The sequence below is a fragment of the Zingiber officinale genome, chromosome 4A, assembly GCF_018446385.1.
Source record: "Zingiber officinale cultivar Zhangliang chromosome 4A, Zo_v1.1, whole genome shotgun sequence".
In the NCBI taxonomy this organism is placed as follows: Eukaryota; Viridiplantae; Streptophyta; class Magnoliopsida; order Zingiberales; family Zingiberaceae; genus Zingiber; species Zingiber officinale.
The window spans coordinates 132,777,671-132,921,849 of record NC_055992.1 but is presented as its reverse complement, the minus strand read 5'-3'; the positions used below and the strand labels follow the sequence as shown (position 1 = coordinate 132,921,849).

The 144,179-nt window shown below is 38.0% G+C and overlaps 5 protein-coding genes across 8 annotated transcripts; all 5 read right to left on the bottom strand.

The window, feature by feature from the left end:
* Positions 1-64,038: 64,038 nt before the first annotated feature.
* Positions 64,039-73,839, bottom strand: LOC121971311 (kinesin-like protein KIN-UB). Its single transcript, XM_042522509.1, has 19 exons — positions 73,360-73,839; positions 71,793-71,893; positions 71,528-71,650; positions 70,741-70,926; positions 70,361-70,582; positions 70,122-70,287; positions 69,561-69,710; positions 69,064-69,152; positions 68,699-68,902; positions 67,688-67,819; positions 67,193-67,324; positions 66,959-67,090; positions 66,678-66,816; positions 66,461-66,553; positions 66,216-66,341; positions 65,948-66,073; positions 65,043-65,186; positions 64,651-64,779; positions 64,039-64,565 (listed from the first exon to the last, which is right to left on the bottom strand). Exons 1-19 carry the CDS (start codon positions 73,544-73,546, stop codon positions 64,405-64,407), a joined length of 2,742 nt encoding a protein of 913 aa, XP_042378443.1. The 5' UTR covers positions 73,547-73,839; the 3' UTR covers positions 64,039-64,404.
* A 3,715-nt stretch (positions 73,840-77,554) lies between these two features.
* On the bottom strand, positions 77,555-80,397 carry LOC121971310 (ubiquitin-conjugating enzyme E2 variant 1C-like). Its single transcript, XM_042522508.1, has 4 exons — positions 80,242-80,397; positions 78,164-78,303; positions 77,957-78,082; positions 77,555-77,873 (listed from the first exon to the last, which is right to left on the bottom strand). Exons 1-4 carry the CDS (start codon positions 80,276-80,278, stop codon positions 77,733-77,735), a joined length of 444 nt encoding a protein of 147 aa, XP_042378442.1. The 5' UTR covers positions 80,279-80,397; the 3' UTR covers positions 77,555-77,732.
* A 2,379-nt stretch (positions 80,398-82,776) lies between these two features.
* LOC121971309 lies at positions 82,777-104,105 on the bottom strand. 3 transcript variants are annotated; one of them, XM_042522506.1, is made up of 6 exons: positions 103,833-104,105; positions 98,264-98,402; positions 85,609-85,944; positions 84,751-84,856; positions 84,599-84,662; positions 82,777-83,269 (listed from the first exon to the last, which is right to left on the bottom strand). In XM_042522506.1, exons 3-6 carry the CDS (start codon positions 85,640-85,642, stop codon positions 82,958-82,960), a joined length of 516 nt encoding a protein of 171 aa, XP_042378440.1. In that variant the 5' UTR covers positions 85,643-85,944; positions 98,264-98,402; positions 103,833-104,105; the 3' UTR covers positions 82,777-82,957. The 3 variants fall into 3 exon arrangements, with proteins under 3 accessions (XP_042378440.1, XP_042378439.1, XP_042378441.1); XM_042522505.1 differs by lacking the exon at positions 98,264-98,402; XM_042522507.1 differs by lacking the exons at positions 85,609-85,944; positions 98,264-98,402; positions 103,833-104,105 and adding an exon at positions 85,357-85,590.
* Positions 104,106-107,109: 3,004 nt separating this feature from the next.
* LOC121971308 (hexose carrier protein HEX6-like) lies at positions 107,110-108,891 on the bottom strand. The gene is made up of 3 exons (XM_042522504.1): positions 108,726-108,891; positions 108,317-108,633; positions 107,110-108,234 (listed from the first exon to the last, which is right to left on the bottom strand). The coding sequence occupies exons 1-3, from the start codon at positions 108,856-108,858 to the stop codon at positions 107,179-107,181; spliced, it is 1,506 nt and encodes a 501-aa protein (XP_042378438.1). The 5' UTR covers positions 108,859-108,891; the 3' UTR covers positions 107,110-107,178.
* A 10,231-nt stretch (positions 108,892-119,122) lies between these two features.
* On the bottom strand, positions 119,123-123,983 carry LOC121971307 (protein O-glucosyltransferase 1-like). Of its 2 annotated transcripts, none has more exons than XM_042522501.1 (6): positions 123,670-123,983; positions 122,989-123,590; positions 120,491-120,680; positions 120,347-120,411; positions 120,064-120,274; positions 119,123-119,659 (listed from the first exon to the last, which is right to left on the bottom strand). In XM_042522501.1, the coding sequence occupies exons 1-6, from the start codon at positions 123,946-123,948 to the stop codon at positions 119,390-119,392; spliced, it is 1,617 nt and encodes a 538-aa protein (XP_042378435.1). In that variant the 5' UTR covers positions 123,949-123,983; the 3' UTR covers positions 119,123-119,389. The 2 variants fall into 2 exon arrangements, with proteins under 2 accessions (XP_042378435.1, XP_042378436.1); XM_042522502.1 differs by having other exon boundaries at positions 119,516-119,984.
* Between the last annotated feature and the right edge of the window lie 20,196 nt (positions 123,984-144,179).

The window sequence follows — 144,179 nt, the reverse complement described above, 5'->3', positions numbered from 1 at the left end:
GGATTGTACGTTGAAGGCACAGTTGGAGGCTACTAAGGGTACATCACAGGGGGGACAACCCTCACAGATGCGACCACAGAAAGGATCACAGAAGAGTCAAGGTGCTCCACGTCAGCAGCGACCACCGTCTTCGCAGGGACAGATATATCATATTCAGGGTCAGGAACCAGCGACTACACAGTATTCTGCTGCGACGTCTTCTCATCAGGCCCTTCCGGTACAACCAGATTTTCATCCACCTCAGCTTTATCCAGCATATCAGCCTCAGACTCATTATCAGCAGCCGGTTCCCGCACCTACGATGCGAGCGCAGACCACTTCAGGGATACCACAGCCAAGCTCAGAGGTGGGTCGTGTTTATCCTGTTACACGGGAGGAGGCACAGCGAGCTGAGGGATCAGTTTTCCGAGGTACTATTTCAGTTTATACATTTACTGCAGATTTGTTGATAGATACTGGTAGTTCTCATTCATTCATATCTCGGATATTTCTGGGTAAAATCGGGAGATTGCCTAGTCGTCGGACACACGGGCTGACAGTATCTCTACCATCTGGCGAGGTACTAAGTATTAGTCTGGAAGTCAAAGGAAGTCCTTTAGACTTCAATGGTCAGACTATTATGGTGGATCTGCAAGTATTAGAGATGGTGGAATTTGATATTATATTAGGCATGGATTGGTTGGCCATGAACCATGCCACAGTCGATTGCGGAGCTAGAGTAGTCACTTTCCAACCTCCCGGTCTACCATCTTGGGTATTCTTTGGAACCAAAAGTGATGGGATAGCAGTCATATCAGCAATGCAAGCGAGGAGATTGTTGGCACAGGGTTATCAGGGATATTTACTGTCTATGGTTAAAGCTGGTTCAGATGCATTACCACCGCTCTCGGATGTTGCTATCGTCCGAGAATTTCCAGATGTGTTCCCTGACGAACTCCCCGGTTTGCCTCCTAAAAGGCAAGTCGAGTTTACGATTGAGTTGGTTTCGGGAACTGCACCGGTATCTAAGACCCCCTATCGCATGGCACCAAAGGAGTTAGAGGGGCTGAAGGTTCAGTTGCAGGAGCTGTTGGACAGAGGATTTATCCGTCCCAGTGTTTCTCCGTGGGGAGCACCAGTATTATTCGTTAAGAAGAAAGACGGATCACTGAGATTATGTATTGATTACCGACAGCTGAATGCGGTCACTGTCAAGAACAAATATCCACTGCCACGTATAGAGGATTTATTTGATCAGCTGAAGGATACCTGTGTATATTCAAAGATTGATTTGCGCTCAGGTTATCATCAGCTCAGGGTTGGAGATGCGGATATTCTGAAGACAGCATTTCGCACTCGTTATGGTCATTACGAGTTTTTGGTAATGTCATTTGGGCTTACCAATGCCCCAGCAGTGTTCATGGATCTGATGAACAGAGTATTCCTCGAGTACTTGGATCAATTCGTTATTGTGTTCATTGACGATATTCTGATATATTCCCGGTCTGAGGAGGAACACAGGCGACATCTTCGCATAGTTTTGGAGACGCTACGGCGAGAACACCTCTATGCGAAGTTTAGTAAATGCGCCTTTTGGCTGCCTTGGGTGGGTTTTCTTGGACACGTTGTCTCCAGCAGAGGGATATCTGTAGATCCACAGAAGATTGAGGCCATCACTAGTTGGGAGCAGCCGAAGACAGTACAGGAGATTCGTAGCTTCTTGGGATTAGCTGGGTATTATCGGAGATTTGTTGAGGGTTTTTCCAGCATAGCCTTGCCATTGACACGATTGACCCGGAAGGAGGAGAAGTTTAGCTGGACAGAATCTTGTGAGCAGAGCTTCCAGGAGCTCAAGCGGAGGCTTGTTACAGCACCAGTGTTAGTACTTCCCTCTGGTGTAGATGGATTTGTACTTTTCACGGATGCATCATATCAGGGATTGGGGGCCGTACTTATGCAGCGCGATCGTGTGGTGTCATATGCCTCACGTCAGCTGAAGGATCATGAGAGGAACTATCCAGTCCATGATTTGGAGTTGGCAGCTATCATCTTCGCACTGAAGATTTGGCGACATCATTTATATGGGATCACCTTTGAGATTTATACAGATCATAAAAGTCTCAAATATCTGTTCACCCAGAAGGAACTGAATTTGCGACAGAGAAGATGGATGGAATTCTTGAAAGACTATGACTGCACAATTAACTATCACCCGGGGAAAGCCAACGTGGTGGCTGATGCTTTGAGCAGGAAATCCCGTGGAGTTTTGGCATGCCACCGAGTGATGGTTACAGAGTTGATGCAGAGTTTCTCTGAGCTGGGGTTGATGGAGCAAGCACAGACAGAGCGAGGCTTGCTAGTCACCATGGTTGCTCAGTCACCTATAGTGGAGCGTATCAAAGAGGCTCAGGCTACAGATCAGCATTTGCAGTTTTTACGTAGCAGAGTTACCTCAGAACAGCAGACAGAGTATACCTGTGATGATAGTGGAATTCTGTATTTTCGCGGCAGATTATGTGTCCCTGAGTCACATCCTGTTCAGGAGGACTTATTACGGGAAGCACATCAATCTAGATTTGTGATTCACCCGGGAAGTACTCGCATGTACAGGGATCTGAAACGATCATACTGGTGGAATGGTATGAAGAAGGATATTGCGACATTTGTGGCACAGTGTTTAGTTTGTCAGTAGATTAAGGCAGAGCATCAGAGACCAGCTGGGTTACTGCAGAAGATAGTAATACCGGAATGGAAATGGGAGCATATCACGATGGACTTTGTGGTAGGACTACCCCGGACCCGGAAGGGTCATGATGCGATTTGGGTAATCGTTGATCGGTTAACCAAATCTGCACACTTCTTATCGATCCGTCGGACGGATTCGTTGGATCGATTGGCAGAGTTATACTGCAGAGAGATCACCAGATTGCATGGTATACCTCTGAGTATTATATCAGATAGAGATCCACGATTTACCTCTCGATTTTGGCGGAGTCTCCAGCAGGCCATGGGTACGGAACTCTGTTTTAGTACTGCATTCCACCCTCAGACGGATGGGCAGTCGGAGCGTACTATCCAGACCTTGGAGGATTTATTGAGATCTTATGTTATGGACTTCGGCGGTAGCTAGGAGGATCATTTGCACTTGGTGGAGTTTGCATACAATAACAGTTACCACTCAGCGATTCAGATGACACCATTCGAGGCGTTATATGGCAGAGCATGTAGATCTCCTACTCTCTGGGACGAGGTTGGAGAATCGTCAGTCTTGGGGCCCCAGCGTATTCAGCGAGATACAGAGTTGGTTGGCACCATCAGACGCAGAATGTCAGAAGCCCAGGACCGATAGAAAAGCTATGCAGATCGGAGACGAAGACCTTTAGAGTTCTCTGTGGACGATCATGTGTTCCTGCGAGTGTCTCCTGCCAAGGGAGTGAGGAGGTTTGGATTAAAAGGGAAGTTAGCTCCTCGTTACATCGAACCCTTTCAGATACTTGAGAGGATCGGTGAGGTAGCATATCGACTGGCGCTGCTTCCTTCACTTGCCGGGGTGCATGATGTATTTCACGTATCTATGTTGAGGAAATATGTACCACACCCTACGCATATTTTGACAGATGTCTCGATCACCCTTCAGCCAGATGTAACATATGAGGAGGCTCCAGTGCGAATATTGGATCGCAAGGAACGCCAGCTGCGAAACAAGACAATCCGATTGGTCAAGGTTGGATGGGAGCATCATTCAGATGACGAGGCAACCTGGGAGCTGGAGGATGAGATCCGAGCACGGTACCCACGGTTGTTTGGTGAAGGTATGAAGGTTATTTCATTTAATGATTGATCTCGCATGTCGTTGGTTGTTTATTGCATTTATGTCGTAAATTTGGGGACCCAATTCTTATTAGAGGGGGAGAATGTGAGATACGGCAAAATAAAATAACCTATAATGATTTATGGGAATTTTTAGACATTTTTTTGGATTTATTTGGAGGACTTATGACCGTGTTTAAAGGGATAATGGAAATCACCATTGGAGAGGCTTATTAGGGAGTTAATTAGGTGGAGTAATTAAACCTAACCTAACCCTATAAAATGCTACAGTACCGAGAAGCCCTAAAAACACCGACTCTTCCCCTTTCTAGTGCCATTCCTCCCGAGAGCGCCGATCCACAGCCAGGAGTTCGACCAGGCTACGCTCGATCGCCGGCGGCTGGGCACAGATCGAGTAGTCGTGGTCCCCAAGGCCCTTAACGGAGGTCGCGACGGCAAAGTTCTTCGGAGCGTAGTGTCGCGTTGGGGATTCTCGGCCGGGGGAGGGGAGGTGAGCTCTGGAGACGCGGAGGGTCGAAACGCCGGAACCCTGAGCTCAATCTTAGCTGAGGGTGCATTCCAGACGGTGGTCACGACATTCCCAAGCCCTAACGCCAAGCTGATTCCGTCGGGTTCTCTTCGCTGATTGTGGAGGGTTCCTGTTCTTGAGGTAGGTTGAGGTATGCTGATTGATTTAGGGTTCTTTGGCTGTGGAGATCTGGGATTGATCAAGGTATGCGAGATTGAGATGATTGTGGTTTCATTCCTGGCAGTGTCACACTGGGAGGGGTACGGCCACAACCTCCAGAAGCTATTCTTCGTTTGGGAACCAATGGGTAAGGTTTCTACCACTGTAGATGTTAGGGTTGCAGATTTAAATGTTGGTTTCAGATTGGATTTGATACTGATTATGTATTGATTTGAGGTGCTTGTGGTGTTGTTTGTAGCTCGGTAGGATCCCTGGTCTGTGAAATTTTGGCAGCTGGCATCACCGGTGCGCTTGTGCCAGCGATTCCATCTCCGGCAGTAGCATCTTCCAGCAAAGAGTCGACAGGGGGGGAATTCACTGTAAGGTAAAACTTTAGGTTTTTAGATATCTAGTCTAGATGAATAGGTGTTGGTGCATTGGTGTGTAAGGGACGAAATGCATGATTTGGGGGAATCCTAATTTTATGATCTGAAGGCATACGGTTAGGTTTGTGGATTGGGTGTTAGTAGATCAGAATGGTTTCATTGGGGTAATGAATGAAACTTAGATTAAATTCACCTGTCATGTACATTTGTATAGTTATTTAGTTTCATATGTAGTTAGTTAAATTTTGTACGTTGATATAGGACTTTGATCGGGACGAGCGTCGTGACGAGATTGGCGTTGGATTCAGCCTACACTTAGAGGCGGGTACTTTTACTTATTTCTTTAGTTGTTGTTCTTGGTGCATGAGTAGCCCAGATAAAGTAGAGTTTATCTTGACTCCACTCATTTTATTTCTTGTGCTTGATACTTTATCCACTCAATCTTCGAGATGCTCACTTCCGTATCTATACAGTCTCCCGTTGTTATTCTTGATAACTAGCAGATACTATATGTCATGTTTACCTGTTTGACTACTGTTTATCTATGCTTAGTATTGAGCATGCGGATTCATGTAGCATACCTGATATTTTTTTTGTATATATGATGACTGTTGCATTATTCGCATCATGTCATGCATGCATCACCGATGACCTTGGCTCCCTTGTGGTTGAAACGGTCATTAGCCAAAGCCGCACGCTCGGCCACTCATGGGTAGTGGTGGCTGGAGCGTGCCGCGTGTCCTGTCGCGCTGCACTCGGTCACTCATGGGTAGTGGCGGCTGGAGTTGTGAGCTGCAGGAACCCTATTGCTATGTAGCTATTTAGCTACTATGCAAACTGTCCGCTCGGTCACTCGAGAGTAGTGGCGGCTGGAGTGTTGTACAGTTGTCATCGATCCGGCCTCTCGACCATACAGGGGTCGTGGTGCAGAGAGGTGGGCGGGGTGACCATCCGTGCATACGTCGTTTCTATTATACTTGCTTCTGCTGTTATATGTCTACTTATGCTATTCTGATACCACATATATTTGCTATGTATGCTTGGACACTGTTTTCTTTTACAGTATACCTTACATGTGATCTGGGTGATTATGGGTAGTACTCTAGCAGTTTATGTTTTCCTCAGACCTTACACTGTTAGCCTAGGATATGGTTTCAGGTATGGAAGTATACTTTGTTTACTTAGTAGTATATGCTATTTATCTTCCCGAGACTGTATCCTTTTGTATTCCTGTTCTTTACTATACTCATGCACTGTCTATTCTATTACCCGCTGAGTTTTTATACTCACCACCCACATTGGTAATTTCACCAGGTAGCTGATAGCGATACTAGTACACTTGGAAGAGGTTCCCGACTGCCGGTCCCATGTCACTTCCGAGGACGGTTTTATGGTTTTGATTTTCCTTTTATTATGAGTTAAACCTTTGAATTTAGCATTGTAATAATTTGGCTGTGGACTTGTTATTTTGTATTTGGTTGTTTTGTCGAGGAGTCAAGCCGGGCCGGCCCGCGGTGAGTTTTCGTTACTTTATACTTGATATTCGTGTTTTCCGCTGTGTTTGTTTTTATAGCCGTGTGGGCTGCATATTATCTGCGTGGTTGTGATTTAATTTGCATATGTATTATCTGTTGGTGATGTATACCGGTTCCATTTGTCACTGCTACAGGGGAGGTGCTGTCCGATTTTCGTCGGACAACCTTACTCTCGGGGCGTGACAATGCTACTAAGGTGGCGGCTGTTGTAGTGGGAGACGTCTACTTATCTTTTAATAGAAATAGAAATTTGGTTTTAAGAAATTGTCTTTATGTACCCAGTTTTAGAAAGAATTTAATTTCAGTTTCTAAACTGTTTTTAGATGGATATTCAGTTTCCTTTAGTTACGATGTAGTTATTAAGAGAAATAAAGTGATTATCTGTTCTGGTGCATTAGTTGGCAATTTGTATACTTTAAATCCAATTTCTCCCACAAAGCAAAACAAGGAAATTTATAACTCATCTTCTAACTCTAATAAGAGAAAAGAACCTTCGGAAATGAATCAAGCATATCTTTGACATCTAAGGCTTGGTCATATTAACTTAAGTAGGATTCAGAGGCTAATAGCCGATGGACTTTTGGGTTCATTAGAGTTGGAAAATTTTCCAACTTGTGAATCTTGTTTGGAAGGTAAAATGACCAAGAGGCCTTTTAAGGCCAAGGGGTATAGAGCCAAAGAAGTGTTAGAATTGGTTCATTCTGATTTGTGTGGTCCTATGTCTGTCCAGGCAAGAGGTGGTTTTGAATATCTTGTCTCTTTTATAGATGATTATTCAAGATACGGATACATTTACCTAATGCGCCGCAAGTCCGAGTGCTTTGATAAGTTCAAAGAGTACAAGACTGATGTGGAGAAACAACTAGGTAAAAGTATCAAGACACTACGGTCTGATCGTGGTGGCGAATACCTCTTAGGAGAGTTTAGGAATTACTTATCAGAGGCCGGGATTCAATCCCAACTGTCTGCACCTGGTACACCCCAACAGAATGGAGTGGCAAAACGAAGGAATATGACTCATATGGAAATGGTTAGATCGATGATGAGTTATTCAGAATTACCAAATTCTTTTTGGGGATACGCTCTGGAAACAGCAGTGTACATTCTAAACTTAGTACCTTCTAAATCAGTTTCTTCTACTCCCACAAAATTGTGGAATGGGCGAAAGCCCAGTCTAAGACATATTCGGATTTGGGGTAGTCCAGCACATGTGCTGAAACCAGATGCTGATAAGTTAGAATCTCGTACAGAAGTTCGCGTATTTGTGGGGTATCCCAAAGGAACGAAAGGTGGTTTATTTTATAGTCCTAAAGACCAGAAGGTCATTGTTAGCACCAATGCCCAGTTTTTAGAAGAAGACTATATAATGGATCACAAGCCCAGTAGCAAAGTTGTTTTAGAAGAACTTAGAGAGGATACGTCTACTTCAGTACCGATAGTATAAGATGAAGTACCACAAGAGACTGCAACACGTGTCACACATGATACACAACCACAGACAGTGCCTCGTCGTAGTGGGAGGGTTGTAAAGCAGCCAGAAAGATTCATATTTTTGGGAGAGTCTTCGAACTTGATCCTGGGTAAACATGAACCTGTTCCCCGAACATATGACGAAGCACTCCAAGATATAGATGCAGAATCTTGGCAAAAGGCAATGAATTCTGAAATAGAGTCTATGTACTCTAATAAGGTCTGGGAGCTTGTAGAACCACCTGATGGTGTAAAAGTCGTTAGATGCAAGTGGATCTACAAAAGGAAAAGAGGGACAGACGGGAAGGTAGAAACCTTCAAAGCTAGGCTTGTTGCGAAAGGGTACACTCAGAAAGAGGGAATCGACTATGAAGAGACCTTTTCACCGGTAGCCATGCTTAAGTCTATCCGGATACTCTTATCCATTGCTGCTCATATGGATTATGAGATTTGGCAAATGGATGTCAAGACAGCTTTCCTTAATGGAAGTCTTGAAGAGAACATCCATATGAAGCAACCAGAAGGATTTATTGAAAAAGGCAAAGAGCATCTAGTGTGCAAGCTCAATCGGTCCATTTATGGACTAAAACAAGCTTCAAGGTCTTGGAACATCCGGTTTAATGAAGTAATCCAGTCATATGGATTTATTCAGTGTCCGGATGAGTCTTGTGTATATAAGAAGTGTAACGGAAACGTGGTGGTATTTTTTCTACTATACGTAGATGATATTTTGTTAATTGGCAACAATGTCAAGGTATTATCGGACGTAAGGGAATGGTTGTCCAAACAATTTGATATGAAGGACTTAGGAGATTGTGCACACATTCTTGGGATCAAAGTTATAAGGGATTGCAAGAAAAGAATGTTGTGTCTGTCCCAAGCTTCATATATAGATACAATCCTTGCTCGTTTTAGCATGCAAGATTCCAAGAAAGGTTTCTTACCTTTCAGGCATGGAGTAGCTTTATCTAAAGAAATGTCTCCGAAGACATCAAAGGAAATAGAGGACATGAAAGCAGTTCCTTATGCTTCGGTTGTAGGAAGCCTAATGTATGCAATGCTATGTACGAGACCTGATATCTATTTTGCCGTGGGCGTGGTTAGCAGATATCAGAGTAACCCTGGACAAGGACATTGGACTGCGGTAAAGCATATATTAAAGTACCTGAGAAGGACTAGAGATTATATGCTAGTTTACCAAGCAGACGATTTGCTCCCTGTGGGTTACACGGATTCAGATTTCCAATCAGATAGGGACAACAGTAAGTCTACATTAGGCTATGTGTTTACTTTAGGAGGTGGAGCCATTGCATGGAGGAGTGTTAAGTAGAAATGCGTTTCAGACTCAACCATGGAAGCTGAGTATGTAGCAGCCTCTGAGGCGACTAAAGAAGCAGTATGGCTCAGGAACTTTCTAATGGACTTAGATGTGATTCCTGGTTTTCCCAAAATCATCACAATTTATTGTGATAATAGCGGTGCAGTTGCAAACTCGAAGGAACCACGAGCCCATAAGGCAAGTAAACATATAGAGTGCAAGTACCACCTGATACGAGATATCGTGAAGCGAGGAGAAGTTGTCATCACCAAGATTGCATCAGCAGATAACCTGGCAGATCCTTTCACTAAGGCCCTTCCAGCAAAAGCTTTCGATCGACATGTGGAGGGAATGGGAATCAGATGTATGGCAGAAGATATGACAGCTTAGTCCTTAATATAAGTGGGAGATTGTTAGAGTGTATACTGAAAGCCTAAGCTTTTGTAAACATTTATTTTAAATAAAGAATCACATTTGGTCAAATTGTCTACATTTAGTCGTAGTTGTTCAATTAATTTATATTGTAGATAACATAGTATGTGGTGCCACATACAGAAGATGATGTTATCAGTACCTTATAAATTATAAACTATAGCTCACAACCAAAATGAAAGGAACAAACCATTGGAAGGTCGTAGTGTAATTAAGAATTAGTTTATCTTGACTATATAATTACACTAGTACACTTAGAGTGTATTGAGTAGGACTATTTTAGGTTGTTTCTTTTAAACTGACTTTATAAAGGAACAAATACCTCAGTTATTATGGAAGTGTACTCTTAATCCTAATATAATAACAAGCACATATATTTGATATTTATTTCTTTAATTTATCAATGGGTGAGATTTAGTTCGATGAATCAATAAGCACGATAAGTTGGGAAATGATATCACTTATAGTGTGTGTTGTTGATTATATAAGGAAACTATGTCCTAGTAATTTAGGTTGATAATGTCCTCAAGATGAGCTCATAAAGATTGTCATGTTAAACGCTGCAGGTGGACTTAGTCCGACATGACGATAAGGTTGAGTGGTACTATTCTTGGATTAAGATATTAATTAAATGAGTTGTCAGTAACTCACTTAATTAGTGGACATTCGACATCTTAAACACAGGGAGACTAACACACTCATAATAAGAAGGAGCCCAAAAATGTAATTTGGGATTGGTGCGGTAGTTCAATAATAGTTCTCTAGTGGAATGAATTATTATTGATAAAATTAAGTTGTGTGTTCGGGGCGAACACGGGATGCTTAATTTTATCGGGAGACCAAAACCAATTCCTCCTCTCGGTCCCTATCGTAGCCTCTTAATTATAAAGTACTATACCTACCTATACCCACCTTCTATACCCACCTAAAGGGGGACGGCCAAGCTAGCTTGGGGATCAAGTTAGGGCCGGCCTAAGCATGGTTTATGGGTGGCCGACCCTAGCTTGAACCCAAGCTAAAGGGGGCCGGCCCTAATGAAATTAAAAAGAATTTTTATTTTTATTTTTCTTATGTGGAAGATATAATTTATTGGAGAGAATTAAAATTAAAATATCTCTTCTACAAAAGATTAAGAAAAGAGATTAGATCTCTTTCCTTATTTGTAGATAAGAAAGATATTTTATTTTTTCTCTGAAAATTATTCACATGTTGAAAAATTAAAATTATAGAAATTTCTTTTTATCAACCATGAAGGGATTTTTGAAGAGAAATTTTATTTTTAAAATTTTCGGAAACAAATTAGGAAGTTTTAATTTGTTGATTGAAACTCTCCTAATTTGTCCTTTTGATTGTGGCCGGCCATTGTATGGATAAAGAGGAAGTTTTATTTAATTCTTCCCAATTAATTCATGACAAGGAAAGTTAAGGAAATTTTATTATAATTAAATTTCCTTATTTGCCAAAGCTAAGGAATATAAAAGAGGGGGTTGGGGTGCCTTCAAGAGACACAACTTCTATTATTCTTCTCCCTCTTTTCTTCCTTGGTGTGGCCGGCCCCTTCAAGCTTTCTCTTCTCCTTGTTGTGGCCGAACCTCTTCTTCCTTTTGGAGATCAAGTTGTGGACGGATACAAGCTTGGAGAAGAAGGAGAGAAAGCTTATATCCCTTGGAGCATTGGTGGTGTTTTCTCTTCATCCTTGGAGGTGCACTTGAGTTGGCCGAATCTTACAAGGAGGAGAAGAAGGTGTTTTGGTGGTTTCTCATCTCGGAAGATCGTTGCCCACACAACGTCCGAGGTTAGAAGAGGAATACGGTAGAAGATCAAGAGGTTTTTCTAAAAGGTATAACTAGTATTTTTCCTTTCCGCATCATACTAGTTATTTTAGGAAATAATACCAAATACAAGAGGCATACGATTTTAGTATTTCGAATTTGTTTTCGATGTAATGTTCTTTTGTTTTTCTTTTCCTTGTGATTTGATTATTCTTTTCGGTTGACCTAAAGTTATTTTAGGAAATTAAATATTAGCTTTCCTTAAAAGGTTTTGTCTAGTCGGTGGTGGTTGCTCTCATATCCAAGAAGGTCATGTGCCTCGCCACGTCAGTACTGGGAACCAATTATGGAAATTAATATTTAATGGAATTAATAACTTAGGTGATTTGGATCGAACGTGTTAAGTTCCGCAGAAGATCCAAGTCAAAACCTAAAAGAACAAATAGATTAAATTTGGATCAAACGTGTTAAGTTCCGCAGGCGATCCAAGTTTAATTTAAAAGAACACATGGTAGCTAGGAAAAAGGTTCAGACCTTTGTACAAAATTTTTGTACAGTGGAACCATTAGGTTTTCCGAGTAGCAACCAACATGATTCGCATGGAGCCAAGTCACTAAGCAAAAACCAATATTGCTTAGTAATAATTGATGGCTACTCAAGATTTACTTGGGTAAAATTTATAAAAACTAAAGATGAAACTTTTGAAATATTTAAAATATTTTATAAATTAATAGAAAATGAAAAAGGCACTCAAATAAAATGAATCAGAAGTGACCATGGGGGAGAATTTGAAAATCATAACTTTACTGAATTTTGTGAAATTAATGGGTATAAATATGAATACTCTTGCCCTAGGACCCCCCAACAAAATGGTCTTGTAGAACGTAAAAACAGAACCTTACAAGAAGCCGCTAGGATCATGTTAAACGAATACAATTTATCTAATCAATTCTAGGCTGAAGCGATTAATACAACATGTTATATACAAAATAGAATTTTAATTAATAAATTTCAAAATAAAACACCCTATGAAATATACTATAATAAAATCCCTAATTTAAACTATCTAAAAGTGTTTGGATGTAAAGTATTCATCTTAAACACTAAAGACTATTTAGGAAAATTTTCATCAAAACAACCCCAGTAATATTTTTAGGGTACTCAACAACCAGTAGGGCATACAGAGTATACAACAAAAATACCCTAAAAGTTGAAGAAATAATAAACGTAATATTTGATTTAGAAAATAATCTACCCAATATAATAAATGAAAATAATAATCCAAAACATGCTAACTCAACAAATATAGAAGATGATAACGAAATTCAACCTAAACCCAATGAATCTGAAGAACCAATTGCTAACCCAAATGTAAGACCAACTAGAACAAACACAAATCACCCATCTGACCAAATTTTTGGTGATCCGACTCTAGGAGTTAGAACTAGATCATCCTACAGAAACCTTAACCAAATAGCCCTAATCTCCAAAATTGAACTCAAAACTGTAGACGAAGCCCTACCCAATCCAGACTGGATCTAGCAATGTAAGAAGAATTAGCCCAATTTGAAAGAAACCAAGTCTGGGAATTAGTACCTAAACCCACTGATAAAACTATAATTGATACTAAATGGGTATTTAGGAACAAATTAAATGATCAAGGTGAAATAATTAGAAACAAAGCGAGGTTAGTAGCTAAAGGATTCAATCAAGTAAAAGGATTAGACTATGACGAAACCTATGCCCCTGTAGCTAGACTTGAATCCATTAGGATGATGCTGCCCTACGCAGCACATAAAGGATTCATGCTCTATCAAATGGATGTAAAATCCACCTTTTTAAACGAATTTATTAAAGAAGAAGTGTTTGTTAGTCAACCCCCAGGATTTGAAAACTTAGAAAATCCTAACCATGTCATTAGACTAAAGAAGGCCCTATATGGACTAAAACAAGCACCTAGGGCTTGGTATGAACGGTTGTCTAACTATCTAATATCAAAAGGATTCAACCAAGGTCAGATAAATCCAACCCTGTTTGTAAAACCCTAGAAAATGATATTTTTATTGCTCAGATTTATGTAGATGACATAATCTTTGGATCAATCAACTCAAGATTTTTAAAAGAATTTACCAAATTAATGAAAAATGAATTTGAAATGAGTATGGTAGGTGAACTGAACTTCTTCCTAGGTTTATAAATTAAACAAACCAAAGATGGAATATATATTTCTCAAACTAAATATGCTAAGGAGTTAATTAAAAAATTTGGAATGGAAAATTCGAAGAATATTAGCACACCAATGACCACCAATATTAAAATTGACTCAAACTTAGAAGGAAAACCAGTAGACTTGAAGTACTATCGAAGTGCAATAGGAAGTCTACTGTACCTAACTACAAGTCGACCGGACATTTTTTTTGCAGTAGGTATGTACGCAAGATATCAATCTTGTGTTAAAGAGTCACACCTAACTCATGTTAAAAGAATACTTAGATATATTAAGAGAACCCTAAATGTAGGACTATGGTACCCTAGGACTTGCACTCTTGATCTAACTGGCTATTCTGACTCAGACTATGCCGGATGCAAGCTAGACAGAAAAAGCACAAGTGGTAGCTGTCAATTTCTAGGTCAGTTCCTAGTAAGTTGGTCAAGTAGAAAGCAACATTGTGTTGCTCTATCAACCACTGAAGCTGAGTACATAGCCCTTGGAGAATGTGCATCTCAACTATTATGGATGATGCATACCCTAAAAGACTACCAATTACAATATCAGAACATTAAAATTTCAATTGGCAACATAAGTTCAATTAATCTAACCAAAAACCCAATTCACCACTCAAGAATTAAACATATAGAAGTAAAACACCATTTTGTAAGGGATCATGTAGCTAGGGGTGATATTGTACTTAACTATGTTGAGTCCAAGTCAAACCTAGCTTACATATTCACAAAGCCCTTACCTGAACTTGAGTTCAGTGTACTTAGAAGACAAATAGGAATATTTTTGGTAGAATAGAACTTATTTGTCAAATCAGCTTGCTTTTATTGGGTTTCAAAATTGTAGGAAAAATAATGTTTTTAAAATCCCAATTTTGTTAGATTCTCAAAATTATGGACTTAGCCTAGGCATTTCCCTTAGAAATAATGTACCCCTAGGGTTCAGCCAGAGCATCTCACAAGCACACTAGGCTTAACTTGCTTGTGTTTGAAAGAAACTTAGAACGACGTGAGATACATAGGGTACAACCTAGACTTCATAATGCTTATTTTTGTGCATCACAGTAAGTCTGGGCGTTAAAAATCAACAATACATTAATCAAATAAAGTCATCAAGACCTAGTTAAATCAAACTAGATCAATTGACTTAACTTGACTAACCAAGTGAAAGTTGTTGCTCTCTAAGTAATAAGCTATTAGCTAACTGGTTAGACATGTGGGCAAGAAAATTAAGTGTTTAATTTTAATATTTTTAAGTTACTCATGCTTGGACTTTAGGGCTTCTTGAAATGATGTGAACATGACCTTAGTTACAACTTTACAAATTTATCTCTTCTTAAAGTACTTTTTAAAATTCAGTATTTTTTCAGTTCAAAATCAAAGCTAAGTACTCTTCAACTTTAGCTGTATTTTCCAATAACATTTTCAAAGTTATTTCAACTTTTGCTAAAGCATCTTTTCGAATTTAAACTATCTTTTAAAGGATTTTTCAAAATTCAATGTTTTCAACTAAGTGTTTTTCAAAAAGCTTGCTAACATTTTAGCTAAGTGACTTCTATAGCCGTTTCCAAAATTAGCCAAGCTAAATATTTTTTCTCAAAAGTCTTTTTCGAATTGAATTAAGTACTTTTTAGAAAATGCCTTCAAACTTAGCCAATTTTGAGAAAAGTCCTATCTCAAATGGAATTAAGCATTTTTTGAAAAAGTTTCTCAAGTTTAGCTAAACTCTTTTCAAAATAATTTACCTAAGTACTTCGAATCTACAAGATCTAAGTTTTCGAATCTAGCTAACTTGTCTCAAAAAAGGCTTCTCAAAAGTTATCTACGTACTTTTTCGAATGTTGTTAAGTTATTTTCCTTAGCTAAAGTTATTTTCAAACTTAATCTTTTAAAGCTATCTTAAAAGATCTCTTGTGAATCCTTAAACATTTACTTAGCTAAATGTTTTACAAGACTATTAATTTCAAAAAGCTAAGTCTTTATCCCTCTATTGATATTAAGGTCGTTATCTTTTCTAAACATTTTTTGAAAAGTCAAAGCTAAGGCCATTAATCACAAATTCCATGTTACCCCTTGTTTATTTTGATGTATGGCAAAGGGGGAGAGTAGGAAAATTCAAAGTAGAACTTAAAATTAAAATTATTCAAATTATTCAAATTAAAGGGCTCTTATTAAGGGGGAGCCTTACATCGTTAAAGGCTTAAGTTTGTTTCATTTATTTACTTAAGCCTGCTTATGCGTCTTACTTAAACTTTGAAGATCATTATTACATTTTTTTACTTAGCTTTGAATTTCAGTTGCCATAATAAAATAGGGGGAGATTGTTGGTGCAGGAAGCATCCGACGATTGAACCCGAGTTTTGATAATGGCAAAGGGTTCAAAGTTAAGATTAATTGTTGTCTAACGTACTTGGATAAGTGTTTCAGGAAAGTCGTAACTACGGTTAGGCAGGTGAAAATCCTAAAGGGTGGTAACCTTAGGTCCTAGGGGGCGGTAACCCTAAGTGAAGGAAAAACCCTAAGGGGCGGCAACCTTAGGTCCTAGGGGGTGGTAACCCTAGGTGGAGGAAAACCCTAAGGGGTGGCAACCTTAGGTTCTAGGGGGTGGTAACCCTAGGTGGAGGAAAATCCTAAAGGGGTAATAACCTTAGGTCCTATGGGGTGGTAACCCTAGGCGGAGAAAACCCCTAGGGGGCGGTAACCCTAGGTCCTAGGGGGTGGTAACCCTAGGTAGAAAGTCCAGTCGGTCTGGAGGACCGGACTGACATAAGGTAATCTCTCCTGAGGGGAGTAGGTGAGGACGCGTTCCCCGTAAAGGGAATAGCAAGCGTCGGGTCGACCTAGGGTTTCCGGTTGGAGATCTGAAGTCAGACACGGACAGTTCGACAATTGTCAAATACTGCTTTTACTATATTTTATGTGTGCTAACTTTGTCTTGCAGGGTATGTGTGTGTTTTGTGAACTAACATGCTTTGCAGGGATAAATGAGCAAGGCCAGCCTCGGATGAACAGTGTTCGAGGCGCCTCCATGGAGCTTGGAGGCGCCTCGGGTGCAAAGGAGCTGAAGTCTGCGCGACAGAGCTGGAGGCGCCTTGAACCACAGCTTGGAGACGCCTTGCACCATCTTAGAGGCGCCTTCAAGTGGATCAGAGGAGAAGATTTCAGCGTTGATCCATGCGGCTGACTCGACTGCTTTGAGGTGCCTCCAGCACTGTTTAAAAGGGGTATTCAAGTAGCAGGTTGAACCAACGAATTAAAAAGCAATTCTCAAGTCACTCTTGTGCAACAAGCTACTCTAGAAACGTTCCGACAAAGCTGCGACTTGACACCGACGACCCGAAGCTCCGAATCTTCAGTTTTTCTTTTGTCATTGGTAAATCTAAGTTGTTTTTAATTGTACTTACAGTTGTAACATTTTCACGACATTATAAGTGTTGCCCGACGTAAATGCTCAACAAGCGTGGACCTTGGAGTAGGAGTCGCCACAGGCTCCGAACCAAGTAAATAACTTGTGTTCGTGTGTTGTTCTTTTTCTATTTTCGCTGCATCTACTCGAACGTTTTCCGATTACGAAATCGATTGTAAAAGCCACTAGCGTTATTCACCCCCCTCTAGCGCATCTCGATCCAATAGTTAGAATGAATATGATCAGAGCTCTTTAGGACTATCAATGAGTTTTGACCAAAACACATTGATAGACCTAGGTGATTTGAATTTATGAATTTTTGTAATTAGATGAAAGTGTAGAATGTGTAGAAGAAAGATATTGTGAGAAATCTTAGTTATGAGTCTCCAACATGAATTTATAGGTACGTGTCAATTGACAAAAAGTCTAAAACTTTCTAAACCTTTTGAGCAATATTGAGAATCATTTATGATGATCACAAAGAACACCCTTGGACTCAAGGAAACTTTAGAAACCTACAAGAATTAGAATAAGTCCAATAAGAGTTCTCTAAGTCCATCAATGAGTTAATCTAGACGATTTCAATTTCTAAAATTTTACAATGAGATGGAAGTGTGGAGTGTGTAGATGGTACATATAGTGTCTAATCCTAGTCCTAATACATGAGGACAAAAACCAAGAAGGTTGTTTTGGGGCAAGAGAAGAAGAGCAAAAACCAAGAAGATCACCCTCACCCAAAAGGTCACTTCATCTATATATAGTGACTTCACAAAAGGGTTACTTTATCAAATAGGTTACTTCACCAAAAGATTATTTTACCAAAAAGGTTACTTCACCTAAAGGTTACTTTTACAAATGACTTTTTGTATTCATCCAATGAATACAAAAATATTTGCCTCTTGATCTTCCTTTTGATTAATGATATATTAATCTCTATTAATATTCATTAATTTTAATGGGTTGGATTTAGAATATTGGATTAACCATTAACCCAATAAACTAATAAGTCTAATCCGAATTCATTCGAGTCTAACTCAATGTGTATAATTCGGATTAAACTTAACCTCATGTCCATCTCCAAATCAACATATTCTTTGTCTGTGACTCAATAGGCTCTCGTAACGTTGGAAATGTATCTAAGACCATTTTAGATACATAAACAATGAGTGACATCTAGCAATGCATCATTGCTACCCAAGTGATGAGAATATCGAGATCCGACCTAACCTTTCCATGCCTATTATCTTGTATAACTCAATCCTTCTATCCTTGATATTTAGATTAATCAATGAGGCATAGAACGTGTCATCCTCTTATCAATCTTTGTGTTTCTTGATCTCTAAGTAGACACGCTCAATCAAATAAGCTCAATATCGCATATTGACTCATTTGAGCATGATCATGCATTCTTGTGTCCTACTAACTAAGGGGTCCACAGATATCACTTCCATCTTATGGAAGGGATAGATCTCATCTAAATCACTCACATCCCTCCGCATAACTTATTACATACCAAGTGATCGACTTTATAGGCCACCTTGTTACAAGTGATGTTTGCCGATACCAAAGTAATATAGGGAACCGTAGTGACTTCAGGTCTAAGGACTATTCATACCAATAGTCACATGAGAATGTTTATGACACTCATATAACGATCCATGAAACATTCTCATGGAGGGTCATTCAGTATATATTCTCTAATATATACTCATGTGTCAACTTGATATCTCATATCCATGACTTGTGAGATTAAGTCATCCGTTGATCTACATGCTAGTCTCAATGCATTAATATTGTCCTTGTATATTAATGCTTGACTAGGAATAGTTTAGAGTAGTGTTCTATATGTATCTACATATCTCACTATCAATTCAACCAATTAATATAACTTATAGATAAGAACCTACTACCCAAGGACATATTATACTTATTCAATTGGCACTGAACTGAAATAAATATAATAACAAACTTTATCTTTTATTAATAATAAAATATGATACAAAAAGGAGCCTTTTATAATTATCTCATAATTGGTTCTAGGGCTATTACTAACAGATTTTCCCTCCGATCATAAAATTATCGTTCCTTCCTCTTCCGATCAGCCACATGATCCGCCGTCCGGATGCATTTTCTTTTTCCAAGACCAATTTACTGCCGGTCTCAGATTTATGATCCACCTATTTTTTTCTGTTGTTTGCAAGTATTTCCGCATTTCCCTTCGCTAACTAGTGTTGAACTCCTTTCGGCTGTTGTGCAGGGTAGTCATTCTATCCCGCCTGCACAGTATTCCTCCCGGCTCTTCCATTATTTCTATTATCCCAAACTTTTCGAGCTGGGGACTTTTCTTTTCCAAGCTCAAGTGGGCTTAGTTTGCTTTGATAAAATGCTAACTTTCAACAAGCATTGGAGGAAATATTTCTTCTTCATGCGCCTTCCCGAGCGACCCGACTTCTCGACCGGATGGCAGCTGGAAGTGCCGACCCAACCCAAGCTCAAAAACTACAAGAACTGCTCGGACTTCCTTCATGCAACATCAAGGCTTGCTGGTAAAAAATAAGACATCCATAAGTTGCTGCTGGAGGGTGTCCTATACATCTTCGGCTTGAGTCTGATTTGCACCCGGTTCCCGTTCAGCCTAGGTATCCTACTTCTTCACCCTTTTCTTTGATGCTAACTGATTTCTTTTCCTCTTTTGCAGCCGAAGTCATGCTACGTGCTCGTCTGTCCGGAAAGGCTAAGCTAGCCAACGCCAAAATTAATGCAATGGCAGTGGTCAAACTAGAGACCCGCGGCCTGGAGCCGATCGGCACTAAGACCAATCCGACCGATGAGAGTGAAGCAACCACAACGTTGGTCGGTGAGGAGGGGGAGGCCCAGTTGGCTGGATGTAGGGCTACTACTCCAGTCCTTCCTGTGGAGCAACCTTCGGCGCCCCCAAGTGGTATCGTCAGAGTCGGCCTCCTCAGGGGAGGCTCTGATAACGTGGAAGAGGCGCCACACAGAGACGGCTTCCCGCTCGGCCACTTTAGTGGCTCGGTCTTGCACTTGAACGAGCTCGCCCCCACCCTATGAGCGGAGTGGCCCATCCAAGACCGTTGTCGCAAAGCCAACCCTAAAAGCTCCCTCTTCCGATCAGACGCCTTCCTTGGCTGCCTCTCCTTCACAAGCGCTCTGTGCTCCTCCGGTGGCCTTCCTTCCACCTGTGCCACGCCCGGTGGTAGAGGCATCTAACATCCAGTCAGCCCGAGCAGCTCGAGCTAAGGGTCAATTGTCTTCGGTCCCCTCTGGTTCGGTCAACCAGAGGTCGATTACGGCAATCCTTCACTTGTTGTTCGCTGAGTATCTCGGCATGAGCGATCCGACGGCCCTCACCCCTGAGCACTAAGTGAGGATCCAAGGGCCTCTTGCACAGACATGGGTCGACACTGGGGCCCGTGCAGCGGTCATTTCACCAGGACAGCTTGCTGATAGCCATCTCCGAATGGCTACTGGGGTAAGCCTGCTTATTTAACTGTTTTTTAATCATTCGTCATTATTAATTCCTTTGTTCTTGTAGTTCTCGGTGGAGAGCATAGCTATGTGCCATCGGCTTGCTCACCTGGAACATGAAGTCCAACAGCTACGTGCTCCGAGTGGGCAAGCAGCGGCCTCCGAGGCCCTAGTAGACCAGCTGACTGCTGAGTCATCTAAGTTAAAAGTTGATCTGCACGAGAGCGCCGAGCTGCTGAAGGCGAAGAAAGGAAAAAACATCGAGCAGGACGCCCTCATTACTCGGCTAAATAAGTAGGTTGACACTTTTGACGCCAAGATAGAATCGGCCAATGTGAGGAAGCTTCGGGCCATCGAAGATCTAGACCTGAAGAACAAAGAGGCCCGGGACCTTGCCAAAAAACTTAAAGACGCCGAAGACTTTTTGGTCACTCAACGGAAGAGTCGGACCGCTGAGGAGGCCAAGCTGCAAGATCAACTGAAGGCCAAGGATGAGGAGTTGGCCACTGCAAAGGCCGAGCTAGACGCCTCCCGAGCGACCTTGAAGACATACCAAGACGTCGAGTCGAGCCGTTTTGAAGTGATGAAGAATAACTACATCCGCTCAGACGCGTTTAATGGCAAGGTCTCCGATTGGGCTCTTCATCTTTTTGACCTAACAATCGACAGAACGATCAACCAACTCCGGGAGAGTGGCTATATCTCTGCCGCTCTGACAAGCAATGTCGTCCGTCGGGACAAGTTGATTGAGACACTGTACGATGACGTCTTAGATTACCTTGAGTGAGGTTGAGAGCTCTCTGTAATCCTTTCAAGTATTAATAAATGTTCTTCCCGTTCAACTCAGCGTTATCTTCTAGTTTTACACTTGTTTCTTTAAACAATGCATAAACTTTTATCTGATTGGCAGCGGCTTGCCTGTTTATCTGATCGATCTACTCTATTTTCAGAGTTGCTTTTCTATGAATCGATTGCATTCGAGCCGACTGATCTGTAAAGCCTCGAGCAGGAATACTTTCTTCTTATCGTTACTCCGCGATTTTTCGATTGCTATAAAAATATTCTCGATCGGTCCCTCTATTTTGAGGACTTAGCCATTGTGGGTTTGCTTGCTAATAGTCTGCCGCTCATCGCTTCTGTCCAGCGGCTTAATCAAGACCAGGGTTTAAGGTCGTCGTTCGACCGTTGATGAAGATATTTGTTTAATGTCTATCAGATGATTTTACGAAGGCTAGGGTTTAAGGTCGCTACTCGACCGTCGATGAAGACAAGGATTTAAGGTCGCCGCTTGACCGTCGGTGAAGACAAAGGGTTTAATGTCGCCGCTCGACGATTTAACGTAGATAAGGGTTTAAGGTCGCTGCTCGACCATCGGTGAAGACAGGGGTTTAAGGTCGCCGCTAGGCCATCGATGAAGATAATGGTTTAAGGTCGTCGCTCGACCGTCGGTGAAGACAAGGGTTTAAGGTCGCTGCTCGACCATCGGTGAAGACAAGGGTTTAATATCATCGCTCGACGATTTGGCGTAGACAAGGGTTTAAGGTCACCGCTCATCCGTCGGTTAAGACTGTAACGACCACCCTTCTTACTACTACTACTACTCTCTAAGAGTGACCGTTACTTAACTACTAACTCTACTTAACCGGTATAATTAAAAACCACGAGGAATCCCTACCGAAAAATTTCGACAGAGTCTCCCCTGTACCGGTGACCAAATCATCAATACAAACAAACTATACTCAGCCACAGGCGGCTGGAACATATATTTTCACAACCACGCAGTATAATATCACAAATAAAAGAAGGAAACTACCCTAACAATAGCAAACAACAATATCACTCCATTAATAGAACCCAACTACAAATGCGGAATAAACTTAATTACAATCTTAACTCATAATAACATTTAAAGAAAACTAAAAGAACTCTAAACAGAAAAGTCTTAACAATTCCTTATCAAACTCTTGATCTCCCCATAGTCCAGCCATCACACACCTTCATCACCACCACCTTGTCGCCTTCCTTGCTAAATCTTTTCCTTTCCTTTATCTGCAGTAGGAGGAAATGCAGTCTATAAGCATAAAGCTTAGTGAGCGCTATCTACTCACAAAAACTCGATATGCATGTATATAAATAAAAACATGCTAAAATTGAATGCTAACATATAAAACTACTCATGCTCATATATAGCAAAGGAATCATACTAACCGAAATACTAAACATGTATAGCTAATCATGCTCATAAGAATAAAACTATAACTGCATGCTGAAAGCAAATAAAGCTAAACATGCTGAATAATCTAATAGCAAGAAACAAATAAAACTACTACTGCATGCTTCAAATAACAAGAAACTAAACTTCCTAATTCTAAACACATTTGAAGCTTGATTCATTTGTTTCAAAACTTATACTTTAATACTTCAAAATAATAATAAACTTCTTTTGGGCCCGGCATTGTACCAATTTGCGCGCATCCTTAATAAGAGTCGAGGTAGCTAATCCCGAAACTACTAAGGTACTTCTAGGCGATCTTGTGCCTAGGGGCGATCTAGGAGCCCACCCAATGGACCTTGTGTCCTGGACCTTGTGTCCGGTACATGCCATTAAAAGTAAAATACTTTCTTTTTAACTATAACTTCTTTATACTTGCCCTTACTTGGCATTTAAGCAAACACTTTGTGTGCGCTTTTGATATTCAACTTCTGGAATTGAAATCAAGGCTAGACCTTGGTCTTTCTGGCTTGTAGTTACTCAAAGACAGAAACTCATGCTTATGAAATAGCAAAGAAACTAATCATTTCATGCTCAAGATATACTAATAATCTAAATCTGCATATATTCATGTTATTTATTAAATCCAAATAGCAAAGGAACTAAATGAATATAAATGCTCACTTGAATGAATCTGCTCATGCTCATGCCTACTAGTGGGAGCTGTCTATAGTTCCACGGCAAGAAAGCAATACAAGGAAAACAAAATGCTATACATAGTTATTCCAACTAGCTGTTCTTTTTCCATTGCAGCGAGGAGAAAGAAAGAACAAAATCTAAAACTGAGATAAACAAATCCGTTACCTTTCATGTTCACTGCCTAAACAACAAAACTAAAATTTCCAAGGCTACATAATCCGATCAACACTTATATAACAATAGAACCAAAAACTTAGCTGCTCTTAATAAATCTGTACTACTACAACCAGAAACTGCTCATATTAAATCTGCAAAAGATCTAAAACTAGTATGAAATTTGTGGATGTTTCTTGCTTATGGAGATACAAAAGAAATCCGGACTGCACACTTGAATTAAAGTTGTTCATGCTCAAAATTAACGCTGATCTAAAACTAATTTGGATTTGGCACTAATCTGAGATCAAGCTAAACTGAGGAATTGTAAATCATGATCCGGAAACAAGAAAAGAAACTAAATCCCTAATCAACTCCAATTCTGTACAACATGATCCATAGACAAGGAAGAACTAAATCAAAACTTGAAACTGATCAGATCATCTACATGTTCCGAAACAAGCAAGAAAAGAGGGCTAAATCCCTAACAACTAAATTCTGTACAAACACAATCCGAAAGCAAGGAAAACAAATCAAAGCTCGGATCTACTCCTACTGCAGGTGAGTAGCAACTCACCGTGGTTTGCTTGGGCTTACAACCGAGAAAGAGATCTAGGGTTCGGATTATGTGAAGGTCTCAGCGATCCCTTCCTATCCGCGTGTTCTCCTTGACGAGGAGACCACGAATCTGTGAACAGCTCCCGGAAAGAAGTCCTCGCCGGCCGCCGGAGAGAAACCCTAGGTCCAGCGTCGCTTTCGCCCGAGAGCAGAAATTGCCACGCGCCGTCGCGAGAAGAGAAGAGGGGTGAGGAAATTTTCGGTCACGGGAAAATACCTAAGTTCTCTTCTTATAACTAAGATTTTTATTAATTACTATACCTTAAATATAATCCATTCTTACCTTAATTAACAAAACTCACTGGCACAGCTGGTTAACCGGCTTTTAACCGAAGCAAGGGGTCTCGGCTTCAATCCCTCAACCGCGCACTTTTTCCCAATTTATTCCCTAATCATTAACTATGCTATAAACTTAATTCTCACCATATAAGGTTAACAAAACCGTGTAGCTCAGCTGGTTGGGCCGGTTTTTCTTGGGTTCGTCCGACCCAAGGTCGTGGGTTCGAATCTCACCTTCAACGTTTTTTTTTTAAAACTTCTTTCTTTTTGTAACCCTACTAAATGACCTCCAAAAATTACGTAAAAATACTCTAAAAATTCCTAAAAATCTCTAGAATATTTTAAAAGTATTTCCAAATATTTTTATGGACTTTTAGAACTTGAAATAGGGAAAATTAGGTCGTTACAAAGACAAGGATTAAAGGTCGCAACTCAATCATCGGTGAAGACAAGGGTTTAAGGTCGCCGCTCGACCGTCGGTGAAGACAGGGTTTAAGATCGCCGCTCGACCGTCGGTGAAGACAAGGATTTAAGGTCGCCCTCGACCATTGATGAAGACAAGGGTTTAACATCGCCGCTCGACGATTTAGCGTAAACAAGGGTTTAAGGTTGTCGCTCAACCGTCGGTAAAGACAAGGGTTTAAGGTCACCGCTCAATCGTCGGTGAAGATTAGAGTTTAAGGTAGCCGCTTGACCTTCGGTGAAGATAGGGGTTTTGTTGGTGCAGGTTGCACTAGAATCAAACATAAGTTTTGATGTTGTCAAAGGTTCAAGTTAAGTCTTGTTGTGATCTAACAAGTTGACCAAGTGTGCAGGCTGTTTACTCAACTGGTAAAGACCTAGTTGGAGGCTAGGCAGAAGAAGTGTTAGCAGATCGTAGAACCCAGGTGAAAGTCCAAGTGGGTCGAGAGGACCTGATGCTTGGCTGTGTGATCGAGAGGTCTGGAGGACCGAAGATCAAGAAAAAGTCCTGGCGAGCCGATCAAGGCTAAGTGAAAAGTCTAAACAAGATCTGGAGGATCGATGCTTGACAGGTAGATTGAGGTAAATAACTGGAGGAACGACAGTGAGGTCGGGTTCCTGAAGGGAACAACCTAAGGTCGCTGATGCAACTGAAGAAACCAGGAAGGTTTTCAAGTTGAGATCAAGGCAGTTGAACTGTCGATTATTACTACTCATGTATTTTATGTAACTGTACTAACATCTATTTTGTAGGATTATATTGTCTAACACTGTTTTGCAGGTTATAGCCTTATCGATCAACCGAAACCAGGGATCGGTCGACCGAATAAGGTTGACTTAGCACAGATTAGTTCAATCAGTAACGATCAGAAGAAGAAGGAAATTACACTGATCGGTCGACCGAACCATGGGATCGGTCGATCAAACAATCAACATTAATGGCACAGTAAAAGCGCATCTCGACAAATCTTGACGAACAAGGAAGGAGCATGTTCAGTCGACCGAACAAAGGGATCGGTCGATCGAACCCTTAATGGTCATTAATTGTCGAAGATCGAATCAACGTCGGATCTCAGCCAGAAATGAAGGATGCTAGTTCGGTCGATCGAACCTTAGGATCGGTCGACCGAACATCGCCGATTCTTATAAAAGAGAGCTCGAGGTCTGAGGTTGAATACAACACTGTTTGGCTCGAAATTAATTGTCGTCCAAGCTTCTGCTGATCGTGCTACTGTTCTACGACTCGCAAGTTGCTCCATCCAGAAGTGCCGACCAAAGCTTCGTTCTTTATTATTGTCGGTACATTTATTCATACTTGCATTGTACTTTAACTCTTACAAGATAGTAGGGTGTTACTATCTTGCATATTGTACGCACTACTTTTTTTCGAGATTTTTGAAAATAAGGGTTTTAGTGGATTGCCCATCGGTGTGATCATGGATCGCGAGTCTTGGAGTAGGAGTCGACCTAGGCTCCAAACCAAGTAACCGAATTGTTCTCTATTTTCCACTGCACAACTTTGTCTTTAACGAGTAAAAGAAAATTTTTAAAAGCGCGATATGCACCCCCCCCCTATATCGCACTCATCCGATCTAACAATCAGTATCAGAGTCAAGTAAGCTCTGAAATTACTTAATCATTTTTCAAAGCACCTTTTAAAACTTTTCTTTCATTTATTCTTTTTCTTCTTCTTTTTGATTTTTCTTTCATTCTCTTATTTTTTTCAGCACTGCTAATCCCAAGACGAAAGTCTTGGAAATTTGGTTGTTATCTTTTGTGATTCAATAATGTCAAACTCCTACCAAGAAGGATATAGTACCATCAGGCCTCCTCTCTTCAAAGGGGAGAACTTCAGCTATTGGAAGAACATAATGGAATGCTACCTTAAGTCTGATATTGAGCTTTGGTTCATGATACTGAAAGGCTACACACCTCCCACAAAAGATGGAACGCCACTAGAGCCTGAAGAGTGGACTCCTCCAATGATCAAGAAGGCATAGCTAAACTTTAAGGTGATCAACACCATTTAGTGTGGGCTCGCAATGGAGGAGTTGAACCGAGTCGGCCCCTATGACAACGCTACGGAACTATAGGACTGCCTAATAAAACTACACGAAGGGGCTGACGAGTCTAAGGTAAATAAAAGGGACCTACTTTTAAACAATTTATTTAATATTAAAATGCTCCTCGGAGAGATGGCTTCGCAACTTCATGCTCGACTAAAGGACATTCTCAACGGCCTCCATTTGATCGGCCACAACCCGGAAAACCGCGACACAATAAGGTACGCATTAAATGCTTTTCCACGGAATGCTTTGTGGGCATCAATTATAGATGCTTACAAAGTTTCTAAGGATCTTTCAATTCTTAAGTTAAATGAGTTATTTTGTGAATTGGAATTACACGAACAATCTAACATAAGCCATGTCGAGAAAGGAGTCACTTTGTATGCAGGTCCAAGCAAGGAAACCAAATCAAAAACAAAGAACGAGTCAGAAAGTGAGTCAGACTCTGACTCAACAAATGAAGAAGAACTAGTCAACATGGTCCGGAGATTGCTGACGAAGAAGAAATCCAGAAGAAGTACCAAGAAGACACCACTCAACCAGATGCAAAACAAATCAGAAATGATTTGTTATGGATGCAACAAGAAGGGGCATTTCAAAAATGAATGCCCAAATTAGAAGGAAGAAAGGCCCAAGTTGACAAGAAGAAAGAAAGTCCTCTAACCGATATGGGACGAGACTTCTTCCGACGAATCTGACATGGAGCAAACAAAGCACTCGAGCAATCTTGTATTTATGGCAAGAAATGGAGATTCCGAGTCTGATGAAGAGTACGAGTCCGAGATCGACATCGAGTCCGAGAGAAGCCACGAATCCGCATCCATTTCCGAAGGTCCAAATATGGTAACAATTTATTCAAAGTCTAACTTGTTTAAAGTAGTTAAATGCTTATTTAAAAAATTATCAAAATCTGAAAAACAAAATAACTTGTTACTTAAGGAAATAGACCACCTTAAGAAGCAAGTTAACTTGAGTGATTTGACTAACTAAGTTCAAGTCGGAACTTCAACTCAAGTTGAAAAACTTGAGGAAGAAAATTTCAACTTGAAGGGTCAAGTCGAGCGACTCAAGAAAACGTTGTAAAGTTTAAAATGGGATCCAAGTATCTAAATATGGTACTTGGATTGCAACGAGCCGTGTACAACAAATCGGGACTTGGCTATAAACCAAATCAAACAAATAAACCATATATGTCCTTAATTAGTCAAAATGTCAAAAGTCAAGTCCAAGCTGTTAGGATGTATACTAAAAGCCTAGCTTTTGGTATAAACATTTATCTAGAAATAAGAATCACATTGGCCAAATGTCTACATTTATGATAAATGTAGTTGTTCAATTAATTTATATTATAGATAACATGGTGTGTGGTGTCACACACAGAGGATCATGTTATCAGTACCTTATAAATTATAAACAGTAGCTCACGACCATGATGGAAAGGAACAAACCATTGGAAGGTCGTAGTGTAATTAGGTATTAGTTTATCTTAACTATATAATTACACTAGTACACTTAGAGTGTATTGAGTAGGACCATTAGAGATCGTCTCTTTTATACTGACTTTATAAAGGAACAAAGACCTCAGTTATTATGGAAGTGTGTGCTAATAATCCTAATATAATAACAAGCACATTATTTGATATTTATTTCTTTAATTTATCAATGGGTGAGATTTAGTTCGATAAATCAATAAGTCTGATAAGTTGGGAAATGATATCACTTATAGTGTGTGTTGTTAATTATAGAAGGAAACTGTGTCCTAGTAATTTAGGTTGAGAATGTCCCCAAGAGGAGCTCATAAGGATTGTCATGTTAAACCCTGCAGGTGGACTTAGTCCGACATGACGATGAAGTTGAGTGGTACTACTCTTGGAGCTAGATATTAATTAAGTGACTTGTCAGTAACTTACTTAATTAGTGGATATTTGTTATCTTAAACAGGGAGACTGACACACTCAAAATAAGAAGGAGCCCAAAATGTAATTTGGGATTTGTGCGGTAGTTCAATAATAGTTCTTTAGTGGAATGAATTATTATTGATGAAATTAAGTTGTGTGTTCGGGGCAAACACGGGATGCTTAATTTCATCGGGAGACCAAAACCAATTCCTCCTCTCGGTCCCTATCGTAGCCTCTTGTATATAGAGTTTTATACCCACCACATACCCACCTTCTTACCCATCCAATGAGGTCGGCCAAGCTAGCTTGGAACCCAAGCTAGGGCCGGCCAAGACCAAGTGGATAAGCCAAGTTGGTGGTCGGCCAAAGCATGGGTCCCAAGCTTAGGTGGCCGGCCACTAGAATATTAAAAAGGATTTTTATTAAAATTATTTCTTATGTGGATATCAAGTTTTTAAAAAGAGAGTTTAAAAATTAAAAATTTCCTTTTATAGCTTTCTACAAAAGATTAAGAGAAGAGATTAATCTTTTTCCTTATTTGTAGATTAAAAGGATGGTTTTAATTTTTGGTAAAAACTTTCTTTATTTGTAAATCATCTACATGTTTAAAAGAGAGTTTAAAATTTGAAATCTTTCCTTATTTGTTGATTAAAAGGTGGATTTTAAATTTTAAGAAAACTTTCCTTTTTAACCATGTTCATGATTTAAAAGAGAGTTTAAAAAATTAAATATTCTCTTTTATAAGTTTCTACAAAAGATTAAAAAAAAGATTTGATATCTTTCCTTATTTGTAGATTAAAAGATATTTTAATTTTATAAGATAACTTTCTTTTTATCCACATGTTTAATAGAAAGATTTTAATTTATAAAATTTTCTTTTTATTAACCAATCATGAAGGGAAAATTATTGGAGAAATTTTTTATAAATTTCTGGAAGCAAATAAGGAAGTTTTAATTTGTGTTTAAAATTTTATTTGCTTGGAGATTTTATTAGTGGTCGGCCATTGTAAATTGAATAGAGAAAATTGTTTTAATTAAATAAATTTTCCTTTTCAATGGCAAAAGAATTAAGGAAGTTTTTATTAAATTTTCCTTATTTGCCAAGACCAAGGATTATAAAAGAGGGGGTAGAGGAGGCTTCATGGTGAACATTTCTATTCTATTTTTCCTCTCTTTTTCTTCCTTGGTGTGGCCGGTCATCCTCTCCTCCTCTCCTCCTCTCTTCTCTTTGATGGCCGAACCTCATCCTTCTTGTGGAGATTCATATGGTGGCCGGATCAAGTTTAGAGAAGAAGAAGAAGAAGGAGAGAAAGAAAGCTTTGTTTCTAGCATCCCTTGGAGCATGGTGGTGGTGGCTGAACCTTTTCATCCTAGGAGAAGTTTTGATGGCCGAAACTTGCAAGGAAGAAGAAGGTGTTTGGTGGTTCTCATCTCGGAAGATCGTTGCCCACACAATGTCCGGGATTAGAAGAGGAATACGGTAGAAGACCTAGAGGTTTTTGTTTGCAAAAGAAAAGGTATACTAGTATTTAATTTCCGCATCATACTAGTTTTATTTCTTTGTAAAAATACCAAATACAAGAGGCATGTGATTCTAAGTTTCGAATTAGTTTTCGATGTTGCGTTCTTTTGTTTTCTTTTCGAACTTGTGCTTCGATTGTTCTTTTTGGTTAACCTAGAGTTATTTAAGGAAATTAAATATTAACTTTCCTTAAAAGGCTTTGTCTAGTCGGTGGTGGTTGTTCCCATATCCAAGAAGGTCATGTGCCTCGCCACGTCAGTACTGGAAGCCAATTTTGGAAATAGATATTTAATTGTCTTTGTAACCTAGGTGATTTGGATCAAACGTGTTAAGTTCCGCAAGAGATCCAAGTCTAAACCTAAAAGAACAAATAAGTTAAACTTAGGATCAAACGTGTAAAGTTCCGCAGGTGATCCAAGTTTAATTTAAAAGAATACATGGTAGCTAGGAAAAGGTTCAGACCTTTGTACAAAATTTTTGTATAGTGGAACCGTTAGGCTTTCCGAGTAGCAACCAACACAAGCATGGGTTCAAATAAAATATTTAACCAAACCAATTAAACCAAATCTCTACTTGATCCCTAAAAGTTAGATTCATTACTTAGATAGATCATATTTAAGCTATGACTCAGGAGGAGCAATTAGGAAAATAATTCAACCAACTTGATTAATTAATCTTATACATTTAGGATTAGGTTTACTTTCTGCTTAGAACGGTTAGTTAAAAGGTTTACCAAACCCTACAACATAGCATCGGAATGGATTGGGATGATAGTACGTCAAGGAAGCTTTGTTGAAGGCATGTCTAGGCTGAATCTTGTGTATTCTACCTGATGGACTAGACTTAGCGGATCTAACCGAAGCTACCCCAATCAAACATGGGCTAGTTAGACCAAAACTTAGTATTAAGTTTTTTGGGCAGGAACAGTTTGGAAAGTATTCAACAAGTTGTCCACCATTAATACACAAGAAGGTCATATGTCTCGCCACTGAAATAAAAATTTATCCTTAGGAAGTTTGTTTGATTAACCCAAAGCTAAGTTTGAATCTAACATGGGTTCAATAACCTTTCAAAAATCAATAATTTCAAAAATCAATCAAATAATTTCAAACTTAATTCAATAATTTCAAAAATCAATCAAATAATTTCAACTTAATCAAATATTTTAAAACTTAATTAAAATTTATTTTAAAACTTAATTAAAAACTTAATTAAAATTTACTTTAAAAACTTAATTATAATTTATTTTAAAACTTAAATAAATTATTTTAAAACTCTATTAAAAACTTAATTAAAATTTATTTTAAAACTTAATTAAAATTTATTTTAAAATTTACTTTAAAAATTTAATTAAAATTTACTTTAAACACTTAATTAAAATTTACTTTAAAGCTTAATTAAAATTTATTTTAAAACTTAATTTCAAAACTTAATTAAAACTTAATTATTTTAAATTTTAATTATTTTAACTTAAACAAAATTCAACTAAATCAACACTATAACTGAGATCTTAAATTTACCCACATAATTAAATTTATCCTTTAACCAAACTTTGGTTTAAATCCTACGTTTCGTGTAGGAATCCAAAGCTCTGGATAAATGGATCTTGGACAGCGGTTGATCCAGACACATGACTGGGGATCAACACAAATTTACCAATATCAAATTCAAAAGCTTAGGGTCAGTTGTATTTGAAAACAATGGTAAACTAAAGGTAATCGGTACAGGTGAAATTCAATTACAATCTAATATATCAATTAAAAAGGTCTTACTTGTTGAACATTTTCATTATAATTTGCTTAGTATAAGTCAATTATGTGATTCAGGATTTAAAGTCAAATTTTTTAAGTAACTAGTTTTAAAAATTAGTTTGTGCTTTACTTATTTTGTCTGTTTGTAAGCTTCCTCTATTTTTGATGTGTGTCAAGGAGGGAGAGTTAAAGAATTCAGGGGGAGTTGATCAAACCAGGGGGAGATTGGAAATGCATGTTTATTTATTTCTATATAACTTAACTTAACTTTAAACCTTGGTTGCCAAACATCAAAAAGAGGGAGATTGTTGGTGTAGGTTGCACCAGAATTAAACCTAAGTTTTGATGTTGTCAAAGGTTCAAGTTAAGTCTTGTTGTGATCTGACAAGTGTGTAGGTTGTTTACTCAACCGGGAAAGATCTAGTTGAAGGCTAAGCAGAAGAAGTCTTAGCAAATCGTGGAACCTAGGTGAAAGTCCAAGTGGGTCGAGAGGACCTGACGCTTGGCGGTGTGATCGAGAGGTCTGGAGGACCAAAGATCAAGAGAAATGTCCTAGCGAGTCAGTCAAGGCTAAGTGAAAAGTCCAAACAAGATCTGAAAGATCAATGTTTAGCAGGTAGGTTGAGGTAAACAATTGGAGGAGCAACAGTGAAGTCGAGTTCCTTAAGGGAACAACCTAAGGTCACTGATCCAACTGAAGAAACCGAGAAGGTTTCCAAGTTGAGATCAAGATAGTTGAATTGTCAATTATTACTATTCATGTATTTTATATAACTGTGCTAACATCTATTTTACAGGATTATATTGTCTAACACTGTTTTACAGGTTACAACCTTATCGGTCGATCGAAACCAGGGATCGGTCGACCGAATAAGGTTGACTCAGCACAGATCAGTTCAATCAGCAATGATCAGAAGAAGAAGAAAACTACACTGATCGGTCGACCGAACCATGGGATCGATCGACCGGACAATCAACATTAATGGCACAGTAAAAGTGCATCTCGGCAAATCTCGACAAACAGGGAAGGAGCCTGTTCGGTCGACCGAACAAAGGGATCGGTCGACCGAATCCTTAATGGTCATTAATTGTCGAAGATCGAATTAGCGTTAGATCTCAGCCAGAAAGGAAGGAAGTTGGTTCAGTCGATCGAACTTGAGGATCGGTCGATCGAACATCAACGATTCTTATACAAGAGAGCTCGAGGTCTGAGGCTGAATACAACACTGTTTGATTCGAAATTAATCACCGTGCAAGCTTCTACTGATTGTGCTACTGTTCTACAACTCGCAAGCTGCTCTATCCAGAAGTACCGACCAAAGCTTTGTTCTTTATTATTGTCGGTACATTTATTCATACTTGCATTGTACTTTAACTCTTACAAGATAGTAGGGTGTTACTATCTTGCATATTCTACGCATTACTTCTTTCCGAGGTTTTCGGAAAGAAGAGTTTTAGTGGATTGCCCATCAATGTGGTCTAGGATCGCGGGCCTTGGAATAGGAGTCGACCTAGGCTCTGAACCAAGTAACTGAATTGTTCTCTACTTTTTTGCTGCACGACTTTGTCTTTAACGAGTAAAAGAAAAGTTTTAAAAGCGTGATATTCACCTCCCTTCTATCGCACTCATCTGATCCAATAGGTTTAACGTCGTCGCTCGACGATTTGGTGTAGACAAGGATTTAAGATCACCGCTCGATCGTCGGTGAAGACAGGGGTTTAAGGTCATCGCTCAACCGTCGGTGAAGACTAGGGTTTAAGGTCGCCGCTCGACCGTCAGTGAAGACAGGGGTTTAACATCGCCGCTCGACGATTTGGTGTAGACAAGGGTTTAAGGTCGTCGCTTGACCATCGATGAAGATAGGGGTTTAAAGTCACCGCTCGACCGTCGGTGAAGACAGGGGCTTAACGTCGTCGCTTGATGATTTGACGTGTCATTCTACCCAAAGTATGGAGCACTTTTATTTATTTTAATCCTGTATTCAAAAGAGCATACAACCACATCTAATTTCATTTGCGCACCTCTCATCCTGCTATGTAAGGTTGAAGATGATTTTGTGCTTCCTGGCCGCTTGAGACACCTTCCTCCTTTGTCCTCCATGTGTAGATCTTCCGTGCGTCGTCGATCGGCCATCTGGCACTAACCCAATCTCTCCCCTGGTAATATTACTTATGTTCTCTTCCTCCCTAGTTGAGTGCCTATTCCGTTCGACAAGGGCTTGGCCCGAACTCTGGTTGTTTCTTCCCAGGGATTGAAGACAGCGTGACTCAGTCGTCGTCCTCCCTCCATCCGTTTGCCTGGTTGACCGATGTCTATGGCGACGATCAAGAGATGGGGATCGACGGTGGTATCCCCCTAAAACAAGCCTGTTATCTGCAGGCCTCAATTCATAACCGTCCCACGTATTGTGGGTCACCGACTGGTGTAAAGAGCAAAATAATAGAGTCCACGTTCTGCCTTTTAAGGTTTTAGGGTGACTGGCCGCTACGTGCTGAACAACATGTGTTCTGTGCTCCTGCGGCCGCTCTCCCTCCACCCTTGGTCCTCTGGGCAATTGGTGGTTGCTCGGTGTTCGTTGTTCGACTATCATTGCGGGTTCAATCGGCGCCTCCTTCTTCCGTGCCACCCGGGCTTCTTCCATGTTTACATACTTACTCGGTGACCTTCTTGAGTAGGTGGTCGAAGTCCCTGGGCAGCTTCCTGATGAGCGATCAGAAGAACTCCCCCTCGACAAGTCCTTGGGTGAAGGAGTTCATCAGCATCTCGAAAGAAACTGATGGAATATCCATGGCCACCTAATTGAAACGCTTGATGTAGGCTTGGAGCATTTCCTTGGGTCCTTGCTTCAGGGCAAAAAGACTGACGCTCATCTTTTGATGGTGTCGGCTGTTGATAAAGCAACACAGCTCGAAAGTCCTTGAAGTTGCGTATTGAGCCGTTCGGTAGTCTTCTGAACCACCGTTGCGCCGATCTGGAGAAGGTGGTGAGGAAGACTCGATACTTCACCCCATCTGTGTACTGGTGAAGTGTGGCGGCATTGTCAAATTTATCTAGATAGTCATCTGGATCGGTCGTCCCATTGTATTCTCTGATCGCCAATGGGGTATAGTACCTAGGCAAGGGATCTCGTAAGATCTCTTGAGAGAATTGTTGGTTGATCCGCTCGGGCGAAGCATCGTTTCTTGGTGCTTTGCCCTTCCATATGTCCTGAACCGGTGTGTCATCTGACGATGACCCCTGCTCCTGATTCGCCTGGGCCTGCTCTTCCAAGGGAGTTTGGAAGAGCGTGCGATGAAACGGGATCGGCACATGAGGCGCTTCCCCCTATGTGTCAGTCAGCCTTCAATCCTATCCTCGGACGGAAACTTGTTCCGTTCGATCTTCTTGTGCCGCTCGTTTGCCTACTGCGGATGTCGCAGGCTATTGTGCCTACCGTTTGGCTAGAGCCTGTTGTTGTTGTTGCTCGACTATCTTCGCCGCTCGGGCTTATATGAGCAGGTCGAGGTCCTCCTTTGTAAGTGTCACCATGGTGAGTTGTCCAACATCCTCCATCTTCTCCCTTCGGATGCAGGCTACGCTCCCATAGATGGCACCAATATAATCTTGTTTGAAAGTCGGGGAGATGGCAAGCTGGGGATGTGGTGCTCCTGCTGACTGATCGCGGACTCCGACCTGCCCTATAAAACAGACGTCGTTAGTGCCGAGCCAGGGAAGGGGTCCTCGATGTTGGTCCTCTGACGCTCAAGTCTGTCACCGATGATAAAGTACGAAACGAAACAACAGGAACGAGCAATGTAGACAAATAGTAGACGTTGCGTACCTCCGTCGATGCTTGGACCCCCTTTATATAGAGCGCCTGTAGCACGCGTGCACACTTCCCAAGGCGAGCACGCTTCTTGAAGTTTTCCTGAAAAGACTTGTCAGTAAAATGTCCCTGACACAATACCTTAATAAGTCGAGCATATCTCTAAAGTGACAGTGGAAGCTTCAGCCGTACGATCCTCCTGCAGATCATCCTCAACATCGGCGGTACAACCTCCCAAAAGGATATGGGGACAGCTCTTTTGGTTGCATTCGGCCGAGTAGGAAGTCTGCTCGACCTGGTCTTCTCCTCTCGTATACAGCCGAGCGGGGAGGCCGCTCAGCTTGGGATTCTTTGCCTGCTCAGTCTCAGACAACCTTCTCTATGGCGGCCGCACCGGTAGCTATCACTCTTTGTCAGAACGATGCCCTATGTTCTTGGTGTTGCTGCATGATGTGGAGCGCCGACCATCCAGAGTATTGACCGAGCCAGTTGAGGGTCGGTCCTCAGATCTGCTTCACCCGATCGGAAGCGCTTCCGTCCATTCGGCTCCGATTGGTGCCCTCTATTCGGCCCTTCGCCGCTTGGTTGTTGACCTTTGACTTTGACTTTCACCGTGGCCCTTGACCTCTGTCAGGTGGGCTCCGCCTTATCGCCATATCAAACACCATCGAGCAGACCACCACTTCTCACATGCTTCACCCACATCCACATTTTGGTAATGGTTTCTGAAGACAGACACCACTATGGTATTGATTTTCAAAAATCCACACCATAGTCTATGCTAGTTGGTATGCAATTATAACTTCGTCTACGTGTATTAGGACTAGGGTTGGAATTATTCCAGCTCTTGTAAGTTTCTATAGTTCCTTGGAGTCCAAGGATGTCCTTTGTTATCATCGTAAAAGATTCTCAGCATGGCTCAGAAAGTTTAGAAAGTTTCATACTTTGTGCCAATTGACACGGACCTATAACTTCATATAGGAAACTCTGAATCAACATTTCTCACCATATCTACTAATGGCATCCAGATTTATTCCCGAGCATCTCAAGTCACTAGAGTATTCTCCTGAACAATCACATAAACCATTCTAATTTCTCGAGCAATCTAAGTGCTCAAAATGCTACAGTACAACACTGCTATAGTAATGTTACAATATTTCTGGAACCAAATGCTCACTACTACAGTAGCTACAACACTGCTATGGTGTTTTTGGAATGAAATACTCACTGTTACAGTAGCTATAGTAATGCTACATCATGCTACAATGTTTCTAGGAACCATTCTTTCCCGAGTAATCATCCAAATGCTCATTGCTACGGTGCTACAACCTAAATAATTAAGCAATAATTAAAAACTAAACAATTAATAAAGAAGAGGCAAAGCAATTTACTTGGTTGCAACTTAAGTGGTTGTTAATCCAAAACTTTAAAAGTGTTCCACTAGAAGATCTCCTTTGTTGAAGGTGGATTAACCTCTTACATATGTTAACAACTCAAAAGAAAGACTAGGAAGTAAATACAGTTCTTGTAGTTCAGTTGTTGTTCATTTTGTAGCTCTAGGAGTTTTTTATAGCCCCTGGAAAAATGTTACCATTACTTGGGGGTGCCTCCAAGAGGATAAGATTTTATTCTCTCGTAATGATAGCCTGACGGTTACTGTTTGCTTGGTCCAGGGTGCCTCCAAGGGTTGGAGGCGCCTCTCACAAGAGGTGCTAGGGCGCCTCCAAGGAAATGAAGGCGCATGGAGTTCAGGAGCTTGGACCCAATCCAGGCATCTAGGTAGTAGCAAAATGACTCTGTTTTCTCTTCCACTGCTCCGATCGCTTGGGTGATTTCGGTCATCCAGAATTGGGCTCACCTTGACCTATCTTTCAACATTCTTTTCGAATAGTCTTCCTCCCCAGCTTCTCGTCCCTCGAACCGCCACGCACGTCCTTCCCGTCTGCCGGTGTACTCTTCGACAGTGCCTCATCTCTCGAATGCACCGAGACCGTTAACTCACTTTTTGTGTTATCCTTCTCGCTAGTTGCGTCTTCCACTTGATTTCTTGTATTTCTAAGCTCCTACACACTTTGACACAAGGATCAAATGCACAGGACCTGACTTAACCTAATTGATCATATCAAAACTAACCCGGGTTCCAACAGTATAGAGTGTAGGCTTGTTTTGAGGGTGAGAAAGGGTGAATTTGATTGGAAGTGGCCTTGAGGATAGATAGTGTCGGTTGTCGGAATCGAGAGATGTCAGGGTAGTCTTAGCCTGAGACATGATCCTGAAACATGTACTTGAAATATGATCCTTAGACATGATCTTGAGACATGATCCTAAGACATGGAGCTGAGACATGGTCTTGCGATAAGGAGAGATCGTTGAGACCTAAGACTAAACTAGGGAAAATGGTTAAGTCGGGATCAGGAGTTGAGACTGAGAGAGGTTGCTGAGACCCAATATCGAACCAGGGTCGATACTTGTGTTGAGGTCAGGAGCCGAGACTGAGAGAGGTTGTTGTCTGTGTCAGGTCAGGAGCTAAGACTGGAAGAGGTTGTTGAGATCCAAGACTGAATCAAAGAGTCAAGTCAAACTTAAGCCTCGTTTAGACTAAGTTGGCTATTTGGGAGCCATCAGCTCAATATGAACTCTAATCTCGCGAAACATATGGGAGAAGCATAATTCCGCCACATCACATTCAATTTTGATTTTCTCTATTATTTTTATGTTGTTCTTTACTTCAATATCTACCGGTACCATATTCAAGAAATGAAATTAAGGTGACGTTTGTTTTGGGTGCGGGAATAAGAATAAGAATGGATTTGATAGTAGACTAGAATAAGAATGAGTTTGAGTTTAACCATTCTAATATTGTTGTTTGATTTATAAGATAAGATATTGTTCTTTGGTTTGTCAGAGGTTTGGGAATACAAATGCAACAAATACTAAATTTACCATTTAAACAAATAATAATATTCCTATAAGGTTTATATACATTTTGTCTTTAAAATTACTTCTATTGTATTTTGTAATTATTTTCTTCTTTACTATTCCTAATAACGTGAAATATATTACTGTATTTAGTTGATTATTTTCTTAAGCATTTTAAAAATTTTTAAAGGGGGTTTAAAATAATTTTCTAAAAGGATTTTTTAAAGGTTTTTAAAATAATTTTGAAAGATTTTAAAAAGAATTTTTAAAAGGGTTTTAAATAATTTTTTAAAAGTTTTTTTCAAAATTATTTTTAAAAGATTTTAAAATAATTTTAAAATAATTTTTAAAATAATTATTAAAAGGATTTTAAAAGAATTATTAAAATGTTTTAAAAATAATTTCTAAAAATATTTTTAAAAGTTTTTTAAAAATAATATATTGTTAATTTGATTTAAGAATTTGGATTTAATTAACCTTATTAATTTAATTTATGACTTTAATTTAATTAAGGCACGCAAGAGATGACAATGAAATCTAAGTCTACCACATAGATATGATTCCAAAATTATTATCTTCAAACTCAACAATTTAAGGGAAATTGTGCATTAAGTCCTTAATCACAATTTAAACTTTGCATACAATCTTCATATCTAAAAACTTTATTTTCACCTCCTAATCAAACATAATTGACATCAACTTATCTAATTGCCCCCATATTTTTAGGCATAAAAAAATCTTAAAATGAGTATAATTCTTTTTAAATTCAGCACATTAAACTAGAATTTAGTATATTTTCTATTAAATTAGACAACTCTTTTTCCACCTCAATTGGATAAAAAAATATACTAGATTCTCTTTAAATGATGCTCAATTGAATGAAAAATATATTAGATTCTCTTTAATAGTTTGTTTACATGAGAGAGCGAAAATAAAAATTAGGGAAAGTTTTCCACGGTGGGAAACTTTTTACCGTTTACTTCATTGAACTTTTGGGAAGAAAAGAAAACACAATCTATCGGTGGCTCACTTTGAAGCAAAAAACGATCATTGCCAAATCGGGTGAAAACCAAAGGATGGAAAACCATATGGTGCATGTACCCTCTCTTCTTGACAAAATTACACACTGTATGTGATCTTCATTTCTCTTCCCCCAACTCATTTTCTCCGTCTGAAGAAGCAGCCTTTGTGCGTCACCCATCTGCGGCAACATCTTCGATTTTTCCTCCCTCGACAGTGTTTCTGACTTTCCTCGGCAACTTGTAGCAGCATCTTGTCTTTCTTCGACAATCTTCTATCTTCCCTCAGCAACGTGTAACTGCGCCCTCTGTTCTACGGCGGAGTTCTGTGATACTGGTAACATGCTTCCCCCTTCTTAACTTTTTGTTTGATTTCTTACAACATTCATCATTATTCATCCATCCAGCCAACGAATGTCACTTCTTAAATTTTTTTTTTATGCCACATTCATCATTCTTCGTTATGTTCGGCAAAGAATGCTTTTTGAGTTATTTTTGAAGCAAGCGTGGACATATTTTAGGTTTACCAAAAGTGCAAACATTAAATATTCCCACAAAAGATAAGGTTCATTCAAAAAAAATCTGATTGATCTTTGAATGCAATCTTGGTGTCACAATTCTGTAAAGGAAGGTTTTTTTAAAAAAAAAATTGATTGAATGCAATCTTGGTGTCACGATTCTGTAAAGGAAGGTTTTTAAAAATTTTATAAGATGTCTTTAATTTTTATTTTACAATAATTTAGCACTTTGAATTTTTTTACAACAATCTATACTATTATTATTATTCTGTGTACAAGTTTAATAAGATGGAGTGGGATAATGGTGAAGAAGATAATCAAAATATTAATGATTATTATGATGAGAATGATGATAGTTCAGATCAGAGTTCGGATGATGAAGTTTTTATAAATAGGAATTGTATAGTTGGTTTTTGGATGGTTTTGAAGGATATGAGAAAATATGTAGATAAGGGTTTGCAAGAGAGTAATGAGCAAAAAGATAATATTCGACGTATTTTGTTGCACAATCTTATGACTTCTAGCGACGCATGCCATAGTATTCTCAGGGTGAATTTAGATGGTTTTAGACGCTTGTATGAAATATTAAAACACAACAATAGGGTAAAAAGCAATAAGAATTCGAGTGTTGAAGAAAAGGTTGCTAAATTTTTTATATTTGCTCGGTCATGCTGTAAACAATCGAGAATTGAGTTTTTTCTTTCATCGTAGTACAAGGACTACTAGTAATCACTTTCATGAAGTCTTGAAAGCTATTATTGGCCTTCATGCTGAATTTATAAAGCAACCAGATGGATCTGAAATTCCTCCTCATATAGAGAGTAGCAACAGATTCTATCCTTACTTTAAGGTATTTTTTTTATCATTTTGAATTTCAGAAGTTTTGTAATATACTTTGTAGCCGCATATGTCAATTGTCTCTTAATTGCAGGATTGTGTTGATGCATTAGATAGAACTCATATACGTGTTAAGGTATCTGATGTGGATGCACCTCGATATAGAGGAAGAAAGGATTGGACAACTACCAATTGTTGGTTGGATGCTCCTTTGATTTGAAGTTCATATATGTCCTAGCCGGATGGGAAGGAACTGCATCTAAATCTCAAATCATAAAAAATACCCTATCTAGACATGATAAATTGATAATTTCTCATGGTATATGGTTTACAATTAATGTTTATTAGTAGACAATATTTGAAAGTAAATATGACTAACTTATATCTTTGATTTGGTGGTAGGTAAATATTATTTAGTTGACTATGGGTTTATGTTGAAGAGGGACTTAATTACCCCTTATCGAGGAATTCATTATCATTTGAAAGAATATTCGAGATGTGGCCCTACAAATGCAAAAGAGTTATTCAATCTCCGACATACAACTTTTCACGGTGCAATCGAGAGAGCTTTTGGGTTTTAAAAAAGAGATTTCTAATTATTGCTAGTGGAACAGAACCTCATTATGAAGTTGATATTCATACAAATATTATCTTAGCATGTTGTATTCTTCATAATTTTTTAATGGGGGTGGATCCAGATGAGAGATTAATTAATGAAGTGGATCGTGAATTGAGTGCAACTTTTAACGATGAAGTGAGTCACAATGAAAGATAGGAAGATGATTGGAGGCAAGGAAGCATGATTAGAGATAATATAGCTAATGCCATGTGGTTAGATTACAATATTGACTAAAGAAGGGTTATTTTGATTTATTAAAAAATTACCAAAAGAATAATGTTTTGATTTATGAGTCACTTTTATTGTACTTTTTATATACTAGGAATGTTTGATTCGAGCAATGTAATGGATTGAATATATCTTTTTGATAAATCTAAAGATTAGACGTTGATCTGTTTGATTTTATTTTTTTTTTATACCTGCAATTTGCTTGTCAGACTAGTGTTAGTATATTTGAATGTTTACAATTGTAAATAAGATTTTTTTTTTTTTCCATGTTCATGTGTGCATTTGATGTAGGTGTTGATTAAGAATGGATACACCAATTGAACAAGTCAAGAGAGATGTGATTAAGTGGATTGAAGAGATGGATAGAATTTTCATAGATGCTATGTTAGAACAACAAGTTAATGGTAACCGAATAGGTGGCACTTTCACATCTACTGCGTACAAAGATATGGTTGTCATTTGTAGTGAAAAGATTGAAATCTCATTGACAAAAGATAATTTGAAGAACAGAATTAAAACATTAAAAAGTCATTTCAATTCATGTTATGATTTGTTTAAGAATGCAAGCGGAGTTCAATGGCATGCTGAAAGTAGAATATTTGAGACCGAGGAGGCAGTTTGGAAGCAATTTATTGATGTAAGTATTAATTATAAATATTAATTCATTTTTAGTCAATCACTGTATTTCTAATTATGTTTGTTGGTAGATGACATAAGATATGTATGGTATGCATCTATATATTTTGTAAAAAGTATTAGGTATAACATGCATATGTTTTTTGCTTCCTCTGTTTAACGGATTCACCTACCAGCTTGATTGATTTGTTTCACTTGGACCAACCATAAATGTAGTTACTATTGTATTTCTAATTATGTTTAAATTTTTCTAGGCTAATCTATCAATCAAGAAGTAGAGATATACCCCTGTACCTCATTATGAGAAGTTGTTAGAGTTGTTTGCTCACGATAGGGCAAATGGTCAAAGAGCTTCTACTGCTGCAGAAAGAAATGTTGAAATTACTTTAGAGGAAGAACAAAGAGATCTTGGACTAGATGATGAACATGAGAATTTCGAAGTGATCCCTGATAGTCCACCATTTGACGATCGATTAAGGAAGCAAAAGCTATTGATTCATATGGCAGTAAAAAAAATTTAGTCATCGACATTAATGTCAAGGAAGTTGTTGCCGCAATTGATCATTCAACTTCAGTGATTAAAAATAGGTCATTTCGCCAACAACATGTGAATAAGAAACTCTACAAAGCTCTAGTTTGTGCTAGTGTTCCAGATAAAAATATACTTACTGCGTATCTATTTCTAGGAGAGAACAAGGAGAAGATGATGAAATTCATGGGATGCCCACCAAAGAAGAGGTTGGAATTTCTAAAGATGATATTCTCTTTCTGATTTTAATCGGCTATGTAAATTATTTGCAAGTAAAGTTTATTGTTGATACTTTTTGTAGTTTAATATTTTAGTTGACAATAATATTTTTTGGGTTTGTGTTGAGCTGTAATAAATATTATTTTTAAAAATAATATTGATAAATTTAAATGTAGAATTTATTTTGATTAATAATAATTTTTAATTATCAATATAAAATAAATATTAATTTAAAATATATGTCACACCCGGAAGAATATTTTAATTATCAAGATAAAATAAATATTAATTTAAAATATTTGAGAAGGATATGATATTTGGTCAATAAATAATTTTATTTTCTTTTCATTTATCTAAGTAAACAGTTTAAGGGATTGATTTCCTCGATCAAGGTAAACAAATATAATAGGTTGTGGATTCCTTTCCCTTTCCATGACTTAGGTTTGTTTAATCCATCCATGATCCACCCCACCAGGTAAACAGAGTATAAATGATGCTCAATTGGATGGAAAATATATTAGATTCTATTGAAATAGTGCTGAATTTAAGAATAATTATATTAAGCGGGGAAAAGTAGTGTTCAATTTAATAGAAAAGATATTCGATTCTAATTTAAATTACTTAATTTAAGAATAATTATATTTGTTTTTAGACCTTTTTTTTTTTGTCTAAAACATATAAGGGACAATTAGATAATAATATTTGGGAGTTGAAATAAACAAAACTTTAGGATGAAAACATAGTTTTTTTTTTACATGAAAAAATAATAATAATCCCAGTTAGCTTCATTGACTATCTCTGGGGTGGTCGGGCCGGTCCCACGGAAGTTTCCCACCGACCACTAGGGTAAATCGAGAAGTGCACGCGACAGTCAAACCAGAAGCCTAACATTTGGGATTCGAACCGTGGATACCTAGGAGACAATCTGTATGTCCTACCGTGGCACCATTGTCCCGGAGACTTTTTTTTTTTTTTTTTTACGTGAGATTATATGGGAAGTTGAAGTTGTGCATGGAAATTTTTTCTACAATTACTTACAATTATTTAAATTTCTATTATTCCATTCCTTTCCAACCCCTATGCCACTTAACTATTTAAACCTCTTCCTTCCCACCCTAGTCCACCAACATGGATCGCAAGCGCTGCCACGCCGCCGCGGCCTACATAGCCGCCGCCGCGACCTACTCAGGCGCCGCCGCGGCCTATTCAAAAGCCGCGGAGGCCTACATAGCTGACGGCCACGTCGGTAACAAAACTGCAGTCGCGGCCGATGTCGCGGCCTATGCAGCATCCGTCGTGGCCTGCGCAGCCAACGCCGCGGCGGCAATTGACGACCCCGTCGGCGACCCATCTGCCGCCGCGCCCTACTACGCCGCGTCGTCCGTCGTCGACATCGCCTTCCCCCCCCCCGCCCCCCCCCCCGCCCCCCCCCGCCGACCCCGTCGTGGTCTCCGCCTACAACCACCCCCGCTTCTGCCGCGGCTGATCTCGTCAACCCCGCCGCAGCCGATCCCGTCAACCCCGCCGCCGCTGATCCCGTCAACCCCGCCGTCGCGAGCATGGTGGTGGATTTTGTCTTGGTTGGTTGAGTATGAATTAGAAAAAAAATCCCTAGTACTACTTCAAGCCTAGTATTAATTTTGTTTATGAGTGATGATACTCATGCATCTTAAACTCTAGAATTTGCTTTGCTCCTCTTTTAAACCATAGTAATATTGGCATGCATTATGATAAAGAGTATATTCTATGTTCCACAAAATATTCTGAATTCATATATTACTTTTTGAGTGTTTTCTGAGTATCATAAATTTTGGCACTCTTTGTTGAACTTAATAGTCTTGTGTAATGCTGACTCTCTTGGTCGATACATATATCTGATAATTTGATTATATAATTATGATATAAATATATTGATGCAGATGCATATAAAGAGAGTACTTTTAATGAAACATTCATAAAAGTGCCTGTTATAGCATCGCTGATTAATAATATTAAAAGTGTTGTAATTTCACAAGCTATCACAAGTTTGACCCTTGTAAAAGGGTGCTCGAACATTAGTATTATTTTCGTAGAGACTGGACACGACGTTGATGGTTGCATCAACCTAATGCAAGAAATTGAGAGGTTGATCAACACGTTCCAATGCTTTAATTGGTCAAACCTGGAAGATAGTCGTCAAATGGGTGCCTAATGGGTACACTATATCATCCAAAGCACCTCCATTTTTTGCTTTTGGAAGCAAGAATCTGGAAGGAGAAAGCTACGAGGAGATAAAATATATGGAGAATTGTCAATAGAAGCATAGGAAAAATGTCGTGGAATATGAAAGAAGAGATAAAAACATGACTGGAAGATTCATACATGCTAAACATTATGGGTTGATTTTCTGAGACATCCATAATTTGCAGCTACGCCTATTTGGTTTGGATGTAAAGATAAGTCGCTCATTGCTATGAAATAAACCAAAACACCATTGTAGAGTCGACACCTAAACAGAATAGCCATGCTAGTTCAAATGAACATGGAAGATCAGCTTCTCAAATGCTCGTGTATCAAGGTGTTGGGTATCACGTGGTAAACTGATTACTTATCATTGTTGGTTATTATCTAGTTTAATTGTAAATTATGTATATGAGTATAAAAGAAATCCATTAAAATAAGATAACTTAGGTTTATTAGGTTTTAGTTGTTGGATATAGACTTTGTATGTGTAGAACCTATAGTCCCGTATTTATTATTATCTATATATTGATAATAGATGTTCAGTATATATATAGACTTTATAGTCCCGCATCTATTATTATCTATGGACTTATAATAAATGCTCACTATATATAGGGTTGGTCTCAAGGGTTTAAGGTGAAATCTTGATAGAGCTTTTGATTTTCCATTGATCTAAAGTTTTTCGGCACAGTTCCTCCTAGATGCTCATTCATATGTTCTTGTTTTTCCTATTCGAATTCTTATTTTCATTGTCTAAAATTCATGCGGCTTAAATTTTACAATAACTATTAATTGGTATCATAGTCATATATATATAACGTGCTACTAAATTGAGTTAATGTGTCGGCCCAAAGGAAGACACCTTAGGTAGGTTTAGTGGATTTTGTGTTGGTAGATGTATATCTATGCTAAAAGTAATCGACCCAAAAAAAAGTTACTTTTATGCCAGATATATGCATAAGGTAACTTATAACTATGGAACAAAATATTATCAAAATATGTTGGCCCGAAGGAAGACATTATATGGCCGATTAAGGTTGTTGTGAGCTATAGACCAAAAATATAACTTATATAAAGTATCATATTATGCGCACAATGGGTCGGCTCAAAGGAAGGCACATTGTATGACCAATTAAAATTTGAGTTCTTTTAGAGAGTATCACTAACAAATAACGTATCGACCCAAAGGAAGGCCCAAAGCAAGGCTTGTTGAAAAAGGATATCGATTATCAGGAAACCTTTTCACCGGTAGTCATTCTTAAGTCTATCCAGATTCTTTTATCTATTGTTGCTCATATGGATTATGAGATTTAGCAAATGGATGTCAAGACAGCTTTCCTTAATGAAAGTCTTAAAGAAAATATCCATATGAAGCAACCAGAGGGATTCATTATAAAGGGCAAAGAACATCTTGTATATAAGCTCAATCAGTCTATGGACTAAAGCAAGCTTCAAGGTTTTGGAATATCCAGTTGTAATCCAATCTTATAGATTTATTCAGTGTCCGGATGAGTCTTGTGTATACAAGAAATTTGATGAAAACGTGGTAGTATTTCTTATACTATACGTAGATGACATTTTTGATAGTTGGAAATAATATCAAAGTGTTGTCGGAAGTAAGGGTATGATTGTCCAAGCAATTCAATATGAAGGACTTGGGAGAATGCACATATATTCTCGGGATCAAAACGATAAGGGATTGCAAGAAAAGAATGTTGTGCTTATCCCAAGCTTCATATATTGATACTATCCTAGCCCGTTTTAGTATGCAAGACTCTAAGAAAGGTTTTCTACCTTTTAGACATGGAGTATCTTTATCTAAAGAGATGTCTCTGAAGACATCAAAAGAGATATATGGCAGGAAATATGACAGTATAGTCTTTTAGTATAAGTGGGAGATTGTTGGAATGTATACTAAAAGCCTAGCTTTTTGTATAAACATTTATTTAGAAATAAGAATCACATTGGTCAAATGTCTACATTTATGGTAAGTGTAGTTGTCCATTTAATTTATATTGTAGATAACATGGTGTGAGGAGACACACAGAAGATCATGTTATCAGAGTCTTATAAATTATAAATAGTAGCTCACAATCAAGATGGAATGGACAAACCATTGGAGTAGTTGTAGTATAATTTGGTATTAGTTTATCTAGACTATAAAATTACACTATGAGTGTATTGAGCAGGACCATTTGAGGTAGTTTATTTTTATACTGACTATATAAGAGAACAAAACCTCTGTTATTATGGAAGTGTGTGCTCTTAATCATGATATAATAACAAGCACGTATATTTAATATTTATTTTTTTAATTTATCAAAGGGTGTGATTTAACTCGTTAAATCAATAGCCCTGAAAAGTTGGGAAATGATATTATTTATATGGTGTGTTGTTGATTATAGAATGAAACTGTGCCCTAGTAATCTAAGTTGATGATGTCTCCTTGAAGAACTCATAAGGATTGTCATGTAAACCCTGCAGGTGGACCTAGTCCGGCATGATAATGAAGTTGTGTGGTACTACTCTTGGAGCTAGATATTAATTAAGTGAGTTGTCAGTAACTCATTTAATTAGTGGACATTCTATATCTTAAATACAGGGAGATTAAGGCACTCATAATAAGAAGGAGCTTATAATGTAATTTGGGATTGGTGCGGTAGTTCAATAATAACTCTTTAGTGGTATGAGTTATTATTGATGAACTTGAGTTGGGTGTTCGGGGCGAACACAGGAAGCTCAAGCTCATCAGGAGACCAAAACAAATTTCTCCTCTCGGTCCTTGTTGTAGCCTCTATAAAGCCTTGTATCCACTAAGCCCACTTCTTATCCAAGTAATGGGTCGGACACAACCTTGCTTGGAGCAAGGGGGTCGGCCAAGCAATGGCTTGGAGCTCAAGTAGTGGCCGGCTAAGCCATGCTTGGTAGCCAAGCATGGGGCCGACCATAGGAATAGGATTAAAGGGAGATTTTATTTTTTGTTAAAATCTTTCCTTTTGTAGCCATTCATGAAAGGGATTTAAAAGAGAAATTTTATTTTTAAAATTTCCTTTTATAGTCATCCTCATCATGGTTTTAAAAAGAGAGTTTTAGATTTTTAAAATATTTCCTTTTATAGCTATCTACAAAAGATTAAAGAGAGATTTTAATTTTGTTAAAATCTTTCCTTATTTGTAGTTGTCTATAATATTTTTTTAAAAAAAAATAATTTTTGATAAAATTTTCCTTTTATGTAACCATGATTTAAAAAGAGAAGTTTTAATTAATCTTTCCTTTTTTGTAGTTGTCTACATGTTTTAAAAGAGAGAGATTAATTTTTAAAATTTTCTTTTATTGTCATGTACAATAGGAAATTTAAAAAAGAGATATTTTAATTGTTATTAAAATTTTCTCTTTTAAAGGGAGGCCACAAATAAGGAAGTTTTAATTATGTTTAAAACTTTCCTTTTTGTAAACATCATAGTTTAAAAGGAAACTTTAATTTTTTTTGTAAAAAAAAAAATCCTTTTTAGCATACCATGATGTGGTTGGTCATAAGAAAATTAAAAGGAAGTTTTAATTAAACTTTTCTTTTTTGCCTTCATCAAGGATTATAAAAGAGAAGGAGAGGGTGCCTCATGAAAACACAACCCTATTCTATTCCTCTCTCTTTTCCTTGGTATGGTCGGCTCCCTCTCTTCCCTTTATTTGTGGTCGGCCCTCTCATCCCCTCTTTCATCAAGGGCTGGCGGCACAAGTAATGTTCATCTTCGTCTAGATCCGAGGACATACAAGGGACCTCTCTTCCTTACCTTTGGCTAGAGGCAAATTCATCCTTACTTTGCTAAGGCCGGCGGAACAAAGAGAGGAAGAAAGCTTGCGTTCAGTTGCTTGGAGGAGAAGAAGAAGATAAGGTAATTTCCTATTTTGGCATCCCTTGATGGCTAAAGAGTCTTGGAGAAGAAGAAGTGGTCTCGGTGGAATTCATCTTGGTAGATTGTCGCGCACACGACGTCCAAGAGGAGGTGAGGAATACAACAGAAGATCAAGAGGTCTTTAGCTACAAAGAAAATTATAACTAGTTGTCTTATTCCGCATCATACTAGTTTTCTTTGTATGGATTTTAAAATACTAAACACAAGAGGCTAACGATTCTAGGTTTCGAATTTATGATTCAATTTTGTGTTTCTTTTATTTTTTCGATCTTGTGATTCGATTGTTCTTAGTGGTTAAACCTAGGGTTATTACTATAAGGAGATTAAATATTGAATTTCGTTGAAAGGCTTTGTCTAGGAAGTGGTGGATGATCTCATACCCAAGAAGGTCTAGTGTCTCGCCATGTTTAACCTGGAAGTCGATCCTTGAAATAAATATTTAATCAACTTTGTAACATGGGTGGATTTGGATTAATAATGTTAAGCATCGTTTGCAATCCAAGCCTAAACCTCTAAGAAGAGATAAGTTAAACTTGGAATCAATAATGTTAAGTTCTGCTTACGATTCTAAATTTAATTTCTAAAGAACACAATAGGTTGTTAGGAAAGGTTCGGGACTTGTACAAAATTTTTGTACAAGGGAACCAGTACGATATTCCAAGTAGCAACCAACAATTAGATTGTCTCAAGAGTCGACTTCCGCTTGATGGTGAAAGATACATCTATACAAGAAATTGAAAGAAGGCTAAAGTCGAGTTGATTGGTGTTTTTAGGTTTTGTTTAGAAACCAATGTTTTTCTGGATTTAGAAAATACATTTATTGTACCGTCTTTTTGACGGAATTTATTTTTAATTTCTTGTTTGGACAAATCAGGTTATTCTTGTTAATTTAGAAATGAAATTTTCAGTATTTCCTTTAATTCAGTGTTGGTTGATAATGGTTTCTTAGTTGATAAGTTTTATAAATTGAACACTTTTACTTCTACGGTTGACAACGTAATAATGCATAGTATAGGTACAAAATGCAAATTGATTTACGAGAATTCTTCCATGTTGTGGCATTGGCGTTTAAGACATATATCCAAACAACGCCTAGAAAGGTTAATGCCACATGGAATTCTCGATTCCCTTGACATGTCAAACTTAGATATCTGCATAGAGTGTGTTAAGGGGAAGACCACTAACAAAAGGAACAAGAGGGCTAGCCATTGTAGTGACGTTTTGGAGCTAATACATTCGGACATTTGTGGACCATTCCCTAAGGCATCTTGGAATAGATACACGTATTTTATTAGCTTCATAGACGACTGTTCCATATTTGGCTATCTGTACCTTATTCATGAGAAATCACAATCTTTGGACATGTTCAAAATTTTCAAAGCCGAAGTTGAGCTTCAACTATGTAAGAAAATTGAAGCCGTCCGATCTGACCGTGGAAGTGAATATTATGGTCGATATGATGGATCAGGTGAACAACATCCAGGACCTTTTGCAAACTACCTTACTGAGTGTGAGATTATGTCTCAATATATCAAGCTTGGTACACCCATTCGGAATGGTGTAGCTGAGTGTCGCAATCGAATCCTAAAAGACATGGTAAGAAGTATGATGACTTTCACTTCTCTACCAGAGTCTTTGTAAGGTGAAGCACTCAAAACTACAGTTTACTTACTCAATAGAGTACCTAGTAAGGCAGTAACTAAAACCTCATTCGAGATGTGGACAGGTAGAAAGCCTAGCATTAGGCATTTACACGTTTGGGGTTGTCCAACTGAAGCTAGGCCTTACAGTACTAATGAAAGGAAACTGGACTCAAGCACAGTTAGTTGCAATTTTATAGGTTATTCTGAGAAGTCAAGAGGATATAAAGTTTATGATCCCAAGGAAATGTCAAGTTCATTCAGGACAGTGGGAGTGATAAGGTAAGGGAAATATCTTTTGAGGAATACATTGGCAATCCTCCTGTGGTCACTATTAGTGCAATCAGTTGCGGCGTGGTTACCATACCGCACATTATGGGCATTACACATCCAATGAGCGTAGTGAACCAAGATATTTTCATGACATCTCCAATGCAATTGGAGGAGCCTGCCACTGAAATTGAAGCATTACCTCATATTGATGAGCAAGTACCTCAACCACCTCAAACACAAGTACCTTTAAGGCGATCCACAAGGGAACGAAGAACCACGAATTCTCGTGATTATGTTTAATCTCCAAGAGCATGACTTTGATATATGATTGGAAGGTGATCCTACATCTTTCCAAGAAGTCAAATAGTTCTCTAACCCTAAAAGATAGATTAACGTCATACAAGAAGAGTTGAAGTCTATGACAAACAATGGCATTTGGGAACTTATCGAATTGCTTGAAGGAAAGAAGCTCGTTGGTTGTAAATGGATATTTAAAATCAAGCGGGATTCAAGGGGCAATGTTGAAAAGCATAAGGCTCGTCTTGTTGCCAAGGGATTCACTCAGAAAGAAAACATTGATCACGAGGAAACTTTCTCACCTGTATCGACAAAAGACTCCCTTAGGGTAGTCATAGCACTTGTAACTCATAATGATTTAGAGCTACAACAAATAGACGTAAAGACTGCATTCCTCAATGGAGACATAGAGGAGGAGACTATATATATAGTGCAACCAGAGAACTTTGAGTCTAAAGACTCAAAGTACCTAGTATGTAGATTAAAGATGTCCATTTATGGTTTAAAGCAGGAGCCCTGTCTGTGGTACCTGAAATTTAATCAAGTGATTATCTCATTTGGATTTAAAAAGAACCCTGTTAATCAGTGCATATATGTCAAGTTTAGTGGGAGCAAGTTTGTTATATTTATTTTACATGTGGACGATATATTGCTTGCGAGCAATAATAATGGTATGTTGCATCAAACCAAGTCATTTCTATCTGATAATTTTGAAATGAAAGATATTGGTGAAGCATCATTTATTTTAGGCTTACAGATCTATCGTGATCGTTCAAGAGACATTCTTGGACTTTCACAACAGACATATATTAAAAATATGCTTATAAGGTATGGTATGCAGAACTGTACATCTAGTGACACACTTGTGTCAAGAGATGACAATTGTTCATCTTGTAGCAGTGTCCACGACTTAAACTTTAAATAAAAGAGATGAAATAATTCTCATATGCGCTAGCAGTGGAAAGTCTCATGTATGCATAAGTTTGTACTCAACCAGATATAGCATTTATAGTGAAAATGTTAGGCAGATATGTAAGTAACTCAGGACTATCACACTAGAAAGCGGTAAAGAAAGTATTCGGTATTTACAAAGAATTAAAGGGCATATGCTCACGTATCGGAGATCATATCATCTGGAAGTGATTGAATATTCAGATTCCGATTTTGCTGGATGCTTGGATAATAGGAGATTTACTTCAGACTATATTTTCATGCTTGCTGGAGGGACTATATCTTGGAAGAGCGTTAAACAAACGCTAGTAGCCACTTCTACTAGGAAGACAGAGTTGGTAGCATGCTATGAAACATCCAATCACGAGATTTGGTTGCGGAACTTCATCACAGCATTACAGATCTTTGATGGCATTAACAGACCACTGAGGATCTACTGTGATAATAAAGTCGTAGAACTTTATGCCAAGAACAACCGCAGTTTATCGAAGTCCAAACACATCGACATCAAGTTTCTAGCTATTAAAGAAAGAGTTCAGAGTAGTTAGATTATGGTAGAGCACATCAGCACAGATTTAATGTTGGCCGATCCACTCACCAAAGGCTTAGTGCCTAAGGTGTTTCATGCATATGTTGTGGATATGAGAGTCCTTCTTATGGAAGAAGAACTCATCTAGTGGTATGTATTTATTTTATTGCTCTATATTTGATAATAAAGACAAACATTTTGCTTTGATTATTGTACGTACTTAAAGTTCAAAACATTAATGGAAATTTATATGTTTGTTTGACACTCTGACTGTGATATCATTATTTACTACTGTTATTTAGCGTTTGGTGTTTATAAATATGATATAGATTCCTTTTGGAATCATAAAGTTGATCATGATTTGCTATTGCAATTTAGCATAAAGTATTTCGCAAATATGATCTAACCTCTTTTGAAGTCATCTTAGGACTAGTTGAAAATTGGCATGTATTGATCGCATTTCATGTAATTTTCACTCTACACATCTAAATCTTGATTACTGTTAGGGCTTGTTACAATCATATATAGTAGTAATGACCTCTTTAGTCCTATGTCAATGAAGTTAATGGACCAAATTATTTACAGGGATATTCTATACCCATAAAGTTTGATATCAACTGAAGTTTTACTCGTATTTCATATACAACTCACAAATAGCCCAAGTGGAAAATTGTTGGTTATTATCTCTAATTGGTGGGCTTAATTGTAAGTTATACATATATGAATACAAACTAAACTCATTAAAGTGATCTAACTTAGGCTTATTGGGTTTCGGTTATTAGATGTAGACCTTATATGTGTAAAACCTATAATTCCGCATCTATTATCATCTATGGGCTGATAATAGATGTCCACTATATATAGGGTTGGTCCTCAAGGGTTTGAGGTTAATCTTGACAGAGCTTTTAGTTCCCCATTGACCTAAAGCTTTTTGGCACCGCCACCCCTAAATCCCTTGGAAGACCTTCCTTTTCTTTCCGCTGCATCTTCTTACACAAGGATTATTTCTGAACGACGCTAAAGATAATGATGACTCTTCAATCAAGTTCCTTGCATATTTGTTCATGTATTTACTTTCTTATACCATGTTCTTGATGAAATAAAGATCCATGCTCACATGTTCTTATTTTTCCTATTTGAATTCTTATTTCGATTGTCTAAAATTCATGCGATTAGATTTTACAAGAACTAACATCAGTAACTTAATTTTATTAATGATATACTTTTATAGTATTAAGAATGAAAATGTATGGAATTGTCTTTTGCAAAGATCTTAGGTTCAAATTATGCATGCGATAGTAAACAAACAACTGTGACGAATTCAACATTCTAGGCCCAAGGATTTAGTGATAAATGTCACTTGGAAACAAAGTATAATTTTAAACATAATGAATGAAACACAAATAAATCGAGAGATGGAGTAAAGATTATATAACATCACATGAAAGAGAAAGAGGCAAAAATGTTCCAGATAGTACCTGCATTAAGAGTCGTGTATGTTATGTCCATCGTCTGATTGAATGCATCCTTGGCATGATTTTCATCAGCATATTCTGGCTCCATGTCATAGCTAAAATTTACCAAGCAGCAAATCAGATTGCTCGGTGACTACTTAAAACGATAGCAGAAGAAAATACTCAGTGAAGAAATCCTAAGAAAGCTACAACCAAAATCCTAAGTAACCTAAGTGCATTTCAGGACAGGAGATAAGTAGAAATGGAGAGCGCAATCCATTAAGCCAAACTCAAAAATCAGTGAAAAAATTAATGAAACTTTAAGTAAGAATGGAGAAAGAAACCATATCAGTCAAGAATTACTGAAATCAAACCTTGATACAGGGTAATTTTGTTGGAGATCGCTACGTTACAACGTTACAAATGATTTGCAATGTTTACGTTGAGAAGATGATTAGTTCATCTTCCTCAAACGTATACTACGATTAATAGTGCCTTCAAAGCATCGGTCATGAGCCGATGTTTTTTTTTTTTTTTGATGAACGGTAAATTATCATATATGGAGCGAAAGGAATGTACAGCAACCTATAGCTCAAAGGTCCCCTCCCGTCATGTCCGGACCAATGCCAGATCGGAACAAGAAATCCATAAGGTCGCCTAAAGATACAATGTCGCGCAAGGCTAGACATTAGTATCGTAACAGTAGGTTGGCATACGCAGACACCAACCGTCATCACAAGTACTACACAATATCTCGGGTACAAGCCCAACTAGACAACCATACTAACAAACATTAATCACACTAGTGACTATATCAACATGGCCTCCACTGTGCCCTCCTTGGCACTCCATCTCCTCAAGTTGATTTCGGCCAACCTCCGCGTCGGGGACACAAAACTGACCCAGCAGTTCCTCAATTGCCAACTCCGTGATGAAGAGCGTAGTAATCAATCCCTTTCATGCAAGCATACGACAATCGACTCCATGCAGTGAAGTTGACTCACACACGGTAATTGGTTCCAAGCAACCAATCCCTTGCATGCACTGGCATACAGCATGGAGTATGCAAACGACTCCATGCAATGAAGTTCACTCACACACGGTAATTAATTACTCAAGGTGATTTTGAATAAAGAGAAGAATGTTTAAGCAGCAGAGGTTTTGGTTCATGGAACTTGAGAATAGTTTTTCGAATCAATTTCGTGATCGCTCTTCGACGGCAAGTGGTGATCGGTGAACAAATTCGTCTCGAGAGATCACTGTGAGTTGTTTCTATTTTATTTCGTACTTGTTTCATGCGATCAAAGAAACAACAATGATATCAGAGCATTTTTTTTAAAGCATGAATAGCGGCTAAGAAATCATGATTTCTGCAAGAATCAGCATCTCACGATTTCCACCGGCTACATCGAAATCGTGTAGTCCTCAGTGGCATGAAGTCGCGACAGAGGAGTGTCGACGACCGTGTTTAAGTACTAGTGAAAGTCGACCACGAGAAAGCCTCACTTATCATGAGAAAGAAGATGAACAGTAATTATTATTGTTCATCTGTCAAATAGTAAATTAAGGAATTATTTGATTTTGTTAAATAAAACAAATGAAACTTTTTCAAGTGAAAAAAAGGAGGAAAAACAAATGTGTGCCGAGATAAATTAAATGCATTTGTGTTTTTGTTTCCTCTCGAAAATGTTTGTTTAATTTTTTATTCAATTTGGTCCCATCAAACCCAGGTCTGGTTCAAACTATTAATTGGTTTTACCAGACCAGTTTGATTCAATAATACCTAGATCTAGTTCAAACCATTGGTTGGTTTAACTAGAACAGTTTATTATTGAATTAATTGGGATAATTTGATTACATATGCTGGACTAATCAAATCAGGTTAGATTCATTCCAATAGGCTAGATTTGATAAAATAAATCATAATTACCAAATGGGTCAAGATTAGAAATGGGTTAGAAAAAATAATAGAATAAACGTAGATTAAGATATCCCTATCCAATTAAATTAGTTCTGATCGAAAAATAGTCCGATCACATGAACTGGTCAATAGATCCAATGTGTTAGTCAACTGAGACTACCCAAATAAAGAAAATTTGTTTTTTCTTATTTACTTATATGCATTCGGTATAAATTTGTTCCATGTATATGTGAGAATTGAATTTCATCGATTTTTGTTACTGGTTTGTCGATTTTGTACTGACATTATTATTTTCAATTCCAGATACCACGAACAATTTACACGATGGTCGGTCGCTATGAACGACAACATGAGCTTTGGGAGGAGATTAAAAAGCTGGAATATGACTCGAATCACGGAGTCGGTTGGCTTATTGGTCATCTTGATTGGTTATTCTAAAAACTCGAGCGAGAAGGGTATCCAGTCGAGGACAAAGAAAGAAGATGGACTCTAGTTTATTCACTGTCGGAACATCTTGGGCAGATAGCATTCCAACTTTGGGATGATTCTGAAGGGCGCATCTCATATTCAGAGACGTGTAGACAATTACTTCAATTGGAATGGGTCCTGAATATTTTAAAGAGGATCCAAAAATGGATCCTGAAGAATCTGAAGAGGATCCAGATCCCGTAGAAATAGATCCTGAAGATTTTGAATAGGATCCAGAAATGGATCTTGAAAATTTTGAACAGGATCCAGAAATGGATCTTGAAGATTTTGAAGAGGATCAGGAAATGGATCCTGAAGATTATGAACAATAAATATGAATTATATTGAAATAAATAATAGCAACTAAAAATAAGCGAATCCTGCATACATATGAATTATATTGAAATAAATAATGTGTTTATTTATGTAGATCATGGCAACTAAAAATATCATGGCTGAACTCAATAAATGAGAAAAATTATATGGGGATAACTACAAAATCTGACACCTCAAGAACAATACATTCTTGAGGAACAGGAAGTTCTAGAGGTAGTAAATCAATTCATGGATGAACCAGCTGATGGTTAAACAACACAGCACAGACGTGACTTTGATGCCTATAAGACATGGAAAAGGAAAGACTCCATTGCTAAGAGAATATTGATTAGTTCAATGGTGGATGACCTGGTATTTTAGTATAAGTCATTACCATCGGCTCATGTTGTCTGGGCAACCCTTAGAGAGAAATACAGTGAAGTTATAAGTCTGAGTAAGCTGCATCAGCTAATTATCAAGTTTGATAGCTGTAAAAAATGGTTGAATGTTACCATGGCCCAACATCTCAGGAAAATGAGTAACATGATTTGAGAATTAAATATTGTTGGTCATGCGTTGACCGATGAACAATAGGTTCAGGCAGTTATCCGTTCCCTTCCTAATTCTTGGGAAACGATGAAACAAAATCTGACCCACAGTGTGAGTATCAAGATTTTCACTGATGTCTCACGCCATGTAGAACTTGAGGCGGAGAGAATTGAATCCGCAAAGATTCCTGGTCAAGCTTTTGTAGCCGAAGGTTCTGGTTCCAAGAATAAGAAAAAATGATTTAAGAAAGGAAAAGAGGCTAGTGTTGTTACTGCGAAAAATCAAATCAAAAAGAAAGGAAAGAAATATGGACAAAGACCTAAGAGCAAGTTGACTTGCTATAACTGTGGCAAGAAGGGTCATTTTGCTCGAGATTATACTGAGCCTAAAAAGGTAGATCCATTTTTATCTTCTTTCCATGAGCATTATGTTGTAAGTACAATGTTATTAGCTGATTCTTATCCTTTGTGGATTGTAGATTCAGGAGCAACGAACCATGTAGCACGTAATCGAGCTATATATGTGGAGTACGGTTGGGTACCAGTTGGCAACAAATGGATATATATAAGAAATAATGCATGAATTGAAGTCAAAAAAATTGACACTTGCAAGCTCAACCTACGTGGTGGGCGTACCTTATTTCTACATGATGTCTTGTATACTCCTAAGATTCGACGGAATCTGGTTTTCGTCATTTGTCTTCTTAATTTAGGTTATTGTGTAAATTTTTATAGTCATTGTGTTGAACTTCGAATTAACTCTATGTTAATTGGGCATAGTTATGTAATAAATGATTTTATCGTTCTTGATGTAGAACTAAATAATAATGATGGTTGTTTTTCAAATATTGCTCTTACTAGTAATGCTGATGTTAATGATGAAATTTGGCATGCAAAATTAGGACATATAGGACAAGAATGAATTAATAGACTAGCTAAGGAGGGCTTTTAGGCACTCATGCTAAGATTAACTTATCTATATGTGAGTATTATCTTGCTGAAAAGATGACTAGAAAACCATTTGCTAAGGCTATTAGGGTTGAATTACCATTGCAATTAATTCATTCAGATATTTGTGGTCCAATAAATATGAAGGCTAGAGATGGGAGTTCTTATTTCATTATATTTATTGATGACTACACACGTTTTGGTCATATGTATTTGATTTCTCACAAATCTGAAGCATTAGATTGCTTCATTCATTACTTGAACGAAGTTGAGAATCAATTGGAACGTTAGGTTAAAACCTTGTGCACTGACAGTGGAGATGAATATTTGTCTCATCAATTCAAGACAATGTGTAATGAGAAAGAGATTATTAGACAGCTAACTATCCCTAGAACTCTACAGCAAAATGGGGTTGCTGAAAAAAGAAATAGGACTCTTCTTGAAATGGTTAAGTCTATGATGACGTGGGGTAATTTGCCAATCTCCTATTGGGGAGATGCATTATTAGTTACGACCTATATACTTAACAAAGTGTCTTCAAAGTCAGTTCCATCTACCCCACATGAATGACAGGTAAAAACTCGAATTTAAGTAATATGAGATCTTGAGGGGCAGCAGCTGCCTACTTCATGATAAAACTCACGAACATGGAAAATTAAGACCCAGAGGTAAGAAGTGTATTTTTATAAGGTATTCTGAGACTTCTAAGGGTTATGCTTTTATTGGTGAGCGACAAGATGGAATCATCTCTGAAATAGAGTCAAGAGATGCTATTTTTCTTGAAACTGAGTTCTCAACACGAGGTGAAGTTGATAAGACAATTCCTCTATATGAGATAGAGGAGGAGGATAATGTTCCTTTATCAACAAATCGGGAAGTGTCTGAATCTAGTCAACCTAGTGTGAGTAATTTGCCACTGAATGAGTCAGTTTCTCAACAGTCTAACCTACGAAGATGTAGTTGTCAGATTATTCCTCGGAGAAAGTTTGATATTGAGAATGAGGCATTGATGATTCTCCCAATTGACGATGAGGAACCTCGAACAGTTGAGGAAGCTTTGAGATGCTCAGTTAGAAAAGAATGAAAAGTTGTAATGGATGAAGAAATGGAGTCAATGAGAAAGAATCAAATTTGGAATTTAGTCAATCTTCCTCCGGGCAGAAGGGCTATTGGGAATAAATGGATTCTCAAAATAAAGAGAAAAGTAGATGGATCGATTAATCGATACAAGGCTCATTTAGTTGCAAAAGGATATACCCAAATAGAGTATATTGATTTTGAAGAGACATTCTTCCCAATTGTAAAGTTTGTGTCAATACATGTCATCATAGCTATGGTAGCACAATTTGATATGGAATTACATCAGATGGATGTAAAAATGACTTTCCTTAATGATAATCTTGACGAAGAAATCTATATGATACAACCAAAAGATTAAGTTACTGAAGGCCAAGAGAATAGAATATGTAGACTTAAGAAGTCTATATATGGGCTAAAACAAGCGTCAAGACAATAAAACATAAGATTTAATGAAGTCATTTTGTCTTATGGTTTCAAAATGATCAATGATGATCATTGTGTTTATCTTAGAAAAGAAAAAAGGAAAGTTTGTCATTTTATCATTATATATTGATGATATACTAATAGTTGGAAGTGACATAAAGCGTGTGATAGAAGTCAAATCTTGGCTTTCATCACAATTTGACATAATAGATATGGGAGAAGCATAGTACATCTTAGTAGTGAATATCATTAGAGATTGATCAAAAAGGTTTTTGGGTTTGTCTCAAGAAGCTTATATCACTAAGATGCTACAACACTTCAATATGTCAGATTGTAACATTGAACAGACACCTGTAGCGAAAGGTACTATTTTGAGCAAATGTATGTATCCCAAGACTCCTGAGGAAATAGCCGAAATGAAGAAAAACCCATATGCCAATGCTGCTAGTAGCTTAATGTACACTATGCTGTGTACTCGTCCTGATATAAGTTATGTTGTTAGCTTAGTTAATCGCTTCTAGTCAAACCCAGGATCGAGGCACTAGAAAGAGGTGAAGAGGATATTTAGATATCTCAAAGGAACAGTAGATTATTGCCTCTGTTTCCAAGGATCAAACATGAGCCTTAGTGGTTACACATATGCAGATTGAGCAGGGGGCATTGATAAAAGAAAATCCACATCTGGCTATATCTTCTTGCTAAATAGTGGCGTCATCTCATGGAATAGTACGAAGCAGGTTTGTGTAGTCTTGTCAACAATGGAAGCTGAGTATGTGGCTTGCGCAGCGGCTGTGCAAGAGGCTATCTGGCTAAGAAGGTTGCTGAAGCATTTAAAGATTCCTGAGGACAATGGGAGTCTTGTTATAGTGTACTGTGACAGTCAAGCTGCAATAGTTTTTTCCTAGGATCCCAAATATCACAGCAAAGGTAAGCATATAGAAATTAAGTATAATTATGTAAGGGATATTGTTGACAAGAAAAAGGTAATTCTTGAGTACATCCCTACACGAAATATGTTTGTTGATCCTTTTACTAAGTCATTGACTAAAGTCATTTCATAAACATGTGAAGTCGTTGGGACTTCAAAGAATGTAAGTTATTGTAAAGACATTTTGATAAATAAAATTGTCATGATCTATTCGGTGTATATGTCTTTGTTACATTTGGATAAAAGTCTCGATAAGTATATTGGCAGATTGAGATTGGTCCACTTACATGGACAATCATCTCTATTTGTTGAGTATAAATTGATGTAAGATCGTTACTTATGGGACAGCTTATGTAGCTGTGAATGGAGACATACTCATAAGTTAAGGTCGTCTTGATAATTGTGTTAAGATGAGATCATTTATGTAATGATCAAAGTAAATGTACTCATCATTTACTGAATCTGCTTAAGGCCGAATTAGAATTCATATATTGAATTTAGGATTAGACATTAGGTATATCTAAATTGAAATCTATACGATGTTAACTTTTGGAAAAAAAATATGTGCTCTTTTTAATAAAAAGAATAACATCGTAGCATGTGATTCATACCACATGTGTTATGACGACAAGAAAGGTAGTAGGAGAATGGATCCCTGCTTCTCTGCTATGTAAGACCCTTGAGATTATAAGTTAATCTCAATTTTCTCCTAAGTGATTATTTAGCTGTTTACTTGAAGTTCTAATCAATGTCTGCTACTTTAGTATGTTTCCCATTAGCTATGGATGATTCGATTTATGGAGCATAACTAGGAAAACGATTGATTAGAATGAATAGATTCTAGCTAAAAAGGAAGATTAAGATTGATTTATATATGTGACATTTATTCACTGGTACCAGTTACATTTTTAGTTCAGTATATAAAATGTAATTGTGAATAATTTATTTGATTAAAAATATTGTACATGCTCTTGACATAATAATCATTATGAGAGATTAGAGATGTTCTTATTGGTGTAAATAATTTAATCTAGGGTAAAGGCAAGTCATTGATGTCTCTGATTCGTTCTAAAAAAAAGGTAGATCCGCTACCTTAGCGGCCCCCCTAGTGTCGGTCCCACGGATATGGAGGGAGGTTCATGCAGCTCTGATTCGTTCTAAAAAGCAATTATGTAAGGTGTAACAATCTTCTTAGCAATAAATGCTCAATATATTTGCTATCGCACGAGTCATTTACCCTAATATATGGAATGGATGTTCTGGTCTTTGTGACTAATTAATTTTGCTCTGGTCTTCGTGACTTGGTCGTCAAATAGTCTATGTGATTTATTTGGTCTTTGTGACCAATTATGTTTAGCTTTAGCATTGTGATATGATCACCTTGTCATCTATGTGACTGACATGGTCTATGTAACCAAATAACATTTATCGATTGACTTGGACGAGTGGGAGATATTGGAGATCGTTGCGTTATAACGTTACAAATGATTTGCAACGTTTACATTGAGGAGATGATTGGTTCATCTTCCTCAAATGTATACTGTGATTAATAGTGCCTTTAAAGCATCGGTTGCGAGCCGATGTTCTTCATCCTATAAATAGGCATTCAAGCAATCTCGAGAGGTATCGATCAAGGTGATCTTGAGCAAAGAGAAGAATGTTCGAGCAGCAGAGGTTTTGGTTCGTGGAACTTGAGAAGAGTTTTTCGAATTAATTTCGTGATCGCTCTTCGATGGCAAGCGGTGACCGGTGAACAAATTCGTCTCGAGAGATCACTTTGAGTTGTTACGGTTTTATTTCGTGCTTGTTTCATGCGATCAAAGAAACAACAAATTTCTAGTTTTCTACTCACGCTAATAGAAGACCCTCGCATAGGTAATCGCCCTATGCGACGTAGCTGCGGGAAACTAGCTTCAATGTCCAGTTTCCTTCCACATGATTTACATGAAGCGATCCAGAATCACATGGTCTCCGATCCTCCTCCGTCGACCCATGCCATGCCAGATGTAGCCGAAGGTGGCAACAAACAAAGCAGATCCCGGAGCCGAGATCCTCATATCTGTGCCAACTACAGTCCGAAACCTCCGCCAAAAGCAGATCTCCGGGCATTGTCGGCACAGGGGAAGCCATCGGAAGCAGATCTCGAGGGCTTCGAAGAGAGGGACTTGAGGTCTTTGGAGAAGAAAGAATCGGAGAGCAAACGCATCGAGTTGAGATTGTGATCGAGGGAAAGTGGAGATATTTATACGCGTGGAGTCCAAGGAAGACCGCCGGTCCAACCGACCGAGGGGCATTTCAAATGTAATGGATCAGGATGATTCTAGAACCGTCCCTACCAAAAAAAAAAAAAAGTATGTTGCAAAATGTCCTTTGAGGATTAACAATTTCCAAAACATTTTATTAATATTGTAATGTCCAAAATATCTTCTCCCTACTAATGATATGTGATAATTTGATGGAATAAAATGCATACAACAAAATAACAATTAAGAGATTGGATCCCTTAATATATTTTTATTTATATTTAAATAAATTTTAATTTATTTTATTATTATTTTAAAAAAATTATTTATCATAATTTCACATATACATTATTGAATCTTTTTTCTTCCATGCACAATAACTAACACATTTAGTAGCCTAAATATACCACTTAAATGTATTTTTTAAAAAAATAATAAATACAACCCAATTTTTCAAAATCTCAAGAGTAACTGTTGAATTATACTCTCCATTGGCTACAGGTACATAATGATTAATGCTCAGTTAAGTGATCAATTAATCTTCACTAATGCCTCTAAAGCTCACGCTTGTTTCTTGAAAACAATATTTACAATGTGAATTTGGATTTTGCTTCTTCCCTCAGAGATAAGCATCCTGATGTGTTGATGGAAAACTTGAAGTTGCCATGCAATAGTCAATGCCCTGTTGCAAGGCTTCCCCAGACATTGATGCAATATATGCGATCGAATGATGAGGCGGAGGTGAGATTGAGAGTTAAAACTCGATGTGTAATCGCCTCAACTCTGATTGGAATATGGGACTTGACATCAGGGTCCTGTGGGCAAGCAGTCGAATATCCTCTCGCGAGCAGTTGCGGGATATGCGAACGAGTTCCCACAATGCTCCCTCGGTGATCATGTCCTTCACGTTGATTTCTGCATTGCATTGAAAGGGAAAACCATGGTAAGGTTTTGGTCACTGCGATTATTATGGAGATGTTAGGGAGATATTGAAATTTACCGTGTTGAGCCAAGTGACATAATGCAAGCTCAATGTGGCGTCTTATAGGTGAAGCTTCGTGATTCGCGTTTTTTACAATCCAAGGAAGAGTGCCATCCTCTATCAGAAGAGAGACACCTGCCTTATTACCTGAAGAAGGAAACCCACGTGAAATGTAAGTGATCTAAAGGATTTTTTTAGGCTCGGTTCAAGTAAACCCATTGTATGAGTGGGAGAAATGATACACAACAATTGCCATGTTCATCTTAGATGGAAGATCTAAAGACTGCACTGAGATTGTTATAGTTGTCTCATTGGTAAAATTAACTGACAGCCAATTGCGAGTATGAAGTAAAGAAACAAAATAAAGATGGTCTCAAATCTTGATTGATAATCGAGGAACAAGTTTTTACCTTGAGTTGAAGCTCGGGACTCGCACTTTGCAAAATTTGCAATGCCTCGAGCGACTTGTGCAAGAACATCAGGATGTCCACATCTAACCATACCTAGCAAGGCTTTGATGCCACCTTCCCTACTAAGCCTTTTCTGTAGCTTATCTGCAGTTCACAATAAAAATCTCATTTACCATCATCCCTTCGATCCAATGTATGGCAATGGCTAAAGGATCGGTAACTAGTTTTGTCAAAGTGTTGCAATAACATGAATTCTTCGGTAAACACAGAGATCAAATGACCATGCTGCAGATTTAGTATCTATGTAAAACATTGTGAACAAGCTCTCAATTTTAAACTTGATAAGAACTCACGTATGCTCTCTTATAAATAAAATATTAACTTAACAAGTTTGGAAGCAGCAAGCTTGGCTCACTAAATGTTCAACAAAGCTTAATGGTTATATTCTAGATCTTTTCATTCATGCTACCTACTATTTTGGTATAGAATACAAATTATGCATAATTTGTTACAAATGGGAAAATAATATAGGCTGTATTTATTGCATCAATGTTTTAACTAAATATGTATGACAGATTTTTAAAAAATAAGCTTGAACATGTTAATTAAGCTCAATAAGATAAACAAGTAATCTTCAATGCAATAAAGCTTGGCTCGGCTCATTTCAGAAATCTTGACAAAACATATCCAAGGAGGCAAAGTGTGTTGTATTTGTTCGAGTCTCATGCATGATTCCAATTTCAACCCACATTTGGGTGAAGATGGATTTCAAACCCAAGACTTAACAACTTCCAAGGTCCTTACAGACAGAGCTAATTGGCAACCCTGACTATTAGTCCATGTTGAAGTAAAGTAGCGACATTAGCAGTTGAACAAGGATATACTAGAAATGCGTTGGGACTTACCATTCCCACATAAATTAGCAATGGCCCCAGCAACCATTCGAAGTGTCTGGGGGTCCTCAGCATCAGCAGCAGTCACAGATAACAAGCCAATGCCACCTTGTGCCATGATAAGCTCTTGGTTGGTTTCTGTGGATATAAAACGAGTAGAGAGCAGAAATTAGCAAGAGAGGAAAAACTCCCTGCTCAAGAGAGACAAACTTATGGTTCCTAATGGTACAGAATCTGAGTGTGTAGATCAATAATAGGAGGAACTGTATCATATACTTGCCATTCATTGCGAGGTTGGCAATTGCACCAGCTGCTACCCTACGTATAGTTTCATCCTCTGAGCTTCTTAGAAGCATCAGCAACGATGTAAGACCGCCAGCCTCTACAATTTTCTCTTGGTTTGCTTCTGGCAGCAAAACGTATTAACAAAAAAAAATGAGTAGGTAGAAAATGAAATAATAAAAGTTTATAAGCTCAATAGTGAACCAATTAGTGTATATGTCAAAGATGTAAATTAAAAGACACCTTCAGCTGCCAGATTTGCTACAACTTTCACTGCATGAACTCGAACATCAAGATCTTCAGACTCAAGCAATGACAGTATCTTGTGCAAACCCACTGCCAAAAAAAAAAATTTAAAATACAGTAAAAAATCCAACTCAAAAAAAAAAAATCAGTAACTATTGATTCACCAAATAGAACAATCTGTTGATAAATTTTGAAGGAAGATTGGGACAAGCACCTTGTTCAAATAGTTTAGCAATTGAAGCTTTGGGTCCGTTTGCTGAGTCTCTAAGCTGAGAATGTCTAGCTTGAGAAACAAGGGAGTCGAATCCTGTTGATAATTTCCCGGGAACACCTCTGTCAAGACTAGGCTTTGTCTAAATCAGAAACAATCTTAATTAGAAAATAATCCCTTTTAAGCTCGATATATAGATACATTCAAGAAACCTGTCATAGTTGCTGAGGAAATTGTATAAATGTTCCAGATGATTGCGTGGAAATTAATTTATAGGCATGTACCTCATTGGCGTGAAAACTCAATTGCAATAACTGACTTTTCAGAATTGCTATTTCTTCTTCAAGTTTCTTCTTCTGACCAACTTCACTGTCCAGTATCTTGTGAAGCTTCAAAATTTCAGCATTTCCAGCTTCCTAACACCGAAAAAGTGTAAATCATACAGATTATCAGCCAATGTCAGTCAAATTTCAGATATTGATAGGCTTTCTTAACCATATCCAAATGATCCCCCATACCTCTAATTGCTTCCAACGTGATACTTCACTTTTAAGTTTGTTAATTTCATCCTCAGTAGATTGTCGCAAGTGCTTTTCATTTTGAAACTGTCTGACCTCACCAACATCATCTGAGGTAGACGTTGATGGAGCCTTTTTGCCAGAAATTAATAAATTGCAATTATTAGACAATTCAGAGAATATAAAATGTTGGCCAATTAAACATATTAGAAAGTTCTCATATTCATTAGCTACAACTCTATTTTGTGTATGAATATCAAATGCCCATCGCATTTTATATGAACTTGAATGAAAATAGAGAGTTCGCTTCCTCTAATGCCAATATCCTGATTAAGCATCTAAAAGGAAATTTAATCACGACTACACTTGTGCCATACCCAACTAAGCCAATTATATATTAATATATAACGCATCTGATATCTAGTAACAAAGCCCAGAAGCAAGAAAAAAGTAACCGAAACATTGCATGAACATGTAATGAGTATCAGTAGATACCTCTACATTACGTGCATTGTCAAGACAAAGATTTTGATGCTCTGTTCTTGCTTTATCAACATTAGCCTTCCACTTCTCCTCAAGCTTCTTTGCTGAGTCCAAATAATTTTGTTGGAACTTCAGTCTTTCATTCTATATAGAGAAAAATATTAAACTAATCAATAGGATATAATGACTATTTAAGAATAAGATTAAAAATGGAGTCCGTAATCATCAATACAATTAATACAGATTTCAGATACAAGCAAATATCTGCCACATGAGAACAAGTCAGACAATGACCTAAATAAAGAAGCACATGGATATGAGTCGGTTTGCATTAATCTAGTTCAATGCCAATGCAAATTGATCCTTCAATAGGATAATGTGATTTCAACATTTACATCTTGACATTATCCTGAACACAGAAAATCTTCAACATGGAAAGGCATGGACCTAAACAACAATTTTGGACTTCACTGTCGCTTGCATAGATAATTGCACAATATGGCTCTGAAATGAAGTGAAGATTACTCAAAATTAAGGGTCTCCTCCAGAAAAAGGAAAAACACTAGTATATAACTGATTGAAACAATACTTGGAAAGTTGGTGATTAGTAATGATAATTGGACATACAAAAGTCACAAATTATCTGGTATTTACATACAGAAGGCTGTTACTTGGTGGGAATTGACTTAACTCCACTTTAGGTTTACATTCTTTGTACTATTTTTGACAAGAATTTTTGTACCAAAAAAGAGCACCATATTGTATGCCAAAGAAAGAAAAGAAGAAATGTCAGGACCAGATGGACTGTCAAGCGCATTTTATGATGAGTTGTGGAATGAAAGCAGGAGTTCCATTCAAATTCATAAGCCGACCAAATAATATTTTGGATATGATGCAGTGCAGCACAGGAGACTATTAGTATATAACACTAATTATAATTCGTTAAATCAAACATCCAGACAATTTAAGAAACTTTCTTCAAATTATCAATTAACGAGCTGAAGTATAGATTTTTAAACATGCCTCGAGAGAATCTATGTAGCTTCTTTCAGCTTCAGCAATTCGATTCTCTGATTCCATTCTAATTCTCTCAATTTCATCTTCAAAATCTTTCCGCTGCCTTTCATTTTCCGCAATCAATTTATCAAGCTCAATGTCAAGCCTCCTGCACAAACTTTTATAATCGAATTCCTCCTTTAGTTTGACCATGTTCTCTACCTTCATTGCCTGCAATTGAAAAATTAGATTAAAAAGGCTTCTTTTCCAGAGTAAGGCACTCGATGCAGTTAGTGTACCTATCTCAGGAGATGGAAAATATCCAACAAGCGATAAGAACATAAGAATAATTTTAAGACAAGCAAAACTTCAATGTAAAATGATATCCATACCCTCTGTCCAAACATTATGGTGCTCGATGTCTCTCCTCTATGGCGAGGAGATGGACCAATTGTGATCACCAATGAAGTTCTTGCACTGCCTATAAAATATTTGCATTTAATAAAACATGAGAACAAAGGTGGAGCTACTTGTATCAGGCATAGAATCTTTGAAGACTGCCATATGTTATAACTGAATTTATAGGTAAAGGCACAGGTGTAAAACCATTGGAACCCATAAATCAAATTTGTAATCAAAACATTTTTATATGGATAAAAGGGTATAGTAATTAAAACCAAGAGGTGATGATTAGGCAAGATTCAGTTTGAAATTCTGTAATATTTACCAGTATCAGGTATTATTTCATGATTTTTCACAAGCGACAATGGTAGTGTTCACAAAAATTATGCATTGAGTCTAACCATCTAAATTATGGAATTTACCCAAGGGAAAATTTCAGGTGCATAATTAACTGGTAAATGGTAATTCAGAAGGTTCCATATCATACCTCCAAATGAATCTCGAAGAAGTCTTGTAAGCTTAGAATCACGAACTGGAACATGAGGACTATTTTCTGCAAGTGCATTGATGCATTTGCCTAAAGCACTCAGTGATAGATTAATTGACTTTGCTTCTTCTAGAGTGTGTCCCTCACTACCTATAAGAAATTATAGCACAAGAAAATCATCAGACATGTTTGCTAAAAACCATTACCATATATAAAAGAGAATTTTTTTTTTAGGGCTACAGCTACAAGAAGACCATTTGGTTGGCTACAGAAGAATCAAGATTATAATCAAAGAATTGTTGGGAAGATATCTATCCACTTTCGTCTGAAGAACCAGATGTGAATGGAGATGTGTTTCATCATCATTGCAAAATTCTTGATATAACATGATCAGGACATTAATCTTCATACTTTTGGAGGGCACAAAATGTTGCACATTAGAAAGAGAAAAATTGAGCATTTCATTCTGTCTTATTCTTGTTTGATATGATAGAGAAATCCCAAATGGCTTTTGCAACTAAATTTTTGCCAAAATTTCTGGATACAGCGTACAAAATATACCTGACTTGTCAATCCTTTCTGAACCAGCAAGATCCACAACAACTAGTTTGCTCTTTCTAACAATGGGCGGCCTGAATGATGAGACCAAATTAGTGGCCATGCTATTTTCACCATGAAAACTGTGATCAACATCAATTCTTCCTTTCATTGACCTCTTGACATGTACCTGTTATTAGACAGCATAAGTTATTTGTGAAGTTCAAGTTATCACATAAAGATTGATAATCTGTTTTGCTCACAATCAGAATAGCATGGCTCCTAGATGATTCTGTGTTGAGCTTCGTATTAGCAGCAAAACGGTGCGCTTCACCTACTCTTAGGAGTTCCATAAAGCTTTTTTGATCTCTAATTTCTACATTTGTTGCACCTGGTAGTGAAACATCCCCCGTCTTTGGATCTTCTACAATGTTAATGTTGTCATTTGCAGGAATGAGAAGGTCTTGTATGCTTTCCATATAAAGCTATACAAAGCCATAAAAATCAAATGTTAGCCAGAAAGAACGAATTGTACATTCAACCACAACTCTCAACAAATGAAGAGTAAAAGTCTTATCAGTTCTTATGCTTTATAAATCATTATATGGGATACAGAATTAGCCCATTTTTAACAGCAAAGAACCTGTAAATATGATACTGAAACAGAATCGGTCTCTGGTGATGTATCTGCAAGAATGTCCTCCATTGCACGGACCATGATGCCTCGGGCAGCTGTATCTTCTTCTCCAAGCCTCCCAAGAGTAAAAGTCTTCCCAGTACCTGTCTGTCCATAGGCCATAACTGTTCCATTATACCCTTCCAGAACACTCTGTTAAAGAAAGACACTTTGTCACAAGCTGCAATACCAGAATAATATTGAAAGGTAACGATAGTGAGCTTTATGATTATAGATTTGGAACCCAATAGGGATGTTGATGACTCCATTGAGCACGCATGAGAATCAAAGGTGCCTTATATTGGCATATTGGATAAAGATCAAAGACACTTGAATTCTATAGTACAAGAAAGGGGAAATTAAAACAGGAAATACACGTTTAAGAATAAAATAATTACTTGAGCAATCTCAGGACAATATAAAATGGGTGTTTAGCCAAGAGTTGTATAAATATCTAAGAGGATAACAAGAGTAACAAGTATGCATTATTTTTTGAAGCAGTCTAAGGCAACAATGCCTATGAATCACCAAAAATGGATAATTTTAGCTGCATGTAGAAGAATTTGATCAAAGAATTAGAAAATAAACACAACTTTGAATATGATGCCCATAAATAGTCAAACAAATTTTATAGTTTGTCATTGAAATTGTCAGTTAAAAAATTGCATACAAGTTTAAAGGAAGATCTGAAATAGCAAACAAGAATTGACCAAAAAACAAGTTAGAAACATGTGTATCATGCATCCAAATGTACCTCTACAACTGGTTTTGCGACAACTTCATACACACGTTTCTGTGAGGCAAATTCTGTCAGCACCTCATCAAACTCGTAAGTTTCAGAATCCCAGTTATTCTTACGGAGCTTTAACCTTTTGAGCTGCAGCCCACAATTAAATGACAATTATTGACAGTTTTATTAAACTCCCAATATTGTACTGAAGCAACCAAACTAATATAAATTCTCAGACTGCAGTAGTCATAAATTTCTGACTTTGAACATAAAAGCAGGAGGGAAGAACCTCAGGCAGCAATTCAACACAGTCAGCAAAATCAGCATCTGCTATCATCTCCTCTGCATTTCGAGGCCGAAGTCTTACAGCCACTCGAACTCTTCCAGGAACTGTAAAGTGAAATGGAAGAATTTTAACTCTAGAAGTGAAAAATTCAGAAAGAACCAACATGGAAAAAGGTATACTTATTACCAAGCATTATCAAAGTGGCAAACATCACAATACACTTTTATTTCTAGGGTTCTAGTCAAGTATTTTATTAACCAAGGATCATGTTTGTTTTACGTTGTGCCATAGATGAATGCACAACTTTATGACTAATCCAGTCTACTAGTATGACTTACAATGTAAAGAAGTGGAATGCTAGCTATAACATTATCTTGCAGAGTATACCTTCATCAAATCTAATTTTAGGTAAAATATTACCTTTTTGTCATTTTTCTTAGTACTTGTGTAGATTCTAAACCTCAACCAAGCAAGATAGACCAATGGCAAGGCCAAAATTTTTATCCGAACTACGTGAAAAGATCAGACATTCAACATAGGGAGCTAATAGTCTTACAGAAAGAAATGTGAAAACACTGCATCAGAACAATCCATTTCAAAACAATGGAAACATGAGACAGGCGTACAAAAGAGCACAAAATAAAAATAGCAAGAAAGGAATAAAGAAACAAAATAAGGAAATGGAAGAGAAAACATTGGAAATGAGTCCATTTTAGCCACAGATCATCAAGGACACTCAGAATTTTTTCAACTCAAGCCTGAGTGTGATTACAGTTCACCTACCTTCTCCCTCGCTACACTTGGTTCCCACTAAAACATCCAATCTTCACCACAACCACAAAATTAATCAAACAGCAAGAGACAATTATTCCTTTCAGTCATCTCTTTAAGAGCCACCTCATCCATGACTGCATATAAACTCCTCAAAAACTCTTTAAATCTAACTTTCACAAGCGGCTTCAGAAAGCACCATGAACAGAAATGTAACTTATTGGCCAGTTATATAGGAGATAAGTTTGATAGCGGCTGTCCCTTCTTGAATCGAATTGCTTGTGTTGGATCTCTTTTAAAATCATAAGATCCAGCGATCATTGCCTTTATTGAGTCATAGAGGAGGGTGCCCATACTTGGCAACTGACCTAATACAATCAGTTGCACGAGCAAACTCCGTGATTGTGTTCACAGCAGCAATTCATTCACTGAATTATTTCAGGTGCCCGTTTCACTTAGTTATTGCTACGATCATCTCATAGTTGATAGTGTAAAATCAATTTAAGTGCAGCATTGCATTTTTCAGCTATAATCATCTCAAGTACCAACACGGAGAGAATAAAACTAATCATAAGCTTAGAGAATGGCATTTTGCTATTTTAGGGTAAACGAGAACGGAAAAAGAAAAGATTAACCCCGAAACAGCATCTCTGCCCCTAATGAAAAAAGAAAAGGAGGTGAAAAATAAATTTAAGTCGCATCCAATTCCGGAGACTCAATTAGCCCACAGATCGGCGCAGAATGCGCGATCTAACCAGATCCCAGCAGGGAGAAGAGGAAAGGGAAGCAAGAAATGGACCTCCGGAATCTCCACCAGCCTTGCTGGAGGAGGGCGCCACTGAGACGCCACGGCGGGAGGGGGCGGCGGCAGCTGAAAGCCTGGACTTGGTGGAGGGCTTGGGCGTGGTGTATCCGGCGGAAGACGGGAGGCGATCGACCTTGGAGGCCACCTTCACCCCTCCATTCCGGTAGCTCCCCGACGCCATGACCCTCGTGCAAATTTTTCTTTAAAAAAATACCAAACGTGTAGCCCTTTTGCCCTTTTCGCTACTCCGGCGCCGTCTCTCCTATTCCGCAGTAATAAAGCGCTTCTCCCTGCTCAGTCGCCAGGCAGGGAGGAGACCGGAGACGAGGAGCAAGAAGAAGAGCAGGCGATCGTCGAGGAAGGATGCGGAAGGGGAGAGAGAGAGAGAGAAAGAGGAGATTCAAATCAAAGGGAGAAGAGAGAGCAAAAGAGGGTAAGCGTAGTTGGCGTCGGCTGGCTGGCTTGGAGTTGGGAAGCGGCGTCGGGCCCACTAGAAGAGGGAGAGACACAAGACTGAAGAAGTACAACTTTTATGGAAATTGAAATATTTGTCAAAATATTTTTATTCTTGGTGTTGCAATTTGCTTATTTTCAGGGTTCTTTTTCTATAACTTTTTTTTGCTTTTTCTCTGATCGATTGTGGCTTTTTATGCTACTTTCTAACTTTTGCCTCCAAAATCACTCGAACTCCATTTCTCTGTTTAAAAAAAAACAAAATACAATTATATGAAATATTATTTTTAAAAAATCTATTAGGGTGTCGTTCAGATTAGGAATGTTAAAACTTATTTAATAAAATAATTAAATTTAAAATAATTATTTAAATTTGATTTTATTTTATTTTAATAAGTTTAAGTTTGGTTAAACTTAATTTCGGATTAGATTCTTTATATGTTATTACGTTTTCAATTTAAACATATTTGATTAATTGTTGAGTTTGATATCGTACAATTCAAAAGTTTTATTTATTTAATAAGAGTTTTGTTGGGGGATTTTTATTCATATATATATATATATATTAAATAAATATAAATAAACTCTTATTAATTTAACATCAAATTTACTCATAAACCTTTAGTTCACCTCCCTAGTTTAGATTACTGATTTTTTTGATTGATTTTAAAAATTATTTTTTAATAATTTAATCGACGAGTCACATTCATACATCCTCGAGTCACATTCAAGAAATAAAACAATTAGTTACTAATTAATAACTAAATTTCTTAAAGGAGGCACAATACTTTCACATAATCCAAAGAACTTTTTTTCCATATATATATATATATATATATATATATATATAGATATATATATATATATATATATATATTCAAAACAACTCTTTTACCAGCAACTCTTTTTTCATTTTGTTCCACCACAACAATAACAAGAGGAGTGAATTATTCTTTTCTTTTTTTCTATTTCATTAATTGAAGGAAGGAAGAAAAGCCGTAAAATATCAACTTTATTTTATTAGATTGTTAGTTATGATAATTATTTAGATTGGAATGGATATTTTATATTTAGGAATACTAAATATTATGAGGAAGCAAGATTACAAAATGATTTTTTGATTTAAAGTCATAATAAGCTCTGGATCAACAAATCGATGTTTTAACTAGAACTCAGAATTAAAATTGAAAATTTTAAATTTAAGTTTATTTTTAACTCTTTAAATTTAAAATTTAGATTTATAGATTGTAAATATCAACCAATGCTAATGTTTAAAAATTTTAAAAATAGTCTCTACTAGTTTAAAATTCTAATGATCACCTAATAGCCTAGTCGTGTGGTCGCTTATTCACAACCATAGTCGCCTAACCACGACCATGGTCAGCTAAGTTGCTTGACAACCTAGCCGCTAGATCACAATTGCTTGGACAGGTCGCTTAGCCATACGATTGCAACTAGCTAGCGATCAAGTAGCCAAGTTGGTCATATGATCAAGTCAAGTAGCTAGGTGGTCGAGTAGGGCGTCATCCATGATCCGACGGATGGAAAGATTTTTTTATGTATATTTTATTTTTTAAATCAAGAAGTGTATTTTTTTTTTGAGAAAATGTGCCTTTTAAAAAATATAAAACTATGATGTGCCTTTTAAAAAATTTCCAAAGGCCTCTCTGAAAATACCCCCAAAAATGTTATATGACTTTTATTGTTTGATTAATATTTGAGTTCTCTCGTGATTCTCTGCGCTTAGGTTTGACCGGAAGCCGACCTGAACCCACACTTACGTCACAAACTTAGTAACGAAATGATATGCCTGCAGACTGAAAACCATTCAGCGTTCACCAACCAATTATCCGAATGAAGTGACGTGTCAGCTCACGTTGGGTCCCACTCCTTTTCTCCAATAAGGGAACCCAATTAATCTCTTTGCCGGGCAAAGGCAACCGCGACCGCCATGCGGTCGTTACATGGGATGTCGGTGAAAATAATAATAATGATAATACTGATAGTATTTAAAAACTAAATAATAATAATAATATATTAAAAACAAATGTTGTGCTCGAAAGAGAGTCCATATTATTAGATTATCATAGACAATCTTATTTTATTTTACATTTTCTAAAAGATTATTTTCATGACTAAAATCTGTGACATTAAAATTATAAGACATCGACTCATAAAGCTCCCCTCGCGAGATTTATGAAAACAATCATTAGATTTTCTCAATCGAATCTTGGAAGATTTAGACTTTGAGAAAACTTATATTATCAAATTAAATGATGGTAATGTTGATAGCAACTTGTCGCCTACAATATGTCACTTTAGGATCAAACGTCTAACTTTTTATTGTTAAACATTATAGAGAGTATTTTAAGACGATTGGCTTGTTCATCCGGTTAACTTAAGGGGGTGCTTGTTTGGGGGGTTTGGAATGGGAATGAAATGAAACATGGTGCTTGGTTTGGGGAAATGATGGTGAGTCCCACAGATTGATTCCTCTAAACATAGGAATGGGCCATTACCCATAGGAATGGGTGGTATGTGAATCATTCCCATTTCATTATTATTGATAATCATTCCTATTCTCATTCCATTTCCCTTATCCAAACCAAGCACCCCCTTAGTTACAAAAGAATAAGATGATCTTGGTGAATCAATGCATTGAATAAAATTTGATGAAACTAAGTGAAAAGAATCACCTATTAGTGAGATCATCAGCTCACTAATCGACATGGTTTTAAGATTTAGACCAAGAGTTCAGGGCACAAGTGGAGGAGGTCCTAAAGTCGATAATAATGGCAACCTTTTTCAACCAACAAGGTTCACATGACAATGGACCATTCTAGTTTCCTCCTGTATGAATCATATCGTACCATAGATCTCAATTTTGAGGGAATAAAAAGAATACGATAGCGATGAGAATAAACTTCTTCGTTAGCGTGTACTTTGAATCTAGATCGCTTATCGTTCGACCACAGTCAAACCATCTAGTATGGCTTCAAAATTGAGCAGTGATTTGTTGCAATGAAACAAGTTCTTGATATGAAAATACCAGAAATATTGGGACCATTCCACGTACCTTTGTGGCAAACAAGGGGGCAGGGTAACATGTAGTTCATATGGATTGCAGAAATAACAAAGAGTTCTTTGTCATATCCTAAACGGCGATAGCACATCTTCCTACATCGAATAGTAGATTAGCCATAATGCATCTAGACTGAACTCGACTCTTGGATGATCCGACATTCTCAAGTAATAACGATACGCACAAGCGAGAATAGACATTTACATGAATTGTCTTTAGCCTAATCTCCTCCATGGTATATTGATCAAAATGCACCTAAAATGAACTTCTGTGTGTTTCTGACATTCTCAAAGTAGTAATGGTACGCACTGACAGCGAAACAAGTCTAAATGATAAGAGAGTATGAAGCTCATGAAGACTGTTATAAGTTTTTGATCAAGAAGGATAAGTCAATGGCTTGCTTAAAAATGGAGGGAGACAAGAAAGATTCTCCTTTGTCCTAATCATCATTAAGAGTAAGAGTATAGGTCTGGTGATCTACTTTGAGAAGTATATGGACAAATGTGCGGCATCTTCAGCCAAAAATAGTAAGAGTAAAATGACTACAAGATAAAGGGTAAGAGAGGCATACAAGGACTTGGTTACAACCCCATATCGAGAAAGACAAGTTGTCAGCAAGCTGAAAACATGTGGAAACATGAATTACGATAGCAATTTAGAAAATGGGTTAAAATATTTTCATTGCACACATTATACGACATACTCTACACTGAAATATATAACCATGCAAAGTTTGGCAACCAACGACGTCAAATAAATAAAGCAATGTTCAATAAGTAATTGATATGCTGGCAGTCCGTTGAATCAGAAGTCGATTCTGAGGTTCCTTGTCTCAGAAATGGGTGCCCTCTGCAGGTTGAACCAGTTTGCGATTGTGAGAGGAAGCCATTTCCTTCTTGAGCTGGGACAAAATATGCTCCATTGTATAATTTCTTTGCCAATTTCCGAGAACTGGAAACTTCCTTGGATCAACCTGATGTATAAAGCAAACATCAGCATACGAGAGAATAATTTGATAACTGTGAAAACACTGCATTTTGGAATGCATAGGATTACCAATCCAGTGTCAGGATTGACACAGGTCATGTTAATACGGGAATGGAATCGAACACTAGGTGGTTTTTCTGGATAGTCCTTGTCACAGAACAACTTGAGCTGATAGATGCGGCCCTCATGGACGGTCTGTGAATGTGATGCAGAAATAAATGAGAATTGCTGAAATATGGCAATAAGCAATTGGAGATAAAACTAGAGTCAGCTTACATTATGAGGACCAATTATTGTTCCAGTCCAGGATCGCATGTAAATGTCATCTCCATCATCCATACCATAACTTACAGTCCCATCGCCAATGCCTTTTTCTCCTCGTTCGAGCTCTTCAAGCAATCTGAAGCTACGAGGAACTGCAAGAGAAGTAAAAAAAAAAGTAATGCTATGATAACAACAGGAAACCAGTCTAACCAAATGAGTGAATTAAGAATGAGGAAAAAAAAAGAAGGGAATAACAATAAGACACCTCATAGAAATTTGTAACACTATACCAATAGTCAAGCAGATATCCTAATGCTATCTCTTTTTCAATCTAGTGAAAATGACAAGATATCCAGCACAGAACAACTGGAAATATGAGAGGCCAAGAGCACCATATAAATTGTAGTATTGTACAACAAATAAGGGGCCAAATGAAGAGTGTTTTACTCAGATATAAATCATGGAATAGTGACAATAAGGTTGTTTGGAGTCATTTATCACAGGAACCTAGGGCACAATAAAGCTGTGATCCAAACCTTAGTTACCATAAGGGTTTTATTTTGCAAGATGCATGTAAATTTTGTTAAGATGAGAAAAGAAGGTATTCCTACAAGAGATCAAGAAATCAAATTTGTAATGAATGATCAGGTAGAGAAAGAATGTACTTATGCATAACCACAACAAAATTTTCTCAATCTGAATTTTTTCCAGCAAAAAAAAACTGATAAGTAAGCATTTGTAGTTTTACTAATTTCTGATTCAGAGATACTGGATTCAGAGCATGCTTATATTTCTACATGGAGGTAGGAATCTTTACTGTATTCCTTCTAGGATCTTCTCACGATTTCCAAAAAGATATCAAGTTTGATTTGCACATACTAGCATGCAATTTTTAGTTCGACATCACAAGAAGAAAAGTATTGATTTTAATATTTTTTTCTCAACATATACAAACTATAGGATTCTTATCTTCCCATCAAGGCTTCAGATTGGTAACCACAAGAAAAGGGAATGGACGCGAGGAAGGCGTGCAGTAACCCAATGCTGTTTTTTCTCAAAAAAGGTTTTCCTTTTTCTTTTAAGAAAAACAACACATGCTTTCAGATTCCCACTCAATACATGTCAACAGGCGAAGACACCCATTCACTAGCTTTTGGGGTGAAAGGGATCTTCACCCGAGCTTTGTCCTAGGCAAAGAACTAAGAAATCATGAGGTGCAATATCAAATCTAATAACACATTCTTGGACCACGAGTACCATTGTCCCCACAACAAAGTTTCATAAGAAAAAGGGCAATCAAAATTATTTCTTAGAAAGAATAATCACTGCAAACTACTGTGTAAAGGAAAGATCTTCTCATGTAGGAGCTTACAAGTCCATTTGTTAATAGAACTAATATTATTCATCTCAGCTTGTTGCACAGTGTTGAGGATGAAAATTCGACTAGTTGGCTCAAAGTCCTAAAAGTTAGTTTTAGGCGACAGGCAGCTAGCCAAGCGCAAAGTGCATAAGCAATATGCAAGTGTTATGCAATTGGTATTAGAATAATATTGAAAATTTTACCATTTTATATATGCAACAAAGTATATTAATCAATCAAAATAACTTTGCAATACAAGCAAATAAGTAATAAAAATTTTCACATCTAAACTTGTAAGAAAATACATCATTTTTCATATTGCAATTCTGCAATTTACTAGGAAACATACAATAAAACAAGAAATATGAGTATATAACAATGCATATCGAATCGAACAAATATAAACAAACACATGAAATTCTTGTTTCCACATTGGAACAAAACATACAATAATAATCACATAAAAAATTCGATCCATCTTTAATGGATAGGCAAAGCGGTAGCTAGAACAATGAAAAGGGTAGAAATCAGTTGCAGGAACAGCAACGACGACTGGAAGACAGAAATTCACCGTCTCCAACGATAAAACCGCTATAAGAAAGAAGAATCATGCCAATCCCTAGGTCGAAGCAAAACCCTACGAACCGATTCGTGGCGATAAGGCATTCGCCCACTGATCGAGATGAAAACCCTAATCGTCCGGCTCAGAAGAAAGGGTCAGAAGACTCACCGACAACGCTCGATCCACCGGAACCGCCGAGCGTCATCGAAAGTAACTTGTTCTCGCGCGGCGGATGATTCGCCCTCGAGCTTCGCGGCCTCCTCGCAAGCACCGGTGGAGGCGGCAGCCGAAGATGGATGTTGGGCCTTCAACACGATGCGGTATATTTATACGGTTTGGATCAGAAGACCTCGTTGATCTACAAAACCGGACCGAAATAATGAACCGATCGCGCCCTGTTATTTTGCAGCAGAACTAGCAATAATACGGGATAATACGTTAAAGTGTCCCTATTGTTTACATCTTTTTTTCATTTATGTCCCTCAAAAAAAAAATTTCACCATTTATATCGCTCATCCATAATTTATTGCCAGGAACACGTTCCTACCGTCAACTACTCTGTTTAGATTTAACATACATGAGTCGGGAAAAGCCCATAAAATATTTTCAACCGTCTTATTTCTACATTTCAAATCCTAATCTCCAAAATTGATGGTCTCCTTCCTCCCAACTCCCTCTCACAAACTTATGATCGGTGTTTGATTTTGGATGACGACGACAAGAGAGCATCGTTGCAAAAAGATTTCTTCCTCGAAATACATAATTTCCAACGGTTGAAAACCTCATTTTAGAATGCTACGACTCCCAACTTGGAGTTCAATTTAAACTTCTTGACAAAAGTTTTTCCCAACTAACTCAAACTATCCATTCTATTACCATTATTCCAAAAACATCCTCTGTGTTCCAATTTGAAAGTCTTTATCTGTCAACAACTATCACAATATAATCCATAGGGGATACATGGATCACCCAATCATAACTTTTGTTTCTACATCAACCCCTAAACCTCTTCTTATCCACTTTAGCAAACATAACAGCCAACCCCCATCTAGTGCATGACTTTCGGTGGCAATTTAATCTCATCTCTTAAGCTATAAATCATTCCAACTTTCAAGTCAAGGTTCTTTGTATATTTGTTTGGATTAGACAGTGGCAATTTTTAGGATTTATGATCATCATTATCAGAATCCAAATTATTATCCAAGTCATCACTGTCAACATAATTATCATCGCCTACTTCATTCTGCATCAGAACTAAAACCTTATTAGGAATTCCTTGATGATTAGCCATCGTCATCGCTTTAAACATTCCCACATAATGATCAACATGATTACAAATCTTATCATCTTCCTCAAACTCATAATCACTATCATGAAACTTCTTTTCTTCCTCATAATCATCGCCATCATATATTCCACTTCTCTCTATTTTTGAACATATTTTACCACTGCTACCAATCTCATCATTACATTCATATGCTATATATATCTTCACTTCATGGTTAGTTGAGATGTTATCTATAATTATTTATACATCCACATCATTCTCTAGATATCTACCATTACTTGAATTGGACCTTAATTCAGTTTTTTTGTTACAATATAGTTTCAAACTAAGAAATGAATCTCATCCAACTCTACCTGTAGAAAAATACAAAAAATTAAAGCTTTAATCCAGTAAATAGTTAAATAAAAGATTTTTAGTCCATCAAGAATTAAACAAACAATATAATTTTTTATCACAGAAGAAAAACACCATAGCTAGCTAGTAGTGCAATTCAAAAAGATTCTACTTCGTCTAGCCATGGCAGTAGCTACTTTTCAACATCCTCATGAACTTATCCCTCTATATTATTTTGCTTAAAAGAATGGAATAAAATGACATATATCAGTTTAAGGGACCAAACAAGATTTAGCAGAACATAGAGGTAATCTTACCCACAAGATCAATTGCCAGGTTGGCCTGATTATCAGATTCAGAATTCAAGTCCTACTTGAAATGTAGAAATAAGGCTGTTGAAGATATTTTACAGACTTTTCCCAACTCACGTGGTGGTCACGTGTACATCTCGTTAAATCTTACAGAGTAGTTGACGGTAGAGACATGTTTCAAAAAATAAATCGCGGACGAGGGATATAAATGACAAAAAAAAGTTTTGAGGAAACATCAATGGAAAAATGTGGAAACAATAAGGACATTTTAATGTATTTTCCCCAATAATATACATAGATCCTTTTATAAAAAGGATCGTTGGCTAAACAAATGCTCCTAGTAATTTATCTTCTTGAGGTTATCTTGAAATCGTTAAGATGTAATAATACATGTAATCCATTTGTTAAGATATTTTATTTTTAAATATATTAATAATATGTATAATGTTATTATGGAATAAATAACCAATACGTTACCTTCTCATATTTGCTCCATGTAAAAAAAAAAAAAAATCTCGTGTAAAATAACATTAAACATTGAAATTCAATTGGACAATGTAAAATATTAGGAAAAAAACACGCAATACTCAATTAAAATGTAGATTATAATTTTATTTCATTATTAGGAATAAATGTAGATTATAATTTTATTAAAAAAATATTTAAAATATTTAAAATTTTATGTTTGATTGCTTAATGAGTATGATATTACTTTTATTTGTTCGTTTTAACAAAAAAAATATTAATAAATTATTGCATATATTGAAAATGTTTATGATTTAAACTAATTTTATTTATTATTTGGTTACAATTTGCATGAGACAATTGGTAAATTATTGGCAGAAGAAAATCAAATACATTTGCTCTCTGAGATTGACTTGTTGTTTACAATGAATTTTAATAAGTTTATTGATTGCCACAATTTCTTAAGCTGAGATTTGGCATAATTATATTAGGCTTTATTAGTAAACTTTGCAGGGGCCTTGCTGAGGTTGAACATCCTGACGCCGATGAGGGACAGGAGAGTGACGGTGGGCACGAACACAGCGTTGGGGACGAGGTCGAGTCGGAGCATCTTCAACTGCGGCACCTTCTGGCCAGACTTCTTGAGGACGACGGCGGCACCAGGGGCAACCAGGCCGGTGGCAATCATAGCAGTTGAATTGGCCTTGTACTCCTCGACGTGCAGGTTCAGGAAGTCCACCACTAGTTTCTTCTTCTCCTCATCTGTTGGGGCTTTGTCTTTCCAGTCCTTGTAAAGCTCCTGCATGGTTTTGAGATTTGCATAGCGAAAAAAAAGGAAAAAAAAACATATACCTGTTAGTGTAGGATCCCGGAGAAGGGCAGATCACATTAAATTTATTGTATATAGTTTTACCTTATATTTTATAAGAGACTATTTTGGCGACTAGAGCTCTTATACCACAACAACTTTACCACCGTATAATGAAAAAAGAGAAAAATAATTTGGGCAAAAGAAAAGAGAGAGATTAAATGAAGGAAGATCTTTGATTCTCAAAATAGAATATTTAAAGAATAAAATATTAAGAAGGGATTCAGTCCTACATGAAAATTAATTTCACATCCTCTTTCTTCTTCATGACTCGACAAACCCATTCCATGAACCTCGCTTGACTAACCCAATTGATCCATCCACTTGGTCTTGCCGGCCAGTCCTCTTATTTGATTTCACTAGAGTTGACGAGAAGAATTAATATGTATTTTTTTTTGAAAAATAGAATGGATAAGCTATAATCACCAATATGGCCAACAAGGGATTTCATAGGAATTGCTAACCCACTTTTGGGGTAATCTTCTTCAATATATTTTTAAAAAGAAAATTGGTAGAAAAATCAAAAGACCCTCTTTTTTATCCATATCATTTAAAGCATCCCTCTTTTAAAATTGAGCAAATTAACATCCTACTCATAATTTGATTCTTAAATACCCTTTTATATTGTAATTTTGATCAAAATTGCACCACTTTTGAACCACTTTAATCAAACAGTTGAAATCCTCTGGTCCCTTATCCCTAGTCCTCTTCTGATCTCTTACACATTTCAGATGTCTTTTATCTAATAAATCCATCCGAAAAAATATTATCTAAATTGTCTTAATTTAGTACATAAATTGTATTTTTTTTTAATATTTTTTTTTACTTTATCAATGCATTTAATTAGGTTTTTTTTGGCCCAACTTTGATCCCTTAATAAAAAAACCTAATTAAATATATTGATAAGGTAAAAAAAATATAATTTATGCACGGAAATGAGACAATTTAGATGCTTAGATGAAAAACATTTGAAATGTGTAAAGAACCAAAAAGGGACTAGAGGATTTGAACTGTTAATCAAAGTGACTCCAAAATAGTGCAGCTTTAACTAAAGCTGCTCACCGAGGAGTAATTCAAGTATCAAGTTACGGGTGAGATGCTACTTTGATAATTTTCTAAAGAGGGACAATACATATAATATAATTAGAAGTGCACTTTTAATTTCTACCAAGAAAGTTTATCCCTACAACATACACACACAAAAATGGCAAACGAATCAATGAAACTAGATAACAAAAATAACTCCAAAACTAAACTCACCTCCATTTCCTTAGTAGTTGCTTTTAGAATATAATGTTTGCCCGGCATGATCGTGTTAATGTCGCTGCAAAGAAAAACAACTTCATTAAAGGCATGGCACAAGAACAAGAACCATCTTCTATTAGCTAAAAGATAAATAAGTATAACTTTACCTGAACATCTTAATAAAACTGTTATGAAAACCTGGATAATCTTTTACATCAATGAAAAAATTTTCATAGACCTTGTCTGTAGTTAACGAGTCCACGCTGGGCAAGCCTGTGAAAGAATTCCATACATATCATTATGAAATGTGTATACAAGTCTAATTGTCCAATTTTTTGTTTTGATTCCATTGTTGACCCTTTCCTTTCTCTTACCTTTTTTTGGTTTTCATTGTCTCTCACCATAATACTAATACATTTATTCACTCAAAACCCCCAAAGAAATGTATTATAATATCATGAGGAAATGAGAAGTACTATAAAAAGAATGCAGTCAGCATACTTACCACGCTTCCCAAGAACACTCAAGGGCAGGCCCATTGCTAAAATACATTAAGAAGTAGTGGTTAAAGAATAGTTTTAGGACACAAGTCCTCTTATGCTCTGCATTGTTAACCCTTTCGCTTAATTCTATTACATGTTCTTGTAATTTTCAGTCTCTCACTATATAATATATACTAATGCATTTATTCACTCAAAACTCTAAAGAAATGTATTGTAATATGTTCATTATCTGAGGAAATGAGGGCAATGAAAAGAGTGTAATTAGCATATCAAGCTTCCCAAGAACACTCAAGGGCAGGCCCATTGCTAAGATACTCAAACAGTTCTTTATTTAAGTAGTGGTTAAAGAATAGTTTTAGGACACAAGTCCTCTTATGCTCTGCATTGTTAACCCTTCCCTTCTATTACATGTTTCTCACCATAATGCATATATTCACTTAAAAACTCCAAAGAAATGTATTGCAATGTGTTCATTATCTGAGGAGATGAGGGCTATCAAAAGAATGCAGCTAGCATACTTACCAAGCTTCCCAAGAACACTCAAGGCCACGCCCATTGTTAAAGTACACAGACAGTTATTTAAGTAGTGGTTAAGGAATGGTTATAGGACACGAGTCCTCTTATGATCTGCAGGGGGAAGAAGACCACAGGTTTTATAACAGGAAGAAGAAAGCATGAGGCAGAAAGCAAGTTTGGAATGTGTGCCTTTCCCCATGATGGGTGTTGTCTTGATACTTGTCCTCTCATTCCTGACCTGATAATGAAGTCATTGTTCATGCAGATTAATCTCGGTCCCAAGGCTCTCCAGAAAAGTGCTGAGAAGGCGTTATGAGCAAGGGCCACGGGATTGATTCTGGCCTGCAAGAAATTTAGGTGCAAAAGTTGGTAAAAAGGAAAGATATATCACTTAAATATAACTCGTAATTTGTAAGCTAGGAAAAGTTGATAAATTTAAGATTACTAATTTTTTTTTTTTTTTTTGCTAGTCAAGTAATAAAAAGTGTCTGATTATTTTAAGGGGCTCTAAAAGAAACACCTCGGGTTATCAGAACGATCAAAAGAATGCTCCTTTTTAAAAAAAAAAAAAAGAAAAAAGAAAAGTTATAATGATACTCAACATATTTTTTATCTTGCTAAACACTTTTATATATAAAAAAAAAACTTTTCAACTTTTTACAGACTTGGAAAAGATTTTTTTTTATATAAAAATGCTCTATGACCAAATTGAATTAAAAAATAACCTAGTTTAATGTGTTGTAGTAGTTATAATGCTAGAATAAAAATCTTTTCAAGATGAGACATATAATAATAAGGTGAGATTTTTTTTTTCAAAAAAACACCCTTTTGAAGAAAAAAGTAACGGTTATTTATCAAACTACACACCTGATTTTGCATATTATCAAAAAAAAAAAAAAAAAAGTGTATCCATTTTGAAATTGACCAAATCTCTTCTTATTTTTTTTTCCATAATACCTTTCTTCATTTTTATTTTAATTTTTTTTTAAACTTAATCTCTCAGCCCTCCTCTTTCATCTCCGTTTCCTCCATCTTCGGAGCACCGATCGTGGTTGTCCGTCGTCGTCCCTTCACCTCCGCCCATCAGTGCAAAGAGATACGACACATTAGCAATAGTTTGAAATCAAGACTGAGCTTTGGATCGATTCGTAGTGGCTAACTCCGTCGATTTTAAAAGGGACACCAGGGGTGATCTTTCCTCATCATTCCTTTCCTACAGCATTCACTCTCTTTTGATGATCCCCACGTCGTTGCATTGCATATTTTTATTTTTATTTTTCAACATTTAGTCACTTTTTTTGAGTTTATTATTATTGTTAGAGGTAAAGCTCGACGAGTCAGAGAAACCGTTCATGCGAGGAGGAAAATGAGTGCTTCAAGAGGATGAGACCGACTTCGTTGATTCTTTGGCGAAGGATGACTCTGAACGTAGGAGTGTCGGTGTGTTCCCGATAGCAAAATAAGTTTTTTTTATTTCAGATTAAAAATTTGATCTTTCTGTGTTTTAGGGTGGTTCTATTTTTTTGACTGGTAGCTATTTGATGAAATGTCATAGCAGACGACGATGGAGGAAACTAGTCAAGACGGAGATGAAGGAGGATGGATGGGAGATTAGATTTTTTAGAGGAAAAAATAAGACTGTATACATTTGATCAAATTTACTTAATATTATACATATTAAATTCATGTCACTAGTCCTTCACGAGTAATGAAATATCATTAATTTAACGTGTAAAGTAATACATTTTACCTGTCTAACCTAAAACTTATGTAATTTTCAAAAAGTTTATCTATTATGATATTCATGACAAGGAAAATAATCAATTTTCTATATGCGAATTAGCAAAATGTATTTTATTTTTTGAGTTTTCTTTGTATTAATTATAAATTTTTCTAGTAAACTATTTCTAACTTTTTTTTTTAATGCTTTCACTGTCTTCTATATTTCTAGATCTGATCTTTGACTACTAAATCTGCAAGGACATACCGTGGATCATTTGAGGTATCTTTCTACAAGGAATAATCTTAAATACTTAAAAAAATCAGAGAACTTAATTTTTCATTAGATGATGTGGAGAACTTTATTCCTCCTAGCCAATATAATTGTAAGCATAGTGGTTTGCTATGGATCTTGAAGAAGAATATTTATAATATTTTATTGTTATTGTCTACATAATTGTTCTTAGTCATTATTGTTGCTATGGATCTTGAAAAGGCATGCTAGTTTGTTGGATAAATTTTAAGAGGTTATAATTTTTGGTTCAAATTCGGGCATAGGATGCATAATATATCAAATCCAAGATCTTTGAATGAGCTTTGATTTGATAAATTGTGGGTCATGTAGTTCAACACGAATCAAAAGTTATAACGTCTCAAAGTTATAACTCAGAGTTGTAGCAGTTACGATTTCATAACTGCTACAATTTATTCTTGATCTTCAGGAGACAAGCAACAATGTATTGTTGATCTTCTGAAGACTAGCAACACAATCTTATGTAAACCAACAACTATCAACTGGTTTTGTCTCAAAAGTGGTTGATAGATCTAGAAATACCTGATTCACTTCAAACAAAGTCCTATGTGCTCGACTCAGTCTTCTTATTACACTCATGACGTCAAACATCATCGAGATACACTATATTGAGAGCAACGATTTTTTCCAACTCAATTAAAATATGATAATTTTTTTTAACACGAAGACTGGCAATAACATTGTTGCTGACTTAAACTTTGAGAGACAATAACTTTTATCTAGGATTGAATCACGAGACACATAATATATCAACTCGAAACTCGTTCAAAGATCTTCAATGTAATATATTGTGCATCCCGTGGTTAAATGACAGTAAAAAAATTATGATCTCTCAAAGTTTAAGTCAGCAACACATTGTTGCTGATTTTCTAAAGATTAGCAACACATTGTTGCTAGTTTCTTAAGATCAACAACATGAAGACCAACAACTAAAATTTTGAAAGATCGTAACTGTTGACCGCAGTTGAACCACGGGACACACAATATATCAAATCAAAGCTTGTTCATAAATCTTCGATTTAATATATTGTACATCCCGTGGTTCAATCTGAGTTAAAAGTTATAATTTCTCAGAAGTTTAAATCAGCAACACATATTGCCGGTTTTCTGACGATTAGCAACAATGTGTTGTTGATCTTCTAAAAACCAACAATACAATCTTGTGTAGACCAACCATCAACCAATTTTGTCCCAAAAGTGGCTAATGAACCTAGAAATGTCTGATTCACTTCAAACAAAGTCTTATGTGCTCAGCTTAGTCTTCTTATTATACTCATGTTGTCAAACACCATCGTGATACACTATATTGAGAGCGACGATTTTTTTCAACTCGATTCAAGTATGATAAATTTTTTCAACATGAAGACTAGTAACAATGTTGTCACTTACTTAAACTTTGAAAGACCATCACTTTATACTGAATTGAACCATGAGATGCACAATATATCAATTTGAAACTCGTTCAAAGATCTTCGATTTGATATATTTTGTATCTCGTGGTTCAATCCGAGTCAAAAGTTACGGTCTCTTAAATTTCAAGTCAGCAACACATTGTTATTGATTTTTGAAGATCAGCAACACGTTATTGCTGGTTTCTTAAGATAAGCAACACGACCACAACGTTGTTGTTGACTACAATTTTGAGAGACCGTAATCAAATCAAAGCCCGTTCAAATATCTTCAATTTGATATATTATGTGTCCGTGATTCAATTCGAGTCAAAAGTTATGATCTCTCAAAATTTCAGTCAGCAACACATGTTGCTGGTTTTCTAAAGATTAGCAACACATTGCTGATTTTTTAAGATCAACAACATGAAGACAAGCAACGTGTTACTGAGTTAAAATTTAAGAGATCATAACTTTTAACTCGGATTAAACCACGAAACGCATAATATATCAAATCAAAGATCTCTAAACGAAGCTCGATTAGAGGTCTTCGATTTATATATTGCACATCCCGTGATTTAATCCCAGTCAAAAGTTATGATTTCTCAAAGTTTAAGTCAGTAACACTACCGTTGCTCACTAGCAATGAAATTGGAAGCTCACTACAAATGGTATGACGATAATACTTACCATCCAACACTATAAATATAACTCCCTTATGTTATACAAAATTAAATTTTTTATTTTTAAAATGTCTTAGGTCAATCAGTCACTTTTAGGACAAAAGTGATTGATGGACTTAAAGATCTCTAAATGACTCAAAACAAACTTAATAAAAATAATTATCATACTATAAAAAAAATATTAATTTACAACTGGCATACCTTAAACTTACAATAATAAATAGCAATAATAGTTTTATTGAGTTTTACAACAACACAGAAGAAGAATACAATAATTTAGATAAAACAATTAGCAGTATACATCAATAAAAATTATATAGACAACAACAATAAAATATTACCAATATTCCTCTTCAAGATCCATAGCAAACCGGCATACTTGTGATTATATTATCTAGGAAGAGCAAAATTCTCCACATTATCCAATGGAAAATTAAGTTCTCCTATCTTTTCAAATATCCTAGATGATTTCCTATAGTAAGATACTTCAAGTGGTCCTCCTTGTTGGGACTGATTATGTAGCTAGAGGGGGGGATAGCTAGGCGCGATCCTCGTGCTCTTCGTTGTTTGTTTCTTCAATGATATGCAGCGGAAATACAAAGACACAACACACACAATGATAACTCAAGGATTTACTTGGTATTCACCTCACAAGATGTGACTAATCCAAAGATCCATACACTCACGCACCCTCCACTAGTAAAAACACTCCTTTATGGTAACTACCAAAGGCGGAGAAGCCCTACAAGTTCACACTACAAGAAGAAAGGGAACAAAATACAAGCCAAAAGCTTACAAGTTAGCACAAGAAAACCCTAGCCCTAGATTTCTTCTTCTTGCCGCCCCTTGACTTGGAAAAACCTCCAAGATCCTTCAAGAACAGGCGATCTGAACTTTGTGGAGCTGTGGAGTTGCTGTGCTCGCTGGAGAAGAAGCCGTGGAAGTTCTACCGAAGGAATCGAACACCTGCAGCTAAATATGATGCCAACGATCGGATCCCGATCGATTGGATTGCTCCCGATGGATTGGATTGCTCCCGATCGATTGGATTGCTCCCAATCGATAGGGGAGGCTTTGGATCGATCGGTTGATCGATCCAAAGTGCCTCTGTGCTCTCTGGAATTGCCTGGATCGATCGGCTGATCGATCCAGGGCTTATCGCGCACAAACAGCAGCTCCCAATCGATCCACTGATCGATTGGGACCTCTGGATCGATCGCCCGATCGATCCAGAGAGGTTCTGTTCGCGCGACACTTCTCCCCAATCAATCCACTGATCGATTAAGAGGATGCTTGTCGTGGGGACTCGCCCAATCGATCAACTGATCGATTGGGCATGAGCCAATCGATCGGCTGATCGATCCAGCTCATGGTTTTTGCCCAAAACCAAGTCCAAACTCCCCTAAACCAACATCCGGTCAACCATGACCTGTTGGTACATCATGGCTAGCATCCGGCCACCCTAGACCTGCTAGGACTCTCTCACCAAGTGTCCAGTCAATCCTTTTGACCCACTTGGACTTATCTTCACCAGGTGTCCGATCAACCTTGATCCACCTGAATTTCCCGTGCCAAGTATCCGATCAATCCCTTTGACCTACTTGGACTTCCCAACACCAGATGTCTGATCAAACTTGATCCATCTGGATTTCCTGTGCCTGGCTTCACTCACCAGGACTTTCAACTGCCTAGCTTCACTCACTAGGACTTTCCATCTGCCTGGATTCACTCACCAGGACTTTTAACTGCCTAGCATCACTCACTAGGTCTTTCACCTGACTTCACTCACCAGGATTTTCCTTCTGCCTGGCTTCACTCACCAGGACTTTCACCTAGCTTCACTCACTAGGATTTTCCTTCTGTCTGGCTTCACTCACCAGGACTTTCCTTCTGCCTGGCTTCACTCACCAGGACTTTCACCTAGCTTCACTCACTAGGCTTTTCGAATCAAGTATCCAGTCAACCTTGACCTACTTGACTCTCCTTCATCATTTACCCACATGAACAATTGCCCCTGCAATCTTCATGTGTTGTCTATATGTATTGTCTATATGTATTGTCTCAATGTATTGTCAAACATTGAAACCCAAACATCAAGACTCGAGCTTGACTCAATTCAAGCTCAGTCAACTTAGTCAACCTTGACCTGGGAAATATTGCACCAACAATCTCCCCCTTTTTGATGTTTGACAATACCACATTTAAGTTAAGCTAATCTCATAGCCTCAACTCCCTTCATGCCACTAGGTAATAAAGACGTAAATTAAACTCTACATTCTTCCCCTAAGAGGACAAACTCCCTCTTAGATAATGAAGGCCTAACTTAAACCCTTTCATTCTCCCCCTATTGGCACACATCAAATCCCTACATGCCTCATCTTTGGGCACATAACAAAAACAAACTCTTCTCCTGAAGAGTTACCATACGTTGTTCACAACTTCACTCGTTGTTCACAACATAATAACGAATGTCTCATACCCTTCATTATTCTTAATGCCCATCCTTGAGCATATACCACTTGGTATATTCACTTGTTGCATACAACTTCACTCGTTGTCTGCACACACGATTCAAATGAAGGTCCCATACCCTTCATTATCATCAAATGCTCATTCATGAGCATATACCACTAAACAATGAAGATATCCACTCTCCATTGTAGTCAAATGCCCAACCTTGAGCATTTTCACGAAAGAAGGTTAATCACCTTCCAAGGTGTATGAAAATTAAATTTTTATGTCCTTAAAGAGTAACTCCCCCTAAAGACATGGTCGTGACTTCTGTCATTGCATCAACAATGACTTGGAATCCCTAAACCTTTAGGAAATCCAAAATTAGAGGTTTTAAGGTTCATAAATTCAATAATGAAACCAAACCTCAACCTAAACATCTACTTAGTCTTCCTTAACCAATCCGTCCTTGCTTTCATCATGAAAACTCCCCCTAAATGTATACACATGTGTTTTGAGGGGTTAGGAGTGGTTACCTAGACTAAACATGGTTCAAAATGCTGAAATCAGGCTTTCCCAGCAAAAATCAGCATCCCCAATCGATTGGAGTTGGGTCCCAATCGATTGAACACTGCTGAATTGATCCACTGATCGATTCAGACTGCTTGGATCGATCGGCTGATCGATCCAGCGAGCTTCTGCTCGCGAGAACTGCCTTCTCAATCGATCGCCCGATCGATTGAGGCACTCCAATCGATCGGGTGATCGATTGAAGCTCTGAAATTGCTGAAATTTCATTTCAGTCAATTTCAGAAATCCCTAAAAAATTCTACAAAATCCCAAAAATCGTGAAAATTGTTGTAGACATTATTTAGGGCATATATTATCATGGGAAAATAGTTTTCTAAGAAAATACATCATATTTTCAAAGATGGACACAAACTTGAAAACTTATAAAAACTTTAGTGTTTTTCTTCAAGTTTGTGCCTAACTCTTCAATGATGATCACTATCAAAAGATAGTCTTCATCAAGGTTTTCCAAAAGCATTTTAAAATGATTTTCAAAACCAATATCCAACCATGTTCCTTGGGCTCGATGCACATGACTTGTACATTAGCTTTCCCAATGATTGGAAAACACATAACTATGTGTTTGATGAACTTAAAACTCACAAGAATGCACTAAATCAACATCTTGAGTTTTGTTCATCATCCTAACATCTCACTTGTATCTAATGTGTATGAAACCACATACAAGTCACCTTATAGTTCTTTGTGAGATGTAAATTTTTTATTTTGCCCTAATCTAGGGATCATGCATATCTATCTAGGCATTTTTGATATTATGAACATCCACCAAGGATGTAATTTATTGATAAATGTCATTTGTCCTTAAATTGCAAGGAATTAAAATAATGCATGATAATGTTATGGCATACATCAAAAAGAAATAATTTTCAAAAGAAAATTTCCTATGATTATATGATGTATGTATGACATGACATGGTATTTTTGTGTTATTTTTCATAATAATCATGAGTGCAAAAATAAACATGATGTCATAGCATATGATGGGAAAACAAAGCATGGCAAATTAGCATGAATAAAATACCTAGGTTGTCTACCTAAGTATCCTTAAGCCTTAGCTAAAATAAGTTTTGAAACCTAGATTGCCCACTTTTTCCCAAGAAAATACCAATAATCCAATTTTGACATTTCTTTTGTTTTTCCTAATTTGTGTCAATTTAAATTAAACATATTCCTCAAATTTTGGCACAATCTATTCTTCCAAGAGAATAATCACTTTAAATTAAGGCTCGGATTGCCTTTAATCCCTTAGGAACATACCAAAATCCTAACTTGGTAGTTCTTACCACTTGATTTCTTGTGCCAATTAAAATCATCTCAAATTTTCCACATTATGACACATTTTACTCTTTAAAAGAGTAAACCATTAATTCTTCTTTATTTTCAAAGGTTAACAATAACTTTGAAAATGCTCCCCGAGTGTCAACTTCATCAAAGTTGGGTTAATTACCCTTCTAATCGGAGTTGACACTCTCTAACCCATTTATGGGGTAGAGAAAATGCTCCTAGGAACCCAAAACCTATTTGTACTCCTTGGATGCTCTAGGTATTCACTAGGGATAACTTCCCTAGATATCTTCCTAGTGACCTTGTTAGGCTTCTTAGGGGCCTTGGTCACATTTTCTAGGTCAACCCTAGGGATTGCTTCCCTTGTGACCTTCCTAGTGACTTTCTTAGACTTCTTAGAAGTCTTAGTCACGTTTGTTGTTGCAAAAATACTTCTAGGGATAACTTCCCTTATATTTTTGACTTGACCACTAGGCCTAGGGTTAGTTCCATACCTATAAGGAACTCTATGGTAAGAAGGCACATCCTCTTTGGTTTTAGGTTTGCATCCCAAACCTCTATGACCCTTGTTGTCCTAAACCTAGATTTTGCTCATTTTGCCCTTTTAAGATATTTTCCATCCTTTTTAGGGTCTTTTCTAATTTATCAAGTCTTGACCTCAAGACTTGATTTTCCACCATTAAATCCTTAGTTTTTGGTTTTTCATTAACTCCATGAGCATTTTTGTTTCTAGACACATACCTAAAATTCTTTGTTTTCTTGTCTAGATTTTCATCTACCTTCCTAACCCTAGGTTTCGTAGTTTTAACATGTAGAGCCACATGTTTCTCTTTAAAGCTCTCATGCTTTCTATTCTTATGGTAAATAGCATTAAAATGATAAAAATTAGACCTAGCATGTTTTTTACCATTATTCAAGGGAGTAGGCTCAATAAATGATACCTTTCTCTTTACCTTGGAGGCTCCCCCTTGAGTTGTGCTTCCTCCATGAGCCTTGACTGCTTTCTTCCCCTTGAGACATTGGCTCCTATAATGTCCCTTTTTATTGCAAGAGAAGCACACAATGTGCTCCTTGCTCTTCTTTGTTCCGGAAGCGATCTCTTTGGGCTTCTCCTTACCCTTAGGTGCCACTTGGCTCTTTTTCTTGGCCAACTTGGGGCACTTGCTCTTGTAATGCCCATGTTCCCTACATTCAAAACATATAATATGATTTTTATTTTTAATTGCAATATTTATACCTTCATGTGTAGGGATGACATCTTCCCTTTGGATCCGGAGGTAGAGGCTTCCTCTTGATCCGAAAATGATTTTCCTCCAATAGATTTGACTTGACTTGTGGAGGTGGAAACTTCTTTATCCTCTTCTTCTCTTGACCCGGATGTGGAGGCTTCTTCTTGCTCCGGTGTCAATGATCTACACTCCCCCTCAATCCTAGAGGTGGAGGCTTCTTCTTCGGAAGTTGAGCATCTCTCAACTTCGGAGTCTTCCTCCTCTTGGTCTTGCTCCAATGAGTCACCGTCTTTGGATTCTTCTTGATCTTGTACAGTGGAGGGAATCTCATGAATCTTTGTCAACTTGCTTCATAGCTCTTTGGCATCCTTGAATTCTCCAACTTTCTCCAAGATGTTGCTCGGCAATAAATTGACCAAAAGCTTGGTTACTTTGTCATTGACCTCACATCTTTGGATTTGTTCTTGGCTCCATTTGCTCCTCTTGAGTACTTTGCCCTTGGAATTCTTTGGAGCTTTGAAGCCTTCCATGAGAGCAAACCATTGCTCTATCTCCATCATAAGAAAATTCTCAATTCTTGATTTCCAAGAATTGAAGCTTGTAGATACATATGGTGGAGGCACCTTTGTGTCGAATCCAAGTCCGTCTTGAAATTCCATTGAAGTTGAGCTTGATAAAATCTTTGACTTGAAGAATTTTGCTCCAACTTCTTCACCCTCTAGCTCTTTTCCCTTTTCCGGCGATGATTCCGGTGAAGAGCGACCTCGCTCTGATACCACTTGTTGGGACCGATTACGTAGCTAGAGGGGGGGGGGAGGGGGGTGAATAGCTCGGCGCGATCCTCGTGCTCTTCGTTGCTTGTTTCTTCAATGATATGCAGCGGAAATGCAAAGACACAACACACACAATGATAACTTAAGGATTTACTTGGTATCCACCTCACAAGAAGTGACTAGTCCAAGGATCCACACACTCACACACCCTCCACTAGTAAAAACACTCCTTTATAGTAACTACCAAAGGCGGAGAAGCCCTACAAGTTTACACTACAAGAAGAAAGGGAACAAAATACAAGCCAAAAGCTTACAAGTTAGCACAAGAAAACCCTAACCCTAGATTTCTTCTTCTTGCCGACTCTTGACTTGGAAAAACCTCCAAGATCCTTCAAGAACTGGCAATCTGAACTTTGTGGAGAAGCTGTGGAGTTGCTATACTCGTTGGAGAAGAAGTCGTGGAAGTTCTACCGAAGGAATCGAACGCCTGCAGCTAAATATGATGCCAACGATCGGATCCCGATCGATTGGATTGCTCCCAATCGATCGGGGAAGCTTTGGATCGATCGGCTGATCGATCCAGAGCGTCTCTGTGCTCTCTGGAATTGCCTGGATCGATCGGCTGATCGATCCAGGGCCTATCGCGCACAAACAGCAGCTCCCAATCGATCCACTGATCGATTGGGACCTCTGGATCGATCGCCCGATCGATCCAGAGAGGTTCTGTTCGCGCGACACTTCTCCCCAATCAATCCACTGATCGATTGGGAGGATGCTTGTCGTGGGGACTCGCCCAATCGATCAGCTGATCGATTGGGCATGAGCCAATTGATCGGCTGATCGATCCAGCTCATGGTTTTTGCCCAAAACCAAGTCCAAACTCCCCTAAACCAACATCCGGTCAACCATGACCTGTTGGTACATCATGGCTAGCATTCAGCCACCCTTGATCTGCTAGGACTCCCTCACCAAGTGTCCAGCCAATCCTTTTGACCCACTTGGACTTATCTTCACCAGGTATCCGATCAACCTTGATCCACCTGAATTTCCCGTGCCAAGTATCCAGTCAATCCCTTTGACCTACTTGGACTTCCCAACACCAGATGTCTGATCAAACTTGATCCATCTGGATTTCCTGTGCTTGACTTCACTCACTAGGACTTTCAACTGCCTAGCTTCACTCACTAGGACTTTCCATCTGCCTGGCTTCACTCACCAGGACTTTTAACTGCCTAGCTTCACTCACCAGGTCTTTCACCTGACTTCACTCACCAGGATTTTCCTTCTGCATGGCTTTACTCACCAGGACTTTCACCTAGCTTCACTCACTAGGATTTTCCTTCTGTCTGGCTTCACTCACTAGGATTTTCCTTCTGCCTGGCTTCACTCACCAGGACTTTCACCTAGCTTCACTCACTAGGATTTTCCTTCTGCCTGGCTTCACTCACCAGGACTTTCACCTAGCTTCACTCACTAGGATTTTCGAATCAAGTATCCAGTCAACCTTGACCTACTTGACTCTCCTTCATCATTTACCCACATGAACAATTGCCCCTGCAATCTTCATGTGTTGTCTATATGTATTGTCTCTATATATTGTCAAACATTGAAACCCAAACATCAAGACTCGAGCTTGACTCAATTCAAGCTCAGTCAACTTGGCCAACCTTGACCTGAAAAATATTGCACCAACACTCCTTAATATGCCCTTGTACTTTCAGTAGTCAAAGATCAGACCTAGAAATATAGAAAGACAATGAAAGTATAAAGAAGCTAGAAATAGCTTATTAAAAAAATTCATAATCAATACAAGTAAAACTAAAATAAAAATAGAAAATAAAATGCTGAATGCATATGGAAAATTGATTATTTTCCTTGTTATGAATGTCATAATAGATAAACTTTTAAAAAATTACATAAATTTTGAGTAACACAAATAGAATTTATTACTTTACACGTTTTACTCAAAAAAAAAAAAAAACTAGTGGTATACACTCATAGTCTAAATTTAATATTCATACTATTAAATAGGCTGGATCAAATGTATGTATAGTCTTATATTTTCCACTAAAATAATCTAATCTCTATCTATCCTCCTCCATCTCTATCTCGACGAGCTTCCTCCATCATCGTCCGTCTTGACATTTCATCAAACAATTGCCAGTAGGAAAAATAGAATCACCATAAACCACACAAAGTTTATCTCTTTAATATGAAATCAAACACTTACTTCGCCACCGGAGATGCATCGACACTCCTACGATCGGAGTCACCCTCCGACGAAGAATTGACAAAATCAATCTCATCCTCCAAAAGCGCTCATTTTCTTCCTCTCGTGATTATCTTCTCCGACTCGTCAGACTTTACCTCTAACAATAACAAGAAACTCAAAAAGAGATCAAATGTTGAAAAATAAAAACAAAACAAAAAAAGCAACGCAACGGCATGGGAATAATGAAAGAGTTTGAATGAAATTGGGATGGAATGGTGAGGAAAGATCACCACCAGTGCCCTTTTTAAAATAAACGGAGTTTTCCACCACGAATTGGTCCAAAGCTTAGCTTTGATCTCGAACTGTCACTAACTTATCGTGTTTCTTTGAGCTATTAGGCAGAGGCGGCGGAAGCGGAGGCGGAGGCAGAGGCAAAGGGAGAATGACGGACAACCATCATCGGTGCTCAGACTATGGAGGAAACAGAGAAGAAAGAAGGGCTAAAATATTAAATTGTTTTTTAAAAAAACATAAAATAAAAAGGAAGAGGACTAGAGGAGTATTATTGGGAAAAAAATAGAAAGAGATACGTGATTTGGTCAATTTCAAAATTGTACACTTTTTGAGTAATATGCAATAATATGCAAAATCAGGTATGTGATTTGATAAAACGCCAAAAAATTAATTAAGTGCGCCCTTTACAAAGGTACATTTTACACAAATCTAACTCTTTTAGAGTTATTAAATTTTTTAGACAAAGATATTTAATAGTCTTAGAGGACTGCAAATTTAGAGAAAAATATATAAACAGACTCATTGGACTATTAAAAATGCAACAATACTCATTTAATACAAAATTTAAAAAATATCAAACACTTAGCTTAATATGTAAAAAACATGAACAAAAAAGTAGGAAGATTAGAGTTAACGATGCTGGCAATAATCAGAATCTTTCCATCAAACTTCCATAAGTACCCCAAGTGGTTGAATCATAGTTTCGATGTGAGTTTAATGAGATTACATTAGACCTTGTGGATCTAACTTGTACAGACTTAGGGAAACACACCAGCATCTGATACGGTAGAAGACACAAGCGGTCATAAAGGCATGGGAAGGAGTCGACGGAGTGCATTAGAGAGACGAGACACTGCGAAAGAGTACTCCGATGGAGCAAGGACACACGAGATGCATCCGAGGGACGAGAAGCGGGAAGAAAGACTGCTCGAGGAGAAGATTGAAATTAAATTGAAGTGAGCTCAATTCCAAGATGCAATCACCTAGACGGCTGAAGAAGAAAAATGGTCAACTCCGCAAGTTGACCATTCCAAGTACCTAGAATGTGCTCGAACTCCAACCGCAAGAAGCAATACGAAGCGCCTGGATTTGGTGGCCATGTGAACAGGAGTCGTTGCTGAAACAGATCAGGACGATATCCACGTCAATAGACTCTAAGCACCTGGATCACTTCCAGACGCTCGGAATGTGAGAAGTCATCCAAAGCCGTTGGCTAACCGCTGCCAGAGTTGATCGAATTCCATGAGTCCAAGCACTCAGAATGCTTCCAGGGGTCCGGTGTAACGCCCTGGCCCAGGCGGGCCCCATCCGGACCGAACCGAAAATGCCACCAGAATTACCCATCGGGTTGACGACTAGCTCCACAGACCACCGGAGTTCCTTTCAGCATGCTTTGTCCTCACTCGAACCGAACCGGGTACGCCACCAGAATTACCGATCGGGTTGACGACTACCTCCACAGACCACCGGAGGTCCTTTCAGCGTGCTTTGTCCTCACTCGCACGCACCCTGGAAAACTTCCGAGAAGGTCACTCATCCTCATATTTCTCCAAGCCAAGCACGCTTAACTTTGGAGTTCTTAAGTTTGGGCTTCCAAAAAGGAAGGTGCACCTTGGTGATATGGATAGTACCATCTAACCTTTTAAGTCATACTTAACCAGAATCTCAGAACCGGGGTATTACAATCACCCCCACTTAAAGACACAACGTCCTCGTTGTGTAACCATGAATCACACCACAGACAAATCCCAAAATCTCCCTCGCTAGATGGTGCCCTGGGTGCTCCTGCCACAGGCGCACTCGCGGTCGCAAGGTCGCTTTGATACCATCTGTAACGCCCTGGCCTGAGCGGGCCCCACCCGGACCAAACTGGGAACGTCACCAGAATTACCCATAGGGTTGACGACTAGCTCCACAGACCACCGGAGGTCCTTTCAGCGTGCTTTGTCCTCACTCGCACGCACCCTGGAAAACTTCTCAGGAGGTCACCCATCCTCAGATTTCTCCAAGTTAAGCACTCTTAACTTAGGAGTTCTTAAGTTTGGGCTTCCGAAAAGGAAGGTACACCTTGGTGATATGGATAATAACATCTAAACTTTTAAGCCATACTTAACCAGAATCTCAGAACGGGGGTATTACATCCGGAAGATGTCACGTCAGCAAACGGTTAGAGAGAAGATGAATGCTATAAAAGGAGGACTGAAACTCGAAGTTTAACACAACACACTCCTTCAATTCATTGCTTTTCAATTCTTTCATTAGTTTTGTACTCAATTATTGTAAGGGGCTTCTCCGCCTATGACATATGTTCGAAGAAGGAGATCTTAGTGGAGCTTTTCATAGTCTTGGACTAGCAATCTCCTAGTTGCAAACTAAGTAAATTTAACCTCTTCTTTTTTATGTTTTCATTATTCTCTAATTAATGTGTATATTTTTGCTAAGTCATTAGCAAGAGAAATAGTGTTTTAATTTGCAGGTTGATATTCACCCCTCCCTTCTAGTGATCCAAACCACTCCCTCTATTCTAACAATTAGTATCAGATCTCAAACCGCTAGAAGAAATAATCGTCAACTGTGCAACAATAAAGAGGGGATCAAGCAATGGTCAAATCGAACATCCACACACCTAAGTTCGAGGATGAGTTCACAATATGAAAAAAGAAATGGAGGTATTCCTTAAAACTTATTTTTGATATTATATTTTTATAAAACATGGTTTCGAAGTGCCTAGGAATAAGGATGGCGAAGAAAGTTTTTAAATCTAACAAGTTTAATAAGAAACGACCTCAAGACTGCTAAGAAGAAAGGAGAAAAGGAAAGTAAGGTGCTTCAATTGTGATGAAAAAGGTCACATCAAAAACAGTTACCTCTCTTAAGAAAAAGAATAAAGAAAAGGGCAAGGACAAGAAGCCTACACAAGATAAATACAAGAATCTAAAAGTAACTAGGGATGACTACTTAGAAGATTTAGATTCAGAACAAATAGCAGGGCTTGCAATGATGGTGACTCATTAGGAAGAAGATGACTACTCATCAACCAGAAAAAACAATAGTGTAGGGGGAGCCTCAATTAACGAATCTAACATGGTAAATAAGGTAAGACTTCTACCCTCATATCAGATTTATGGTGCGATTAAAATTCTTTCTAGCTCATTGTGTAAATTAAGAACTAAGCACATAGGATTGAAAAAAGTTAAATTAGACTTAGAAAATAAATTAGACCCGCTAAAAAGAAGAATATGAGAAATTATCATATGAAAACTTAAGATTAAGGGACCATATAGATTCAATGAGACTAAGTCTAGAAAAATTTTAAATGGTCCAGATAATTTGAATTTAGTTAAGAATCAAAAGAACAAAATTTGGAAAAGGACCAAAATTTAATTTCTATGAAAATTATTTTTCTATGAAAATATGACATGTTTTCTATCATTATTTTAATATTTTTTAATAATTGTCCAAAGGAAATCCTGTTTATTGATAATAGAAAGTTAATTAAAATGAATTTTTCGATCAAAATTCATTTTCAAAATATTGTTCTCTATTCTGATAAATATTTTTGAATTTTTCATTATTCGTGTTATTTTTAACCTTAAGTTTTTTTTTGATGTGTTCAAAGCGGGAGATAATATTTAAGTTAGAGTGAAAGAATACATAATTGCATAACTCTAGGGGAGTATATTTATTGTCTTTTATGCTTACAAAATTTATTGCACTTCATTTATTTTGTCTCTAACTTAATTTGTGTTGACTCATATCAAAAAGGGGAGACCTAAAATGGTTGAACCATAGTTTCGATGTGAGTTAAACAACATTAAGTTAGACCTTGTGAATCTAACTTGTGTGCCTAAGTGTACATAGATTTAGGGAAATACACAAGCATCTAATACGACAAAAAACACATGTGGTCATGAAGGAGCTGACGAGCTTAGTGTATCCGAGAGACGAGAGACTGTGGAAGAGTACTCCGGTGGAGCGAGAAGGATACACATGATGCATCCGAGGGATGAGAAGTCAGGAGGAACACTGCTCGAGGTGAAAACCAGAATTAAGTTGGTGTGAGCTCAATTTCGGGATGCAATCACCTAGACGACTGGGAAAAAAATGGTCAACTCCACAAGTTGACCATTCCAGGCACCTGGAATAATTCCAAGCGCCAATTTTGGTGGCCACGTCAGTAGGAGCTATTGCCGAAATAGATTAGGTCAGTGTCAATGTCAGAGACTCTAGGCACTTGGATTACTTCCAGACGCCCCAAATGCGAGAAGTCATCTAGAGTCGTTGGCGATTGTTGCCAGAGTGAATCAAATTCGACGAGTCTAGGCGTTCGGAAGATGTCACGTTAGTAAACGGTCAAATGAAAAGCGAAGGCTATGAAAGGATGATTAAAGCTCGAAGTTTAACACAACACACGTTCAATTCATTGCTTTTCAGTTCTTTTATTATACTTGTACTCAACTGCTTTAAGAGGTTTCTCCGTTTACGATTTATGTTCGAAGAAGGAGATCTAGTGAAGCTTCTCATAATCTTGGACTAGCAACCTCCTGATTGCAAATCAAGTAAATTCAGCCTCTTCTTTTTATGTTTTCGTTATTTTCTAATTAATGTGTGTCCTTCCTAAGTCGTTAGCAAGAGAAATAGTTGTTTTAATTGCAGGTCGTTATTCACCCCTTATGGCAGGTTGTTGTAAGGGGTTTCTCCGTCTACGGCTTGTGTTCAAAGAAAGAGGTCTTAATGAGGTTTTCATAGTCGGCTTCTTCTTTTTTATGTTTTCAATATTCTCTAATTAATGTATGTCCTTCCTAAATCATTAGCAAGACTGTTCTAACAACTTCTGTGCTCTGATTCATTTCAGTTTGAGAGAGCAGTTTGACACTTCAGATTCAGTAGAGAGAGAGAGAGAGAGAGAGAGCATAGAGCGGTTCAGAGCTTTGGTTCATGTGAGTGGAGAGTAATTGAACACAGAAAGAGACCAGTTCAACGCTCCGATTTGAACGTGCAAAGGGCGAATGAAGATTTTAAGAAATAGATGCATTCATTGAGTTCTTAGTGCGTTCGACAAAATTAAGAGCACCCTTTCTAAGGACAGAACAAAGAAGGAAAAAACACTTGTTGGCGTGTGAATCTAATGCACAAAAGAAATCACTACCCACTTTCTAATGAATGATTCAGAACCAAAATTAGATCACAGTTGAGCGAATCTTTGAGATAGAATAAACGAGTCCAGGATCGTATAAAGCAAATCAAGATGCAAATGAAGGAGCAAGAGGAGGGGGGAGGATCTAGGGATTACCGTATAATGAAGCGGAAATTTGGCTGAAGCGTCGCCTCCGACGGCGAACGAAGCAATGCGTCGGCGGCGGCGGCGTCCGCGCGAACGAACGGGTGACCACGCATGGTCTTCGTTGCGGAAGACCAGCCGGAGTCGCCGGCTTCCCTCTTCTGCGACCCAAATCGCCCATCGCCTTCGCCGCTCGCGGTCGCGGAGATCTCGCCGTGGTTTCGTGGGCGTTGCTAGGCTGCTGTTAGCCGAACACGACCCGGATGATATTGGGCTCAAGCCTGGGAAAACAGGTAGCCATTAGATCATTGTTTTTTTAAAAAAAAATATAGAGAGAGAAAATCCTAATTCAACTTCTCAGTCGCCTATCAACTACAGTCGACTGATCCTATAATTTATTTATTTTTATATAATTCGGAAATGAAATATTTAAAAAAGTTTATTAATTAACCCAATTAATAAAGATATTTTTTTAAAAAAAATGTTAAATAAAACTGTTGTAACAATCGATCTACTAGTATTAACAACTTAATATATAATTTCTGTAAGTTAATCGTGCACATACTTCTGTAGTTTAGAAAATCGCTAATTTGTTATAATAAGAACATGATTATCCTTTTGTGAAAATTATCACATATATAATCCTAGATCTTTTATGTTTAATCATTAGAAAGTAATCAACAAATAATATATGAATCCACAACTCTTAATACCCTTTTAAAGTCATGCAAACAGCCTTCCAAATCAATACGATTCGTTTCAGAAACTTTTATGCTACGTTTGATTGGGTGTAATATAATTGAGCTTGTAATGTAATCAAATTTGTAATGTAATGTAATGTAATCCTGATTACATTACTACGTTTGGTAATGTAATGTATGTAATCTTTGATTACAAGGGTGATTACATTTTTTTTGTTTGGTGTCCATTATTTTTTATAAGGAATGTAATTCGTATTATTATAAAATAACAAAAATATCCTACGACCTCTACCCGTGGGCGCTACATCTCTGTCGGAGTTTGCGGTCGCCGCCATCGCTGGCCGCCGCCGGCCGCCGCCGCCGGTCGTCGCCGCCGGTCGTCGTCGCCGGCCGCCGGTCGTCGTCGCCGGCCGCCGGTCGTCGTCGCCGGCCGCCGGTCGTCGTCGCCGGCCGCCGGTCGTCGTCGCCGGCCGCCAGTCGCCGGTCGTCGGCCGTCGATTGTCGGCCGTCGGTCGCCGGCCGCCGTCGGTCGCCGGCCGCCGTCGGTCGCCGGCCGCCGTCGGTCGCCGGCCGCCGTCGGTCGCCGGCCGCCGTCGGTCGCCGGCCGCCGTCGGTCGTCGGCCGATCGCCAGTCGCCGGCCGACCGCCGCCAGCGGTGGGCGGCGACAGATTAGGGTATATTTGACATTTAAATTTTTGTTAAACGATGACCTTGTAATGTAATCGGATTACAATGTGTTTGTTTTGTAATCCAGATTACAAAACTTCATTACATTTTGTAATCCAGATTACATTACATTACAAGTTAAAAATGAAACCAAACAAATTAATCAGCCTTGTAATGTAATCTAGATTACATTATAAGACAGATTACCCCCTATCAAACACAGTCTTAATATTTTCTGATTCTCTATCTCTCTCTAGCAATGGAATTTATAAGAGAATAGAAGAAAAAAAAAAAACCTGTGTGACCTGGAGATCATACAATTTCTGTGGTTCACTCCCAAATGCGGGGAGCCCTCCTCCCACAAGAGACAAATTGATCGGACACGCTCTTACTTTTATGAGGTCTTTCCTTGGTTGGCAAAGTATATATATTATAATTTAGATATCTAACTAAATAATTAATTTAGAAAGTAACTGATTCCGTACATTTGAATTTTTTCATCGATTATAAAGGTAAATTTAAAAAATATAGATAAATTATAACAGAGGATTCAAATATCATAAGTAATTCAATACCTTAACATATAAGATACTCTGCATGAATTTTAATCCCTTATTACATGAGATACCATCTTAGTTTTTATCATCGCACTTTGTCAACTTCCATCTATTAAATAATAATAAAAATAAATAAAAATTTTCATTATATTTATGAAAAGATATACTCTTGATTATCCTCTGGAAGGTGCGGAGAGCATCTAGTTCTCCTTTGAATATTGATATACAAAAATATATCAATATCATGGAATCTAATGGTGGCATGGATGAGCCAAAAAAATTAACAATTAATTGTAGCTATCATCAATCACAAAAAAAAGTAATCAATAGTTATTAATAACTATTTAATTTAATAACAAGTGAGTTATATCCAAAAGAATAATTTCGATGAAAATATAGAAATTTAACATTCTTCTATTCCACATAGAAATTATTTCATAATATTGTTATAATAATATTAAAATAAATTTAATTAAGTTAGTGTAATTTTGACTAATATGAAAAAAAATATTCTAATATAAATAGTATTAATTTTGATAAGTAAAACTTTTTTAATATTATAATTTTATTTTTAAATCTATTCATATTTTTTAAGATGAAGAGAAAGATAAAATATTATTTCAATATTTTTTAAAATTGGGAAATATTATTTCCGTGGAAACATCAATTTTTAGCCAATTATTATTATTTATGTGAATCATTATTAAAATTTGAAAAATAGTATATAACCATGCAACCTTTTGGCTTATTTTGTACAAATAACATTAACAGTTAATCTCACTTTAAAATATAAAGTTGCAGAAGAAATCACCACTTGTTTTATGGAATCATTGTTATAAAATTTAACTAAATACGTATCTAACAAAGAATAAGGAAAACAAATCTTATGAAGATGCCTTTTTAATTTGCACCCTTTGATAAAGATGAAAGAAATGTACCCCTTAATAACAGGATGAGATCTTCTAGTCCGTAAAAATTAAATAATATCTCGTCGAGTCTTTATATTGGTGGGAGACAATGATCCTCACCTGTTAATAGGTGGAGATCATTACATCTCACCAATTCTCTTGTCCTGATACAAAAGTGGATCAGGATAAGGAGATCAGAGGATCTCATCTCCTTCAAAAACTCCTCTCCCTCAGCATTACAGAGGTATGCTATTTCAACGATTCCATTTGTTCAGCTATTCTTCCCCAACGGATAACTCCCCATGAACCCTTTAATTTTAATTTTAATGTGCATCAATCTATGCAGGTCCTATCGTATCCATAAGAAAACAAACCTCAAATAAATTGGTAGATTTTTACCGCATCAAATACAGAAAACAAATCTCAAATCTAAATGAAGATGCCTTTAAATTTGCCAATGTTTTTATTTATACTCTTGAAAATGTTCAGTATGATTATTCATTTACACCCTTGATTTAGTTTTAATTAAAAGAAGGGTCTGTTTTGATCTCCCCGAATCACAAACCGCTTCCAAATCCGATGCTGCTTCCATATTGAATCCATCCTCTCAATCGGAACCCCCTTCGTCTCCGGCACCATCGCCGCCACGAACACCGTCATCGCCACCACCCACCCGGCGAAGTAGAAGAACACGCCGAACTTGAGCCGGCAGAGCATGGCGAGCAGGCTCTGCCCGTTGACCGCCGCCATCAACATCGTCACCGCCGCCACCACGCTCTGCCCCGGCGACCGCACCTCCAGAGGCACCACCTCGCTCGGCACCAGCCACCCCAGCGGACCCCACGAGGCCCCGAACCCCGCCACGAACACGCACGTCGCCGCCAGCACCGCGTAGGCGCACCCGAACTCCGCCGCCAGCGCGGTGCCGACCACGAGGTGCGACGCCAGCATCGCGGCACCGCCGGCGAAAAACAAAGTGCGCCGGCCGAGCCGGTCCACCGTCAGCATCGATCCGAGAACCGACGCCACGGTGATGGCGCTGACGATGGCCGTGGAAAGCAGAGAGGAGCGCTCGGCGAGGCCGATGGTGCGGAAGATGACCGGGGAGTAGAAGGCGATGGCGGTGATCCCGGTCATCTGCTTGAAGAACGGGATGAGCACCACCAGTACGAGTTGCGGCCTGTACTCCGGCCGCAGGAGGGCTGCGAAGGATCCAAAAGAACCGATTTTGGAAACCTTGGCCGCGGCTATCATGTCGTCGAGCTCGTCCTGGACGTCGTCGGCGCCGCGAATCTCGCGGAGCGTTTGGGCGGCGGTTTGGACGGAGGCCGGGGCGGTGGAGCGCTGGAGGATGCTGTTCGGGGTTTCAGGGAGGAAGACGGAGCCGGCTGCGAGAACGGTGGCCGGAATTATAGCCAAGCTGAGCGAGATTCTCCAGCCCCAGTGAGCGCGGATTCTCTGGGTCCCGTAGTTGATGAGGTTGGCGGCGAGGATCCCGATCACGATGAAGAAGTCGAAGGCATTGTTGACGGCGCCGCGGTGGCGCGGCGGAGCCATCTCGGAGAGGTACAGAGGGACGGCCTTCAAGCCGATCACGAACCGATCTTTTATTTATTTTACTTTAATTAATAAAAAAATCCCAATTAAAACAAAAATCTTAAACCTGATTGGTAAATCCGACGCCGACGCCAAGCAGGACGCGGGCAAGGATGAGCATGTAAACGTTGCGTGCGAGGCCGCCGAGGGCGGCTCCGGCCGTGAAGGCGGCGCCGCCGAGGATCATGGAGACCCGGCGACCGAGGGCCTGCGTAACCGGCGACGCGCACAGGGAGGCGAAGAGTCCGGCGACGTACAGAGACGACGTGAAGGCCGTCAGAAGCTGGCTGTCGAACCTGCAGTAGTCGTTTCCCCCCGGCGACCGCTTCTCGTGCACCGCCGGGAAGAACTCCCGCAGGAACGGCTCCATCGACGTCACTCCGCCTATCGATTAGAACAATCGTTAATTAAAATTAATTCCTCGATTAAATCCATTATATAGGAAATCGAGAAGACTTCTTCCTTCCGTCGAGTACCAGAGATTCCGAGGTCGTAGCCGAAGAGGACGCCGCCGGAGGCCGCGACGGCGCATGTGAGGAGGAGGAAGGGAGTGATTCTTCCTCCGTGCATTTGAGCTTTTCCGGCGGGCTCCATCGGCGGAGACTGCATTGTTTAGTTAGTGGACGACGGTGGTGAAGTATTATGGAGCATAATGTGCAACTTCAAAATTAGGAGCTTCGCCATGGAGCAGAGAATGAATATTAAAACAAATGGGACAAATAATTGTTCACCATCCGATTCCGCATACGAATCAATTCCGTCATCAATTAGATTACAGCATGTGATTCGAATCCATCGACGATTCCAATAATAACGGCAAGACGCTTACCCAAATGCTTAAATTAAAATAAAAAAAATAAACCAAGTGAAATCAAACTTAAAATGAACTCAAATCATTTTTAAGATTGATTTGATTTAATTTTTTACTAAGAGTTTGATTTAATATTGTCTATCTCTAACTATTTAACTTATTTGATAGATTAATAAATTTTATAATATAAGCTTGTTTGATTATGACAAGTGATTCAAACCACTTGATGGAAAATCATAAGGATGACTCAATATTCATATCCTCAAAGAAACAACTTTGATGGAAGTTCCACTATCTTAGAACAACTTGGATCAAAATTGCACTATCTCATATCAGTTTTAATTAAAATTATATTATTTTTTAATAAATTTGATAAAAATATATAAAATTATACCATCTTCAAATAGTTTTGATAAAAAATCATAGAATCTTAGAGATACACTATTCTAAGGGCGCATGAGTAACTTTGACCACTACAACTTTGATTAAAATGGTCACAAGTTACTCTATGGTGGTGCAAATTTGATCCAGGTAATTCTAAAATGGTATAGTTTTAATCAAAATTACTCTAAGATTGATAAATCTAGTTAGTCATTGATTATTCTTGGGGTGGCCGGTCTAATCCTATGAAATTTTTCACCGACTATCAACATAAATCAGGAAGTGCACACGATGAACAACTCAGAAGTCTAACATCTTTTAATTACGTACTCCATTTCAAGAAAAAAAATTTGTAAAAAAATTACTCTAAGATAGAGCATAAGGAGGTATTTCAAATATCATATTATAAGTTAATATGATAGATTTAAAATAGATTATCGTAAGTGTTTGAAATCAATCGACCATTCCAATAAATAAAAAACGGATGTACTTTTATTTATTTTTTCACATAAAACATACTGCATTTACTATTTCTTGGTAAACATGCAGGGGTAAAACTGCAAAATGATTTTGTTCCAATATCTTTTTTATTCATTATAAAAAAATATTTTTTTATTTGCTAAGTTGCTGAAACAACTATGAATTAATAACAACTAGGATCTCTTAACTTCAACCATAAAATATTAATCAGAGATAAATTATCTATATTATAATAATGACGAATAACTACTATAATATTACTCAATTAAAGATAAAATAACAACTATAATCTATAATCGATAGCTATCATACTTTAATGTTATTAGTATTTATAAATGTTCATAAAAGTTATGAAGGATATTTTTAAAAATAAAAATAGATTTTGACTAAATTTAGAGTTTTATAAATTTTATAGAAATATAGTGGTATCTAAATTAGATTTTTATAGAGTTTTAAAAAGTCATGTGATATTTAAACTTCTTTTTAAAATTCTATGAAAATATTTTGGTATCCAAAATTTTAATAGATTTTCATGAATTCTTTTAGAATTTCTTGGATATAAATTTTAACCAATAAGAACTCTCCAAAACACTTGGTATAACTTTAAAAATAAAATAAAAAGTCTTCTCCTCACCCTTAAAATTTCTATAGACTTCAAATCGTCTTAATTTTTTACGAATAAGTCATTTCTCTTCCCGCTTCTCAATTTTGATTATTTCTTTTATCTTAAAGGTCATGTCCTTGTTCAATCTCTCAGCGGCCTGCATCAACCTCTAAGCATGCATTTCATACGAAGCTGAGAATCCTCTGAAACGTTGTTCTCCGATGTTAAAAAGGCAAAATAATGGATTGGAACAGCCGAAACGGAATGACAGCCGCTTGCAGTATTTTCTCTGGCGGTGGCTCACGGCGGTAGGCTGCAGGCGGAGATTTTTCTCCGGTTGCTCGTGATAGGAAACAATGAGGAGTATCATTCGGTGAAGCTTGCAGTGCTCTGGAAAGGAGGAAAATAAACAAAAAAAATTATTTGAGGCGACCGATGATGATTCCGTAGGCTACTTGCGAGCAGATCGAAGTCAAAGTTGATTTGGATGGCGGTGCTATGCGTAGGGAAGAGAAACTTGAGACATTAGTAGGTTTTAATATAAAATATATATTAATAAATCAAATTATTTCTCAACTTAATTAATAGATAATTTAATAAAGTTTAATAAAATTAGACCCTAAAAATATTCTATAAAATTTATTTAAATTTTAAATATTCCTAAATAAATTTTATATATTTATATTTATTTATTTTAATAATATTATTACTAATCAAATTAATAATAATACTATTATTAATTTTATTACTAATCAAATTTGTAATTCAACACTTTATTAAAAAGTTTGACAAAAAACTTATTAAAGAGGTGTATTCCACAATCATAAATCATAGAAATTTATACAAATAGGAAAGGATATTTTTCTCCTTACCAACTTGATCATATTGGGTCCGTTAATAAACATGTATAAAACATTTTCCGAAATATGTGTCCAAATATCCCAAAGTCTCGATGGTTAGCTCTAGGTCTTCCGATCAAAAAGCAACGCCAATGGAGACGTGTAGGTGCGCTATTACGTGGCGGGGATTGCAATTTTACATGAATTTTCCATTTTTCACTCAATGATGAAACTTTGCTCTTTTTTTTTTTGGAGGATCGACAAACCAAATGATATTTCTCTTGATTGAATTAATTTTAGATTAATAGATTTTCATAGATTCTTTTAGAATTTCTTGTTTATAAATTTTAACTAATAAGAGTTGCTACAAAACACTTGTACAACTTTAAAAATAAAATAAAAATCTTCTCCTCACCCTTGAGACATTATCCTCTCTTTGTTTTAGCCAAAACAAGATAAAAGTTGAAAAAAAATTTTATGGACAAGTATGCTATGTATTATTTTATTAAAAAAAATAATTTAATTAGGTATTTTAGGTTTTATTCGAAAATAAATATCATGTGAGACTATGACCACCTACGCTTTTCTAAAATTGAATACTTCCTCTAAAATCTACAAGTTTTCATGAAATTTATAAATGTATATAAAAATCTTACAAAAAAGTATATAGAGCTCCATAAAATTCTTTTCACAACTACATGAAATTCTATGAAAATAAATAAAAATTTATCAATTTCATAAAAATCTATTATTAAAAAAAATTAATAAAAATCATTCAATCTCGGGATGGAATACATCCATAAATGGATTGTTATTTTTGATAATAAAGCTAAAAAAAACTTTTTTCCTATTCCAATGAAAAAGGGTTTTTCTCCATAAAACATACTGCATTTTACTTATTTCTTAGTAAAAATGCAGAGATAGAACTGTCTCACCAACTCAGTTTAAATTTTTATATACACACACAATATTTTAGACATAGTTAATATATACATTTTCTTGACCATTAGACGTTATTAATATATTACAATGTATTAATTTGACAGCATAAGAGGTCCAAAATCTCTAAGCTCACTAAACACGTGTATTTTGGCCTTGTTTAGTTAGTCCTTCTAGAAGGGCACGGAAATAAAAATTATAAAAAAAACCGTGGAAAACGTTTTTCTATTATTTTAGTGAAAAGAATGAATTACTTTTAATACCTAATGGGCATACGAATTTATGAATTCATAGACATATTTTTTTTCATCTGTCTAAATACGGAAAATAATTTCCTCCCTCCCAAGTCCCAAGTTCCCAACTACTATGCATCCAAATTTCTCTTGCGATCGAACCTGCCCTCACGCGGCTGCGGATGATGACCCCAAGCGACCATGAACAGTGGTCTTGCAAGGTCGCATCGCGCAGCCGCGATTGATAGCCCCGCACGAGGTCACCTCTCTCTACCGCGTGTGATGACCCATGAGGTCGCCTCGCACAGCCGTTCACCTCGCAGAGTGTTGTGTTTTTTTTCTTCCTTCACTTCTTTTAAATTTTTTTCGGTAATTTTTCAAAGGACACACCCAAAGTTTGGGATTGCTCAGAAAACGTCCTGAGATTTGAGAATTTTAAAAAAGCACACATCTTTTTCATTTTACACCTATGGCAAAACTAAGGAGACATTTGGTTTGTATTTTCCACATTGTTTTCTGTTTTCATTTTTTGAGAAAATAAAAAATACGTTTAGTTTGTATTTTCCATGTTCATTTTTAAGAAAATGAGAGGGTATTTTCTAAGAAAACGAAAAATATGAAAAAATCATTTTCTAAAAAATAAAAAACGTATGTTTTTCAGAAAATGAAAATGAAAATGTGGCAAGCTAAATGCACCCTACTTTTTTTTTTCTTCTCTTCCTTATATGTAACAATTTCCTTTCTTGTATGTCCTCTAAAATTAAATTAAATTAAATTATTTCTCTCCTATGTATTCATACAATAATCACGGTGGTACTTCCTCGTATAAAAGATCACTGCATTAGGATAAAATATTTTTCATGATTTATCTACATATATCTTATCATGGGACTTGTAATACTGTGCTGCCTGAAGTGAGCGATATCACTTTTTATTTCAACAACCACTATGGTTAGGAGTGACAATTCGGATTGGGTTTAGATTGATGGATTCGGGTTGGCAGGTTGACCGGTTGGAACATCAAAATCCAAACCCGACTTGATTAATATTTCGGGTCAAATTATTTGACCCAAACCTAATCCATTTATTTGTATTTGACTCGAACCCGATCCAAAATGACCTGTTTATAAAAGCATGTTCATCTTAATTTGGATCTGACTTGAAAAGACCCATTTTATAAAAAAATACTTATTTTAACCCGAACTCAATCAGAATTCAAGCCGAATCCAACTAAAATATTTATAAACGAATTCACAGGTTGTAATCAAATCATTTCAGGTTAACTCGAACCTGACCCGTTTATTAGTCGTATCAATTAGATTGACCCAAACCCAATAAGACCTTACCCTAACATGATTTTTTCGTGTTCGGTTCAGGTCATGTTTTCGTGTTGGGTCAGAAATTGCCACCCTTAACTATGGTGTTGATTTCACCATTATGGTGCTAGTTTTTAAAAATCAGTATCACAACAGTATTGATTTATAAAAATCAGCACCATGACAATGTTGGTGTGTTAAGAAGTATTGATTTTTTTAAAAACTAAAAAAGAAAGGCATGACAATTTTGGACTCCGAAGCACTATAGATATTTACAGTTGGAATGAATCCAATCGGAGTTCTCTTAGGTACATCAATGAATTTTAACGGAAACTTATTGCTAGACCTAAGAGATTTGGATTTTTAAAAAGTTAACGTGTAATGGAACATGATAGTGCTAATGAAGGTATTCATGGTGTCCTTGCCTAGTTCTGACATCCTATGATAGATTATGTGTGCATGTCAATTGCTTTAAAATAATAAACTTTGAAAACATTCTGATCACTGTTATTAATGACTTCAGGTTAATATCTTCGAGCACATATAAACTCTGAGATACTTCAAAAACTTGTGACACTTAGAATGAATTTAATCGAAATTTTCTAAGTCCATTAAGGAATTTTGGTCCTCTTGATGGACCCGAAAAGACTTTAAACAATACTTGTTGGGATGTAACAAATGTAAATTTCTGAACGAGTTTCGATTCAAATTAAAGAGCACTTACATCCGATGCAAAAGTTATGGTCTCTAAAAGTAAACATTCGGCACATACATACATATAATTTTTCGTAGGAATATCAGAATTAAACATGGACACCATAAATATCTTCATGGCACAACCCTCTTTGATTACATGTCAACTTTTTAAAAATTTAAATCTCCTAAATTAGACATTAATGAATTTTGGTCAAAATCTATTGATGGTACTAGAAAGCTTTGATTAGATTTATTTCAACTTTTGTGAATTTTGTGGATTTCTGTAATGGTTTGAAGTCCAAATATAACATTTTTTTACTATTTTTTAAAAAATCAACATTACAACAGTGATGGCATTCAAGTTGTGGTTTTGATTGTTAAAAATTAGTATGATGTTGTTAATTTTTAAAATTAGAATCACCATAGTACTGATTTTTAGAAACTAACACTACATGATGCTAGTATTTAAAAACCTATCACTACAATGCTAACTTTTAAAAAATTAGCCTCATGTAATTAAGTTGCAGTACTGATTTTAAAAAAAATAATACTATAGTGGCTATTGTATGGATACAAAGGAAAGGGAAAAAAAAACGAAGAAAAGTTTAATTGGATGATAGAGAAAAGAGGAAAGTTGCATGTGAGATTGAGAGAATAAAAATAAAAATTTATTTTTAATAGAGGGGTAAAACGAACGTCATTTGAATATTCTCAAATCTCGAGCTAGCAATCCCAAATTTTGGATGCGAGCTTTCAAAAATTGTAGTTTTTTTTCCTAGATTTTTTTTTTTCTTTTTCTCCCTCCATTCTTTGTCTTAATGTAATAATTTGTTTTCCACTTAGAATTTCTTTCCATCATCTAGGGATGACAATTTTTTCCGCGAGTTTAAGGTCTCACGGGAAAAATCGGAAATAGAGATAAGAATCCCTGATTTTTCAGGGATGGGGCGGATTCGGGACGGGTATGACAATACTATTCCCATTCTCGAACCCGCCCCGAATATTATTATTATTAATATTAATAAATAATAATATGTTTTTTTAAAAATATTAATAATAGTGTTAATATTAATATTAAAATTTTTGAAAATATTATTAATAATAATATTATTGATATTAATATTAATATTAATATTATCATTAATAATTATTATTAAATAATAATAATAATAATAATAATAATAATAATAATAATATAAATTAAATTTAGAAATGAAACGGGGATGTGATTTGATCCCCGTGGGTTCGAGTTCGGGGAATCTCCAAACCTGAAAAAATGAGAACGAGACGGAGATGAAAATGACAAACCCACCCCCACCCCGTTGTCATCCCTATAATTCCATCTCCGCTTCATCGTTCCGAGTGTACAAAGGAGTTTTATAACCAATCTACGATTGAAAACTCAGTCTACGATTGGCAGATACTGACGTGCATTGAGCATGCCCTATATCCTTATTCCTCCCTAACTTTGAACTTCAAGGAGTTTTATAAACAAAAATTTAAAGGATGGATAGGATGGACGGTAAGCGAATCAGGAAAAAAAGATATTCTACCTTTAAAATCGAACATATGAATTATCAAAAACAAAGGTGATACTCAGATAATGATCCCTTTCCGCTCATAGAATCTTGTCCATGTGACATGGATTCATGTCCACAGCCCTGTCAATAAGCTCGACGTATGTGACATCTAATCACGTCAACTTCCAAATTGTTCGACCTCTCAAACATTCCTAGAACATCTTAAGTGTTTGACATCCCGAGCATCCCCACCCCATTTCATCAGTTCAACTGCCTGACTAACGCGGCACGACACCACCTTGACTCAGTGATTTGAGTGCACCAGTTTGGCGCGTCCCTAGTATTTTGCATGCCAGAGCGTTTTGGCTTAGCACCTCTTGGCATGGAAATGATTGGCTCAACTCTGCACCCAAGCACAGCATTCAGATAGCCCCTCTAGATGTCTAATCTGTCGAAGGATAGTAGGGCGACTCAATCTGCTATAAGTATGGCATTAATAAGAATAGGATTAACAAGGCATGCCAAATATGGTTTAGGACCTATATGAATTAGAACGAGGTGCCCACCATAACTGTGGCATAAAAGTGAAATTATCATCTTAACCCCCACATTTCTTATAAGGGGATAAATTATAGGGACTTTGACTAGCAATAGTAAAACGTGGTACTCCTACCAAGGGCGGAGCCACTTGTTGAGCAACCCAGGTTATAGCCCGGAGGTTCTACGATATAGTAAAGGAGGATAAATGAAAAATATAAGAATCACATAGAAGTCAACCCCCGAAAGATATTATTTTCTATTAGTTCAGATAGATTAGCTCTTTTAGTTTCGCACTTGACCGCCACGTTAACGGCCCCCTCATGATTGTCCCACGCTATTGAGAAAGAATTCAACAGGAACCCAAATTGACAAGTGCATAAGTGGGGATCCCCAGAAATGATGAAATCTCCTATCTAATTTCGACCTCCAGAGTACTACAGTCATTATCTCATGTACTTACCAACTCAGCCAGCTATGAGAGCCCTTTGATTAACAATAGTAGTAGATGCAAGAGAGGATGGGACAATCTCCTACCATAGTGAGTTATGAGGATGTTGTTGAAAGGTATGACCCTAACATGACAATCTTAATCCAAACTCCCTTATAACCTCTATGTTGGCATAGTCAAGCCTTTCCAACCTCAAGTTTAGCCTTTTAGGTCATATAAAAGGGTGAAACTAATGATAAGGAAACTCCATTCTTTTTAATTGGCTCTCTCATTATATTATTCTCTTTATCAGTTCTATCACTGAAATCTATCTAAAGCATGGAAAGAGAATTGATGCATCACTTTAATATAATAAGAGGATAATTATACTCTCTCTGTAAGTATCCTTCGTAGTCCATCATTAGATTATACGAAAAGAGATAAAACTTGAGGAGTTAATCTCTCAACATCTAAACATGACTCTTATATAGACCACAACCAAAGACTCAAATAAGGAAAGAAATTACAACAATTATAATTAACACATCTTAATTCCAGAAAAGAAATGGATTTTTATATGAAAAGAAAAGTAATTAACTTAATGATATTAACTTAAATCAAGATGAAGATCAAGATAAATCTTTTTTAAAAAAATACCAGAAATATGAAAATTACCCTAAATACACAAAAGATAAAAATTACTAAAAATAACAAAAAAAACCCTAAAAGGGGTTTAAACGTCAGAATTTGGGATTGAAAATTGACGGTTACAGTTACACCGGTAACAAATGTAGGTTTTCGAATTCTGCACGCGCAACGACAGACAAAACCTGATTTTGAATCCCAAGTCAAAAATTATGCCCGTTTGAAATTTAAATGTTCATATTAGACTTCAACTTAGGTTAGGCCTACATCATAACCGATTGCCAAATGACTAAAGAGTGAGATAAATTTTTTCCCAAATTAATAGATCACACTCTAGCATCCTATGATATGTGTTAATTCATATACCGCCCTATCTCAAATTTTTTTCATTAATATTATTCAATTTTTTAATTAAACCCAACTATCAATACTATTATTCTTATAATTTAAATTAATTTGTTATCGATTCATAAAATTTATACTATTTTTTTATTTTAAATTTTAAATTTTTTGTTTTTAACATAGTATGGATACTAAATTTAGAAAGAACATAAAAAATCTACAAAATCTATTATTTTTAATAATTAAATTTTATATAAATTAATAAATAAATTTATCCATAAATCATGTACAGATATTATTATGAAGATTATTTAGGAATATTGTTCAAGAGCACTAATAAACTAAGTTTACTCGTGCTCAAACTTATTTATTTTATATAATATTTTATAATGGAATGAACATAAATAATTTTATTGAACCCAACATCGAGGTTGTTCACAAACATTTTGTTCAATTACAACACTACGTCTGCATGATCGTCAACAACAAATTAGGATGATTAATGATTAACTTACATAACACCTTGGTTTCCTCTTATTATTATTTTTTTTTTGTTTTTTGTCCTCTAGAGATGGTGCGGTCGTTAAGATAGAAAATTGTCATATAAGATATTGGGATTGAAACTCGACACATCCAAGCATACCTTTCTCCATGTCTTGACCACCTATACTAATGATTAGTAACCACCCGTGATTTACCTCCTCCATGTTAACCTAGGGACGAATTGGAGACGTTAGAGGCGAACTAATTACTTTTTACCACATGATTTACTTTTACGGATCATCAAGCTAAGATGACAAAATAAGGGAAAAGATAAATGAAATTTATGCAAGGGGAAATTGAGATCATTGTATTAAAATTACATCTAAAGGGACATTTCAGTACACGAAACTTATAATAATCTTACCCTACATTATCAGAGATTATTTTTAGGACTCAAACCTGTAACCACAAAGTTACAAGGCAGTAATTTTACAATTCCGTCAAAGCTCAATTTCGCTAAAAGTACATCTATGAGCTGGAAAATCTCCTTTTTTGTTCATTGAAAATGTAATATACGACAAATGACCTTAGAAACAAACACACATGAAATCTCCACATGGCACAAAATAGTCATTTATTCATTTTTCTTCTTTTACTAATACAATTTATGAGTTCTCCCATGAAAATTGTTCCATGTTGAAGAGAGGGTAGTATGGTTTACAAAGGATGAGACAAACACAACCTACAATATGTAGGTTGAGATGAATATTTAAAGAAATGAAAATAATCAAAGCAACTAATTGAATTCTCTGGCCGTTGAATGAATTCGGAAATCCTAATATGGAACTTTCTCGTGTACATGTGAAGTTAGAGAATTCTTCATATCAAGTTTGATGGTTGTTACCAGGTGGAGGAAGAGTGCACGGCATAGAAGTTGAAGGTGATGCATAACTTGTTTCTAGGAACTGCCTCTGCTTCTCGTCTGTAAGGCAAAGGATTGAGTCCGCACACACCTCTTGAGCTGACGGAGGAGGAACGGGTTTGAAGTCTTGCAATTTAGAGTACTCAACGAGAAGGTGATACATATAATCATAGACTCGATCCATCTCCAACTCCTCCATGAATGACTGCCCCTTCTTTCCTATGGCCTCTGCCTGTTCATCAAACCGATGCACAATTATCTTCCTCATTGCTACTATCAATTACGTTCTTGTTTCATTCCCTAAAACTTACTGGAAGAGAATTTATTGAACACTTATTGTTCCATTTGATTCTCCCTCCTTGACTCTTTTCCCCTTCCTATCGCATCAACTAAAGTAAACTCTAGTATTCTCATTCTCGACTTAAAATCGAAAACATCCACCTTCCTTAAATTGCGTAACCCATAAAATTATAATTTTTTATTGATTTATGTGGAAATTGCTCTAATTGGAAATATTCATCTAAATTGAGTAACAGAAGGAATTTATGCTATTGCACCTGAAGCCAATGAAAGAAAGAATTACGGGAGAGGATCATAAGGACAACAAAGAATCACTGGAGAAGTAGACAACAATACCTCAGAGGGATTCGAATTCCCCCAATCGACAGCAAGCTTTATTGACTGACAAAGCTCGGTGGGACTGACGGGCCAGAAATTTTCTTTTGGAACAAGACCACGGGTAAAGAAGTCTTCATACTGTGGATCGATGAACAGTACAATGGATCCACATGCTAGGATGTACTTCAAACTCACCGACCATGCAAAACCCTCTGCATATATCTTATATCTGAAATTAAAAAGTAAAATCATATGCCAAATATAGTTGTTATATCTTAATGACACATCGAAGCTATTGTACCGGTAATTGCATTGGCTTGAGAGACTAGATTTCTGAAACCCAGATTTGGATTCTTCCACCCAGTCCTGCATTTCAAAATAAGTGCATGAATTTACAGAACAAGTTTAATAATGCTTCAATTAAGTGAAGGTTAAAATTTGATACTTGAAGCATGATTTGAGCTCCCCATTTATTGGAGTCATTGCAACTCAGAAGTGCCTCTCGTATGGGTGAGTCGACAAAAGGGTTGCCTTTCCAGTATGCAGTTTTGTCCTTTTTATTCCACTTCACATTTTGCGAACCACGCTTGATGCTTTGGAATTCTTCATTCCATGATCTGATGTTGATCTCAGGCCTGCCATAACATTGCATGCTTGAATATAATAAGCATGAAATGTTTTCTCTTGGCAATCCAAAACAAAGCTGAGCTTGAAACATTTCTTACCAATTTTCTTTTTCAGAACAGTCTTTCTATACCAAAATTTTGATAACGTTGGCTTTCTACATAATTCAGAAGTAATGATCTCATTCATTTAGCAAATTGATTACGATGAACATGAAATTTTTGACATAATTTGTTGCAATTAAGATGAATTCACAAGGTTATTGCCGAGTCTTATTGAAATGACAAGCGAAAATATTCTACAAACATCATAAACATATTTGGAGGAATTAAACAAAAGAGTACAAACAAATGTATTAGAGAATAACGCCTTCTATCTGCAGAATAAGTGATAGGAAATGTGCATTGTTATTGTGTTTGTATATATACAGATTCAACTTGAAACTCATTCGATCCCAGAGAAAAAGCTAGAATGTTTCTGATTTCTTAATTAGGCATAAGGAATGAAAGAAAAGGATTGAGGAACCCATTTATTCCAAAAACTTGATTGATTCAATGAACAAAGACAAAGTGAGTTCAAATCAATGAGTTTGGCTAAGAGAAGGCTAGCACAACAATTGAGAAACACATTTGTTTTGAAAATTTGATTGAATGATCAAAGGCAAAGTCAGTTCAAATTAATGAGTTTGGCTACGACCTAAGATGACTTAGTTATACCGAGTAATTCTTTCAAGTTTCCTGCTTATGAGGCTACCTTTTAGAAAACTTACTTCAAGCATATTGCATTGCATTTGCACTGACCACGAGCACATTTAATGAAGTTTCACCAGAACAAATTTAATCCTAAGAGCTTTCAAAAGGTTATTAATTAACCAAGGCAACATAGAACATGAGTAGAGTCATCAATTTGAGTTGGGTCCGCCTTGCCAAATAATTTAAGCAGATTGGATTGAATTTTTATCAACTCATTTTAAGGTGGGTCAAGACGGGCCGACCCGCCTAGGCCCGCGACCCGCGTGGGTCGGCCCGTGGTGGGCTCGGGCTGGCCCTTGGTGCTGGTGGATTGATATATTTTTTTATTCTAAAATTTAAAACTAAAGTGCACCAGGACTTAGCATTGACAAGAGCTTCGTGACTACTCTAATACTCTAAAATTTAAAATTAAAGTAGTTATGGGCTTGATCCGCTTAATCCACAATTCAAATTTAAAAGTTCAATATATATATATATATATATGATGGGCTCGTGAGTTAGCTCACCTAACTCGCAACCCATCTTGGGTATATATATATATATATATATATATATATATATATATATATATATATGATGGGCTCGTGAGTTAGCTCACCTAACTCGCAACCCATCTTGGGTTGGGTTGGGAATTTGTCAACCCATCAGAATGGCGGGCCGGCCGGCCCAGCCATATGATGAGCTTTTGGTGGGTCAGCCCGCCTCGTTTGACTAGTAAAAAGATAGGACATGTTCTTACATTAGTGCATGTCAACCATTCTCTCACTTTTTCTAAATATATTTTATCTTGACATCCTAGGATTAATAGCTAAATATATTTGGAGATTAGTCTCTAAGTGTACAGAAATTGTCCAGATTTATTCGGTAGGCGAATCAGGAGAAAAGACCGTCAACCTCTAAGATTAGTCGGGCAAAGCCCAGACACTTGGACTATAAGAAAAAAGTATATTTGTTGCTAATACTTATTACTAATAATTAGTTTCAAGGATATCATCTAGTTCAATGGAAAGAGACTATCATCAGAAATGAGGAGGATCTGTCAGAATAATCAATACTATGCTTAATCTCCAATCTCAACTCACTAATGTAAACAAAATTTCTCTCCGGACTCAAGTTAGCACACTTAAAGTTGATAGCCCAATCCTTTTGTGTTTGGAAGGATAATGTTTAATATACTCTTCTTTTCATGCTTTCGGTTATTTTCTCTCAGGATCAAGAGCATTATTTATAGACTCTAATAAACACATGGTTTCTAATTGAAAGAGTTCAGCAAAACAATTGACAACCAATGTGTCATACGATAAGGAGAACCCTTCAAAAATACTTCCAAATTTACTAATAAACACATGGTTTCTAATTGAAAGATCCAGGTTTGGTAAAACAATTGACAACCAATGTGTCATATGATAAGAAGAACCCGTCAAAAATACTTCAGAATTTATATTTGAACACTGATAATATCGATCTTTCTAATGGTGATTCAACATCGAGCAGTTCTAATTAATCAATCGTATATTTGTTTCTGAATTGAAATGAAGCAGTGAATTGGAGAATGCAAATATCTTACCAGCTCCAGAAGGACCAATCCGGGAATGGGATGTCAAAATGATCTTCTGTGGTACAGTAGCGGAAGAGCGGTGGTGGAATGGGTAAACTGCTAGCATTAGGGCTCCCATTGCTGGGACGGAATTCGAACCGGTGGAGGGTCGGCCGGTCCATGCAATCGAACATGAGGTCGACATCGGGCACCATTCCCGGGTACCTCCGCAGGAGCTGCAGCAGGCCCCAAATGGTGACCAAGGCCCTGCTCTGCACGCACGCGTAGTAGAGATCCACGAATAAGCGTCTCCCCTCCAAGATCACCACCCTCATCGCCGCGCGCTTCCCGGCCTCGGCCACCAGCGCGGCCGAGATGCGGGTCGACCGCCACGGGTCCAGGTCGCGGTGGATCGCCCGGAAGAAGTTAGGGCACGACCGCGGGGGTGGAGAATTCGGGTTCGGCCTCGGCGCAGGGAGGATCGGCGGGGAGCTAGGGCAGGAGAGAACGACGCAGCGGAGGACGGTGAGGGGGCGTAGGCGCTCCTTGATCTGGGGGAAAGGGTGCCACGGCGTGGGATCGAGGTTGTGGCCGGCCACGGTCTTGGTGTTCGACGCCATGTCTTCCGCTGCCTGCGCAGGGTTAGTGCTTGTGAGAACGCCTGTCGAACCGAAGCGAATGAGAAACGAGGAGGGAGAGTCAGGAGCGTACCATGTGGAGGAGGATGAGGAGGAGAAGGACGATGGAGCAGAGCGCGAGGAAGATTAAGCGGGAAGAGAACGGGAGGGCGGAGATGTGGAGACGGCCTCGACGGGCGGCCGAAGAGCTAAGCCGAAGCTGCGGAGCCATGGCCGCTCTCTCCCTCCCTCCCTCCCTCCCTCGCCTCGCCCTCGCCCTCTCTCTCTCTCTCTCTCTCTCTCCCTCGCCCTCTCTCTCTCTCCGAATCTGGAGATGAAGCCCTTCTTCTTCTTCGAGAAGTCGAAGGTTCATCCGCGCTCCTTGTGCCACGTGACCCGCATTTGACGGACGTGTTCGAGAAAATCCTTGGGCAGTGTGCATCAAAGTTATGCCAGGGATAATTGCATTTCACCCCAATTATTACATTAAATACTACCTGAATTTTCAAAATAATCAGAATTTTCCTATAATTTCAAATTATTATCATTCCACCATCTCTAACGGCTAATATGTTTTTTTTTTTAAAAAAAAAAAATTGTATGGATGTTTATTCCGATAGATCATTTCGTTCAGTGTCAGATTATCCCTGTATAAAGAACTATTGAATTAGGATAAAATATTCTTTATAATTCATTTATTTATACTCAACATTTAGGAATAATGTAATTTTTTAGCTAATAATTTAGTGATTTGTTCTCACTTTAAATTTAATATCTTTAGTTATAATGTGCCATCATCTTATTCTAAATCAATTTCATTTGCTCCAAACTAATTAATTTAATTTATTATTTGTCCACCAAACTTGGGGCAATGATAAACGATGGGGTGGTATACCCATATAATACGATGGTTTGATTTTTTATAGGTATATTAAACGGTCGGGGTGCTCGAATTACTTGTGATGTTGAGCCATTCATCATGATCTATTTGTATTTTTCAAATTTTAGTGATAATCTATTTGAGTTTCCTGAATTTATCTGATGACTAGTTTGTAGGGGATTGAATCGTTCAATTCTAGATTAATCGGATCATTAGAATTGAACAGCTGGTTTAAAAAAAAAATTAAAAAACTTTTCATGCTCCTCAATTTTTCAATGGGCCTTTTTAATAAAAAAATTAATTTTTAAATTAATTAATTTTAAAGATGACTGATTCATCCTTATAATTTTTTTTTTATCGATGGTTAAAATAAATCTAAAAAATATAATGTAACAGAACAATAACAAACCCAATTGATCCTAGATTTTCATAATAGTGTCACTGGTGGGTGTCTGGGGGCACTAGGCTCTATTCATGTACTGACTCTCTTTCTCTCTCACACAAAGTAACGACTTATTATTTTGCTTTTGCCGGATTACATCCCTCTCGTGCAAAGTAGTTATTCCGCTTGTATTTTCGTGAAAGTTTATTGTTTTTCTCAGGAGGTAAAGGGTTATGGTTAGATCAATTTCTAATAAATTAAGATCTAAAGTTTAACTTTGATTTAGTTACGGTCTTCTTAATAAATAGTGGATATAAGAATACTACTATTATGATGAATTTTTATGTGTATTTTATTAATTTATCTTAATTATCAATGAAAATTTTTTTTAGAGCATGATTAATTATTTAAATTTAATGTTACTTACACCTGATTACTTATTTGGTAAGAAAGCTTATGTTTTTTGTTTTGCTCGAAATTGAGCCGTCAAAGACGAAAGTTTAGATTTTAAAAATCACTTCCAGGATGGATTTGAATTCATTTTTAATAAATTGGCATTTTTTTTTCAGCAAAGGTATCTCATAGTATGAAAATACCTTTATTATAGCACAACATAATAATTTAATCTAAAATTACTTTAACAAGCTTAAAATTATAAAGTATTTATAGTCAAAATAATTTTAACTATGGAGCTAGTATTTATAGGCATAACAATAATATAATATAATTAATAAAATAAAAAAATATTATTATCACTCCATAATAAATTTCTCTCAATGAGTTGAAGTTGATGGACAAAATAATATATAAAATGCACATGATTCTCCTTTTAAAATGAATGAATTTAGATCATTAAATTTATCATGCATATTACTTCCTCTATCAAAATTGCATCCTCTCAGTATAGACATGCTCAAATTATATTTAGAAAACATCTCATCAATGATATTTTATGAAACAACCCTAGACTTTCCTCATATACTTAAAATTCCGTAACAAAACTTAAGCAACATTTACCAATCATTTATAGGCCAATGTTCAAACAAAAGACATACCTCTAAACCATTGTTGTTAAAGAACCATGCTAGAAACCTCATCCCATGAACCACCATACTCAATGCACACGGTAGCGTCACGATCTAAAGAGTATAATAAAAGAAAAGACATCTTCTCGGACAATAAAGAAAAGATTTAGAAGTAACAAAAGCCTTCATAGAACTCCTAAAGGTACCCAGACAGTGTGTCATGCATCCAACTTGTCTCCTTGTCTACTCCATCTGCATGCCCTCCATTGTATCCTAGGAGGTGTCTCCCTCACCTGTAATATAAGCATCATGAGTTTACGAACCCAACAAGGACATTCCAATATGAAAGATATAGCAACCATATGAAATAGGAACAATAGCTAATGAGCATGGAACATAAACTTAAATGCAATATAGAGGGAAAACATATCTAAGATATGAAATTCCAGAAAGCATACTATGTAGGAAAACCTTCACACATAGTAAGGGTGGATATGTCACACATGTGGTAACCACCATTTGAGCCAGTTAATCAGTCCATAATTATGACCCTAGATGTACCTTCTAGGAGAACATGCAGTTATATAGCCGAAGTTAACATAAATTACATTATCAGTCAAGTTTGAAAGGGTCCTCCCCGGAGCTCATCCCAAGGCACTGATATTATACTGTCACCACACATGCACATATCCATCCTACATCCCTAATTAATAAACATGATCTACCCATAACATATTTTGCAATCATACATGAATAGTACTTGTACAAAGCATTTACTTAAGGAACTTAGCTCTATTCATTTCTTAATCATGCTCATCTTAAAGAATTAAAGGAGGGGCATCTACATTTAACAACAGAAACATGCAACACAAAGGGAAGTTAAAATCGAAATGATAATTTCTAAATTAACATAATATTTCTAATTTAATTTTCTAAAATTATATTAGAAAATTTCTAAAAATGGAATTCCCTAATAATTTAAAAACTTTCCAAAAATAGAAAAATCTTAATAATTCTAGAAAAATTATAAAATTAATTACAAACCATAAAATAATTTTATGGTCATGTCGAAGCACGATCATACTCTGATACTACTATTGGGATATGTCTGATGTTGTATGTGATAAAACACGTTTCGTAAACATGAACAGCGAAAGACTAAATGTAAATAAATCTAATTTATTATAATGCACGCCACGCGCATACAAGGATACAACATGTCAAATATGATCACATCATTAAATTTTTTTAAGGAGAGTAAATTTATGCTAGGTGTACCTTACAGATAATCTGTAACAAGAAAGACATCAATCGTAAGCGACGTTGTCGAACCTCGCATATATTCGTATCCACGCTGAGCTCCTCAAGACAACTCTTTGAGTACAAGCCTCTCTTTTAGAAGTTACTAGCCACGAGCGGAGAAGAGGGATCAAGAAGAAGAAGAGATTTCTTCCTTGTGGTGGTCACGACTGTAACGACCCAACTCCTGGGTACTAGGCTGTGAGCCAGATCGCTACATTAACTACTGAAAATGCTGTGCGGAAAACTGAGCAAATTTGAAATTTGCTAAACTAATTACTGTAAAGTCTCAACTTGACATTCTAAGAGTACCTAAGTGTTGTACACATACTAGGAGAGACAATCTATGCCTCTTGAAGGTCCTGCTAGCTGTAATCAGACATTTCAACCGATCCGTAAGTCGATTGAGCCTTCGGAACGATTCACAGATCGTTCCAGCTGATACTGGCACGGAGGCACCCTCTGGATCGGTCGGGAGACCGATCAGTGAGCCTCCGTGCTTCTGCTGCGTTCTGTTCACAACTGGATCGGTCTACCGACCGATCCAGAAGCACCCTGATCGGTCGGTAGACCGATCAGTGCACTTCTTATGTTTCTGTTCGCCTCTGGGTCGGTCTGTCGACCGATCCAGCTGCTCACTGATCGGTCGGCCGACCGATCAGCGACTGCAGATTTCGTCCCGAACTCTCTGTTCGGTGCTGGATCGATCGGACGACCGATCAGATAGCATACAGTAGTATACTGTATGCCTCTGGATCGGTCGGCTGACCGATCCTGGATCCTGATACTGTAACGGATCGGTCGGCAGACCGATCCAACTCTGATATGAAATCAGAGTTTCTGATTTCAGGACTTTCCGGCACTAAAACGTGCCACAACTCACAGATATGAATTTTAAATACATGAAAAACATTCTAACATGAACCTACATGCATTCTAAACTTGACAAACTGAATAGTGCATAGTTTTATTGGATTAAAACATTTAACGAGCTCAAAAGTGAACATTAAGCAAACTGAAACCTAAATGCTGAAATTTAAGCTGTTTAGATCCCTAGGATCTTTATTCCAACCCCTTGCACACACACACCATCGTAGCATCGCCCTCCAGCTTCCGCTAGACCACTTTTCCTTTACCTGTATCTGCAGTATAAGAAAAAGTAGTACCTGTAAGCTTAAAGCTTAGTAAGAAACCATTTACCTCACTAAATCATGCATACGATGCAAATATGATTTTAAATCATGTTGTTTGAAAACATACTGAACATGCAAGCATGGCATGGCATATCAAACAAAGCATAAACTGCAACTGAAACATGGCATAACATATCAACTGAGCCTGAAACTGAACTAGTCATGCATATGTCTAAATCTGTACATGAACTCCAATCATGTAAACTGGACCTGAACTGAACTGAAAGCTAAATTAGTGTTCTCATCACTGGTTTCAAGTTTGAAAACTATACATATAATAGATGAAAATACTAAACATGCTGCTGGGGCCCTGGCAACTGTGCTTACTGTGCGCGCATCCCTACGAGACCCGGGATTGCAAGTTCCGAATCCAGCAGGGTTACTAGGTTATCTGAACCTAGGGACGACTGTGGGAGTCCAGCCCATGGATATCTGATCCAAGCACGATGCCAACTGAATAAAAGTAAAATACTGAATACTGTTTAATTTTACTTTGCTGTTCTAGGTTATCTGAACCTAGAGCTAGGTTATCTGAACCTAGAGGCTACTGTGGGAGCCCACCCAATGGATATCTGATCCATATAGCTGTAATAACTAATAATAAACTGAATAAAATGTTTCTATTACATTTTATATGCGGTTAGGACGCCTATTGGTACATCCTTCTGAACTGGGCATTCTACCGAATGCTTGGCGTGCACTAAAAGCATGCCCTAAAACTGAAAACTATAAAATTACTGAACTAACGCCAAAACTAACAAGCGAGAGCAATTATCCTGCAGGTGAGGGGTTTCTTACCTCAATCGTAAGGTTTTCTTACGATTCTATTCGCTAGGTGTTTCCGGAAAACTGTCCGCTCGACGAACCGCTTACGTCTTCGCGTTCCTCTCGCGGAGAACCCCTTTCGTGTTGGAGTCGTCGCCGGAAGATGATCCTATGGACCCTTGCCTTGGTGTGCCGTGCGTGAGGAAGAGGAGAAGAAGGGAGAGGCGGCGGTGAGGTTTTGGAAGAGAAAGTGTCGTGAGGTGAAGAGGTGCCGAACCAAAATAAACCAAACCCCACTTAAGTTTATTATTTATATTAAGTGGTTTAATGTACCCAACTCTAATATAAATATATTTGGTTCTCCTTCCTTTCAGCACGGCCCTGCTGGGTTCAACTGGTTACTAACATTATCCCTTACACCATAGGTCTCGGGTTCGATTCCCGCCTAAGCTATTTTGCGACCTATTTGTTTTTGCTACTCCCGCTACTCGGAAAATTCCGGAAAAATATCTACTAATTCCAGAAAAATCATAGAATAATTCTAAAATAAATTTGGGAATTTTTCGGGCTTTACAATCCCCATACCTTATAAAAGTTCGTCCTCGAACTTCTGGGTATTTCTGTCTCATATTGGCCTCTGTCTCCCAAGTCGCCTCTGCTGTGTGATTTTGCCGTGACTTTAACTAATGGTACTTCCTTGTTCCGTAATTTCTTTCTTGCTCGGTCTATTATCGAATAGGCCATCATCTGAGATCATCACGGACTGTGGGGCTCAATCACCGGTGGCGTGGAATATGCTTCTTGACATGGAAACATGAAATCGTTGTGGTGACATCTCACGAGGTAGCTCTAGCTCATATGCTACCTTGCCCACTCTCTTCGTGATAAGGTATGGTCCCACATATCGGGAGCTAGCTTGCCCTTCTTCCCAAATGACTCCTTCATGGGAGCTACTCGAGGAAAACTCCCACCGAAAACTCTAGGGGTCTGCGTCGTGTATCAGCTTAGCAGCTCTGAGTTGTCTCTATCCTCTGGCGAATCTGTTGTATGGCTGCTGTGGTATCGGCACTAGATGTCTGAAGCTCTAGTTCCTTCATTCACCACTCTCATACCGGCAGATTGGTGATCGCACCTCCGCCCATAGAGTGCCTCATAAGGAGCCATGCCGATAGTGGCTCGATAGCTGTTGTTGTATGCAAATTCGCTAGACTCGGATATTTGCACCAACTTCCTTGAAATCTAGGGCACAAGCTCGGAGCATATCTTTGAGTACTGATTCACTCGCTCAGTCGACCATCCGTCGAGGATGGAAGGTCTTGAATTTTAGCGGGTGCCCATGGTTGTACACACTTCCAGTGTGATGTAAACCTCTGTCTCTATCGATATAATGGTTCGTGGGACTCCATGCAATCGACAATCTCCGGAGATACAACTGAGCTAGCTTCTCCATAGAGTAGGATATCTTGATAGCTAAAAGTGGGCTGATTTAGTCAACCTGTCGACTATTACCCGGATGGCATCAAAACCATTCGTGGTTCCGGTAGTCCCACTATGAAATCCATGGAGATATCTTCCCACTTCCATTCTGGAATCAGTATAGGCTGCAGAACTCCCTCGAGGATCGCCTTGCCCTCGGCGGTGAGGCGGATGCTAACATATCTGGCGATGTCTCGCTCATCCGGGCCACCAAAGCGTTTCTTGGTCTTGATACATTTGGTGGAGCACGGATGCATCGCGTAGGAGTCTGTGAGCCTCGTCTAAAATCATCTCGTAGCTCCTCCCGATGCGGAACAGTGCATCGCCAAAATACAACACCCATTGTCGGACACTCTGAATTCTCCACTTTCCGATTCTGCTAGCCCTTGCTTGAATTTCAGGGTCCTGATCCCGAGCTGAGTGAATATCACCAAGCAAGGTAGACTCTAAGGTCATAGTGGAAAGTTGTCCGACTATAAGCTCGAGACTAAAGGCCGTAATCTCCTTCCTTAGGGGTGGTGACATAGCTGCTAAAGATAATAAGGTAGCACTGGACTTCCTGCTGAGTGCGTCTGCTACCTTATTAGCTTTTCCTGGATGGTAGAGGATATCTATGTCATAATCTTTGACTAGTTCTAACCATCTACGCTGTCGCATATTCAGATCCTTCTGAGTAAAGAAATACTTCAGACTTTGATGATCTGTATACACTCTGCACTGAGCTCCGTACAAATAATGTCTCCAAATCTTGAGAGCGAACACCACTGCTGCAAGCTCAAGGTCGTGAGTAGGATAGTTCCTCTCATAATCCTTGAGTTGTGCGGAGGCATAGGCGATCACCTTGCCTGCTGCATCAGTATTGCTCCTAATCCCAATTTAGGCGTCCTTTGTAGATGTCGGTGTCATGTTTTCGGTATAGCTAAAATAGAGCACCGGTCAATCTCGCTTTAGTTCGCTAAAATTGTTCTCATGATCCTCGTCCTTTGAAATTTCTTGTTTTCTGGTGAGAGCATCGGTGGGAGGCTATCTGGAGAAGTCCTCTCAATTTCTGTAGTAGCTGCTAATCCCGAAAAGCTTCGATTTCAGGCGTTCTGGGTCTCTTCCGATTACTACGCTTCTATCTTCTTGGGATCTACCATAACACCATCTTTGGAGATGATGTGACCGAGAAAGGCTACCTGGTCCAGAATTCACATTTCGTGAATTTGGCGTACAACTGGTTCTGGTGAAGGCTATCTTCTGATGCTCTGCATGGTCCTCCTGAGTGCTGAATAGATAAGAATGTCATCGATGAACACGATGACAAACTTGTCTAAGTATTCTCTGAATACCCTTCATGAGGTCCATGAAAGTAGTGGAGCATTTGTCACGCCAAAGGCATGACTACGAACTCATAGTGTCCGTATCTGGTCCTGAAAGCTGTTTTAGGTATATCACCTTCCTTGACTCTAACCTGGTGATATCCTGATCCGAGGTCAATTTTAGAGAACACTGTGGCTCCCTTTAGCTGGTCAAACAGGTCATCTATCACGGGAAGAGGGTATCTGTTTTTAATTGTGACTGGTTCAAGGCACGGTAGTCTATGCATAGGCGCATGCTTCCATCCTTCTTCTTCACAAACAACACAGGTGCTCCCCATGGTGAGTGACTAGGCGATCCTTGTCAAGAAGCTCCTGTAATTGCTCACGAAGTTCCTTCAGCTGCGGGAGCCATGCGATATGGTGCCTTGGAAATTGGATTTGTGGGAATGAGCTCTATCTCGAATTCAATCTCCCTGGTGCCTGGTAGCTCTTCAGGGAAGACGCTGGGTAGTCACAAACGACTCGAACCTCGGATAGCTGTTGCTTGTCCTGGCTGGTGTTGACTACATTTGCTAAAAATCCCGCATCCTGAATCCAATAGCTGCTGTGCTTTCAATGCCGAGAGAAACTTCGGCTTTCCTCTTTGGCTTCCGTGTACTCAAACTGTACTCCTGCTTCAGGTATATGACCTTCTGTTTACGGCACTCTATAAAAGCGCCGTATCGATCAGAAAATCCATTCCAAAGATGACATCGTAGTCGGTCATTTCTAGCACTATCGGATCACCAAAAGCTCCATGCGCTATAATGGAGCACCGCTCGAGCCGCGTAGATGCCATAATGTCTGAGGGTAGCGTTGTCGGAACCGACTATTGAGTACTACGGAGGTGTTGCTAGTTTCTCGGCAAATGCCACGGATACATAAGAGTGGGTTGCCCGATGTCGAATAAGACAGTTGCATTATCTTGAAAAATCTGACCTGTGACAGCTGTCGAGGCATTTGCTCGTCCTCTCGGTCGGTGAGAAAATCCGGCATTTGTGGTAGTGTGGGGCTTCTAATGCCGACCGATCATGGACCATCTAAGACAAGATACATCCGTGTAGGGTGGTGAGCTCCATCATCGGTGAGGCGGAGGAAGGCATTCTTGTTCGAACCTTTTAGCCATGTGCCCTTCATCCACATTCAAAACAACCTCGCGTACCCTTGCGGCAAACTCACGGATGATGTTTCCCACAAGTAGCACACTTGGGATGTCTGGAATGTTTTCCACCTGGTCCTCCTTTTGGGTCACTACTTGCCTTGCGTTTCCCTTTCCAGTTGGAGCTATCCCTGTTGTTTCTGTTGAGTACTTGAGCTAGTTTGTCCCTTGGGCTCTGTGGAAACATGCTTCTGGTATTGTCTTGATAGTGCTCGGTGATCGAGCACTACTACTAGCTCCTCCGTGGTTTGTGGCCTATGAACGCCACCGCCACATTCATTGCGATCTCCGGTGCGAGCATCTTCACATCAAGCGTACTCGTTCTTTCTCCGAGCTGACTAGTTCGGACAGACGAGCCAACTGTTGAATTTCTTCACGGCCTCGAACCGATAGGTTGCCGAAATTCCATAAACTCGTCATAGTGTCGGTTTGTGACTTGCATATGAAAGAATTCCTCGAAGAATTCTTTCTCGAAGTTGGCCCATGTCATCTGGTTTACTGGCCACTTCGATTTAATCCGCTCCCACCACATGCGTGCGTCTCCTGTTAAACAGAAGGAGGCACACTTCACCTTTTCGTGCTCTGGCCAGTCTAGAAGTTCCATCGTGCTTTCCAGTGTTTTAAACCATGCCTGAGCATCCCATGGTTCGCTGGTGCCTGAGAAGTTCTCGGGCTTAATTCTCTGCCATTGGATAAGGTAAGCTTCTCTCTTAGCCCCTGCTACTGGGACTGGTACTGCAGGCTGAGCTGGTACAACCTCTGTGATTACTGGAGTCGTGAGGTTCGGTACTGGAGTGACTGGGGAAGTAGTCTGCTGGTTAGCCTTTAAGGAGGCTATCTCCTGCTGCTGTTCAGCTAACTGCTGCTGTAGCTGAGCCACTAGTGCTGTAAGGTCTGGGGGAGGCACTGAACTGCCTGCCTCATGCTGGGGCTCAGCCGCTGCTGCTTTCTTAGCTGGACGTCCTCGTACCATTTTCTAAATAGCAGAGAACACATATATATAACTAAGCTATCATGTTATAGTTAACTACTGGTAACATGTTAAATACTATCACTGTAAACATAAATTAATTAACTACCAACATGAGAGCAAACATGGAAGCACACATAACTGATATGAAAGCTGAAAACAAACTGAGTGAGAGATGTTCTTACTTGGAAGCTGTAGGCACAATGCTGATGTGTGTGTAGGAAGTAAGGAACCCTGCTCTGATACCACTCTGTAACGACCCAACTCCTGGGTACTAGGCTGTGAGCCAGATCGCTACATTAACTACTGAAAATGCTGTGCGGAAAACTGAGCAAATTTGAAATTTGCTAAACTAATTACTGTAAAGTCTCAACTTGACATTCTAAGAGTACCTAAGTGTTGTACACATACTAGGAGAGACAATCTATGCCTCTTGAAGGTCCTGCTAGCTGTAATCAGACATTTCAACCGATCCGTAAGTCGATTGAGCCTTCGGAACGATTCACAGATCGTTCCAGCTGATACTGGCACGGAGGCACCCTCTGGATCGGTCGGGAGACCGATCAGTGAGCCTCCGTGCTTCTGCTGCGTTCTGTTCACAACTGGATCGGTCTACCGACCGATCCAGAAGCACCCTGATCGGTCGGTAGACCGATCAGTGCACTTCTTATGTTTCTGTTCGCCTCTGGGTCGGTCTGTCGACCGATCCAGCTGTTCCCAGCCGCTCACTGATTTCGTCCCGAACTCTCTGTTCGGTGCTGGATCGATCGGACGACCGATCAGATAGCATACAGTAGTATACTGTATGCCTCTGGATCGGTCGGCTGACCGATCCTGGATCCTGATACTGTAACGGATCGGTCGGCAGACCGATCCAACTCTGATATGAAATCAGAGTTTCTGATTTCAGGACTTTCCGGCACTAAAACGTGCCACAACTCACAGATATGAATTTTAAATACATGAAAAACATTCTAACATGAACCTACATGCATTCTAAACTTGACAAACTGAATAGTGCATAGTTTTATTGGATTAAAACATTTAACGAGCTCAAAAGTGAACATTAAGCAAACTGAAACCTAAATGCTGAAATTTAAGCTGTTTAGATCCCTAGGATCTTTATTCCAACCCCTTGCACACACACACCATCGTAGCATCGCCCTCCAGCTTCCGCTAGACCACTTTTCCTTTACCTGTATCTGCAGTATAAGAAAAGTAGTACCTGTAAGCTTAAAGCTTAGTAAGAAACCATCTACCTCACTAAATCATGCATACGATGCAAATATGATTTTAAATCATGTTGTTTGAAAACATACTGAACATGCAAGCATGGCATGGCATATCAAACAAAGCATAAACTGCAACTGAAACATGGCATAACATATCAACTGAGCCTGAAACTGAACTAGTCATGCATATGTCTAAATCTGTACATGAACTCCAATCATGTAAACTGGACCTGAACTGAACTGAAAGCTAAATTAGTGTTCTCATCACTGGTTTCAAGTTTGAAAACTATACATATAATAGATGAAAATACTAAACATGCTGCTGGGGCCCTGGCAACTGTGCTTACTGTGCGCGCATCCCTACGAGACCCGGGATTGCAAGTTCCGAATCCAGCAGGGTTACTAGGTTATCTGAACCTAGGGACGACTGTGGGAGTCCAGCCCATGGATATCTGATCCAAGCACGATGCCAACTGAATAAAAGTAAAATACTGAATACTGTTTCATTTTACTTTGCTGTTCTAGGTTATCTGAACCTAGAGCTAGGTTATCTGAACCTAGAGGCTACTGTGGGAGCCCACCCAATGGATATCTGATCCATATAGCTGTAATAACTAATAATAAACTGAATAAAATGTTTCTATTACATTTTATATGTTGTTAGGACGCCTATTGGTACATCCTTCTGAACTGGGCATTCTACCGAATGCTTGGCGTGCACTAAAAGCATGCCCTAAAACTGAAAACTATAAAATTACTGAACTAACGCCAAAACTAACAAGCGAGAGCAATTATACTGCAGGTGAGGGGTTTCTTACCTCAATCGTAAGGTTTTCTTACGATTCTATTCGCTAGGTGTTTCCGGAAAACTGTCCGCTCGACGAACCGCTTACGTCTTCGCGTTCCTCTCGCGGAGAAGAACCCCTTTCGTGTTGGAGTCGTCGCCGGAAGATGATCCTATGGACCCTTGCCTTGGTGTGCCGTGCGTGAGGAAGAGGAGAAGAAGGGAGAGGCGGCGGTGAGGTTTTGGAAGAGAAAGTGTCGTGAGGTGAAGAGGTGCCGAACCAAAATAAACCAAACCCCACTTAAGTTTATTATTTATATTAAGTGGTTTAATGTACCCAACTCTAATATAAATATATTTGGTTCTCCTTCCTTTCAGCACGGCCCTGCTGGGTTCAACTGGTTACTAACATTATCCCTTACACCATAGGTCTCGGGTTCGATTCCCGCCTAAGCTATTTTGCGACCTATTTGTTTTTGCTACTCCCGCTACTCGGAAAATTCCGGAAAAATATCTACTAATTCCAGAAAAATCATAGAATAATTCTAAAATAAATTTGGGAATTTTTCGGGCTTTACAACGACAACAAGGAGAAAGGCTTCCCCTTGTTGGCGGCGGCAAAGAGAGAGGGGAAAGGGGAGAGGAAGATTATGTTTCTAAAAATTCAATCAACCAAATAATGAAAATTGTATCTAATTCTCTCCCAATTACATCTATATATAATCCTCTTTGATGAGTTGGATTAGAAAGCTCAAATCTAATCCATTATCCCTTAACCAAAAATTAGTTCATTAACCCCTTGGTTTGGTTCACAACTAAACCAAGTTAGTTCATGACTAATTCATGATTAAATCAAATATGGTCCAACTCTTCCATAAGAGATGTGACCCATCCGCGCTTCCATTACAAGAAATATTTCCATATTTGTCTTATGTATGGTCCAACCAAATATTTATCTCTTGATTTAGGAATCCTATTCTTTAACTTATTTTATGTCTTTTAGAGACTCGTTAGTACGTGTGACCCAAAAGGTTCTTGGTTTATCTTGGTCGTCTATAATTAACTACTTAATTATGGAACGTTCATAAGTGTCACCTGGTAGTATATCATGATCCCCAATTAGTCGAAAAATCATAGTTGATCTTAGAATTAATTCTAAACCCTTTAACAGCTACAGTGAGTCGTGCCTCGTTCCTTTCACTCGTCTTATACCCACTTGGTTCAGGACATGGTCTATGTTTCAGTCCCCACTAGGCTGACTATATCACACCTAGCCCAAGTAATGCTTCCATGTTATGTTAATTCAAATTACTTGTACATGTGTCTAAAAGACTCACACTCTAAACATGTGATGTTTTGACCAAAGACTTTGAGTAATAATTCTAACGAGTGAACATAGGGTAGACGTCTCCTCGCAAAGAGCAGTGAATCCTCTGTAGGTTATCCAAACACCTTCGGGTACTTCAACTTATACCTAATCATCTCGGATCCATACCTCGATGAGATGTTTGCTTAAGATGTCAAAGTATAAGTCTCTATGAGCAAGATAACTTGTATACATCAAGTCGAAGGAAACTTGCACTCGTGCTGCAGTAAGAACTTTCACAAACATATCTATATATGTAGAGAACCATATGAAGTCTTACAGCGAGTTACTTCAATGAACTAGTTGTTGGGGCCGATGTGCCTGCTAGAGGGGGGGGGGTAAATAGCGTTTCGTCACACTTGCGTCGGTTTGCTTCGTCTTGTAGTTGTGCAGCGGAATACTCGAAGATAAACACTCACAATGCTAACAACTAGGGTTTACTTGGTATCCACCTCAAGAAGAGGTGACTAATCCAAGAATCCACATACAAGCTCACTCCTCCACTATGAAATACTCATTCTTGGTGGCAGCCGGAGGCGGAGAAGTCTCGTACAAAATCACACAACACTACAACACTCACACAAGAAGAAAATACAAGAATACAACTAAAATACACCCTTCATCTTGCTTACTTGTTGCTTATTGTTGTTGCCTCTTGAATCTTGGAGATGCACTCCAAGAACCCTCAAGAACTGGCAAGAATCTCGGAGGAGATCGCTGGTGAAAATCATAAAAAATCGTAGAGGAAGAATGCAAAGTTTTGTCGAAGAAAACGCTCTACCTAGGCTTTAAACAGTGCTCCCAATCGATCGAATTCATCCCCAATCGTTTGCCACGTCAGCACCGCTCCATCGCAGTCGTCCAACACTTGCATCCTGCACAACGACCACTTCCCAATAGATCGATCGATCGATTGGGACTTCCTGAATCGATCGCCTGATCGATTCAGAACCTTTCTGTGCTCTCGCATCCGCGTGAGCACTTCTACTACCCAATCGATCGACCGATCGATTGGCAGCTCCCAATCGATCGTCCGATCGATTGGGAAAGCCTCTGTGCTCGCGATTCCACATCCCAATTGATCGACCTATCGATTGGGCCTTCCCATAATCGCAGCACAGTCCAAATCGATTGACTGATCGATTTGGACCTTGTTCAACCGATCGCCCGATCGATTGAACACTCTGGACTTGACTCAAACTGTTAGTTAGAGCCCTAGAGCCAATCATTTGATGATTGTATGGACTCATTGTATCATATTCTTGTATATTAATAAAGGCATTTGTTTGGTTATTATACTTATTTGTATTAGTGCCAAATAGACTAAGTATAATAGCGTCCTTGAGTAGAAGGTTCATACCTATATCAATCGATTAGTTGAATCGATAGTGAGATGATATAGGGAACACTACTCTAAATCATTCCTAGTCGAGTATTAACATTCAGGGACAATGTTAATGCAATAAAACTAGCATGTACGTCAGTTCGATGACTTGATCTCACAAGTCATGGATATAGAGATATCAAGCTGACACATGGGTATACATTGGAGAATATATACTGAATGACTCGCCATGAGAAAGTATCATGGATCGTTATATGAGTGTCATATACTTTCTCATGTGGCAATTAGTATGACTATTAGTCCTTAGACCTGAAGTCACCATGGATCCCTACATAAGGAGTTATGTACTTTGGTTTCGTCAAACGTCACCCGTAACAGGGTGGACTATAAAGACGATTACTGGGTATGTAACAAATTATGCAGAGGGATGTGAGTGATGTAGATGAGATCTATCCCTCCCATATGACGGGAGCGACATCAATATTCTTGATAGAGTTAGACCACGAAGTGCATGGCCATGCCCAAATGAGTCAACATTAGATGTTGAGCTCATTTGATCGAGTGAGTCTACTTGGAGTTCAAGATTTAGATTGATTAGAGGATGACACGGTCTATGCCTCATATTGATCAATCTAGATGTCTAGGATAGAAGGACAATGTCACATATTTTGTGAGGAGTCACAATTGGTAGTCACAAGGTGATGTCGGATCTCGACATTCTTGTAACTTGGGTAGTAATGATGTGTTGCTAGATACCGCTCATTACTTATGCTCATAAATGGGTTTAGGGCATTGCCAACGTTACAAGAACCTATAGGGTCACACACTAAGGACAATTAGATGGAGATTTGGTTCATATGATGAACTAAGAGGATTAGATTCATTTGATGAATCATATTGGATTAAGAGTAATCCAAATTGGGCTAATTGAGTTGGACTTAAGTTGATTCATGTATTCAATGAGTGTAATTTAGATTATGACTCATTAAATCAACTTAATTTAATGAATTAGATTCATTATATTAAGTTGGCTTGAATCATATGGTTGGATTAGATCAACCATGAGAGAGATTTGATCAAGTTTGACTTGATTTGAGAGGAAGAGAAAAAGTCATGTTTGACTTGACTTTTTGCCACATCACTAGTGAGTTGGCAAGATGTGAACCAATAGAATTGCTCCACATCATCAATGTGTGCCACCTCATGGAGGTTACAAGCCTCCATAGTATTTAATGTGGCCGGCCCACATTAAATGAGGAGGTTACATTTGTTGCCATGTCATTTAGTGAGGTGGCAAGATGTGGACCAATAGTGTTGATCCACATCATCCTAGAGTGCCACCTCATGGGGGTTACAACTCTTAATGGTCTTCACATTAATTGGAATTAATGTGGGGGTTACACCTCCTAGAAGGTGGCCGGCCACTTGAATGTGGAGAACAATTTTCATTTTTTGAAAATTGATTCCATCATTCATTCCTTCTTCTTCCTCCTAGAGTTCTTCTTGCTCTCTCCCTCTCCTCCTTCCTTGGCCGAACCACATAGGTGCTAGCACACCTTGGTTTTTGGTCACCTCCATCTAGTGTGTCCGTGTGGATACTTCAAGAGGACAGTACGCTTGACGGTCTTGAGATCCGACACCATTTGGACGAGCGGGATTCGCGTGGGGCGCGCATCAAGGGTAATGATCTTAACTTTAGTATAGATCTAAAGTTTTTACAAACTCGTACAAGAAAAAGATTTTTCGAAAAATTTTGTTTACGAATCTTTGCACGAGATCCATGGCTTTGGGTGACTCGGGGTTTCCGCGACGCGAAAAAGCGGTTTTCGCGGCCCGAAGAACCCAACACAAACTCATGTCCAAAGTCCCAAACCCAACTTCCGATCAACCATGACCTGTTGGGTCTCTATGCCTAGCATTTGGCCACACCCGACCAACCTCGAACTTGCCTTCTAGCCTCCTCTATCAACCTTGCGTCCCTCGGATATCTTCCCATCTTTCACGCCTTACCTTCAAGAGCTTCCTTTGGCCTCATTTTAGTTATCGGGTCTTCCTTGCCAAGTCATACCAGGACTTGCCTTGCCAATACCACATGCTTGAACTTACACCCTTTGCTAAGATCACACTTGGACTTTTCAATTGCCTGGCTCCTCACCAAGACTTCCTCCTTTGCCAAGATCACACTTGGGACTTTCCAACTGCCTGGCTCCTCACTAGGACTTTCCAATTGCCTGGCTCCTCATCAGGACTTTCTCCTGCCTAGCTCCTCACTAGGACTTTCCAGTTGTCTGGCTCTTCACCAGGACTTTCCCTTGCCTAGCTCCTCACTAGGACTTTCCCGTTGCCTGACTCCTCACTAGGACTTTCTCCTGCCTAGCTCCTCACTAGGACTTTCCAAATGCCTAACATCCAGTTAGGACTTTCCCAGTCAAGTCTCCTGACCTGCTTGACTTATATTTTCATCAACCTAGTCAACCCTTTGACCATCACCATAACCGGACGATTGCTCCAGCAATCTCTTTATATTGTCAAATATCAAAACTCAAATCCCGACTCAAGCTTGACTCAACTCAAGTTTAGTCAAACTGGTCAAACTTGACCTAGGAAAATTGCCCCAACACTAGTTAACCATAACTAGCATCCACGTTAACTCTCGACATCCCAATGTCTCCAGCCTGTTAGAAAACAACTGTTTGGCTGAATTAAGGAGTATACCCGTGCTAGTCTCACCGAATTAATGATGTCTGAATGCATCAATTCAACAACTGGGGAAATTCTAATACGGTCATAATTGCACATGTAGAGATAATAAAAAATTGTGATCTAATCACAAATTCTCTCATGCTATGAATTGTATTATGGACATTCAGTAAATGAGCTTAAGACAATCAAACATGTAATATGCACTCAAATAGTGAATCTATATTTATCAAATAAATAGTAAAAAGTATAAGGTGATTGCCTTAGGACATCCCTCAAAATCTAACATATACTCGGTGGCACAGCTGAGCAGGTGATCAAAATTTCTTGGCGGCCTCCGTATGAGTGCATGGAAGAATTCGCCCTCCACAAGTCCTTGTGAGAAGGGACTTACCAACAACTCTGGGGTGATTGATGGGATGCCCATGGCCACCTGGTTGAAGCTCTTGATGTAGGCTCTCAGTGCCTTCTTGGGCCCCTGCTTTAAAGCAAACAAGTTGACATTCGTCTTCTAGTAGCAACGGCTGCTGGCGATATGGTGTAGGAACGTCACTCGAAAATCTTTGAAGTTGCGGATCGATTCGATTAGCATGTGCTTAAACCACCTTTGTGCTGACCCAGACAAAGTGGTTAGGAAGACCTGATACTTTATCCCATCGGTGTATTGATGGAGCATGACCAGGTTGTCAAACTTGGCCAAATGATTATCCGAGTCGATCGTCCCATTATACTCTCTGATCGTCAATGGAGTGTAATGGTGTGGTAACGGATCATCCAGGATCCCTTACGAAAATTGCCTGTTGATCTGCTTGGGGGCATCATCGACCTTTGGCGCCTTTCCCTTTCATTCGTCCCAAACAGGCGCGTCATCAGATGAAAATCCCTGCTCTTTGTCCACTTGGCCAGGTTCCTCGGAAGGGATTTGGAACAGCGCTCGGCGGAAGGGGATCGACACATATGGTGCATTGCCATAGGTATCGATCGACTTATTATTTGCCCTCTGATCGACTACTATTTCCGCATGGTCTATACAACCAGTCCGCTGCCCGTTGCAGACGCTGCTGCTTCATTGGCCTGGTGCTGAACCATCGCCTGCTGTTGTTGTTGTTCCACCATCTTAGTCACTCGGGCTTGTATCAACATATCCAATTACTCCTTTATCAGTGTCACCATCGTGAATTGTCCAACGTCCTCCATCTCAACGTCCCGGATACAGGTTACATTCCCACAGAAGGTGCTGATATGACCCTGTCCGAAAATCTTGAAGATGGTTAGCTGGGGATGTGGCTCCTATGTTGACCTCGCAAAGACTGCTCTCCGATCTGCAATACAAGAAACGTTAGTGCCGAGCTAGGGAAGGAGTCCCGACGTTGGTCCTCCGACGCTCAAATCAATAATCGAAAAGATGGAAGAAGATGAAGCAGCAATACTTGCAGACATGAATAGTGAATAATGTGTACCTCCGCCGATGCATGGACACCCCCTCCTTTTATATAGTGCCCTGGTGGGCAACACACATGCTCCTCGAGGCGCAGACACGCTTCCCCAATCATCCTATGAAAGGACATGTCAGAAAAGTATCTTTGATACCATACCTTAACAAGACATGCACATCGCTGATAAGATAGTGGAAGCTTCCATTGTACGGTCTGCCTGTGGACCATGCCTTGTGCCAACGACACTATCTCCCAAAAGGATATTAAGAGATACATCAATAGTCCCGCTGCTCGGCCGAGCAGGGTAGCCGCTCAGCTGGGGACTTCTTTGCTCGGTCGGCCTTGATCCGTACTGAGCGTCGGACGATCTTGGCGCAGTGTTCTTAGCTAGCCAGGCGTTCTGCTCAAACTAGCCATTTGCCGACCGAACATTGCTTGCCCCATTCGGTAATTACAGTTGACCTCCGTTCGGCCATTATGGGTGAGCCTGTCGATTCTCTGGCGTTGACCATCTTGACTTTGATCTCCACATTGACAGCTAACCCTGCTTCTGACCCAAACTGGGCGGGCCCCCTTTATCACCGCATTAGTAGCAATAACTACTACTTGTGATTGCATAGTGGATAGTGGATGGTGGACTCCTCGACAATCAATCATTTTGGGAGGACAACATCTATGTATCTGCTCACGATAAAAAATAGCACATAGATAGAACAAACCATATGAGAGAAATCGATGACGTAGAATCCTAGAAACTCTCAAACGTAAGCTAAAAAATTCTAGGTCCACGACTCGATGGACAAAATGGTTGGAACCAATGACGTCACGTGGGGATGGGATCGTCCCCTCGGCCCTGAGATTTTTTTTTTAAAAAAAAAATAATATCAAACCCTCATCATCACTTGACATTCACCACCTAATCGCCTGGAAATTAAAATTGTTAACATATTTGGAAAGTTCTTGACCTAAGTTATCTATTGGTATCACTTTTATAAGGAAATATCACGATTTGAAATGTTAAATATTAAATTTTAAAAATAAAATATATAATAATAAACAAATGAATTAAATCATAGAACACCAAGTAAGGGTGCTAAATTAAAATCGGATCGGATTTCAAACTAAATCCAATAGGTAGACACGGAGATAAGGATTATGTTGATTTAAACTAGGATTAATTTGACTAAGTTATGACCGAACCAAGTTTAAGGTTTAAACGGCTTTGATCAATTTAAAATAAATTAGGATATTT

Bases quoted from the DNA above. Each gene is read 5' to 3' on its own strand.
- LOC121971308 (XM_042522504.1), bottom strand. From the start codon at position 108,858: ATGCAGTCTCCGCCGATGGAGCCCGCCGGAAAAGCTCAAATGCACGGA. The intron at 108,634-108,725 runs GTACTCGACGGA...TCTAATCGATAG, and splicing joins CTACGACCTCGGAATCTCTG to GCGGAGTGACGTCGATGGAG. The intron at 108,235-108,316 runs GTTTAAGATTTT...ATCGGCTTGAAG, and splicing joins GCGTCGGATTTACCAATCAG to GCCGTCCCTCTGTACCTCTC.
- LOC121971307 (XM_042522501.1), bottom strand. From the start codon at position 123,948: ATGAACCTTCGACTTCTCGAAGAAGAAGAAGGGCTTCATCTCCAGATT. The intron at 120,412-120,490 runs GTATCAAATTTT...TTTGAAATGCAG, and splicing joins GAGCTCAAATCATGCTTCAA to GACTGGGTGGAAGAATCCAA. The intron at 119,660-120,063 runs GTATTGTTGTCT...TTTGATGAACAG, and splicing joins GGAATTCGAATCCCTCTGAG to GCAGAGGCCATAGGAAAGAA.
- LOC121971309 (XM_042522506.1), bottom strand. From the start codon at position 85,642: ATGGGCGTGGCCTTGAGTGTTCTTGGGAAGCTTG. The intron at 84,857-85,608 runs GTAAGTATGCTA...ATTCTTTCACAG, and splicing joins GAGTGTTCTTGGGAAGCTTG to GCTTGCCCAGCGTGGACTCG. The intron at 84,663-84,750 runs GTAAAGTTATAC...TTTTCTTTGCAG, and splicing joins AGTTTTATTAAGATGTTCAG to CGACATTAACACGATCATGC.
- LOC121971310 (XM_042522508.1), bottom strand. From the start codon at position 80,278: ATGACGCTCGGCGGTTCCGGTGGATCGAGCGTTGTCG. The intron at 78,083-78,163 runs GTAAGCTGACTC...TCACATTCACAG, and splicing joins CAATAATTGGTCCTCATAAT to ACCGTCCATGAGGGCCGCAT. The intron at 77,874-77,956 runs GTAATCCTATGC...TTTATACATCAG, and splicing joins TCAATCCTGACACTGGATTG to GTTGATCCAAGGAAGTTTCC.
- LOC121971311 (XM_042522509.1), bottom strand. From the start codon at position 73,546: ATGGCGTCGGGGAGCTACCGGAATGGAGGGGTGAAGGTGGCCTCCAAG. The intron at 71,651-71,792 runs GTTCTTCCCTCC...TGTGGGCTGCAG, and splicing joins GTGTTGAATTGCTGCCTGAG to CTCAAAAGGTTAAAGCTCCG. The intron at 66,554-66,677 runs GTGCTTGTCCCA...TTTTTTTGGCAG, and splicing joins TGCTAAACTATTTGAACAAG to TGGGTTTGCACAAGATACTG.